Here is a 101,999-nt window from a genome sequence, read left to right as displayed (position 1 = left end):
ACACTTGATATATGAAATTGATATACTGTATAAGTGTTCATTACTTCTCAGTCACAATTAAATGTCTGAGAATCCCCTCAAATCTACTTTTTTGTGACATCAAGTATGAACTGAAATTGTTATTCAGATATATAGGAACAAAATATTAAATCCAATATGTATAATAATGATACAACAAAAATACAGATGAAGTTCTATAACCTCCTATAAATACAGTTTATGGATAAAACAACTTAATGAGAATAAATAAAATGAATTTATCATTGAAATGCTTACACTCTGAGCATGTGGACACTAGGATTGATACACAAGGCAAAACAATTCAACTTAAATACACTGGTCCACTAGTAAAATGCCTCCAGAATAAAAGTAGTGCAATTTTACCATGTTTGAGTTATTAATAAAGAAAATTTAAGTAAAAAATATTAGTTGGCTGTAATTTCTAAGATACAGTCTTTGGTCAATATGTGAAATTCTGAGAATTAATGAGAGAATGGGTTTTACTCAACAGCAATGATTGTCTCAGAGCTACTACATCTACTTCAAAACACTGTCCACACATTGCAATACATTTACTTTACAAGTTCTTTCCAGTGGAAGATCATATTATATAAATGTAAATAAACCAATATATATGAAATAACACTTTATCATATACATGAATACATCAGCTAAAGAGCACTTTTGTCATTTGTTTTTTAATTTATCTTATTAACCCATAATGACCAAAACATCCATCTATGACCAAATGGGTCTACTGATGTAAATGTTTAATACCTGTTGATCCACTAATCCTATCGATACATGTAAATAATTGGTGTAAAATGCAGTTTGTCATCTTTTCATGGTCATCAGATATGACCCATTTGGATGTTCAGAGGCTCCATAGTGAATGAGGAAACATTGTCATCTTCTTCAACATTGATTTACCAGTAAAACCCATGGAGTTGGATCAATGACAGTGGATGGAGACACTTAGTTTATGTTCAGTTAATGATAGATTTTGATGAAAAAGTCTGTTTTTCTTCAGTTTTCTCTGTTTTTGATATAATAACCCTCGAATTGAATTTAATTTTAAAAAACTTCTACATGATCAGTGAATTAAATATAGGAAAATACCTGATTTGAAACATGTAAAAAACATGGAAAACAGAAGATAATATTACAATAAATGCCTTAAGGAAAGTTATAGATATAATATAGAGAAAAATTCATTTGGGAACTGCCACAAAAGTAACACTGGGTCTTTATGGGTTAAAGTTTGTGAGATTTAGCATATTTAATCTCTGAGGCCAGTCATTTCTAAAACATTTGGACCAATGTTATCTTTGTAAAGGTATTTGTACATAACTGTTGAAGATGCAAAATCAACAGATGAACACATAATAGCGACTAACATAGCCTTCAGATGATTTTCTAAACATTGGAGTCCATGCCTCATAAAGGATCACAGCAGTCACTAAAAGACATATGTGTTGACATGTGTGGTTATCTACGCAGGTTAATCCTTTCCTAAACTGAACTGCAGGTGGGGATGCTCCTTTTTGTCAGTGTTATTGCACATGTTCAAAATGTTTGACCTCTCCTTCCTCCACCTCTCTTCCCTCCCCACTGCAGGATAATATATGTGTCACTGCTAATGACTGTGGTGTGTTGGCTCGTCCTGGACACAGCCAAGCGGGGAACCAGACAGCTTATGTCTTTTTGTGGTCTGCTGGTTTTGGTTTTCTTAATGTTGTTGTTCTCCAAGCACCCATTCAAGGTAAGGGACTCAAAACCAAACAAGTTAGCACTTAAGTACGTTGACTCCGACAGGCTATATTTGTACTTATATTGCTATTTATACATCGCAGTGGCCTGTGCAGACTTTGTTGTGTGGAGTTGGGCTGCAGTTTGTCTTCGGTCTGTTGGTTCTTAGGACCTCATTTGGCTTAGATGCGCTGAGGTGGCTTGGGAAAAAAGTGGAGGTATACACACAAACACACATATATGAAAAAAAAAAACAGAAAAAAAAACAGGATTTCCCATTCCCACTGATTCGATATATAGTCATAGTAAAAATGTTTATGTTCACTGTCACTGATAAAAAAATAAAAAAAGAATCAACTGTTAAGATTAAGGAAAAATTCCAAATATAGATGACAGTGAATTTATCCCTTAAGGTGAAATAGAAATGTTAATTGGACTAATATTTATCACAATATAAAATTCTATTTATTTGTATGGCTTTGGCCCTGCGATGAACTGGCGACTTGTTCAGGGTGTACCCCGCCTTCGCCCCTATGTAGCTGGGATAGGCCCCAAGCGACCCCCGTGACCCTAGTGAGGATAAAGCGGGTTCAGAAAATGAATGAATGTATGGCTTTGTAGCTGGTCCCCCTATTAGCAGTAAAACACCTGAATTCATTTTTTTGTTCTCCACGTTGTGTGTATATTTATACAAATACTTGTATATTTCCCAGAGTTTTATGGTTTTTCCAGAGGGCAAAAAGCCAAAAGTTTAATGGAAATTATATTAAGTTACTATAGCTTTAACTTTTCCATAACATGTTATATAAATTTATTTTATTCATTTATCTATCTATTTTGAACATGCAAAGAAACAATATAAAACAAAACAAAGCAAAATAAGACAAAAACAAAATAACATTTAAATGAACAGAATCTTTCTTCAAGTACGTGCAGGTCTGAATTTTGCTCGGTTGAAAAGAAGTAGGAAGAAGTATAAACCTTTTTAATCCTGCCTGTTAGAGCCATAATGCAAATAAGTAAAAAAAAAAAAAAATTAAATTGGTAAAGTATGTTTAATTTGAATGTTTGAAAGAAATAACCAATATGTAGTGTTAATGTTGTTTAATATTGCTTAATTATGAACATCTGTTTGCATTATTCTGTTAAATCACTAAGCTGCATCCTGTAGGGCACAGGTGTCAAACATGCGGCCGGGGGGCCAAAACCGGCCACCCAAAGGCTCCAATCCGGCCCACAGGATGAATTTGCGAAGTGCAAGTAAGGGCATCAAACTCAAAAATAATATCATAATAACCCATAAATAATGACAACACCAATTTTTTCTCTTTGATTTGGTGCATTTGGTGCAACATTAAATTATGAAAATGTTTACATTTACAAACTATCCTTTAACAATAAAATGTGAATAACCTGAACAAATATGAGCAACCTGAAATGTCTAAAGAAAATTTGGTGCAATTTTAACAATATCCTGCTTGTTACTAAATGTTTTGTGCCTTTGTGGATCTGATCTGTAATGCATATGTATAAATGATAAGTCGAGGCAGAATATTGACAAAATTGTAGTTATATTTCTTAACAAATTCCATTTTTTTCAGGTTATTCACATCCTTTTTGTTTGGATGGTTTGTAAATGTCAATACTGGCATAACTGAATGTTATTTTTTGCACTAAAACAATTTGGAGTTGTCATTATTTATTGGCTATATACTATTAACCAAGAAGAGAGAGCACATTACTCCAGTGTTGGTTTCCCTGCACTGGCTACCGGTAACCTACAGAATTGATTTTAAGATACTACTCCTCACGTATAAAGCTCTAAATGCAACCGGACCAAGTTACATTGCAAACTCACTGATCAATTATGTATAAACTAGAACACTGAGGTCATTAAACGCAGGGTTACTAGCGACTCCCAGAAATATTACAAAGAAAATGGGGGACACAGCCTTTACTAACTATGCACCAAAGTTATGGAATACAATTCCAAAAGACATTAGAGAAGCCAGTTCACTGAATATATTTAAAACCAAATTAAAAACATTTTTATTCTCATTAGCCTTTGAAAGGAGATAAAAATGGGGTCACAATTCAGGAACCAGGAATGTGCGCTGTTTTTATTTTTATTTTATTGTATTGTATTTCTGTTTTTATTTTTTATTTTATTGTATTTCAAATTTCATCTTATTTCTTGCACTTCAAAAATTCTATGCATAATCAAATATTTTAATGTGCGCTGTTTTTATTTTTATTTTATTGTATTTCTCTCAAATTTCATTTTATTTCTTGATGTATAATCAAATCTTAATGTATTTTAATATTGTATTTTTTCAATCAATGTGAAGCACTTTGGGCTACAATTTCTGTATGAAAGGTGCTATACAAATAAAGTTTATTATTATTATTATTATTATTATTATTATTATTATTATTATTATTATTATTATTATTTTACTGGTCCGGCCCGCTTCAGATTAAATTTGGCTGAATGTGGCCCCTGAAAGAAAATGAGTTTGACACCCCTGCAGCAGGGAGTCAGAGCGCAACAGTCTTTGACCTTGACAACATGGTCCTCATTGATCTCCTGTAATGGATGAAAGATTCTTTATTTTTTGTAATATCATCCTTGTAGTGTGAATCATTTTTCTTTAGTAAATGTTCAAAGTTTCAAAGAAGTCTCGCGTCAATTTCTTTAGCTCAAGAACTGGACACAAAGTGGAATTTTAAGAAACTGCATATACATTAGTCAAAGACTGTGCTCATGGATGTCTCATGGTGGAATACATCTCATCTCAAAATCTCATCAACCCCTCAAGTGGTTTTACACCTTTATCACTAACTTAATGCAAGAATCAAACAATACATTTTTCCTCATTTCAGCATTCAACCACAGCTAACACATAATGCAGTATTTGAATTGTACACAACAGTATGATCATGGCAGTACAGTCATACAAACAGACTCAACAATTCAATATTATAAATGGTATGTGAATTAACTGTTTCTATATTTTTATTATTCTGTTTCTAACATTTCTGAATCTCATCCATACAGATTTTCATGTCATATGCAGATGTCGGAGCTGAGTTTGTGTTTGGACCTAAATACGTAGATCACTTTTTTGTATTTAAGGTATGGCAGGGAAAGAAGAAAGTAAAAAAAAAAAAAAAAAAAAAAAAAAAAAAGAAAACGAGTAAGAATAATAAAGTCATAATGATGATGTTGATGATGGTGGTGGATGTGCGCTCTCTCTCTCCAGGTGATGCCTATACTAGTGTTTTTAAGCACAGTCATTTCCATCCTCTTCTACATCGGCTTAATGCCCTGGCTCATTCGTAAGGTAGGACAGAAGCTACACAGATGGATGAAAATAAAAATCCCATTAAGAAACATTCATATATTTTGTTTTTCTGGTTATTGATTCATCTTTTGATTTGTGCATTTTAATTGATTTTTCGCAGATCGGCTTCATTATGCAGGTTACAATGGGAACATCTCCAACAGAGTCAATGGCTGCAGCTGGAAATATATTCTTGGGGCAGGTGCAACAACAATTTAAGCAATAATCAGCAACATTATATCAATCATATTCAAGCCCCTAATCTCAGATTAACCCATGCTTTTATCTCTGCTTTAGACAGAATCCCTCCTCCTGATCCGTCCATTTATCAGCAGATTAACTTGCTCTGAGATTCATGCTGTGATAACAGGAGGTTTGGCCAGCATTTCTGGGTCCATTTTGGGAGCGTTTATCTCCTTTGGGGTGAGTAGGAGGGTGAGGAAGAGGGAGGTAAAAAGGAAACACACTTTAGTCTCTCAGAACTATATAATAATGATCACCGTAAATATATACTCAATCTGTAATTAGATTACAATTTAAAAAAACATCATGTGAGTGTTTTTTGTATAATGCAGTATATTTATTTAGATTGTCTGTAAAACAAATTGTACATGACCAAATTTTCCTGAGGCATGATCTAGATTTGTTGTCTAATTAACTCCATCAAACCTTGACCAATATACCAGTGATTTACATGTAGAGTGAGAATCTCTTAACACAGTTAGTTAACACACATTTTTTAAAATCCAAAAGTCATCTGATTAAATACCATCCAGTTTCAGAAACACCCTTTAACCTATAAAGACCCAAAGCAGCCAATGGTAACCAAAAGCATCTGCTGATATAAATGCAAATAATTGGTGTAAAATACAGTTTGTCATCTTTTCATGGTCATCAGATATGACCCATTTGGACGTTCAGAGGCTCTGTAGTTACCATGGAAACACTATCATCTTCTTCAACATTGATTGACTAGCAAAACCCATGGAGTTGGACAAATGACAGTAGATGGTTACACTTGTTTTATGTTCAGTTAATGATATATTTTACTAAAAAAGTCCATTTTTCTACTGTTTTCTCTGTTTTTATACAATAACCTTTGAATTTGCTCTGAACTTTTATGGACATTGACATGATCAATGAATTAAATGAAGGAAAATACATGATTTAAACTGAAAAACTCAAAATAAAGAGGATAATATTTCAATAAATGGTGATAAATAATTTGAGAAAAGTTAAATATAGAGAAAAATGTATTTGAGAATTGATACAAATGTAGCACTGGGTCTTTACGAGTTGAGATTTGAAAAAATTGTGAAAATGATTCAGTGAAGAAATGAATCATGGACCACTGAGCTTTTCTTTTTCCCATGTGCCTTTGTTTTGAGGTTGAGCCATCACATTTGTTGACAGCGACACTGATGTCAGCTCCAGCATCATTGGCTGTTGCCAAGATCTTCTGGCCTGAAACTGAGACCCCTAGTGTAACAACAGATGAAAACCTCGAAATGGACAAAGGGTAGGAGAGCAGAGCACAGACACATTAATCCAGGGGTGTCAAACTCATTTTAGTTCAGGGGCCACATTCAGCCTAATTCAATCTCAGGTGAGCCAAACAACTAAAATAATAGCATAATAACCTATAAATAATAGTAACTCCAAGTTTTTCCTCTTTGTTTTAGTGCAATAAAAAATGTAAAAATATGAAAATATTTACATTTTCAAAATATCCTTTCACAAAAAATATGTGAAAAAGTGCAGTTTGAACAATATTATGCCTCAGCTTATCATTGGTACATGTGCATTACATACAAACGTGCCCTCTTCCATTGTATTAAGTCATTGTTTTCTCAAATGAATATCTCAAGCCATAACATGAGTTTGTTTGATCCTCTCCTGTGTTTTAACACAATTACAGTATCTTTAAAAACACTAATGACTTTGCACAGATGTCAGTACGAGTCTGTCTCAAATGTCAGTGAAAATGAGTGTTGCAAGAAAATATATTACATTGCAGATATTGTCATGAATGACTTGACATACTGTGCAAGAGTCAGACCACCTTTTGCTTTGTTTTTTGGAGGGTTTTAGTGAATTTATATGTTAATTTACATATGTATTTATTCTTTCTTCTTTAAGATACAACAGAAAAATGTAAGAATTGTATGCACTAATAACAAAAAAGTCAGAGCTTAATGGCTTCTACAGGCAAAGGTCAGTATTGAGTGTGACCTCCATTTATTTATTACATCTTGAATTGTCTTGGATTGACTCTCTGGACATATATCATACTAAGCCTTCTTCAGAACATCCCAGTTTTTTATTTGGACTTGAACCTTTTTTATGCTCTACACATTTACCACAGTGCAGCTTCTATGATATTCATATTTTTAAATATTTTAATTTTAAATTTAATGGTGTTTATATATTTCATTTATATTCTGGTTGTATAGATATTTATACAGGGATTAAAAACAACTCATTCAAAGGTGGACTGAGACTTTTGTACTGTACTGTATCTTTTTTAGATTTTACATTTCCATTGTTCTGATTTGAAGTCTAAGGACAGGAGTGAGCATTTAAAACATTATTATGTTAAGTTATTTGATGATGGGGATGGGGGTGGGATTAAATAAGTTTTTCCTCTTCCCACTAATTTTCAAGTGTAAATGAATGATTTTGGAATTTTGAACTTGCATTTATTCTGTGAATGCTCAAAATAAACAAATAAATGAAATCAATGAAATGTAAAAGCATCTGAAAAGGATTCTAATTTAAGAAAAAAATGTAAGGCTGTATATCATTTGATTTGTATTTCTATTGTTTTTTCTTTAGATTATTATTTCAGTCAAATCGTATTTTTATTTATTTATTTATTTTTTTCCTGTGTATTGTTTCTTTCTGAGGAGGTATTTACATAAGCCTTTTTTGGCTTCTATCTTCTCTTGCACATTGGTGTTACTTGCTTGAATTTTTTTTCTCTTTCTGTTTATGATGTGCAAATAAATAAAATAAATTAATTAATTAAAATTAAAATACACACTGTTGTTGAAAAACCTAGAATATGTAAACATGGCTGGTGTGAAAATCAGTGCACTATATGTATAAATGGCTATATTTTTAATCTGGACTTATATTGACTATAGGGAATGCAACAAGATATGATTTTAGGGTAAAAAAAAAAAAAAAAAAAAGGGAGCTTCACCAGAAAAACAGCCACTGATCAATTTGACCCGTTGGCTGCTCTAGTGTTAAATCTACCTTTATCTTCTCAGAAAGAGTACCAGTGTACTGGAAGCTGCATCCAGAGGTGCATCCAATGCAGTGGATATAGTGGCCAACATTGTCGTCCACCTCATCTCCTTCTTGGCGCTGCTGGCCTTTGTAGATGCTCTCTTGTCCTGGCTCGGCGAGATGTTGGACTGTCCTGAGTTAAGCTTCTCGGTGATGTCTGGAGCCGACACTAAAACACCTACACTGACTCGATTCCAACATTAACCTTCATGTACGTGCACAAACTCATTTCACTTTCTGTGTCCCTCCTTTAGCTTATCTGCTCCTATGTCTTCATGCCTCTGTCCTTTGTAATGGGTGTTTCCTGGGAAGACAGCTTCATCGTTGGGGAACTGATTGGTATTAAGACGTTCGTCAATGAGTTTGTGGCCTATCAGAAAATGTCAGAGCTCATCAAGAGGCGAAAAGCAGGAGGACCTGAGTATGTGGGCAATGTAAAGCAGTATATCTCTGTAAGTTTCACTCATTATTACACTTTATAAACTCAGTCTTGGTTTTGTTTGGAGTTCCATCGTCTCTTCATTTCAGTCTTCTTTGAGTAATACAGCGATAAATGCGATGAAAATGATTTAACATACACAGGTCAGTCATTAGCAACACTTCCATAAAATGTCAAATATGAAGCAAACTTTCGGTCAAAAAAAAAGGACAATGCCAATGAGGTGTTTTCCCATCAACTCATTTTGAGCAAGTAAACTGCTCTGCATTGTGTTCTCTTATGGTGGCGATATCAGCAACTTAGATGTGGCTGGAATAAGCAAAGGAAAAGAAGTGGAGAGTATTGTTCATCAGTAGGGGACTGATGAGAGATAAAGTTACAATGCATTTTTAGCTCAGTCAAAACACAGGGCTAAAACACTTCAAGTGGACCTTTTTTTAAATAAGATGTTTTTATGGAAATGTGCCTGGAAGCTAAGAGTAAGGTTTTAGAAGAGCTGAAAATATCAAAACTGACCATTTCAACTGCAAAATAAAAAGCAATTTAGTTTATCTGCATACTGTAAAATAAAAACTGTTTTACGCTACTGTTTTAGGTCTCAGATGGAGGATGTTGTATCTTTGACTCCACAGAAAGGGCCTGGCTAAGCGAGTAATGGAGTGAGAAAGCACTGTGCAGAAATACTAATCATTCTATATCTGTTTTTAAAAATTAATTTAGCAGCAACCATAATAGCTCAAATTGTAGGTCTAAGCAAGGACTTTAACATGCCATTAAGGAAAAATAACCAAATATTTAATAAAAACCTTTTATCATCACTGACAAAGTAACAGAATGAGGAAATATATACAGCAGTTATTCAAGGTTTGGACAAAATACCAAAAAGTGCTGTTCCTCAAGAAAAGTGTAAATATTTAGCATACTGCACTTTTCTTAATATATGAGAGTACATGATATCCAAAAATGAAACAGATATTCTTTTTATTTTAGTTTTAAAAGACATTAATTCCTGGTAAAGGAGTGAGAATCCAAAAAAGTAACAGAGTGAGGTATTTGTTCAGTGTAATGCACCAGAATAATAACCAAAGATTTTATTAAAATACTGTTAAAAATTATCAGTCTTTGGTGACATATGTTTCATTACTATATTTATTACACATCTTTCTGCTGTTTTTTTTTTTTTTAATTTTTTTTTTATAATAAATAACATTCAAAATCATTATAATTATTATATATTCATGCTGAGTAATCACAAATATTCATTTAGAGAGAAAAGAAATTGACTCTGACATTCACTTCCGCTTGGCCAGGCCCAGCGACAAGTTGGTCATGATCAAGTGGCCAGGAGATGGGTCAAATTGTATCTGTATGATCAGTGTGGGTACTTTAGAATAGAATAGAATAGAATAGAATAGAATAGAATAGAATAGAATAGAATAGAATAGGCTTTATTGTCATTGTACTCCATAATAATCAAATAACATTGCATTGCTTACACATCAAGTTACATATTTTGTGAAGATATCCAGGTTGTGACAAAGATTAAGTGGATATTTTATTGATGTATTGTGCCTATATTTGATTTAAAGGGGAATCTTCAAAATGCCACCTGTTTGTGTTTTCACTTTCTGCAGTAAACCATTCTGATATCTGTGTTTCCTTGTGCAGGTTCACTCTGAAGCTATTGCAACCTATGCTCTCTGTGGATTTTCCAACATTGCTTCAGTGGGAATGGTGATTGGAGTAATGTGTGAGTGCCTCCTTGAACCAGGTTGAAAGACAAACAGGAGAATTGAAATCTCTTCTCCTAAAGTAAAGAGTGAAAAGTATTTTTCAAAGAGAAAATATGGTATAGTATAAATTCAGGCTTTACTTTACCAAGTGACTACAAAACAAAAGCACACTGACACAGGAATCTCTTGTCACAAACAGATATCTACAGGATAACATATTGGAAGCATCCTTGACACTTTGGTTAACACAAGTGGGAGTCAGTGCTGAGAAATCCATCTGTTATATTAAAGTGTGCTTCAGTGAAGGCTAAATGAGAATTCAAGTCTGTAACTCACACTTACCATCAATAAATTTCTTAAACTGCTACTTAAAAAAACGAATGAATAGACACTTAACAACTATCTGTGTCTTTGTTTTCATGTAATAGTCCAAACCTGGATGCTTCTGAAGCAGCCTGTGTGCAAAAGCTTTTCCTCTTACTGCAAAGATGAAACTAAAGGTCAGAGTTTATATAGTTCACACAGTCACTGGTCTAGAGCCAGCGACTGAAATGTGTAAATACAATCAGAAGTCTTTGTTAACAGTATTGTACAGGAAGTTTTATTTATTACAGCAAGTTCTTTAGCAAGTTTTTTAGAGTATATATACTAACTTTAATGTCAGCCTGGATACTAACCCAACTGTTTGGGTCTGTCTGTTTTTTGTGTTCTTGTGCTGTATGCAAAGCTGCTGAATACTGGAATTTCCCACGGGATTAATAAAGGATCTATCTATCTATCTATCTATCTATCTATCTATCTATCTATCTATCTATCTATCTATCTATCTATCTATCTATCTATCTATCTATCTATCTATCTATCTATCTATCTATCTATCTATCTATCTATCTATCTATCTATCTATCTATCTATCTATCTATCTATCTATCTATCTATCTATCTATCTATCTATCTATCTATCTATCTATCTATCTATCTATCTATCTATCTATCTGCATCTCACAGACACAGGTCAAAACTTTAGCCTTTGTCACTGTTCATCTCCAGACAGTTCAGATAATTCCCATGCATTTATTCACATGGCCTCTACAGAAATAGCAGCTGTTTTAACCCCCTTAACCCATAAAGACCCAGCGCTACTTTTGTGGTAGTTCCCAGTTCCAATTTTTCTCTCTATCCTAACCTTTCTTAAGTGATTTATCACCATTTATTATAATATTATCCTCTATATTTAGCTTTTTTTTTTTTTTTTTTTTTTTTTTTTTACAGTTAATCATGTATTATCCTATATGTAATTTTCTATATTAGATTTAGATATTCATGAAAAGTCAGACTTAATTCAAAAAAGTTATTATATCAAAACAGAAAAAAAAATGCATAAAAGTGACTTTTTCATCAAAATCTATCATTAACTGAACATTTACCAAGTGTCTCCATCTACTGTCACTGATCCAACTCCGTGGGTTTTACTGGTGAATCAATGTTGTAGAAGATGACGATGTTTCCATGGTAACTACAGAGCCTCTGAACGCCCAAATGGGTCATATGTGATGACCATGAAAAGACGACAAACTGTATTTTACACCAATTATTTACATGTATTGATAGGATTAATGGATCAACAGGTATTAAACAGTTTAGATTAGTCGATGGTTTTAGTCAGTGGTGGATGTTTGAGTGTTTATGGGTTAAGTCAACCAGTATTGTCATTTTTCTGCAGAGTTCAGGCTGTTATAGTGAAGGTTAGAGAGTTGTACACACATTAGCAGACGAATGTAAAAAATTTCAGGAGTAAAATTTCACTTCATGTGTTTCATGAAAAGAAAGTCCTTGAAATGAATAAATGAATACTGGCATTCTACACAGTGATACACTTAAAAACATAAAAATGTCAAACACAAGAGAGACTAAAGTAAAAAAAAGCAAAAAAAACCCAAAAAAACTGCAGAGGTAAACCATTATGATGATTCTGACTGTCATATGTTTGTATATGTTTCCATTTTTTACCATCATAGTTGTCAGTATGCTTGTTATTGTTATAATAAGTATAAGTTCCTTTTTCAGCCTCCATTGCTCCAGAAAGACGGGCTGACTTCTCCAGTTGTGGCTTCAGAGCTCTGATCGCAGGCAGCGTTTCCTGTTTCATGACAGCTTGTATTGCCGGTGACCGCTCATTCTTCTTTACCTTTATTTGTCATTTATTCACACTGGGTTTGTTCTATAAAAGGCTTCACACACATATTTTTTAGTGCTACGGCTTATTCCTTCTATTAAAGAAATGTCGTGAACACTGTTATATATTTAATGACAAACGGATATATATATAAAATGTAATATTCCCTCACTATGGATATTGAATGAGATTACCTGCTGGGTTTCCATGGAAACCCACTATTATTTTATGACAGAGGTGAGACTTAATTTGAAACCAGTACCTTAGAGTTATGAGCTATGTTCAAGAATTGATGCAATTTCCAATGTTAAAAATATTGACAGAGGAACTTCTTAACGAAATTGATCAAATATCTAAAAACAGGGTAGAAAACAGACATTTATTCAAACATCTTTAATCACAGCATGATCACACTGCTATGTACGCTGATCAACCATAACAGTCTGATCACTGACAGGAGAATTTGTATTAATTTAATTAATTTAAGTTCAATTAATTTAAGTTGTATTAATGTATATTACCTCATTTCAGTGACACATTTCACTTGATGGGATAGATTAGGCAACAAGTGCACTTTCTGGCCTTGAAGTTGATGTGTTAGAAACAACAAAATGGGCAAGAATAGGGATTTGAGCAACTTTGACAAAGAAGAAAATGCGATGGTCGTTTCAGTGGGTCAGAACATCTCTAGATGTTGTTGTTCATTCCCAGTGTAAAGTGGTTAGTACCTACCAAATGCACCCTAAAGAGCAACAGCCAGATCTGAGCATCTATGGAAGCAGAACATTATTACCACCTGTCTAATATTGACTAGGTCCCCCTTTTTCCCACAAAACCAGCTCTGACCCAGGACCTAGACTCCACCAGACCTCAGAAGGTGTGCTGTGGTATCTGGACCAATACAGTAACAGCAGATCCTCGAAGTCCTGGAAGTAGAGAGGTGGACCTACACGGATCACATTTATTTGCTGGATTTTATTTGTTTTGGCCTGAGATTATGATGTCCTTCCTTAGTCCGTTTTTGGTCGGTACAAACCACTGCAGACCAGGGACACCCAACAAGACCTGCAGTTGTGGAGATGTTCTGACCCAGTCATCACCGTTACAGTATGGACCTGATCCAAGTCACTTAGTTCCTTACGTTGCTCATTTTGCTGCTTCCAACACATCAGCTTCAAGGACTAAATATATCCATTTTTATAAAATCTGAATTATTAACACTTCTGTCAGTGGTCATAATGTTATGGCCGATCGACGCATGTTTCTAGTGCTTTTCTTATCATTATCATCACTTCATTGCTCTACTGCAAGGGTGTCAAACATACGGCCTGCAGGCCAAAAGCAGCCCGCTTAAGGTTCCAGTCCCCTGGGATGGATTTACAAAGTGCAAAAATTACACTTTAGTTCCAAACACCAAATTCTAAATTCCAAAATTTTACCAATATTCGGCCTGTTACTAAAATGTTTTGTGTATTTGTGGAGCCACTGTGATCTGAAGCAGAACATTGTTAAAATGGATTGGATGGATCTGTAGACTGGGTTTGTTCTTCAGACTGAAATAAAACGATAAAACAAAATTGCACTTACTTTCCTCAATTTTTGTAAATGGATAGTAAGTGCATGTAAACATTTTCAGAATTTAATTTTCCTTTTTTGCTCTAAAACATACAGAAAAGTTTGCAGTTGTCATTATTTATAGGTTATTATGCTATTATTTTACTGGTCCGACCCACCTGAGATCAAATTGGTCTGAATGCGGTCCCTGAAAGAAAATGAGTTTGACACCCCCGCTCTGCTGGTTCTCAGGTATGTTGTACATTCCTGATGTGCAATGCCCACATTTCCTGAGCTCAGCATTCAACAACACCAATGTGACCGTCAGTGCACAACTAGTCACCTGCTGCACACAACTATTTGACAGGTTTGTATAGACTTGTATGTTCATGTGTAACCTGTGTATCTGTCTTGTCTATATTCTGTTAGAGTCAAACTAACACTCTTTGTTAGATTGTGTTTTTATACCACCAGCTGCAGACATATTTTTGGATGCAGTTAAAAATATGTGACAAACTGTTTTCAGTCTAAATGGAGCTGATGGGAGGTTGGATGTTATGATTCAGTGTGTGGGTTTATCTGTTTATTTGCAGTGTGACAGTGTTTGAGCCATGGAACGTGACGATCGGTGAAGGATTCATTCAGAGTAGTCTTCAGGGCTGCTGCACACTCACAACCCCTACACACTTCAATTGTACCTTAGAGTAGTGAATTGATGAGGAAGGTCACTCAAGGAGTTTTAATTTACTGCACTAGGCCACATTTGTCATTACAATACACGTGCACCGCTGACAACCTTTGAACTGGACATTCAAGGGTTTTCACAAAGGTTCAGAAAGGATAATATAAATGTATATACCATGCAATAATGATGTGATTTATATACCACATTATTCATCTTTGTAGTGAAGAATAACAGCCAATGAAAATGTTTCTATATAACAAAAAAATAATAAACATGTTTTCTATTAAGAGAGATCCAGCATCTTTGGGACCCTCTAGAGGATCATTCATTCATTCATTCATTCATTGTTCATCAATAAAGGAAGAGACAATTTTAGTTTATTAATGCAGTTGCAATTACAAATATCAAGTGTTAAAGAACATACTAGAGGAGAATAACTGAAAATGAAATACTTGAAACGAATAAACTAAATAAATCAGGTTATTGCTCTTGTAAGTTTATAGAGTTCTAAACATATAAATAGGTTGTAAAATGAAACATAATGACCCATATTTTTGCCCAGTAACCTGTACTACAGTATATCTGCAGCTGATGATACAAACGTGACTAGATATGTCGCTATCTATTAAAGTGTAAGAGAACTTCCATCTGCAACATAAAAATACATACAAAGAAAGAATTCATTTCCCTGATTATAATTTACCATAAAGAACATTTTTATTTTCTCATGAAGATTAAATTTGTGAAATGCTTTTGTATCAACTTCATGTATAAAGCATTAGGTAAAAGTGAAATAAATTGTATATTTATATGCAGTCTTTCTGTGCAAATAATGGATTACAGGAGGCCAAGAGGACAGAGTTTCTAAACATTTGTTTATTGCATGTTATACAGAACAATATTAAATGTATTTCACACAACTCATTTTTTTAATCTTTTAATCAAACACTGACATGAATATTTCTTTGGATATTGAATAGTATTGTAGACACAATTCAGGGAGATTTTATAGTAAGTTTCCCAAACGTCCTCAGTCCTCAGGGTGACACTTTTGCATCATATCAAAAATTTTGTCTTAAGATAGAAATATGAAAAAAATGCATAAATATTTACTATCTCTACATATTTTAACACAGGCGATAATTCAGTGTTTTTCAACCTTGGGGTCGGGACCCCACGTGGGGTCACCTGGAATTCAAATGGGGTCACCTGACATTTCTAGTAATTGATTAAAAAAATAATAAATTACTAATAAAAAATATATGTTGAGTTGATAGAGACAATCCCAATACATAAAAGATATGACAAACTCTGAAGCTGAAACTGAAGCACTGTGGTACTGTTTATCTGTCAAATGTTCATTGTGCTCGGTTTCAGATGCTGCAGCTCTTTCATTATTCATAGTTTGAGTTCTTGTTTGTTCAGTATTAATTGTCAGCCTTGTAAATCCACGCTGGACTGACTGTACATATCCTGACTAAGGAAAATAAAATTCTCTCTTTGTGCAGTAATCTACACCTGGCTTTTCTGCCTCCGTCCATAATAATATACATTATATAGACTAAATGTCATCTAAAATTAATGTTTATTTGCAACATAATATCGCAAACTATTACATGAAAAAAAAAAGTCTCCATTTTGAATGTCTGGGGTCACCAGAAATTTGTGACGTTAAAATGGGGTCACGAGCCAAAAAAGGTTGGGAACCACTGTGATAATTGCACCTCTCTCTTCCTTTCATGAAGTGTATTGACAAGTGACAGCAGTGCATTACATGACCACTAGATGTCACTGTTGTCCTCTGGTTGTGTCTGAAACACATTTAGGTGCATGCCACCTTAAACTGGGCTCCACGGACCAGTCGGACAAACTGTCTTTAAAAGCCCCAACTGTTAAATTATCAATTACTAATGTTGTTTTCATTGACATCATCTCAGACTGTCCATTCATTACAGAGCAGGGTATCAAGGCGAGCACCCTTAGCATGTGTGAGACATGAATGCAGACGCAGTGATGACCGTCTCTTCATTAATTCTACAAGCAAAAGGTCAGATGGCTCTCTACTCGGTGGGCAGGAGGTGTGTTGACATGTGTGATTTTCACACCCCCACAGAGAAGAACATTGGACTGAGCCATCACACAGTGACACATTGGACAATTTTATACCATGTTACCATGTGTCCACTAGAGAAGAGGCAGTGAGCTCTATTTCATTTTCATGTTTATTGACACAGTTGCAGAAAACAGTGTCTTTAATACATGGAGCTGTGGGAGGAAGCACACATGATGACCCGGGACTATTTATTTATTTGTTTATTTGTTTGTCTTTATTTCAATCTGCAGGGACCAATTTTTTTTTTTTTTTTTTGGAAGGCTGAAACACACCAAAGTGAGATGTTAGTTCAGATTATGTTCATTTGTTTTCATTTGTTCTGTTTTTTGTACCCATTCTTCTATTTATTTTTGTCATCAGAACTCCATTTATCAAGAGCAATATTACTAGTATCTTTTCTCATCATCTAATGCTTGTTATCAAAATTAAAATTAAAAGAAAAGTACTGATTAAAATCTATGGTACAAATGAAAAACATAAAATCTAATATGAATAATGGAATTTATTTATATAATGGAAGGAAATACTGGAGTGATAATTCAGCTGAATTAAACTAAACCTACTAAACTAACCTTATTGTCCATAAAAGACCATATAGCAACACATAAAAATGCAAAAAAAAAATTTAAATAAATAGATGAGATTCACACTACACTAGTATTTCCAGTTTTTCCATAGTCATGTGTGTTAACAGTTTAAATAAAAAGCAGAAAATTCATATTTACCCTTATCCGAAGCATTAACATTTAACATTTGCAAAACAGCAAAAATACCAGCAAAAAACATTCAGACTAGAAAAATAAGAAGAGATAAGTAAACACACAGCAAATATAAATATAAAGTACATTACTGGAGTTGATTTTTGTTCATTTTTGCTAATTATTTTTCCTCCTTATTTTTCTGAAATAATTGTGTTACTTTTCAATAAATAAATTAAATAGCACTATACATTTTGCTGGAGTGGAAGATAAGAATGAGAGGCGTGGAGTTAAAATGAAAAGTGGCGGAAGGAAAACATAAGAAACAGATGCAAGACGGAAAAAAAAACAAAACAAAGAAGGTGAGTATTGGGAGGTTGAGGCTGGTGGATATTGGATTGTCATGTAGCACCACTTCAGCAGAAGAAAAGAGAAACTGAAGGATGGAGATGGAGATGTCATTCACTAACACTCAAAGAGCACATAAAGGAAGAACGTAGGAAGGGAGGCTGCAACGAGGAAAGCATATGGAGGTGGAGAGTGGAAAAACAGATTGATTGGAGTTTAGAAGGATTCACAGAAGCACTTCATCGAGGGACGTGATTAGAGAAGACAGAGATGGTAAGAGCACGAAAAAGGGATCAGAAAAGAGGAAAAGAAAGAAGGCCGGACGGCAGCAGCAGCTTATTATTTATAGACAATTAACACGGTTATTGACAATCTTACAAAGCTGCACAAACATTTATGTGGCGATAGCAGCTAATCACTGTTCTCCATGATATGCTCTCTGCTTAACAAACCTAAATTGGTGCTTTAATTACTCGTTGACACATAATTACACGGACGTGTCACGGTGCAGAGTGAGAAATTAAACCGGAGAATCCCTGACAAATGTGTGCAGACAAATACACACTCTGGAACATCAATTAATGTCAATAGAGAAGAGGCATGTGTCTTATCAGATAATTATCTTAATCACTTTAATAAAAATATATATGTATTTTACAGTAAAAATATAAACAGCAGTAATAATATATGGAAAGGATGTTTTAATTCTGACGAAAACATGGATATTTAGCCATAGGTGGTGAAATTCTGTGCAGTTTTGTTTGAATTATCTGTATCCTTCATCAGGTTCTCAGTCTTTTGCTTCTTGGAAAAAGGCCAAGGCCAGTCCATTTTTATTCCTCATATGGACACAAACAGATTCATTCATTCATTTTCATGCACATATTCACATGTTTACAAGATGCAGAGTTTCACATTCAACCAACTTGTATTATTTCAGGCTGAAAAAGCTGCAACACATGAAGAAAATCCGATGAAAGTAATGAGAAAATATACATAAAGCTAAAATGTTGTGTTGAGTTATTTTTCTATAGGCCTAATTAGTTTCATCATCATGATTAACTGGTCGGCAGGGAACATCAGATACTGTAGATGGCATCCAAACATGTGGACAGATTAAGTTATTAATGATCCACTTTGTTCTCTGTGGACAGCTGCTCTTTGGTTTCATTCGGCATTAACTCTTTGCATCTGCTCGGACTCATGGTGCCTGCAGGCTCCATTCAGGAGCACCGACGGTTCAAGAGTGGCTGTTGGTTTCTGAGAAATAATGTACCCTCTCTGCCTTTTACAACACAGGTTTGTAACAGGTTCTGAGAAAAATCTCTTCCATGTAAGTGTTTTACAACTAAATGTGTGTTTAGCTGCATGTGCCCTCCGTCCAATGTGCCTGCTCTCCTGCTGGGAAAGCTCACACAGAAATACAAGTATATACAAGTGTCCACTGAAACACATCAGTGAGCACACACTTGCTGACCAATGCGTGGCTTCTGTCCGTTAGTTAAACGCACATACACATGCACGCACAGAATCCCTGGAGGCCAGGCAGGGTGTCTGACTGAGACAGAGATGGACGCATGCTGAGATCAGAGCAGCAGAGTGTGATTCACATTTCTCTTTCTCTCTCTCTTTCAATCTTATGCTTCTTTTCGTTCTCTTATCAGACACCCCACTCCCACTTTTCCCTGCTCTGTTTACGCTCCTGTGCCTTTTAAAACCTGAGTGTTTCAAATGTATTCTACACACAAACTCATCAGAGAACTGTTCCTCAACACATAGAGACTATTTTATATGTGACAGAAATCTGATTTTTCTTGCTCCCTCTCGCTAAAGATTTGTGTGTTTCTTTGCTTACAGTTTTTTTTCTTATGTGCTAACCTCCAATGTCTTGTTGCAATCTCTAATCACAATTAGCACAACATCTGTTTGTTATGCGCCATACGTTAACACAATTCATGCTGTCTTCTCAGAATATGCCTTCAATTAACACATTTCTCAAATGCTTACATTTTCCCCATAGAAGCCCCCGCGTCGGTCTCATTCACTGCTCCATGTTTTTCCCCCCATTACACAGGTGGCAGGAGCTGTGCATGTTGAGACGTCTGTGGAAAGCGCAAGGACTATTCTCTCGCATTTTGAAATTTTTCCCATTGAGCAAACAGTTGTATTTTTATGAATATTTAGAATACACTATAATTCAAACGTGTCAGCACTGACACATCAGAGTTTCAGAATAATACTCAAAACATAAAATATAGTTTAAAGTCTCTATTTCTGCATGTCTCTTATTCTAGAGCTACAATGAATCTGCTAATAAGCACTTCTGATTGAAAACATCACTGAAAAATTGAGAAATATCTGAATTACTGTAAATTGTGTAAACTACAGCACAATAATGACAGCTGATTCCAGTCTCAATCTGAGACATCACCAAATGTTGAAGTTCTTTCAGCTGCATTGACTTTTTGAATAATATAGGTATAGATGAACACAGAGGACCAGAGACATATGGGTGCTTCTATGAAACTGGGTTCATTTTGGTATCTGGCACTTTTCCAGCTTTTTAGACCAAATAATAAAAGAGAAATTTTGACATATTTCCCCCCAGGATGTACCTAATGATGACCTCAGATAAATGCAAAAAAATTATACTCTTGCTCTGAGCCATCCTAAAATTAAAGAATTTTTAATCAAATACTGGGGCCAAAAACAGGACCAAAACTGGGACAGGAAAACTACCTAGGTGTCAGCACATTTGATCTAGAAAACATGGCTTGAAATGGTTGTATATACCACTATAAATAAAGACACTGTTAAATTTGACGATCCTAGTGGTTTTTCTAATCCAGACATGAAGATTTTTCATTCCAGGTTTCAAGTGTAACCCATTGTGTCTATTTATGTTATTGCAAGTGATTTTGCAACAGCAGTCTTTTTTGTGAAACACTCTGCCTTGCATAATTAGTTCGATTGCCAAAATTTACCTGTGACAGAACAAAAAGATATTCAACAAAACAATAGCGCATAATTTTCATGTCCTGGTTTTTTTTTTTAACAATGTTACATGCGGATTCTTGTATAAAAATAGCATAAAAATAATATAAAAATGTGTTTTTCTGAAAAAAAGTTTCTCTTTTATCTCAGTAAATGTTTATATTTAAAATAAACCCAAAGTGCTTCCAACATTAGTCTACATCTGGTCTGAATTTTTAGCCCCTCTGTCCTGTTTTTAGGGACCAGTTTCATAGAAGCACCCAAATAACATCATGTCTAAACAAGGGAGAGAAATAAGAGCTGCTGATTAAACAAAGAGTCGTCATTTTAAACCATGTCTTACTGAAAGACTGAAAGGTGAAGGAGTCAAGAATAATCTGAAACCTCCTAGTTGGGCTTTCATCATCTAATATTTAACAAATCAGTACAATTTTTATCAACAGTCAGTGAACCATACAGGAGGTTCTACTATTTTTATCCCAAAGCAACTGCATTTAACCAGTCTCAGTGCATCTTCTGCGTGGAATTTTTATTTTAAAAAATTAATTGTTTTGCATTGCCAGTAATAACCAGTGCACAATTGCATGGTCTCGCTCTTCTTCTCCCACAGGGGAAGGACAAGGTTGAGACCTTCAACCCATAAAACCCTGTGCTCCTTTAGTGGCAGTTCCCAAATGAATTTTTTCTCTTTTTCTACCTTTCTAAAATGATTTATCATCAATCATTTTTAATAATCTTATCCTCTGTATTTTGCCTTTTTTTTTTGGTGAAATCATGTATTTTCCTATAATTTGAAGATCATGTAGATGTTCATGAAAACTCAGAGTAAATTCATAGTTAATTATGTCAAAACAAAGAAAAATCAAGAAAAAGTGACTTCTTCAGCAAAGATATTGCTAACTGAATGTTAAAACAAGTGTCTCCAGCCACTGTCATTGATCCAACTCCATGGGTTTTACTGGTGAATCAATGTTGTAGAAGATGGTGGTGTTTCCACGTTCACTACGGAGCCTCTGAACGTCCAAATGGGTCATATCTGATGACCATGAAAATATGGCAGACTGCATTTTACACCAATTATTTACCTGTACTGATAGGATTAAGGGATCAACAGGTATTAAACAGTTTTTATCTGTTGATTGTTTGTGTCACCTGTGGCTATTTGGGTCTCTATGGGTTAAAGGAGCATAAAAATTCAGAGAAATACTGTACATTCAGTTATGGTTATGAAGATGCTGTAAAACACGTCTGCAATGTCAATCCCAACATGAAATCACTTATGTAGGTGAGGTTAAATGTGTTAGTACAACACAGGGAAATAGTGCTTTGTTTTTTTTTTTTTTTTTTTTTGTTATACAGAATACAATGGAAACAAAAAGAATACAGTACAATATTGATAAAAAAAAAAAAAAAACATGAACAGAACATAGCCAGGAGACAAAATATACAGGCAGAAATAATACAATCAATTTACGTAAAGATTATAAGTGTTACATAGATCAGTGGTTCTGATAGCTTTTTTATGGGAAATAGTGTTGAGTCTGTAAAAAAAAAAAAAATCACATGTGCTCAAATGCTGGTTTGATCCTGCAGAAATGCCGGTTGCCGCAACACTGAGCAGTCTCTTTTGGTTTGAATGACCTTCACCATCAAGTGATGCCCAAAGAAGAAATGGAATGGGTCAGAGAGGACACGAGACAATACGTGTGATTCACAATGAAGCGCTCCACCATTTGCATGCAATCATAACACGGGTTTTCAGCTCATCCAAGAATAGTTTCCTTTATCCAACGCAAAAACTAAACCTCCCCACGCTGAATTTATTATTTTTTTTTTACTACATGACATGTGGCTAGAATGTGATCATCGGCCACGTGACCAAACACGCCTGTTGGAGCCGGTGGAGGTTGAGTGCAGACACATCTCACCTGAAGACTCATTGCCAGGACTGGATATGTCATGACAAGCATTTCCATCCAAGGCACATTGTGAGAGATCACATAAGACATGATGTGGAAGAACGTGTGACCTAATGCTGTGAATTACATGTATAAATCACAACACGGCTGTGAATTTTTGTGTTGTTTCTCTTCTGTACTTTTTTTTTTTTCCTACACTGTATTTGTCTTTTTCATTTTTACACATTAGGAACTAAGAGAATCATATATGTTGGATACTTTTGAAGATCACTGATAACATTTTCATAATAATCTTCAGCCGGTAAAGCTTTTTCTGTGGAAACTCCATTAGTATTTTTACACCACATTTTACATTAAGACAGTTCATAACTTTTTATATAGTGCATATTATGAATGAGTGCACACATTCAGCACTTACCCCTGGAAGATCTGGAACTATTTTGTGGTGGCTTCCAAAGGATTTTTTCTCTACATTTAACCATACCCAAGTAATTTATCACTACTTATTGTCATATTATCCTCTGCATTTAGCATTTTTCAGTGAAATTTCCGACAATTAGTTTACTGATCATGTTGATGTTCATAAAAGCGTAGAGTGAATTTGAAGGTTATTATATCAAAACAGAGAAAAGTAGAAAGAAAGTGGCTTTTTCAGCGAAATATGTCGTTATCTGAACATAAAAACAAACATCTACAACTACTGACATTTGTGAAATGATATGGATTTTACTAGTGAATTGATATTGCAGAAGATGATGGTGTTTTCACATAGAGCCTATATCCAAATAGGAAATGTCTGATGCTGCTAAGAAGCTGAGAAACTTTCAACTGAGTTATTTAGGTTTCGTGCTTTGTTATTACCCCGCCTCCAAAAGGGGAGGCAAGGGGTATTGTTTTGGTTTGGTCTGTTTTTTTGTTTGTTTCTTTGTTTGTTAACAGTCTAGCAGCAAAACTATTGATTGGATTCATACCAAATTTTGTTTATAGATTGCCAGTGACCCAGAATAGATGTCATTGCATTTTGGGAAAAGCAGGTCAAAGTTAAATTTTTTAATGAATTTTTCAAATCTTTTTTTTTTCCCCCATTTACTTATAATTTCACATGTCTGTAGCAGCAAAACTATTGGTTGAATTCATACTAAATTTGGCTTATGGATTGCCGGAATGGATGTTATTACATTTTGGGAACAGTGGGTCAAAGTTCAAATTTTTTGTAAAGAATTTTTAAAATTTTTCCCATTTACTTATAATGGGTGAAATATATTCGAGGGGTGGGGTTTGTTTTTGCCTGGAACCACTTGTTAGACATTTGAGATTAGTAGATGCCTTGAGTCAACAGTTAACCAAAAAATATAGATTGGTTCACAAAGCTAAATGAATTGGAAATGCAATGTACAAGTGAGGTTTAGAAGAAGCTTTACTGTAGCACTGGGGAGAGAAACGTGAACTGGAGGAACCCCTGGTGGCACAGAAGTGGCCACTCAGATGAACCAGTGAGGAGCAGCCTGATGGAAGGGTAGAGGTAGCTGTTTGGAGACGTGAAGAATCCGAGCAGACGAACCAGATGGAGCAGCCTGGAAACAGGTTAAGCAGGTAGTGGGGTTGAATGCCAAGAGTACTCAGGAAAACAGGCGGACTAACCAGAACAGCAAGCAGAAGACAGGTAACAACAAGAGCAGACACAAACTACACCAGCTGATCAGTCTGACTACAATGTTTGACACGTAAGAAAAAAAAAATTGCACTGGAATGAAGCAAAGTGGTATAGATTCTGAAGAACCCCAACAGAGCTCATATGATCTGTTGTAATATATGTTCCTCATGTCCATCTATAATTTAATTTAGATATTTAGACACTTTTGTGGTGTTTTGACAGAGTACACTAGAGCTGTGTAGCACAACAAATAAACTCAATACTCTCAAAAAAGCCAGGACCTCGTTGTCTGTCCACTTGTAGCTTCTCTTTCGGTCCATTTTCCAAATTATCAAACATTGAAGCTTATGGAAATGAAATAAACAAAAGCTGGCCATCGCACAGTGGCTTTATGGTGGGTGAAGGGAATGTGGAACGCCACAAATTTAGTCCACCAATCAGCGTTCTCCAAAACACAGTCCTCTCAAGAATTCTGAAAAGTGCTACCTCCCTAACAGGAACTTCTTCAGGGAAAGTTTGATGACGAGGGAAAAATTTTTACCTGGGTAATTTAGATGGAAACACACAAGGGTTTTTTAAAGTTCTGGATAAGGCTCAAAGTTCCTGCGGCGGAAAAGGGTCAGTTGTTCATCTTTGTAGGATGTACTACTTCTAGTGTTTATCTACGTACTGTTTATTGGAAATATCAAGTCCTACGTTGGCGCATCAGTTGTTTCACTGTCTCATGGCTCTATTCTTCTCACAAACTTTCATTTTAAACGGGCCAAATACCAGGGTGAATATAATATTTTACAGACAGTCATTGCTTTGAGTTTGTTTAGCATTAAAAGTGTTTCATTTGCCCAGTTTAAAGGGATTTTAATATATATAGCATATAAAACTCTACACATAAGAGAAGCAGAAGTCTTGTAACAGAACACACTTACAACTACCAAACCACCAATAAATCAACACTATGTATCTACAAACTGTATCACTCACTAAAAAAAGTATAAAACTCATATATCTGTATTATGGTGTCAAGTTTTCTCTCCTAGCTGGTTATTTTAACAGCTGGTCAAAATAATTATAATTTTCACATGCTGCATCAGTCAATAGTTTACATTATAGCCCTGTTAGCTTAGCTCTGGTTTTAGACTGAAAATAGCCACAGTCAATCCATAAATCACCTTCAATTGTTGTCAGTGGCTGCACTAAAGATATGTTTGGCCATTCTTTACACCTTCAGAAGCCTCATAATCACACTAACCCGTGTAGAAGAAACACTGTGATTTCATCATCCAACTCCATTCTTTTCATTTCGAGCTGTGTCCAGTGGTGAACACAACAGTGCTTCTAGCTTTTGTCACTTCTTTGATTCTCAAAGTTGTTTCTTAGTGGTTTTCATCTCATCTTGTCACTTGCTGACACTTTGGTCAAAGGCCCTGTGGTGTTAGTTTTCCTCCCAATACAGGAGAAGGACAGAGTGACTCACTACTCCCTCTAGTGGTTACATAATTCAACAGGATCGTCTTTATGAATATGTTCAGTTCACACCCCTAAAATCCAGTACAGCTGTATTTTTTGGCATAACTTCAGAGCTCTTTATTCTAAATACACTGGTGATAATTTTAGGTAATTTGTTGGATATCATGTATAGATGTATTTACTTTAATAGTAGTATTTAGTAAAGAAATGAAAGAATGTGTAGTGTGTTTTTCTATGTTAAAAAAAAACAGACGCCCCTCCTGCTTTCTCTAGCTAGCTGTATACCAAACTCGTCAGTACTCTAATTTAGAGAGCATGCTGCTTCTCTAATGGCCTCAGTGGCCCACAGAATATCAAGTGCTGTTTAATTCTTTAATTCTATTCAGGCTCTACATTTGTGCCATCCCTCCACCAGCTCTTCTGTCCATCTTTCCATCAATTTGGATCCCATTTAGTATCCCTCCACAAACAGCTACTAAAAGATTGTTCCAACCTTTTGCTTGAGTGGAGGAGGGGAAAGATGGAAGTTTTAAAAGCATATCAAAGCATCACATATAGTCCTTTTCATGCCACCCGTTGTTCCAGGTATCCAACAAGTGTTTACATGTTTTGCTGCTGTTCATGCTTGACTGAATGTGTACTTATTTAACCCTATCGTTTGCAGAATTAGTCAAAATCTCCATGGTAACCGGGGTAGCAGAGAGCGGATGGAGGGCCCTTGAGGATGCATTAGGACCTTCTTGCAACGAGGGGATGCATCTTAGCTGTAAGCTAAACTGTGCATCAGGCCTGTTTCAAGAGTTCATTGGCTCAGCCTGGAATCATCCCCACACCAGAATGCATCTAAACAAGAGTATTCAGAGCCACGTCAGGGACCAGTGAATGATTCTACAGGCTGTGGAAAACCCTGAATGTTCAAATATGGCTCTGTAAAAGGCAGTGCCACGGAAAATTTAGGTTGATTTGTCTTTGTTTAAACAGACCTCGCCTTTTTTAGGGCTACATGTGAGCTACAGGTAAAATTAAAAACTACTGGTTTATTGTCGATAAATAATAAAGTATTTGAGAACTACAATATGAGAACAAGAATATGCACCCAAAAAAGAGAAAAATAATAAGTATAAATAATAAGTATTCACATTTGCTGTTATAGCTGTTGCTGCAGAAGTCATGGAATTGTTACCATGAATGAATGCATGAAATTTTTGTATTATTTCAAAGTTTGTGATGCCCTGATAATCTGCTTCAGTTGCCTGGTCTGAAAATGATAACACATCAGAACTGAGGCAGAACAATTTTAGGGTTAATGTGCAGTTTATTTGTAGTTTATTTGTGTTGTTTTATTTATCAGGAGACAAGGGAGTCACGGAACAGACTAGACTCAGTTCAATTGTAAAGTTAACATTTTTTAAGTACATTATACAGGGTGTCCCACAAAAAATTGACATCAGAGTGACTACATGGTCAGGAGAAATGATGTCAAATATTTTGGGACACCTTGTGTTTTAATCACCCTCATCATCATCATCATCATCATAGAGAAAGGAAAACAAATACATGCATCTTCCAAAGGATATAGAAAACACAGAATACAGACTCAAAGTTGAACCTTAGTTACAGTATTAAAATCAGATTTAAGTGTAATTGTAAGTATTAGTGTTTTTACTAATCACCTGTTGGAAAATAAAATGTTTTTGTGTGCTGAATTCTTCTTCTTCATCATCATTAACGTAGCCATCGTCATTATCATCATCATAGATTTGGTTTATATTTGTATATTTAGTGGTACCTTTCAAGTAACAAATGCAGCTGAATTTGTTGTATATCAAGCTTTATAATATGATATCATCTGAATAAAGTGAATCCATAAATCATAATATCATCATTATATAAGTAAATTCAGATTTAAATGCATACCACGGAAATGACGGTTTTTGTTTCAGAAACGTGGTGTGACATGTGCCATACACACTCACACACACACACACACACACACACACACACACACACACACACACGTCCTTCCTGTGCCGTCTATTGAACTATGGTGTAATTAAGACCTTTTTCTTTTTCAATTTACTTTTACACCAGCCCATCTTCTCCCCTCATCGTCTCTCCCTCAACCTCTTCTAAGCTTTGTATGCAGCCTCACCTCCTCTGTCCATCCTTATAATTTCCTCCTCTCTGCTCACCCCTCTCCACTGTCCACGGTTCTATTTAGGCTCATCAAATTGGATTTCAGCATAAGAGGCATCTCATTTTTCTCCAGTAACTGACAGCTGAATTGAGTAGCTTGAAAGCAGTAGTTTTTAACATGAGGTTGACTACACCCCAGGGAGGAGGAGGACATTACTTTGAAAGGTTTGGACAAAATACAAAATGGCAGCAAACAAATATAAGCATAAAGTGAGAACAGCTTATTATAGCTTGAGTATTAATCTACTAGAGCAAACAGATGATGTTTCCTTTTTTTTTTTTTTTTTTTTTTTTTACAAAACCGGACTCTTGCTCGAAACCTACAAAGAGAAGCTACTACTACAAACAAACCACCTTCTTGTTAGTTGCTGTAAATCTGAAGGAAACGGGGTCAGCAGAAGAAAACATTAAAAAAAAATTACCTAACTACTACTGCTGATCATTAAAGTGAATAAATTATAGCTAATGCAAGATTTGAATTTGTTAACATTATCGGGGAGCTCAGTAAAATACAATTAGGAAGCTGCGGCGTCAACAGAAAACAAACATGATTACAGGGCACGACATTTGCAAGAGTGTGATAATGCATTCTAATGGACAAGCAACAGTTAGCAGCCAGCTGGACCATTTCTGATCAAGTCCATTAATAAGACTCAATAATGTCCCTATAGACATCCAAGACTTTTTTCTTGTGTGTGAGCGTGCATAAATGAATCACTAATTTTGATTTTCTTTTGTATAATTTTGCGTCTGAAGACAAGTGTTACAGCTTATTTAGAGAGAGAGAGAGAGAGAGAGAGAGAGAGAGAGAGAGAAAATATAAGACAGAGAGAGGGTGTAACTACTTACAGTACTTAATAGAGTAAATACAAACATGATGTACTCACCTACCTCATTCTGAATCTGCTTTACTCACGTCATAAGAAACTGAGAAAATCAATGAATAACATTATCATAAAGCAAAAAAAGACAGACACACTGAATAGGTCAAACTGGCACAACACCTCTACTAATCAGAGAGAACGTCTGCTTGTTTTGGCTTAAACATTATAATATCACTAACCCATTCATAGACACATGTAGAAAAACAAACAAGTTTTGATATAAAAGTAATCATGTGAATTTCCTCCTCATCAATCTGTTACATCTGTATCATGTGGCCTGAGGAAATCAAACACGTTTTACAGACAATTTAAAATTTTCAGTCGGTTTTTTAAGAACCTTTTTCATTCTATCATTGTTGGTTATTCATATTCACTTGAAATACTTAAAGAAATCTAATACACTATATTCTAAGGTTTATTCTTTTATAATTTTTTTATTATATAATTTATGAAAAAAATGCATTCTTTTTGTCAGATAACAATAGCAAAAAAACAAACATTAAAGCTCACTGCATTTTTCATTTTCTTTCCTTATCTAGATCTGATCAGTTTCTGTCTTGTTTTAATTTTTCATCAGAGACAAAATTAAAATCCATGGTTTAAAAAAAAAAAAAAGAAAAAAAAAAAACACGCTGATGGTTTTACTTAATCTAATTTCTTTTTCAGGTTTTTCTCTAACATGGAAACCTGGTTTGTTCGACAGAAAATAAATGGGTCAGCATGACATACATTTTTGGTTCATGTCTGTTGTAACACTGCACTGTAAAAAACAAATCCAGGCATGGCATGTCCAGGGTGTATCCCACCTTTGCCCGTAAGTAGCTGGGATAGGCTCAAGTGACCCCCGTGGCCCCAGTGAGGATAAATTGGGTTCAGATAATGAATGAATTAATGAAGGGATTTGATAGTAATAATTAAGGAAGAATCTGTACAATAATGGTATTTTTCTGCAAAACTCTTTGCATTGTCACTTAATTGAAGGTGTTTGATCGTAATAATTTAGGAATAATCTGTAAAATAATAGTATTTTTCTGTGTGTGTGTGTGTGTGTGGGGGGGGGGGGTTACAGTGTGGCATTATTATGAGCACTGTCAATAGTTTAGGAACATAAATCATCAGTATTTTGGTTGAATAGGGAAATTTTGTCCAGGAAAAAATAATCACATGAAATTGTACATTTAATCTCCAGGTTTTACAGTAAAGTCTGTGTACAAGTCACAGACCAGGGGTTTATGTGATCATGAAAATCTAATATGAACACTGAGGTTTAATTTGGTTTAGCTAATATTGTGTGGGATTAATTAAATTAGAGTCTGACACGAAAGAAATATGTACTGTATATTTATGAAAAATGTGTTATTGCATTTTTTGACAATATTCATCACTCCATTGAGGTAAATGGAAGGAAAGAAGATTGGTCTATTTGATTATAAGTGTTCTTTTATTTCTAATATTTTGCAAATCTTAAATCAGTCAGCCTCATTCTAGAATGGCATCTTAGTGTTCACCAAAGGTATTAATTTCTTTGACCTGATGGTTGTGTGGAGGATACCACAGGAGAAAGCAGTGAAGCTTAAACAACTGGTAGATGGTTATACATTGTTATGATCATATGAAAATTGCAGAACATATACAGACCATCTTTAACCCTAAAACCCAATTTCTCTCATTTTAACCTTTCGTAAGTGATTTATCACAAATTATCATACTATTATCCTCCTCATTTTGCATTTTCCAGTGAAAATCACATGCTTTCCTCTATTTAATTTACTGAATGTGTTGTTCATTACAGCTCCATGTAAATTCAGAGGTCACAAATAGAGAAAACTGGAAAAAAAAAAGGTGACATTTTCAACAAAATATGTCATTAATAGAGCATAAAAACATCCATTTACAGGTACTATCATTTGTCAAACTACAGTGGTTTTACCGGTGAATAAAGGTTACAGAAGATGACAGTGTTTTTGTGTTCATTACGGAGCCTCTGAATGTCCAAATGGATAATGCTGCTGAAAAGCTAAGAAACTGCATTTTACCTGAATTATGTCAATGCGTTGATAGGATTAGTAATGCAAAAGTTAATTTACATTTTACATCAGTGGGTGCTTTTGGCCACTGGTGTCTTTTTAGGTCTTTGAGGGTTAAATGGTCTTGGTATGATAGAGTACACTAACCAGAATACAGTCTGTAAAAAGAAGGAAGGACGTGAAGACAAACAGACACCTAAAGGTAGAAGTTTAAAGAAAATAAATGAATAAAAAAAGAAAGTAAGAAAATAACAGTACAACATATAACATGAAAAGAGCCAGGGTTGAAGGATGGTACGATGACAGGTGGAGGTTCCTTCCTGTAAGTCAGTCACTACGGCAACAACAAAGACAGCTGCCAAATGGCCTTTTTAAATCTCTGGACGTGTTGGATGTATTTGACAGAAATGGGGAGTCATTTTCATTCAGAATCTGTCCGTGTGTCCTTAAAACACACTCAAACACCCTTTCAGGTAAGCTAAGACGTGCAGTTTTTTTTTCTGTGTATTTCAGGAGCAATTCCTTTCTCTCTCTCTTTCTCTCTCTCTCTCTTTAACCCATAAACCCTCTAATCTCCTCTTGTAGATCTCATTTCCCCCTAATTCCTTCTTGTCCCAATGGTTTCCTGATGGTGACCTTTCATTTCATTACCCTGTCTCATGAGTTTAAGACATAACTCTGCTAATAAACACACACATGCAAACAGGTGATGTATTCACTTAAAAATGTGACCAGATTACCAAATAATCAACTAGCGTAATTTCTATGAATAAAACATACCAGGACCAGGGAGTTTCTCTGACAGTGTGCAAACAGGCGGCTGATGACCAACGGAGTCTTTTGAGTGCCACTGGGTTCAAAGAATCACACTGACCTGAACAAAATATACATACACTCTTGCAATCAGCTGCTATTAGTGGTCATGCTTGGCAGGCTACATATTTTCTTAATATAAACTAGCGGTATAGAACAAAGCTTCATGATGTTCAAGGGGTGCAAGGGTGCAGGAAAAGCACTCTGTAGAGCTTGTCAAATTACCTTCCTAATGGCCAGCTTGTCAGGCTGCCTCATCTCTGCGGAGAAAGAAAGGACAAGTGGGGGGAGCAAACCATTCTCTTCCTTGTCACAGCAAAATCACTCATTCGTCTCTTTATATGGTACCTCTGCTGTCTTATCTTTTAAGTCCTGTTTCTCAAGTACATCTTGCTCGTACTCAAGGGTAGTAATGACTTAGCAGTATAAGAAAAACATGTAGAGAGAGACCAGCCGTATTGTGGGCCTGTCAATCGTTTGTACTCTTTCAGAGGTGCTCTAATAGGCTTTTCCATTAAGGCTAGTTAACCATCACTCACCTGAGACTTAAGTAGGAGGTCAAAGACAAGATTAATTGTTTCTACTTAATTTCAAGATCACATCTTTAAAATAATTCCATTCTTTTTAAATCTTACATTGGCTTGAAAGCCTTTTCAATCCATAAAAAGTTAGTTTGACTTCTAAAATGCAGCTTTAAAAAAAAAATCTATACGTTTGTCTCATTTCACTGTAGACAGTATATGTTGACAAATGTTCCTTGCCTTTACATTATCCAAGACTCCAAAAAAGTAACTAAGAACAGACCTGAGCATAATGGAACTTTTCTTTTTTCTTTTAAAACTATGATAATCCTCCTCTTGTTCCAGATCAACCAAAACAAAGTAAGGAGGTCCTTTATCATTTCCTAAGTCCAATTTTTGCAATTCTCTATTCTTTTAATGAGTCACATCCTCAAACATCAGCAGGGTATACACACATCCCCACACACACATATGTTTTTACCATGAAGAGAAACCATTTGCTCATTTTGATGGAGCCCTAAAAGAGAGGTTGAGATGTCTAAGTGGATTTTTCATATTTTTCATTACTAAACGTAATAGGGCAAAGAAAATTACAGCTGCTACTGCTGGGGGTATTAGAATTGCTCATGTACTTTTTACATTGATATTTGTAATGACCAAAGAGGTAGGTGCAGCTGTATATGAGCATTAGACAAATTAGCACGGTGCTCTCTTCCCCCATGTGGGCATCCTGGCCCTCCCGCCTCAGCCTCCTGCACTCGCCTGCTACCAGCAATTTGGAAAGGTACATCCAAACGCACGGGGGAAGGAAAAAGCTTATTTTGTCTCCTACTACCGCTCCGGACTGAGAGAGAAGTGAAGGGCTAACATAATCGAGCAAATAATATTGCAAATGGAAAGCTATTAGGGCAGTCGAGCACTTTCTTATGCACCTTCTGAAGTGCATCATTTATCATTTGCTTCTGCATGACAAACTTTTAAAGACTCATAAATTGTCATTTCCTTCCAAGACTATACAGCCCGGTTTTTCATAGAGTTACAGGAGAGGGCTCATGTAATACACTGATGAGGACATGATGATGACCATTCCCTTCTATTAATAAAAAAAAAATAAATAAAAAAAATGTATATATACATATACATATATATATATATATATAAATATATATATATATATATATATATATATATATATATATATATATATATATATATATATATATATATATATATATATATATAAGCAGGAAATGTTTGATGGCGTTCTTTCTGTTTATGAGTTTCTTCTTGGCCTTGGATAAAATAATGCAGTCAACTCAAGGCACAATGACTGTTTTTTGATAATATTGGAGTTTATCAGCAGATTCATTAAAAGCAATTTTATGTATTTTATATCAACTCTGTATGTCTTTTTGATTTCAACGTTTATAACCACAAAAATTAGCAGTCTGTTACTTAAAGGATCTTTAAACAATAAGAATATACTTTATAAAATGTGAGCTACATGGACAAGTAGGTACTACATGTGCTCAAGTTCAACTGTCGCTTCCATATCCGCTGAGACAGCACTCCCCTTTCGTTTCATTTACTCTATCACCCAATATTTATTCCTGTTTGATCTCCCTATGGGTTGCTTCTCCCCCTTCCCCCTCCATCGTATCCAAGCTCATTAGCACATAACAGGCTATCGACATGCATAGCAGGGCCCTGATTTAGACGTTCAACCTGATTAAGCCTTAATGAATCAAGACCAGCTACCTGAATGGAAGGACACACAGCAGCATCAAGACAATAAGAGACATGTTATGTACCCTTATGCACGCACGCATGCACACACACACACAGATATTATTCTAATGCTTACTCCATGTAATAACACCAGGCAATTTTATTTACCTGACCCATTACTAGACTGATGCTTAACAGAAAGGTGTAAACTCCCCCAAACGAGACGCAAATACTCATGGGTGTAACTGTTGAAAATGTACATTAAAATTAAAGACTGGAATGATATAATAGAGCAGGGCTACTTTTAATTACTGTCATGTCTGCTTAAACAGTGCACATCCCATGATGCATTTATTAAACTTATTATGAACCAAATGAAACCCACTGTGCTAGTGAATTGGTCTAGTTTGTCTGGTTATTTTTTTAATCTGTAGGAATATGATTCTCATTTGATAAAGGGAAATAGAAAGGTAAAAATAACAGCAAGCAATTACTTTGCAGAATGTTTAAATAAAACTGTCTGTAAAAACCTTCAAAACAGTTTTATTACAATTTATATTCAGTATGTTATGAATGTGCTTTAAATACAATATATGTATACATGTCTACAAAGGCATATTAGTCAGATATGTAGATGTACATTCATTAAAAAACAGAACATCTTTAACTAACAGAAATAATCGAAGCTCATGGCCTCTCCTTTATCTCCCTTCTCATTCCCCGCTGGGGGAGTATATTAGAGACCCAAGCTGCCCTTGGATATTCAATCATTTTTCATTCAGAAATAATGGATGTACTGAATGAATGCAAAGGCTGGCAATTCATTACAACAATCAAAATATGAATTTCCCTTCCCCTTCTCTTTCTCAAATGTCTTATTCTTCGCTTCACACAGCTTTAAATGCTCCATAAAATCAAGGTTGCTCTGGTCGGAATGTTTGGTATAATTAACCATTAAATCCACCTTTATTACATTTAAGACTTTAAAAATTATGTGTTCTTATATTTTCGTGGGAATCATGCATGCATTTTAGGCTGAAAAAATAGCTCCAAAAATAGATGAATCTACTAATGATAAATGACAGGATGTCACATTCACATATAGCAGATGGCATGCATTACAACACGGTTCATACTAATCATCAGACATCCAGTTCACACATTCTGTTCTCCAATTCTGAAACAGAAGGTCAGGTTGATCACCAGAACCAACTTAGTTTCATTATCTAAAGACAAACTTGAGGCAATGAATGCTATATTTGCCTACATTTTCAGTTTCATCTGTGCAGGGCAATACACATATCTGCTGCTTGTAATTTTCCCATTATCACCCACTTCCTCTCTGGCTCCCCTGTGCTTATTTTCTCCTGGCTTTCACCCTCTGCTCCAGCTCCAGGAGCACTTTTTCTGTAATAGGCTCTGCTTTGGTCACCACAGCTTTCCCCCCCTCCGGTTCAATTGAAATGGTCATGATACAGCACATGTCCACAAGCCCCTCTTGACATCTCATCATTCCAGCTTCCAGCTCACCTCTCCGGGCTGGGTCACACTTCATAGCAGCCTTCTCTGCTACTGAGAAACCCAGCAGGCCTGTCAAAACCTCATCTGACAGCTTCACGTCCAGGTAACCTGTTCCATCAGATATTGTGGCGCAGACCTGCCAAAGACCATTGCTGCTACTTAGCTTCCCCAGCAAAGTAACAATAAAAGCTTTGACAAGAACCTCTGTGGTGTGGGGCTGGGGTTTGGAGAGCGAGTTGTCTAAGAGGCAGAGGTACGTAAACGGCGCAGAGGTCAGGGTCATAGCAGTGGGAGTTTTGTCACTTTGTGGATTTTTAGCAAATAGTCTATTGAGTTCTGAGTCATTTTGCCTCTGAAGTGTGGAGCAGGAGGTCTTTGTCAAGTCTACTACATTTTTTGTTGACTCACTGGTAAATCTGTGACTGACATTTTCTGTTTTCTTGGTACCTTTCTCTGATTGGCTAAGGCCTTGAAGCCTGTAATTTAAAGTGTCCCTGTTCTGATTTGGCCCTCCAGTTGTCTCAATTGGGGTTGTGAAAGTATCTACCTCTTCAAGAAAACAGTCCATGTCTTCATCCATAAAGTCATCATCATCAGGTGGTAAACGAACACTTTGATGTGATGGCTTTGAATGTGTAGATAAAGATCTAGAAGTTGATGATGATCCAGAATCATTCTTCTCAAATATAGCAGTTTGGCGTTGTGTTGGTCTCTCCACATTGTAGCTCTGTGTTGTTCCTCTGTTACCACTTTGAGCCTGTGTGGAAACATTTGTATTCTCCTGAAAAATCACACTATCCAACTCATCCAGAGGGAGGTCATCAAAATCCTCATCAGGGAAGTCATCGTCTGCCATGTTGTGATCTGGGATGTCTTCCTGAATCACATGGTCTGGGGGGAAGTGGTTAATGAGGTCTGAATCCTCTGGATCGTTACTATGGCGATGACCATGGACTGATCCTCCTATACTGCTTTGACTGATACCACTTCTGTACGAGGAGGTGAATGTGTCACTTCTGGAAGAAATAAACCAAAAAATATTTGCCTTTTACATCATCAACCATCAAGTGTTTAACAAGGGCTTTACAATTACTGCTTACTAGAATATATATCTGAAATTGTGAACTGCTGTAATGAACTGTACAAATGATTAATTAAATAAAATAATTTTTAAAATGTACCTGACTTCATTCTGATTAAAGTTTGCTATATTTTAAATCAGTGAACTTCAGCTACAGTAGTTTAAATGTATGCATTATGCCACTTCGAATGGCTGCACTTCAGGTATTGTTAACATGAAATTTTATCCTTTTGAGTCATCTCTTTCAGTTAGTTTTAACGAAGGCCAGCACCTATAAATGAGCACAATCAAGTCAAAGATTTCATGAGCCAAGAGCCGTAGATTAAAACTCTTATAGCTTTTTAAAGGAGCTAACTGTAGCTGCTGTTATTTTTACTTAAATTAAACATTATGCTGAAATCTAAAATGTCAAAGTATATTTGCCTGAGGAGGCACGGCATTAAAATGTCAAGACATCATATTATCCCCCACCCACCTGGATGAGGCAGCAGAGACGACGCTCCTGACAGAAGAGCTCCGGGAGGACTGAAGGGAGACCTCACTGAGCGTCCCATAACCGCTGTCTTCCACAGGATGAACCTGAACTCTCTCCATCTCCTCCTGGGCCTCCAAACTAGCCAACAACTCCTGGTCGTCAAGCTCAAATTCTTCCAAATCCTGATTCTCTGTAGAGGAAAAAAGTCGTCATCAACATCCATTCATCCATTCTCTGAACTGCTTAGTCCTCGTGAGGGTCGCAGGGGTGTCAGAGCCCATGTCATCAACATTTCCAAATTATAAATCATTAAACACAACAATGCCTAAGTTAGGTACTTTGTCATCTTTATATTTTTCTGAAAAGCATTTATGTTTTTAATACTGTTTACACATTCAATGTATATTGCATATGTGTGGTCAAACATTAAAAAAATAGAAGAATACTGTAGATGCTACATGGGATCATCTGGACAGAAAAAAGGATAAAAGACCATGAAAGGCTCTGGGAGATTCTGAAGGTGTGTAATATAACAGAAGATTATTTAAGAATACATCCAGACAGCCAACCTAGGAGAGTTGAAAAATTACTGAATCTCGATGGAGGTCACACCAAATGCTGGCTTTACTTGCAGAAGCTGTTTACTTCTGTTTTTTGTTTTTTTCTGTGTTTCAATGCGTCTTGTTAGAAATAATGACACAGACCCGTTACAACCCTACAAAAACAACAAAGCTAAAGGATGCCTAAGACTTCTGCCCAGAACTGTATGTGAATAAACATAATGTAAATTAAACTAATACTTCACCTCATCTGTAAACATGATTTCTGCTCAAATTACATCACATAGATTTTCACTTGAGAGATGATAGCAGCAAAGCTAACTGCAGAATTTAGGCACTGTGAAAATGTGTTTAAATAAACAGATAAACTCAAACAAAAAATAAGGGTAAAGATTGGATTTTTTTGGATACCCAGGTATTTTTTAAATTTATATCAAATGTACTTATACATATTCCACCGTTCTACCATACATACATTATAACAGACCTTTAAACATACAAATCCTGTGCATAGACTTACAGGCTCTCATAATAATACCTTGCTGTGCTGCTGGAGGGGCTTCCTCCCCCTGTTGCTGCTGCTGCTGCTCTTCAGGTAGCCCCAGCGTTCGACACAGCACCCTGCCCTGACAACACAAAGAAAGAGAAAAATTACCTTTTATACTTTACACATGATTACATTTTACAGACTGTTATTTAAAACGCAGCTGGAAATATGTCTATGTTTGCTGAAAAATCAGTGCAGCAATAACTGAACAGACTTAATTCAACTGAAATAACAATCAACAGGTGGCCAGGACCAGATAATATTTCTACCACAATCAAAGACACAGATTGAATTAATTTTGCCTTTGACATAAAACAGAATCTGACAATTTACCTGGTTATTTCTTTCCACCAAGTCTTCCACCTCACCACCCAGGACCTTGATGTTGGAAGGACCCAACAACAGCACCCCGAGCCTGCAAACCATCTGCCCTTGCAACTGTAGCTTCACACCGGGCCTGAGAACAATATTATATATTTTTTTTTTACAAATTTAGTGAAAATTGACAGTAAAATCTTTATTATATCAACACTAAAATATATTTTTAAAAATATGTATTTGAAAAAAATCTCCTTTCATTGTAAAAATGACTTAAGAACACAATGTTTTAGTCGGTAACAGCAAAAATATGATGTAGTGATTCAGAGCGGTTATGTGTTATTTAGCACAGTCTGTAACCTTAGATCTGTTTTGAGCGCAGGGATAGGCTGATACTCCATGGCTTCCAAGCTCTGGACTCCATCTGTCACCTGAACAACAGAAATGGTGTATTTGACTGAGACGATGAAAAAGGAAAATTAGCAAATTTACATTCATACATTAATAAAAGGTGAGGATGAACATGACTGAAACTGAAGTTTAAAAAATTCCACATAAATAAGCCAAAAACAATTTAAACAGACACATTGTAGTGTAAAATAAACACAATACACTTGACTTTTAATGTCTACATATTTCATTTATATATGAGCTACTGCTAGTGTAAAAAATTAGTGCTGAGGGGCATTTTCAGGAACATAATCGTATTAAATTTTGTTTGAACAGCTTCAAACCAAGACACAAAAACTTATTGTTACTTTTTAAAATTTATCAAGACTTATCTCCCTATATATTATTTGCTACTGTTGCACCTTTTACATTAGTGCCTTTTCAAGCTTCCTTTGGACCCTGCTCCTCATGGTGCAGAGAAATGTAAAACTACCACAAAACATAACGAGAAAAGGGAGAAAATGAAAGAAAAAGCCATTGCAATGTTTCTAAGCAACGCCAACACTATTCTTGAGAAACTGCAGAGCAGTGACAAGTGTATTACTTAAGGCGAAAATTATAGTCTGTGCCTTATATTCCAGTAATTTACCCTTTCATATGCTCTAACTGAATGTACCCTGTTCGCAGCAATCCAGGAAGAAACAAGAATATTGTCCAATCTATCAAACCTTCAAAAATAAAACTGGTCATATATTTGTACTTGACCGACTGATTGAGTCCGAATGAAAATGTTGATCGGTATATATTGTATGTTTGTAAAAACAGTATTGGATAGTTTGGCTTTTGTAATGGTTTTGTTCTGTTTTTTTTTTTTTACTTTGAACTTCACAAAACTATTGTTTTCACAAATTGCCTGAATAATTTTTTTAATCAATTATTATGTGTTATCTACATACTCAATGCATAATGTTTACTGGAAGCAAACTTTACTGGAAGCTATTTTACAATGGGTTTGAGAGAGAATAAACTATATAGGAATATCAGCACATACAAACACAACCTTGTTTATGACGTTTTAAAATTAGTGAAAACGCTAAACATTACCTTAAATTATATTAGTGATATTCAGACAACTCCTAATGCAAACATTATGTTGTGTTTTACACTTTAATGACACTGTGATCCTGACCTGAAGTAGCAGCATACGGGTGGGTTTGGCCTCCCAGGGCCTCTGGGTGGTCTGTGTGACTGCTGACACTTCGTCATTTGCACAGTCTGTGCCCTTCCACTTCTGCAGCTGACCATAGGCAGGCTGACTGACGTCCAGTAATGAGTCAACCTAAAACAGACAGGGACAAATTACATGCACTGAAAATCAGGAGTCTGGAACTGCACTTAGGGAAGCAGTGAAATAACTGACACTACATTCTGAAGATGATTGATGATATATTTATACATATCCTCCTGAGACCCAGGAAATTTAATTTTTTTTTTTGGTTTTTTATATTAAATAATTGTCTTAATTGAAAACTGTATAATGCAACAGTTTTTTCCAGATACATTTGTAAAATTATTCACATTTATTTATTTAATGGAATGTCCTTTGCAATGGACAGTATTTTTTAAGTAAAACTGTCAAACTTTTGTCCCCTGCAGAGGACAAAAATGCATTGCTGGGTCTCAGGAGGACATACACACTGCACTGACAGTTTCCTACAGGAGCCATTTAGTATATGGTATGTGAATAAATATACATACATACAGCATCTTGTGACTCTAACAAAAATTGTTATAATCCTGTTCCAAAGGCTTTCAGCCCAGTGAAATTTACAGCTGGTGTCTGAAACTACACAGATTACCCATTTCCTTTAAATTGCACAACAGTCTTATTTTTACCACAATAATAATCAATGAGATGAGATGATATTAAAGAAGAGGAATGCCATCAACTCCACAGGGGAAATTGAAATGTCCCCCAGCTCAAAGTAAAATAAAAGCAATTAATTGATGATTCCCAAAAGTAGTTACAGTAGTATTAGCAAAAACATAGTAAGCCATAGTTGTCACAGGGCTAATAAAGCAGTTATTAACCATTACGTCTAATTCAACTTTACTGTCTATCTGCCACTGTTTAAAGAGTACAGTCTGATGGTTGTGAGGACAAAGGATCTCCTGTGTCTTTCAGTCGTGCAGTCAGCCTCTAAGTACACTGTGGGGGGGGGGGGGGGTGATCAGTATTGTCATGTGTGCATCATGATTCTGGATATAAACTCCACCGCTGAAAAATGGAAGACCCAGATTGTTGACATATAAGAGTTTTTTTTCTAATTGCATAGACCTGATCTTTGAAACTGTCAGATAAACTCTACAGATTCACCACAAAGCCAGCAAACATTGTATATCTCTTACAAAAGCAGATAATTCTTGTAAATAAAAACCTTCAAATTGGTTTTTTGGTGTCAACAGACAATACAAAAAACTTTTTTGAATAAGCTCACAAACCCTTACTACACGCTGACAGTATAAATGGAAAACGCTTATGCTTTTTGCTTTGCTTGTGTAGAAAAGAGCCTTTTGCTATAATGGTTTGTCACACTTATAGTAAAAATGTGCCAGATATATAGGCTATGTGTATTCTGAACATAACACACTATCAATACAAACAACTGGGTGAAAAAAATAAAACACTCCTCAAACAGCAGAAGCGCAATAGAAAAAACAAAAACATCTGTTTTTGAACAATGTGTAACGTTGTTCTGAGCTGCTAGTACCTCCCTAAACTATCTCCCATGGTACTGTATTCAGGGCCTCCACTCAAACATAACACTTAACTGTGGCCTATTTATTGTATTCAAGCTCTGACTGATAAATTGACTCATTATCTCAAAGTGTTTTCACATACGTCATTGTGCAAAGGCTACTGGCAGTATAGTGCGACAAAGTATAGACCAATGCTTACCATTTTGCTAAATGTGTGTTATAACATTGCAGAGCATAATAAAATAGAATGTGCATTCAGTTCAACTAAAATGAGTTCAGAGCTAAAAGAACCACTGCTAGTGTTTACATATTCAGAAAAAAAAACATGTAAGAAATGTTGTCTTTACACTAATATTTCTGTAGAAATATTAGAACAATATACATTGGCTAAAAACCACATGTAATGGAAAAGGGAATAATTTCATTTCTAACTTTGGACTCATGCACGATAGTGTTGAGGTTTACTGTATGTGTTACTTTTTTGTTTAATGTATCTTTTGTATTTTTACTTTATGTCTTTCCCCACATTCGTCTTACATGGGTTTTGTGCATGTACACGTGTAATGAAATTTACATACTTAGTATTTGTATATACTATGAAAATAAATTAACAAAAAAAATAAATTATATTATCAGTTGGTCTCTACCTGGACACAGAAGGTACCACTGAGAACAGTCTTCTGGGCCTGAGCGAGCCCCTCAGGAAGAACAGGATAGTCCAGGTCCCTCAGGTCTGTTAACAACCACTGGTCAAGGGCCTAAAAATTCACACAGTTGTCATGCAATGAGACACTTTGTTTTTTTTTTTTTGTTTTTTTGTTTTTTTTTTTGCAATTTTGAGCCCCCCAAAAATCTAGCCTCTGCTCCTTCTTATGAGTCTGCTCCAAAATGTTATAAGGTGTGGTGTTAGTTGGTGTGTGCTCTATCCTTTCACCACATTTTCTGTAAATCAGTGAGGCTGTTTTTTGCATCATCTTGCTGCTGGCAGAGACCAAACAAAATGCGTCAAACAAATGATTTGTCAATGCAAGAAAACATACCACACATTACACAAGCTAGTAAAGCTGAAACCAGCAAGGATGCATTCATGTTGTTTACACAAAAAATTCCTGTCAGCATATTGCAAAAAAAAAAATCCAGTATTTGTCATACTAGACCTTCAATCACTAACTTCGCATTATCCATTATAGCATGCTGTTGTCAACTAACAGTAGCAGAACTATGAATGGAATTGTTTATCATCTACTTCAAGGTTCAGAAATTTTTTTTCTTCTTTTGTCCCTTCTCAGCACAACTGTCACCTTCAGGTCTCCTTGGTATATTTATGCACGGGTACTTTAGGTTGCTTTAAGTACTAAGATAAAGAAAGCAATTACTTATATCACCTGCTATGTGAAAGAGACAAAGTTAAATCAGATTATATGTAAACAGTCCAAATGATCATTGCTTTGCATTAGGTTGTACAGTTAGACATCTCTCTCATTCCTACCTGTTGGTTGATTTGCTGCTGTGACAAATGATCAGCTCCTCCTGCCTCTTCCTGCAGCCACTGTACACAAGCTTCCAGCCAAGCAAAGGGCACCTGGATGTGCCAGGAGCACTGTAGCCACGTCTGAGCAGTACGTACCACCGCCTGGACCCCGGGTGCCATGCTTTGTTTCTATCTGAATTTCATCAAGATCACAATTTCTTATTTACTAAACCATAAAGCACTGTATCTGAACCGATAATCAAGTTACAGCTGTTGAAGAAAAGTAACTGACTAGTGTTTGAATTATTCAGTTTTGGTTTCAATGATCAATAATTACTTTATTCAGAATCTAAAATATTGTTTATAGTTTTAATTGTACAGATGTACTTATCTATAAATATAAATAATATAAATCTCACTCACGAAAATTAAAAGTTGTGGATCAAATGCTACTTAGCATCAGAGGGTCATTATGCAGCTCCATATGGAAACCATTTATTCCCCTGATCAGTCTTATCTCAGAATAATTTGGGTCTAAAAAGCGTAAAGGAGAGAGAAAAATAGACAGATTGAAACAAGGAAAGCCAAAATGTATACCATAAAATATCTATTTAACGTTTACATACGTTACGTGAATGGCCCTTCAGGCACTCTATTACAAACATAGTGAATGCAGTCAAGGCGCCAAAGTTGACTAAACCAACATGTAAATGCTACTGTACCTTAGCTTGGCGTCTGTAGTAAAATATACACATGTACTGAAGGATATGCTAAGCTTCTACTTCTGCACTTCGAAAAACGCCCATTAACACACAAACCAAAACAAAATTAGTAAGTAAATGAAGATACACTATAAACACAAACCAGCTAGATCAGATCTACTCGTTCAACTAGAACCGGAAAAAGATTTAGGCTCGAGTGATTGATCCTTGTTCTAGCCAATGGTACCACTTGTCTTTTTGACGTACTCTCTGATCCACCAATCAGCACACGACTTCTATACTCACACTTTTCTAGGTTCGGTAGAGAAAGAAGGGGGACGAGCGTGTTGGACTGACTGCAGGTTTGTGCTTTTTGCAGTATTTTCTTATGTTCCTTGTTTTGTTGGGGCTTATACAGTTGTATTTTACAAGCACTGTAAAAGTAAATATCAGTAGCTGCCGTCATATTATTTACTCTGCGTCCAATAAAGCGACATCTAATTAGCATGGTTGGCTAGCTTCCCTTGTGCTCAACCGAAATCATAGCAACATGGCGAAATTGGCTAGCTGCTAGCGTGGGTGCTACGGTGTAGTATTGGTATTGGTCGCTTGCTGTCGGTGTAAACTTAATCACTCCCGCAATATGAGTGGGTAATCGTGATACGGTGCTTTTAGGCAATCTGCAAAGCATTTAAAAGAGTAATATCGGAAGTTTTTGATCCACTCGGCGAAGCCCGCAGTTAAAACATTTCCCTCCCTGCTAGTTAGTTATACGGGTAGCTAACTGTAGCTATAGCCATGTTAGCTTCTAGGGAGTTTCCTCACTTTCGGATTTGTCGCTCTTGAAGCTATTTTCACGTTTATTGTGTCTATGTTATAACTGTTGTTACTGAACTATAACTGATCATACTCTTCGGGAGTGAAGACATCGGTCTTGTGCTAAACGCAAATATTCGTTTTTCGATTTTAGCTCAATGGCAGAAGCATATATAATTAATACACAGGCATCAGGAAGCTTGTGTTTTTCTCCCAACCGAAATAGTAGTACCAACCTATGTTACAAGTTAATAGCATTCGTGATATTCATGGTAGTTCATCTAACTTAGTCTTGGATTACTTGCACGCTGGATGTATGATTACTGATCTTGTCGTTTTACAGAGTCGATACTGTTTTAACAATGGCCACTCTAACGTATGGATATAATGAAACGAATATAACCCAAACTTATGCATTTCTAACTGTCATCGATGCGATGTGTCGTAATAATACTATACTTGTGTATTTCAACTAGCCTCTCCCTCCTCGACAGGTCGCAGCAGCTGTTTGGTCTTTGCTTGTTTAGTTCCGCCTATCAACACCCCCTTGTCCCTGTAAATATCGGTGAGTGCCGGTTTTCTCTCAGTTTATCTCGCTGTTACATCTCTGATCTCTGCCGAGCCGGATCTTAACACTTCTATTTTCTTTGTCCCACTCTTACAATGCCGACAGACTACCACAGCTCGCAGGGGCCGGTTTTCTGCTTCCGTCTCCCCGCTGCCATCGCCTGTTCCTTGGACCGTGGTGCCAGACCATTCTCTCCTATTCTCAGAAGACCATGGAGACAGAAATTGAACAACAAGAAGATAGCTCTTTCAGCAACACAGAGACAAACGGTAGAGGTTTGCTTAAATTACCACGTTAGTCATTGGATGAAAATATTGTAAACCTGACAGATTTCTTTAGATTTTAAATGTCTGTTCAGGGTTTATGGTTTTAAATGTCAGTGCTGCTGCTAAAAATCAAACTGATTTTTTTTTTCCATTGGCAAATGTCAATAAATATCAGTTGGGAGCAATGGCCAATTAAACTCTTTTCCCTCAATTCTATGTTCTACCATAGAATAGAATAGGTCTTTATTGTCACAGGAACAATGAAAATCAGTTTAGCAGCTCTGCTCTGTTCTGCTTTAACCATCTGAGGTTTGCAAACAGTGATGTGTGTTTGTGGAGAAGAGGCCAGTGCATGAAAATAAGAATGTGAAAAATATTGTTTTTGTGACTGGGCAATCTGCTGTACATCCTTTGCTGTTTTTGAATATTTGTTTTTTTATCCTGTTGAAACTGAGTATATTGAATTATCAGTGTCTTTTTGTTTTTTTATTTTTTTATCTCTTTATTCCAGGTAAGCGCCCTGCTGAGGATGCAGATGAGCAGAAATCATTCAAGCGCTCCAGGAACTCGGATGAGATGGTTGAGCTTCGCATTCTCCTGCAGAGCAAAGTAAATCACTTCCCCTTTTATATCAAATATGGTATGATTTATATTCTATCATGCATTCCCTCCATTTGCTAATTCTTTTTTTCTTAATTTTCTTCATGTTGAAATAAATTTTGGGCCTGCCTCTTAAAATATGTGTTTCTACCCTTTTAATAGCAGTATTCGTTTAGTCTTGGTGCTTTGCCTGACATAATCATAATTCTGTATATTGTCTGTTAAGTACAATGTGGAGCTCCCTCTGTATTTGAATACATGTGCAGTTTTTTGTAAGTCATCTCTGTTTTCACAGAATGCAGGAGCTGTAATTGGGAAGGGTGGCAAAAACATCAAAGCCCTTCGTACAGACGTAAGTATTAAATCCTCTTAAGTTTTATTTCATGTTCTGTATCTTTCTTACCACTGGTGGATGGCCACACCAAACTACCAAACCTTCTCTAAAGGCCAGCAGGAATTTTTGCTTGTTTGTTTTGGAAGACTGGGTAACTAATCAGAAAGTTATTTTGGTGTTTGGCCTTGGTCTCCTTTACAAAAAATAAAGGTTGTGGTTAGCTGATGCCTGTGTGATATTACCACTCTATAAAATCTATTGACAGACCTTGTGGGGTTTGTTCTTTTTCCCCTCTCACATGAACATCATGTGATTGCCTCAGCTAAACTGGACCATGGCACATAATTCCAATAATTAAATCAAAGTTCTCTTTCCATAATGATTATTTGTTGTAACGGTTTTGTTTTGGCATCACTGATGCTGTTATTTACTTACATTTATGGGCACAGTACTAAGTTAATGAGGTCACCTGCAGTACCAGGTGACATTATTTTATGTTTGTAAGCAATCTGGCCAGTTCTCAATTTATTCAATGTCATTAACTCTTTCTCTAGCCCTCCACAAGTTGTTCTCCCTCCCCTTTCTCTCACTGTCTCTGGTCTATTCCCCAACATTGATTTCTTCATATTCTTATTATGCCATTACCCATTTTTCAATGTCACTTTTCTCCTCTTCTCTCTTTGACAAAACAATCTCTGAGAGAATCAAATTAAGACACATTTAATCAGTGTAGAGCCTGTATATTAAAATGTATTCCTCTTCCCTCTTCCCTCTCCCTTGTTTATTATTTTACTGTTGACTTTTGCCCACTTCCTCCTCTGTTGCCCATGTTCTGGATGGCCCCTCCTGCGCCCGCCCACCTGACACCCTGGTTGGCCCTGCCCATAATCGTGCCCTGTCCCTAAATGGGCGCCTTACTTGATTGACATCTGTGCTCGAATGGCCCTGGCCCCTGCCCATGCCACGCCCAGTACAATGCCAGTGTGTCAGTCCCAGACAGCAGTGGGCCTGAGCGGTATGTCCCTAAGCTCCTCCCTCTCACTGCCTGACTACAGGTCAAACAAACAAAACAAGATGAATAAATAAATAGTCATCCTACCTCTGTCAAGTCACTGTATTTTAACCTACCTGTTCTCACAGTATCTTAGCCTGAGTCAACATGCCTAAATGCGTTCATGTCCAAATCTGCTTGTTGAGCCTTTAAAAGCCAAGTTTTAAACTCTCAGGAACAGTGAAACTTAGATTGGTATTGTCAGGGGTTTTTCTCAATCTGCCACTGTCTTTTCAAATCTTTGCTATAATCTTTTCAAGTGCCAGTGTTTGCAGTATGTCCATATTTATTTTTGTTAATTATCTGTCCACTTATCTTCCGCGTTTTCACCCCTCATCCCCTCAGAGTGAATATCCTGTATGTGGTGTTTGGTGTTTGTTTATTTTTCGTTAGTTTCATAAATACACCTGCTTCTTGCACCATTACATTCCTTCCCTGTGATACCCTCCTATTGACAGACTCAGATTGTCCCCCCATTCTGGAAAGCAAAAAGCAAGTTAGTTTCCAGATGTGTGTTTGCGTGTGCCTGTACATTTTTTCCCCATCTTCTGCTTCATCTTAGCTTGGTTTTTGACTGTTGGAGCAATTGATAATACACAGTTTCTCTCTGTCCCACTCATCATTGCATCCTTTGACTTTTTTTTTTTCTTCCTTTTTTATATGTACTGCTTTTCCCATTGATTTGAAAACCATCAACTCCAGTGGTGGCAAATTTTAATTTTTCATGGTATAATCTGCTCTCTTACTCTTCCTCAGCGGTCTACCATTCTGCTTCCATGTACAAACTGTGCTTCAGTTCTTGATCAGTAAATTCATTGTGTTTATTTTATTATTCGGTTACTTGTGGTGGGTGCAGACAACAAAAGTATTCTTTCATTGTTTTCTTTTTAGCCAAATTAAGCCTTAATATTACTGTCCAGGGCAAATTTTAAGGACAAAAGTGCTATACTATGGATAAGAATACAGGAAAAGAGAAATACCTTTCTACTTAATGCTTGTTCTTTTAAATTTGTGTTGGGCAGCTTGTTTGGGAATTGGTTTAGCCAAGCTCTTTGTAGTGTGCATCCACCCAACAATGCTTAGGAATTATAGCGTTGTCTTTGGCACCTTGGGTGCTTTTTCCTGCCAGATCCTCCTCAGACTTCACCCTCCTCGTCTTGCCCCTCCAGTGGTCACCAAATGCAGTCACTTTTCTTTGGGTTCTTTTTTTTTTTTTTTTTTTTTTTTAAATTTTGTCTGTTTTCTTCTTTTCTCTGGACAAAATGAGTCTTTTCTTGAAATTGAATTGTTTGGGTAATAGCGTTTTGCTAGTTTAAGTGTTGTATTATCAAGACCTTCTTTGTTAGTTTAATGAAACACTGGACCCCTCAGTAGATAATTTAGCTGTGTTAGTCTCAGGAGCGTGTTGGCTAAAATGGGTTTACTGTTCTCAAATGGTAAGACTATTTGGAAATGTCAAGAATTCTCTCATCTGAAATGCTGTTCCCTCCCTCCCCTCCTGGGCTGCCGTGTTGGCACCCCCACCCACTCTGTATGTGTGGCTATGCTGTGCCCTCTCATTGGTGGATGAAATATGAAGCATTTTAAGTATCAGTGCAGACATCGAGACCATTGGAGAAATCCTGCTGAAGATCATCCCAACTTTGGAAGAGGTAAGGATATTTTGAAACTTGTTGCAATCATTTTTTTTCTCACACCCAGTCAAATGCAACTTGGGTTTTGCTATTTGTTTTCTGTACCTACTTTCACTTGCAAATTAGTTCAGAACTTCTCTGCTTGTATCTGGAAAGTTTATGCCTTTGTGACAACTTCGTCTAGCAGTTATATTTTGTACTTCTCTGTAAATGAATCATGGCTGAAATGCTCCCAAAATTAATGTTACAGATTACGGTAATTCACCACTAAGTATTGTAAAAAATTCTGGTCATTGTTGTCATATGTGCTACATTCTTTGCTTTTTGATAGAAAAACTATTGAATATAATGGCCTGAATAAAAATGTGTGTTTCCCACAGTACCAACAGTATAATGGCATAGATTTTGATTGTGAGCTGCGTCTGCTGATCCACCAGAGCCTGGCTGGCTCGATCATTGGGGTGAAGGGAGCCAAGATTAAGGAGCTCCGAGAGGTACAATATGTGAACAGAAGGGATGGAGATGTGTTTTTGTAATTAGTGGCAATGCAGTGCACAGACTGAAGTGTGTGCATATTGTAGAACATGAATTCTTAACAACCTTGTGTCTCTGCCAGTTTTCGGCTTTAACAAGAGCACAATCCTTGATTTAACTGGACTAAACCCAGATGATATGCTTAAGAAGGATCTAAGTCTTGTTATTTTACTGTGTTTATATTGTTTTTGAATTGATTTCTGAAGTCTTTTGTGTTTTAATACTCAGTAAATCTTGTCGATGTTTTTCCCTTAAAACTATCTGTAAAATTGCATAGTTGTGGTTTATGTATAAAATACACAATTTCTTTCCTACAGAATGCACTGTTGTCTAATGACTTTGTCTTTTTTCTGTGCTCATTTGTGTGTCTGTCTGTTTTCAGAACACAAAGACCAGCATCAAGCTGTTTCAGGAGTGTTGTCCTCAGTCGACAGACCGAGTAGTGCTGGTTGGTGGAAAAACTGAGAGGGTGGTTGAGTGTATCAAGACTATGCTGGACCTCATTGCTGAGGTGGGCATCTTTTCCAGCATTTTGTTAAGATGTAAATGCATCTCTCAGATAATGGGCAGGTACATTGTAGATATGTGATGCTGTAAAGCAGTTGATGGCTGCACAGATGGGAGAATACAGGATTGTTTTAACTATTATTGCTGCATTTTAGGCCCCAATAAAAGGACGTGCACAGCCCTATGACCCCAATTTCTATGACGAAACCTATGAATATGGGGGCTTCACCATGATGTTTGAAGAACGGGGAGGTGGCCGCAGGCTTATGGGAGGTTTCCCCATGCGTGGGAGTAGGTCCAGTGGAGACCGTGGGTTTGAACGGATGTCCTCTAGCAGAGGTGGGCGGGGACCCATGCCACGTCGGGATTATGATGAGATGAGCCCTCGCCGTGGTCCTCCTCCACCACACCCTAGCAGGGTTGGAAGGGGGAGTGGCCGTGGACGCAACATGCCAATGGGACACCCTCACAGAGGAGGGTAAGAGATGAACACAATATACAGTCTGTTACTGTTGTTCTCTGCCAAGTTTTTGTTTTACTTGAGCCTTGTCGATCTTACTAGCACAGGGATCTCTATGGCTGTTAGAGAGAAAATATAATTCTAATTATTTGTTTTACCTTCTTGTGCTTGTTTGAAATTTTCTGTTAATTCTTTTTAGCACCTTGAGTTTTAATTTGTTGATTGAGATTTACATTTTGTTAGTTCCATCATTCAGAATTCCTGTGATGTTTTTTTCTTTGTATGTAATGTGTTTGTAAATCCTCTGCATTATATTCTAATGCATTCTATATACAGATCCACTTAACCTGATATGCATTGTCTCACCGTTTAAGTGCAAACCAGCAACATGCCTTGTATCCCTTTCTAAACATTTATGTATATTCACGTAAAAGATGCACAAATTTATTCCCATTCCATTAAGTGTATGTGCTCATCACTTGTATGTCTGGGTGTGTTTGTGTGTCTTTTTCCCCATCTCCATCTTGCCCACAGAGATGATCGTTACTATGACTCTTACCGTGGCTCAGATGAAAGGTCAAAGTAAGTTTCTGTCCCTAAACCTTTGCTCTCCTCACTTAAATGGGATACTTTGACATTCTCATATATTGTTACCACAGTTTATGCAGGTGCTCTGCCTTTAGCCACTCTTGCTTAAGCAATTATGAAAACAATCTTTTCACCATTTGCATTCCTCATTAATACCTTTGGGAGGGGGCTTCCATTATGCGAGTTTTGTGTCTTTTTGATTTTAACAAGGAATAAGTCAATTTGTGGAGCTGACACAATGCCAGAACTTTATATATTTCTTTGCCAAATCATGTCGAGGATTGGTAACAAAATGAAATGTCAAAGTATTGAGATATCCCTACAAGCCCCACCTTTTTCCTGCCTTAATACTTTAACCCTTTAGTTTTTTAATATGCTAGTTATCCACCTCTTCAAGTTCATGAGAAAATCTCATACCTTGTAAACTTGTGTACTTCAGTCCTACCCTTAATCAGTACTAACAATGCTAACAAATGTCCATTATATGATAGTCTGCACATGTCCCGTAGTCTGATCCCCATCCACCTTATTTGAGTCTCTTGGATGCTACAGCAGTAACTTAGTATGACCTCCTCTACTCTTTTACCATTCACTCCTTGTGTTTCCCAGGTTGAGAATTTATGGTGATGCTTTGCATGGGGTGATGTGTTTAACAGAAACCCGTTATCAACGGAGTCCATACAAAACAGCGTGCCTTCACAAACAGGCTCATGGTTATTTTTTTGAAATGCACAAAAATAAAATATTCTGCCTTTGTTTTACATTAATGTGCACTTGTAAAGCTGCAACTGCTAAAGTGGAGGGGGGGCAGATTCTTCCACTTTAAAGATGTTGATAATCTGTTTGGATTGGCTGTCCAAATTAATTCTGTAAATGGGAAGCACTGAGCTCCCTAAAACAGGAATATTGAAGTCATTTCATCTCATTGGTTCAGTGTCCGCAGAACAGTTACCGTAATATGGATGTTTTAAAATCAACATTTTTTTCAAAAATAATACAGATAAAATCATTTCAGTAAACTTCATTTAATGCTTTTATTTCTTACTCATTAGTTTTTCATATTGTCATTATGTAGAGTTAAAACCACAAAGACTGAATGAAAAATGGACACAGACTTAACATTAAGCAGTGGTATTAATTTAGCAATATTTCATTATATTGTTGCTGTAGTTTGACATACATTTAGTTATTCAGAAGCAGCAAGTGCACTAAATAAACCCAAATACATTTCTTAGGCTAATGTCTTTATTGGAGCTCAGTTATTGGGAAAAAAAAAAGCAGCAGCCTTTGGCTGCGATCATCACCACCACCACCTGTCATTCCTCTCACCATAACACTGTCAGAGCTGTTCCTGTTACTGTGTGGGAAGATGGCTGAGAGGAAATGTGTTTATACTGTAATCTTGCTCAGCGTGTGTGTGCAGTTTGACCTAGACCAGAAATTTTCTTTGGATTGTTGTCAAGCATTTTTTTCTGAGCATTTTTTTCTAAGCGTTTTGTATTTCTTTCCACATCCACATCCCCACCCACATTTCTCATTTCTCTCTCTCTGTCACTTTGTCCTGCTCCCCCCATCTCTCACTCTCTATCACACTCTTTCTTCATCAGTGACAGAAGAGGCCGACCAGATCGCTACAGTGATAACATGGTTAGTGAACCTCTGCTAAATTCATGCTACTCTTGTACTAGCATTTAATTGGGTGCCAGCATGCTCAAACTCGCACACTGGTTGGTCGAAGTGCTAGACAGAATGTTATGATTGTCCATTGTGTTGTAATGATGCTTCATAGACAATGCAACCATAACTGGTCACTTGCGCTTATGAACGTGTGCACATATTTAAGATCTGGCCATGTATTTGAGCTAGCTTTGGCACGGTGTAAGTCATCCCACCAAATGACCATAATCGCCACAGCCGGAGACACCCCATAATAATCAGCTATAATTGCCCTCTTACTGTGTACTTTTCACGGCCAGCCTGTTTTTCCTGCACAGAGAGGGAGGATGTGGGGGGTGGGGGTGGCCATGGATGGTTGCTAGGCAATAATAACGCTTTGTTGACAGACTGGAAGGCCGCTCTCTCTCTCTCTCTCTCTCTGAGAGCTGGCAGGATACTGCCTGCCGTTGCTCAGCAACAGCTTTTTGAATTGCCTGTTGCCCTGGTGACAGCAGCAGCTGAATAGCAGGTGAAAATGGGGGCTGATGGAGATGCAAGGAGAGACGGGAAGGGGGGTTGGAGGGAGGGAAGGAGGAGGAGTCTGGTTTATGCATGAAAACTGGGTGGCTTGTAGTTGAGTCTACTCCATGGACTAGGCTGCTGCATCATCCTTACATTTATGCTTACAATCCCTCATCAATTCATCTGGGTTCTGTAGATGATGAAGATGAAAGCACACCGCTACACGGTATGTAATGTGTCTCTTTCTCTTTTCTTTTACAGAGTGGAGGCGGATATGGTAAGTATTAAACCACATATTTTTCTGATATAATAGGGATGTGATTTCAAGGTTGATGAGTTGTAATATATGCAAATGTGCAGGCCTCAATGTTCTTTTCAAAATAACTGTAGTGGCAGGTTGACCAACAGACACCAGTGTCAACTGGCTATAAAAAACATTGCAATTCATGTGTATTGGTTAAGCATGCAGAAATGTTGTGCTTTTTACTAAAATAAATGAGAAATGCCTGTCACCGTGCATGTCTGTTTGCATCCAGTGTTATTCATTTAGATCTTTCTCATCTCATCTATGACTAGTCACATTTCTGAGCACATTGTTAAAATATGGTTTTAATAATGTTGTACAAATGTCACACACATAAATTGTCTCACATCGATCTCTAAAATTTTGTATTTTGCTTTCTCTCATGCTTAGACAACAGTTCTTCCTGGGATAGCTACCAGTCTGGTGAGCCTTTACACTTTCTGATTGATCACTAGTTTAAAAATTTTGCTGAGACTTATATAATGACTCAGTGCTTTCATAACTGATCTTCCATTTATATATTTACTCCTGTTTTCTGTCTTTCATATTTTGTTTCCTCCTTCTTATTCCATCAGGTGGACGTGGCTCCTATAATGACATGGGTGGCCCTGTCATCACCACACAAGTGACGATCCCTAAAGATGTAAGCAACGACAACAACACAACTGGATCACCAATGAAAGACCCGTCTCTGACTCACTATACCGTCATCACACAACATGTAGCTCAGGGACCCTCAGCTTTTACCTTTGTTAAATGTCTTAATGTTTGTGTAACCTGCTTGTCTACAGATATTAATCCTGCCTTCAGGTTGTAGTGACCAATAAGTCATGTTCTCTCCCACACAGTGTTTTTCAAGTGCACCCACACTAGACCAGGCATAGTAGTGTTTTGCTACAATTAAGAAAATAATCTAAACATCATTGTCGTCTTTTTTCCCTAAATTCTCTTGAGGGTCATTAGAAATACCTCAGATTTTGCTGAGCCACACATCCTGTACTTGCTTTTATTTTTCAAGCTTTAGACGCTTGAAATGTTTGTTTTCCTTCACTCCTCCTTCTCATTTTCTTCTTTGTCAACAGCTTGCTGGCTCTATCATTGGTAAGGGAGGCCAGCGAATCAAACAGATCCGCCATGAGTCTGGAGCCTCCATCAAGATCGACGAGCCTCTGGAAGGTTCTGAGGATCGCATCATCACTATTACGGGCACCCAGGATCAGATTCAGAATGCCCAGTACCTCCTACAGAATAGGCAAGTTCTGACAGTTCCTCTTTGATCAGGCCGTCTTACACTGTTACTGCAGTGACCTCTTTGTAGGATATGATTATTGTAAAATACTAGCTTCAGTCAACAGTCTAGTTCAGACATTTGTCCTATTGAGCAAAAGAGATCATTTTACTTAATTTTATATTAGTACATATGTAATACAGTCTGAACTTATTGCACTTGACAGGACTTTTACTTGAGTACTAAATTTAAAACACTTCCATTCCACATATGTGTAAATGTATTTATGATATTGCCTCATGATACTAGTCAACCCACTTGGTGTTGGGTTATGCATTTCTGTTGCCTGCTGTCTCTTTTTCACTAACCCCCTTCCTTTCTTCCCCCTGCAACTAGTTCAAACCTTCCTCTTACATGAAATGGCTATCAATGAGTAGGCAAATGTAATAGCTGTGCATAACTTCATTTTCATTTTTTTGCAATTGATTTGTTTTTTAAATGGTCAATGTTATTGACAAGTTACTTTAACCGTCACATTTGTTCAGTGAGTATGATTATTGGAAAAAAAAAATGAATTGAATTTGTATTTGCCACCCAAGCCGTTTCACTGTGAAGCAGGGAGTGGATTGATTCTTACCCTGGCTGCTGCTGTGTGGAAGACTAGTGATTTTGTTGTTTTTAGTTAGATCAACCGACAACAAATCACAGTCTGCCAAATAGCACGGGCTCCTCCTCTTCTGTCTCCCTTGGCAACCAGTAGGCACGTATAATACACACTACTTCTCTGTTGATGCTATCAAAGCTTAGCTTACCAAATGCTAATACAGCTGTAGAACTGCTGCCTCCGTTTCATGAGTAGTGTAATGTTGCCATGGTAACTAACCCTGCCTCCTGCTTCCTTCCTCTCCTCCCCCTTCAGTGTGCTGCACCTGCTTGGACATGAGGACTAACCACACCCTCTCTTCCTCCTCCTCCTCCTCCTCCTCCTCCTCCTCCTTCTTCCTCAGTCTCCTCCAGGCACTTGTGTCACATCTTTCCCCTCTGTGACTCTCACTGTCTGCCTCTTTATCGTCTTCTTCCCACTCTGCCTCCCCGTTCTCTTCTTCCAACACCTCTTCCACAGTTGCTTAGCACTTAGCTGTATATTTACCTCGCCACTAATCTGAAGTGTATGTTGCTGTTACGTCCCGCATTTAATCATTTCTTTTGCTGTTTTTTTTTTTTTTTTCTTTTTTCAGCGTGAAGCAGTACTCTGGTCATTTGCTGTAGACCCAGGAGACTCAGACTGAAGCAGACTCAGATTACGCCCCCACCTACCCCTTTCTGCCCCCTGTCCAACACAGCCCCTTCAGACTATTATTCTGGATTGTGGTTGTCTTTTTTGAATTTTATTTTTGTATTTTTTAATGAAATGTCCAACATTCCTGTGCATAAAACAAAATGTAGATGTTCTGCATTTTAAAGAGTGTAGTCCATTAGTTTATCTGATACGCATCTTTTTTTCTAACAATCACACCTAATGAAATATTCTTCAGTCTCCTGACAGACAAAAAATAAACATAACCTTTATTTTTGATGGTTTTGTTTTTTATGACTTGTATGTGTATGTTTGTATCACCGATTTAACTTCTGGCTGTGTGTGTGTGGGTGCATGTTGGTGTGTTTTATTGTCTATACTGGTCCCTTTACACACAGTTGTACTCCATTGCCACTCCGTACAACATGCAGAATGTAAACTGCTTTTCTTTTTATATACATCCATTTTTTAAGAGATGTAAGAAATTTTACCCTTCATATGAATTTGGCATGTTTAATTTGGGACTCTATTACACACCACATACAGTCTGGTTCATTTGTCAGAATATTCATGTAATAATCATAGTTGTGTAATGAAACTGATTCAATCCTCAAAAATGAAACAGTAGTTAGAAATTTATGACATTTCATTAGTTTAACAATAATGTTGAACTTATCTATTTTGTCCTTGCAATCTGTTGTGCTCTACACTTGTTTGCTCTCCATGCTGTAGACTTCACATTGTCAAATTGTGAAACTAATAAACATGAAGCCACTTTTTACTGAACTGGTTTGCATTTTAATGAGTTCCAAAGCTGTTGTATTTTAGTATTTTTTTGTTTTTTAAATATAACCTCCTATTTGGGCACATACAGTTTAATTCTCCTATTAGTGCCCTTGACCATAGTGTTGAAGATCTGTAGTTAACAAATTTAAAGTGAGTTAATCTTTCATTTTAACCTTTTGAAGGTTTTATCTAAAATTAACACTTGTCCCTTGAAATTACCACCTATGATTTATATGATGTACAGTTGTTTTACATATTGAAAGAACAGTCAGTTATAAAGATGTAATTTTAATATGCATATGTTGTCAGGATGAAAGCAGTAGGTTTTGTAGTAAAAAATAAAATATGTGGACATTTTGCCAGAAAGTATTGAAATCTGTTCAGGTCAATTTTCTGTTGACCAACTACGACCACTTGCTTAAACGTTGTTGATTTTTTTCATGAGTTTGACTAGCCTCATCCACAGTAGTTAGTGTATCGAACCGGGACTCCTATTTTTGGGGCATTTCCCCGGGGGCGGGGTTACATCTACGTCACTGATGTGTTTGATGCAGGTTCTTGTGTCGGCGCAGTCACAACCACATGAACTACAGAACATCTATACCCCAAAAAGGAAGAAAAATACTTTTTTTATATAATTCATTTCTCTTACTAAATTCCTCATTCACAAGTGTAAGTTCTGTAACACAATACCAAGTGTTATTTACTTTTTGAAGGATGTTGAAAATTATTTGAAGCTTTTTGATAAATCTGGAAACAAAAAGGCTATAAAAACCATCAATATTTGTTCTGATTTAGACGTATTATAATTGTATAACCCTTCCCCCTGGCAAATTTGTTATTTTCCCTTGTATACATTGACTGTACACTATGCCTAATTGAATAAAGATTGGTATTAGAGAAAAAATAAGGTAAATTAAAAGAACAGCCGATGCATCTACATTTAAAACTTGTTCATAAAAGCACATTTTCTCTGCAAAATAAAAAAAAAAAACCAAAACAAAACTGGAGAACATTTTCCGGTTTCCTCTCTTGCTGTCCTCTGATTGGCTGAACATCACAAGACGACTCCCAGAGACAGAATCTGATTGGTCACTACACGGGAACCAGGTAGTTGAAAATAGCACAACACGCGGTTATCGTTATATTCCCCTTCATTGGTAAGTAAAAGTAAGGAAATGTTAGAATAGACTATGAACCTGTCGCTGAGTTTATCTTCTGTATATGAAGGCTCTTTTGGTGTCCTCCAAGTGTCTGTAAAGCTCGGTGGGGTCAGCAGACCTGTTGTTTTTACGACCTGCACTTTAGACTCTCAGGTTTGCTCTGCTCTGAGGGAAATGATCTGGATCTGAAAATGCTTTTCCAGTTTTCAAATAAAACTTAATGGGGTGATATAACTGGGCTACTGACTGTCGCAGTGCTCTCTGCATAAAAAGGGGAAAAAAAATCTTTTGAACACCCCAGTTAGATGGAAAAAGTGGCTTTTAGAAAAAAAGATTTAATTAAGTTTTTTTTCTTTTTCTTTTAATGACAGGCTTGGTCAGAGATGTTCTAGTGGGTACAGCCTTTGTGTGTGTGCACTCCACTTTCAGTTTTAGAGTGGATACACATGAGGAGAGTCAGCCAACCCTTAGAGTAATGTAAAAGGACTTTTTAGATTGTACTGTTTCTCTCAGAATGACTCAGTGTGCCATGTGGGTACAGTATGACTTCTTGATATAATTTTGTATTAATATTGCATCCCAAAGCTTCAAGGTCAGTGTTAAACTTGGTAATGTGCACCAGTGCAGTACACTCAGCGTTAATGCAATTTTATTTTATAATAAATAGTCCTATATCCTCCTTTTGTTTCATCTCTCCTATGGCTTTTTCTAAACTGAATGATCTAATAAAACTAGGTTATCTTGAAAATGGCACTTCCCAAGAGGTGTGCGTGCATGTGTAATATTGGTGCAGGATGAAAAGGGCACTGGCATTCACATCCCATGGCACCCAACTGTGCATGATTATAGAAACGGCTCCTGACATGTATAATGTCTTTGATTTGAACATAGGTTAGTCTAGATTATTTCACCCATATAGGTAGGTTTTTAGAAGCCAGAAGACATTGCGGTTTAATACTTAGTTCCACAGATTGATTGGTGCCAGACAAATAATTATTTTATTCATACATTTTATTTGTATTTGTGTTCACACATGCTTTCACACACTTGTTTCAGGTGTGCCTCTTCTGTTCCACATTATGGAGTTACCTCTGATTCCCCGTGAGTCGGGTCAGTTTGTGGCAGAGCGAAGTCAGGATGTGTTTGTGGAGGAGGAGGGAGTGCAGAGGGTGGCAGAGATGCTCTACGACCTCAGACACAGTGATGATCTGACTGCCAGTGGATGGAAGAAGGCAAATCCATTGGCCCCAGCGCCCACTTCTGACCAGGGGAGTATGTTAGCAGCCAGAGCCACACAGACATACATTATCTTTTACAACATACACTAATATGAGCATTATGAGTAGCTTGGATGATAAGTATTAGGTTTCACAGAGCCATTTCAACAGGATATGAATTAACATGTTCACTATTATCATATATATGTACACAGAGACAAAGACCACTGGATTCTGATAAGCTGCTTTCTGTTGATGTATATAGGCAGAGACAGAAATGGTGTGGACATGAATAATCTTTGCTTATAAGAGTTAATCAGACTAATTTCTGTGCTCTTGATAGCCGTCCATCATTTGTAACTTCTGCACAGAATGGCCAGATGCACAGGGTGTCTCTACGTTACTTTTTTAAATTTTAAGAAGATAGAAGAATGAGAAATGTAGGAGCATGCATGAGGAAGGTAAACATCTCAGATGTTTCCTATAGAAAAAGAAAATGGATCTTTCAGTCAGTTCTGTACAGGAGGGGGCATCAAAATGTGAACACCACATTTTACAACTGGGAAAGGCCAGTGATGCTCATTTTAGGATCCCACTGAAGCTTTTTTTAGTCAGCCTGCCAAGGACATTTGGCTTGATTGAACCTTTTAAAACAACATGTTCACCAGAACCGGGCACCCTTCCCTGCACGGATTCGCCTAAACTACTGTTGTGCAACAGTTAGGTGGGGAATACTAATATTACAATATTTTATGTAAAATAGGAATGTTCCAATAAAATGTTCTTGTCATGCATGTTTGATAATAAGTGTGTGTTGCTCTGTATCAGGAAATGATAAACATTGTGCTCAAAAAATATATTTAAGAGAAACTGGAATTGTTCCAAACTGGAGTGGAGGTTCACGCTTTGATGCTTTTATCCCTACAGATGTGACTGAAAGATTCAGTTTCTGTCCAGCAAACACCTGAAATGCATACCTTCTTTAATCATGTTGCTATCTTTCTCATCCAGTTGTGTTTTCTTTACATCTTGCGATTAAAAAAACAGCTGAGTGTTCCTTTTTTATTTATTTTTTCTGGTCTGTATGACAATTTGATCAGTTTGCGACACTTCATATTAGTAACTGTAATCTGTCTGGGCTCTCTTAATTTTAATATGCCTTTTCAAACAGGATCAGTATTATAAAATATGGTGTGTTGACTCATTTCTCTCATTCTCACATGACATCTTTGAACCAATCATGCTTGTTTTAATGATAAATATGATACACAGGCACAACTTCCATTAATTGAACCATTAGGCGATTTCTCTTTGGGTCAAAAACTGAAGATGTTTTACATTGAGTACAGTCATCTACAGCACTGTATTTATTAAGTGGTCATGATGTGTGTTTGATATTTTTTATGCAAATGCATACATTTATTACACCTGGCACAATACTTTTAACATTTTCCATCTGACACTACTGCATCAGTATCAAAGAAAACATTTGCAGAATTCCGTCTTCACGCTTATTTAAATAAATCTCAAACGTAGTACATGGTAAACTGAACTTGTTACATCCTCAGCATTCACGAGTACCTATCATGATGAATTTCATCAACATAAACCTTGCTGGAAAGTGGTGAAGGCTTTTTAAAATGTTTCTGAGGTCGTTTGCATATAGTGTGGCTTTCTCACTACAACATTTATGCAAAGTAGTAGATTTATTAAGTCTAGTCCTATTAAGTCCTTTTTTTCTTCTGTCTTGATCATTTGTGTGTTTCCACCCTGCAGGCTTTAAACTGGGTGTTTGTGGTCGACACCATGAACTTCTCCTTTTGGCCAGAGAAGGAAACCCAGCAGTGCGAGGTGACCTATAAAGGGACTACATACACAGGCTACATGACCCTGTGTGCCGCCATCACCAGGGCCATGGAGGAAGGTGAGAACATGGATCTACTTAGAGTAGTGCTGTCAAACAATTAAAATTTTTAATCAGATTAATCACAAGGTTGCTGTGGATTGATTTAGATTAAATCACGATTAAATGTCATTCATTTTGAATCTATATTAATCGCGTTTCATTTTGCATGAGCAAACAGACTCAAGAAAGAAGGGAATATATATGCACTTAACGTGTTTATTAAACACCTTCAACAGTTTCAACTAAAAACCTTGAAACAGCTGTTCCGTCTTGGGTTTTTTTTTTTTACTCATATTTCCTTCCAGATGGCCAATGTGCTGTTCAGCGTCTTCCATCTTTATTGGATGGTTCTGCTGCCTGTCACTACTGAATCAACTGCCCATTTGCGCATACACAATGGTAACTCTACTTGGATAAACTGCCTGAAATGCATCGCCAGAGATGTTCAGAGTCATTCTGTGCTGCAGATGGGTTAATTGCTTTAAAATTTAAAATCAGATTAATCATTATGTTGGATTAATCTGCATTAACGCATTAAATTTGACAGCCCTACTTTAGAGTAAAACTAACCCACATGTGGAAGGACACAAGGGTGCAGAACTTCATTTCCCCTGTGCAATTTATTAAGCCCAAGGTGGAGATAAAGGTAGTCTAAAATTCCAAGTGGCAGTGCATAATTGATTATTATGTAAAAAACAAACCAATTAAAGAATAGAATAAACAAATGAAAAAGAAAAGAGCAAAGGGCTAACAGATAGGCTCAGTTACTATTTAGGCTCCAGAACAACATATACTCTGCCACTACTGAGCTCACCTTTAAACACAACACACATACACACACATACACACAAATTGCCTGGAGCTTCTAAGGCCTGGCTTTTATATCCAGAAGCCCCACCCATGGCTGTGCCACAACAAAAACTTACTATGTTGGTGTATAAAACCACAGTTCATTAAAAAAAGCTGTAATAACACACCCTTTTCAAAATATAAACCAACATACAAATATTCATAATATGTCCTAGTAAGAATGTTTACATGGTCCAAAACTCAGCAACTCTACCCATATTATCCAACCAAGTGCATTATGCCCAGCTATAAAAATGAATAGATTGTGCCACTTCCTCTTTTGGCCTCTGAACCACTGCAGGTAAGTGTATGGATGGGTGCACAGGCAGAGCACATAAGATATTGGACGATACTGTATGAATAAATGGATGGGTCGGTACAATACTGTTAGTGTACGTGCTATTGTGTGCATGTGTGGCTAAAAGTTTAAATAAATCATAAATAACAAGTGGTACCAGGCACAACAAGCCCCGCCCCTTGCACGTATTTCGCCCATTCTAAGTAAATGGGAAGATTTTCAAAATTCATAAAAAAAATTTTTACTTTGACGTACTGTTCCCAAAATGTAATGACATCCATTCTGGGTCACTGGCAATATATAAAGTCAGTTTGGTATGAATTCAACCAATAGTTTTGCTGCTAGTGTTAATTAACAAACAAACAGACAGATTGAACCAAAAACAATACCCCTTGCCTCCCCTTTGGGGGGCTGGGCAATAATACGAATCACACAAAATAAGCCTTTGTGTCATGCTAACTAACATTACTAATAACCTGTGCCTCTGAAGCTTTGACTTTTCTCACTCTTGTCATCATATAGAGTGACGATAGTTACCACTCAATAAAACATGACAAGGTCTACCTAGCTCAGTGACATTCTCAGTGGCACTGAAGGGGTTTAATGTAGATATAAAAAATCTGATTTTCAATAAAACTGTTAAGCTCAGGCTGCAATTTATACAGTGATTTTTTTTTTTTTAATGGAATAGATTGGTCTGGTTCAAACACATCTGATTATCCCCGTAGCCTATGTGGCACACAAACATAGCACAGAAAACACACACAAAAACAGTCAGGAGGTGAAAACGTGAAAAATGAGTGCCAGTTGAAACTCTAACATTACAATACATCTCCTCACTTGATTGATCTGTCCTATTTTTCACCTTTTGTCTCTTGAGAAAACAAATATACTGTGTACTCAGGCTATTTTTGATGCCTCTTTTTTGTTCTCTGTGCTTTTATTGTGCACCGCTCTTGGCAATTATTGTCTATGTGCCCTTTTCTGCAACTTACATTGCAGAGAAATTGCTCAGAGCTCGGCATGCATCTGTGAATCATTTCTAATTAGTTTGAATGACTCCGGATATGTCTCAATTATGTCTCATATGGAATAGTGCTCTCGCTGTGTAGTCGCTGTGGTCTTCATAATTACCAGCGAACCTCTGACGAAATCACAGGTAGCTTTTTACAGAATGAATCTTAAGAATTGATTGTAGGAAGTCAAAAGAAATTATGTCTTGTGAGAATTGGCTACTGTGGGGTTATGTGGCAGTTATAACTATAATTTTATGTCTATTTGTGGCTGTTCTCTTTCCTTGTCTCTTCAGTTATTCCTGCTTAAAATTAAATCCTTATGTTTCCTGTGTACTCCTTCTCTTCTCCTCACTCTACAGGTATACCCATCACCGATCCCAAGTACTTCTCTCAGATGACAGTGGAGGAGTTGGGACATGTTCTTCGCTCTGACAATGAAACGCCTATGCCAATGCTACAGGAGCGTCACCAGGTTTTAGAGTTATTGCCTTAATGTCCCTTAGCCATAGTAGAAAGGATGGGATGATTCTTTAAAATCACAGGTTGGTTTAAAACCATTTTTGAGGGGGGTCATCAGCGATCCCCCCGTGGTCAAACATAAGGCTATAGTTTGTGCTCCGAAATAAAAAAGGAGATTTTGGTCCAATTTTTTTATTCACTTAAAAACAGTTCTAAACAATCCCAAAGGCATCAGTTAGTGATATGTTAGATATTTATGATTTTTAAAACTGTTTTTGAGGGGGGTCATCAGAAACCCCCCAGTGGTGAAACATAAGGGGGGGGGGGGTATATGCTCCAAAAAAATATGAGATTTTGGTCCAGTGTTTTTATTTACTTAGAAACAATTCTAAATAATCCCAAAGGCATCAGTTAGTCATATGTGAGGTATTTCAGACTGTTTAATAACATTTTCAGTACAGTGAGAGGCAAGTAGTAAGTAGTACTGGTACAGCCGGGCCCATATATACACTGTTGCCCAAGTGGGAATAAAATATTTTTAGCTCTTTTTATGAAATGATTGTGACAATGTGATTTATTCTTGATAGATAAAATGTAATTGGGACTCAGTATGTAATCATTGTATCTGGTCAAAGGTGATTACTGATGTGTATAAATAGGACTAAAACGAGGAATATGTCTGAAAATAAAATTATTCCAACTTCATGGGCAACAATGTATTTGGACAGTGGGGCGGCACGGTGGAGCAGTGGTTTGTCACTGTCACATCACAGCAAAAAGGTCTTTGAGTATTACAGCACCTTAATAGGTTTAGCGGTCAGTCTAAATCAGGGGTCACCAACCCTGGTGCTCGAGAGCTACTATCCTACATGTTTTAGATGTGTTCCTCTTCCAACACACCTGATTCAAATGATAAGCCTATCATCCAGCTCTGCAGAAGCCTGATAACGACCCGTCAGGTGTGCTGGAAGAGGGAAACATCTGAAACATGTAGGATAGTAGCTCTTGAGGACCAGGGTAGGTGAGCCCTGGTCTAAATGGTCTGTAGGTGTGAATGTGAGAGTGGGTGGTTGTTCGTCTGTACATGTCAACCCTGTGAAGTACTGGCAACATGTCAGGGTCAGTCACGTGGATCCAGCATCCCCACAATCCTCTCAAGGATTAAACAGTTCAGAAAATGAATGGATGACTGAATGAATGCCTCTACACCAGTGGATGTGAAGTTAAACAATCAAGATGTGAGGCAAGTGTGGACTTTCAGCTTTAATTTAACTGGTTTAATAAAAAATATTGCATTAACCATTTAGGAATTACAGCCATTTAAAGAAAATTGTGTCCTGACATTTGTGAACGGGACTTTAATTTATGTTGAGTCTTCTCAGCAGATATGTAGCTTAACCTTGTGAGACCCAGGAAAGCAAAAGTTGTTTTTTTTGTTGTAGTTTTTTTTTACATTAAATTATTGTCTTGATTGGAAACAGCATAATGCAGCAGGTTTTTACATATATGTAATTTTTTTTTTTTTTTTTTACATTTTTTATTCATGAAATTTCTCTTGAAGTGGATAGTGGTTTTTTTGGAGTAAAACTGTAAAACTCTTGTCTCCTATTGAGGACAAAATTGCATTGTTTGGTCTTAAGACCAACGTTTTTCTGCTTCAAAACAAACCCTGAGGAAAAGAAAACCACCACACACATCTGTCACATCTCTCCATGCTCTTGTACCGTTCTGTCATATTTACTGTATAACTGCTGTGAAATATATTTGAAAACATATTTATTTTATGTCTAGACCTTTATGCATATATATTTTAATTCTAACTATGATTCTCTTCTGTACCGCTCCCTCTTTATTGCAAGTGGAAATTGAAAGCATGCAGCTCGTAACCTCCTACTCATCACAGTGTTAATTTTGAACACATCACATATTGAATCTGTCTAACAAGGTGCTGACTGAAGGCGGTCGCATGCTGATGGAACATGGCGGAAGCTTCCGGAGCTTCATCAGCCAAGCTGGGAACGACGCCCGAAGGATGGTGGAGCTCATCGTGGAAAAGATTCCTTCCTACAGGGACCAGGCTATATATGAGGTTACAGTGACAGAACGTTTATTTTAGTTGCAACACTTCATGTTGAAGAATGTTTGGAATTTTTTTTTAACAGTATTTCATGAAACTTTTGCAATGTTGCAGAAATGTAGAATTTTGGAAACAACTGAGCTCATGATTTTCGGAACACATTTGAGTTTTTCCATTTGTTAGTTGTTGAGATATGTGATGAATGAATTACGTAACACACAATTTCTAAATAATCTGTGATATGTTATAATTACATGCAGGGCAAAATACTTCTTGCAAGTATTTTAGTTGTAATATACTAAGAGGCAGTTGTTGCCTCAACTTGTCTCTGCAACACCATAATTGAATAGTAATTTTTTTTATTAAATTACTAACTGGGAGTTCATCAGCATGCACTTCTGTCAACACTGTAATATCATTACAAAATATATGAAAAGGATTTGAAGCTCACTGACTGACCGACATGATGGGATCATGCGTTAATGATTCGCTTTAAGAGATGGAGATCTTAAATAAATGTGATGGGAGAGTTCCATCTACTGGCCACATATGTAGCAACAAGATTTCCAATAAGTTTTCCAGAAGCGACTAATTACATATTAATGTTATTTTTATGTAAGAAAGTCTGTTTGTGAATCAATACAAATGACACAAAATTCAACCAACTGCATTCAGTGTGAACATAACATCAAACTGCCATCTTGTTGGTTTTAGGGGAGGAGAATCTCATTCTACAAGCGAGCCCAGATCTTAGTGGCAGATTTCTGGGGCATCATGGACGCCAGAGGAGAGGGAGAAGTCATTAACATGGACTGGCTCACTATGTTTGCAGATTACAGGATCCCTCAGGCCCTCGTACACCTCGGGGTGCTGCGATACTCTGACACACTAATGCAGTCATTGAAGAAGGGTGAGACAAGCAGGCATAAACAAACAAAAAGGCTCACAGATGAGGAGTATTAATCACTGTGTGTGTTTATCTTCTGTCTCAGGTGAGATTCTTCCGTCAGGGGACAGGAGAGAGGTTGAAATCCGAGGTTGTTCAATTTGGTCTGTGGAGCTGATCAAAAACCGCCTCTGTAAACTCGTGCAGGAAAGAGACGGACAGACCTGCAACATTAACTCTGCCATCATCGACTTCTACCTGTGGCCTTACGCCAAGCAGCACCACAAAGACATGGCCCACATTCCCATACACCACACACGCAGTATTTACTACTGACATGTCAGCTGGCAGCCTTATATACAGTCAGTGTGTAGACTTGGCACTGGTGCCTCTCTCTGGGAAAAAGCCAACCCCGTCCCACTGCCAGATGGGTTTCTGTCAGACGGGATGGAAACAGGTGTTATGCTTTAATACAGTTTGTTTTTTTGTTGATGTGAAACATTTGCAAATAAACCTGTGCAAGGTACATCAGCATACACTTAAACAAGTACAGAATTAAAATACTTTTAGAAGCTATTCAGAAGCTGCTTGTTTAATACTTTTAAACTCTATACTATTTTTTTTATATTTTATTTTAAGCATATTTCAAATGATCATGTCTGCCCAAGGGATCACTAAAGGTAATCTGATCACAACTAATGACAATGGAGGAAGAGACATTCTGAGTACTAGTACCACAGTTACTGCAAGTAACAGCATCCAAAACCTCAGTATAGTAAAAGTAAGCAAGTATTATCAACAAATTATGCCTGAAGGATAAAAAATAAATAAATGTAGCCACCAGGTAGTAACATGGTCCTTAAAGATGTTTTTTAATAATATATGATGTTTATGGATTCATATTTCTGCTACATTTTACTATTTAGCTAAATTTAATACTTTAAATATTGCAGGATAGTTGAATATACAGCAATGTATTCAGTCTCTGAAGAGTAAAGTGTTCATGACCTCAGAAAACCAGCCATTTTGAGCTTTGTGGCAATTTATTTCAAGGCTGTTCATTTATTTGAGTGAAGGATAGGGATTTTCACAATCCACATGAAAACATTTCATCCTTAAATTCATAACTCATTTGTGAAACATACATTTGGTGAAATATGGGTTTTTACTGGATAGGAAGAATAGGAAGTACAAGTAAATCAATTTTTACTCAAGCCTAGTACTTGAGTAGAAGTATGATGAAATGACAAGATGAAACTGAATTAATATTGATAAGTCAGTAAACAAATGGAACATTTATGTAAAGCATAGTAATCAGATAGGTGGTTTTAACAAATATTAAGATGAATTAAATAATCACAAATGATTTATCAATTGCACAGTACAAAATCTACCTAAATAATGTTAAGTAAACAGGAAATGAGTTTAGTTAACCTTATTAAACAAAGAGATATGTTATTGAGTGGAACTTAGTGTGGCAACAAAATTGAAATATTATTCAATAGATTTACATTTTTGTAAAAATGATCAAACTGTACTAATACTGCTTTTTTATGTTGAGCATTCTAAAACCTCAATTTTTGAAAAACTCATTTGATATGACATTTAATGTAGCATTAATTTGCTTAAACTAATCATTTAGAGCACACATTTTAATTGTTAATAATTTCAGATGCATTCAAAGGTGTCAGAATGTCTCTGTGTCAGCACAATTATGACAAATTGAGATGTTTTTTTACTGTGTACTTTTGTAGTATGTTTACTCCAGAAGTACACAGTAAAAGTAGTTCATAGTGTTTGTGCTAATAGTATATGAAGTACTAATACCAAATATACTAGATTCATGAAATACTTATGGAGTGAAATTATTTTATTTCATAGTAAAAATAGCCTTAAAACCATTTTAGCCAACTTACTTTACCGTAATTATCAGATAAATAGCACACATGAAAAATACTAGGGGCTGGCTTGACCGCAGTAATATTTCAGCAAGTTGATAGGACCAAAATTTTTGGAGATATTAGTCATTTTGGAATACAGTTGCCTTACAATCATGTAACTTGGTTGACAGGATGAGAAATGAAGTTAAAACAGGGATGCCGCATTTACTCGTGCAGTCCCGACATACCGGTATTAACATTGGCGCCTGCAGCCATACGGCCAGTGCGTACCTCATTCATGCTGAGCGACATTTGAGAGCGAGCGAGAGAGACCGATATCTATAGAGAGAGATAGGTAAGGTACGACCTGGTACTTACAGAGAACTCCCGCCAAACCCCCCCAGGAACAATCCCACCCCCGTCCATCCGTGTGCTTTGTGTGCACCTCACAATTTCACTCTGCAGGTGCTGGGTATTAATACTGTATATTAATTGTCGTTTACATTTTAAAGAATGATTTACCAAACAATTTTTATGTCACTCTTTATAAAATATAGACTATCTTTTCTCAAAAGTACAGTGGCCCAGAGGAGCAATAGCCCCAAAAACTATCCACTATTAGAAAAAAAAATAGGACCAATGGCCCTGTAGCTTACCAGCCAAATTAGAAGCGTTGGGAAATGTATCCAGATGCCATTTGTTATCACCCAGTTATGTGTATTTATTATATTACAGAAATAGGCCATGTTTTGGTCATATTCCAATCAGATCTGTAAAAAATTCAAATTCCAACTTGATATCATTGATACTGATTTATTATATCAATCCACTTCCTATCTCTTATAATGGGAACATTTTTCAAAGTCACACCAAATCCAGAATCAGATCCGGATTGAAATAATTTCAATACCTTGTGTTGACATCATCATAAAGAAGCTGTATACCAAGTTTGAAGTCAATCAGAACTGTAGTTTGGGAGAAGAAGACAATTGAAATGTTTTCCCCATAAGAGCCCATGTTAAATTTTCCATAAGTTCCCGGATCCAGAAGAAGATCCTGATCAGCATGTGGACATTATGTTTTGGTCATCTCCCCATCAGGGCTGGACTGTAGAAATTTACACTGGATATCATTTATATTTACTGAGTTATTGCATCGATCCACTTCCTATCTCTTATAATGGGACAATTTTTCAAAGTCGCACCAAATCCAGAATCAGATCCGGATCCAAATAATTTCACTAACTTTTGTTGACATCATCATAAAGAAGCTGTATACCAAGTTTGAAGTCAATCGGAATTGTAGTTTCGGAGAAGAAGACGATTGAAATTTTTGTAACAGACGACGACAACAGACAACGATGACAACGTTGGACGACGAATGACGACAATAGCTTACAGCCTGTCGGCCGGTAAGCTAAAAAGAAGATTGTGATTTATTTAAAAAGAAGTGTCTGAAATATAAATTTACCTTAAATAAAAATACACTTGCATGAAAAAATGATCTCCTAAAAAAAAAGTTTTAGTAAAAAAACAATTTGCACAAAGAAATAAAATACATTTATATGATTTTTTTAAATAAAATAATCTCCTAAAAAACAGGCTTCTACAAAAAAAAAGTCTCAAAATAAAATTGAGCAAGATCAAAAATTATACATTTATATATATATAAAAAAAGAATGTTTAAAAATATAAAACTTCAAATGCCTACTTTATTATTATTTTTTTTAAGTGGATATTTTTTGGGGCTGTTGCACCTCTGGGCCACTACACACTAGTCTGCTCTCCCCAGCATAGTAAGACATAATTGAGACACATCTGGAGTCATTATAGTCATGTGTCAGAGGGGGCGCTGTTTCCTTCACGGCTTCTCTGTTCGGTCTTCAGGGTGACTCTTCAAACAGCTTGTCGTGCCCTCTTTGGTTGCTGTGGCTGCGGTTTCCCGGGCAACATAAAGCGACAACAAACGACAGATCGGAAAAGTTTACCACAACAACTGACACTTAAACAACTATAATGACTGAACATACAACGCCAATAACCGACGGTTTGTAAAATTAATATGAAGAAATATGTGTTTTATGATACAAAAGGTTTAATACAAACTCGGCCTGTGAAAATGTGATGAAATTAAAACCCTGTAGGAGCACCGGTGTATGAGTGACAGGGTTTGTCAGCACAGTTTTAGTCATGAGTGAGGTGTGTGTCCGTGTGGCGGTCCGTATTCGGCCGTTGCTTCCCAGGGAGGTTCTCCACAACCACCAGGTGTGTGTGCGGGTGGTGCCGGGCTCCGAACAGGTGATGCTCGGGTCAGACCGACTCTTCTGTTTCGACCACGCGTTCGGGTCGACAGTCAGCCAAGATGAGGTGTACGAGTCCTGCGTCCTGCCCCTGGTGGAGTCCCTGATCGACGGTTACAATGCCACCGTGTTCTGTTATGGACAAACAGGGTCAGGAAAGACATATACACTCGGAGGAGGAAACCTGGGTGAGTCCTAGAGCATCAGTGGGTTTACTTTTACAACAGGGAGACCTAGGAGAGCAGACACGTGTATACACTGACCTTGAATATGTCTGTGTTTATTTGTGTCTCTGTGTTGTGTAATGGGTTTGAGATGAGAGATGTAGGATCATCCACAAACAGGGTAACAAGAAAACCACTGTTAAAGTTTGGATATGCAGCTCACAGGTTTTGTCACCTTTTTTTCCTGTGTTGGATGGTTACATATTTTATGATGATGATGAGAAAGAAACCTCAGAATTCTGAAATTAAAGTCAGAATTCTGATTTTAATCTCAGAATTTTTTCTCAGGTGAGCAAAAGGTGAGTGAATGTTATGTTTCGAAACTTGTGTATGTAAATTTGAAGGAAAAGCCACTGATATCTGTTTCCTTTCCTTTTGCTCATCTATTAGTGAAATGGTTTCTTCTGGAACCCCTCGGATGTGTACAAAGTCACCTAAATCTGTCATTATGTCAACCTGCTATAGTCCTCCTGTATGCCATAAAGCAAAAGTGACACTCTCCCTGGATGTCAGAAAAAAAAAAAAATCAAAATTCTGAGAAAAAAGTCAGAATTCTGACTTTAATCTCAGAATTCTGACTGTTTTCTCAGAATTCTGACTTTTTTCTCAGAATAATAATTTTAAAAATTTATTGGACCTACATTTTTTTCCCATTGGCCTAAATCCTCTTCCATATATTTTAGATTTCAGCTCTGTTAAAACCACAATCTTATGTTCAAAGTGTCCTTTCTTGACCGAAGTAATTTGCCCCTGTAATTATTCTTTTGCGTTCTCCTTTTTCTTTCACAGCTGAAGATGGTGGTATCATTGACCGTGTGGCTCATGATGTGTTTGTGTTGTTGGGCAAAACAACACAGAGCAGTGATGTTGAGAAGGCTACAGTTCGAGTCTCGTACATTGAGTTGTACAGAGAAGAGCTACGAGACCTGCTGGAGCTCCATACTACTCACAAAGAGCTTCATATCAGAGAGGATGACAGAGGAAACACAGGTCATTTAAAAAGCCACGTTGATAAACAGGATTTTGACTATATGTTTTTTACACTTTTAAATCTGTAATATATACTGCATACAGTTTTGTTTTTTTTTTCTTTTTAAAAATGTGTGTGCAGCTCTGAAAATAATTGAGAAATTTCTGTTTGTTTTATTATATTAGTATTTTTTGTGGGTAAAATGAACATTTTTGTTCATCAGTACTGACAACTACTCAAAATATTTATATATATATATATATATATATATATATATATATATATATATATTTTTTTTTTTTTTTTTTTTTTTTTTTTTTTACATTTTCAGATAGTACAATACTTATACTTAGTGCTCAGGAATAGTTAACCTCCTGAGACCCAGGAAATGTCAGCAAAGTACAAGCTTTTTTGTTTTTTATTAAATAAGTGCCTATATTGGAAACATCATGATGCAACAGTTTTTTCAGATGCAGTTTTTAAAATTTTTATAGAATGTCCTTCGTGGTGGACAGGTTTCTTTTCTTTTCTTTTTTTTTTTTTGTATAAAGTTGTGAAACTCTTGTCCACAAATGTGGACAGAAAACCCATAGCTGGATCTTAGGTGGTTAAAAAAAAAAAACGCTAATAGGTAGAATAACTGATTTCCAGTCACAGCTACCATGCACCTTGTTATGCTCTCCATCAGTTATTCCCATCGCTGTTAGGCACTTTAATGTCACTCCTGGTGCAAAAATGCATGAAGCTCAGCTTTGTGTGCTAGCCTGAGATCATGTGTCTCCCCCTGAATCACATTCTTGAGGTTGTCAGAGGGGTCCAGGTCTGGATATTGGTGGTCTTCAGATCAGTGTATACTTTCAGATATTACTCTCCGTCTGTGTTGATTTTTTTCCTTCTATCCTCCCACTAGCTATTTACTTATATCATCCATATGTCATCCTTAAGTGTGTGTCAAAGTTATCAATGCCTTACACAGATGCTCTTTTTAATTCAGTGAGAGTTGTAATGTAGTGAAATTACCTGAAAGGGGGTATATGGTGGTAAAAGTATCACAGTACACACTATTTAGTTCAAAATGTGTTGCTTTTATTATTAACTAGTCAAAATTTACTGCCATCATGTAACAGTGTGTCATTAAGTAAACTCACGTTCATTTACATAGTTCTTCTCATACAAAAATGCAGCCTAATGTACCTCACAGATCAAGCTTAATCTACTGCAAAGAAAAAAGACAAACACAAATACTTAAGATTACTTCAATCTAAACAAAACAATATAATAAAGCAAAATAGAAGACACAAAAAGAGAATAAATAAATGCTGAGACTGAGAAAATAAATTATCTAATGCACCTTTACATTTAACTTACATTTATTTCAAAAAATATTCACAGCAGTGGATTCCTTCTGATTTTTTTCACAGATTTTCCCAATGACAGCATGTTTTTGTGTTGTTTTGTGTATTTGCAGTGGTGGTGGGAGCCAAAGAGGTGACCGTCTCCTCTGCGGAGGAACTCCTCAGTGTATTGGAGATGGGAAATGCCCTGCGCCACACTGGCACGACAGGAATGAATGAGAAGTCCAGTCGCTCTCACGCCATCCTCACCCTGCAGCTCTTCCAGTGTTTTCACGACAACACATCTTTCTCAAAGTCTGTGCGCTCCTCCAAGCTCTGTCTGGTTGACCTGGCAGGATCAGAGCGTGCCGGAAAAACTGGCAACACTGGGACACGTCTCAAAGAGTCTGTGTACATTAACACAGGCCTTCTGGCACTGGGCAATGTGATCAGAGCTCTATCTGACCCAGGTCGAAATCGCAGAGGAAACAACTGCAACAGCGCTCACATACCATACCGCGATGCCAAAATCACCCGGCTGCTCCGTGATGCATTGGGAGGCACTGCCCATACACTGATGGTGGCATGCGTAAGCCCCTCCCACCACAGTGTAGCAGAGACTCTGAGTGTTTTGCAGTTTGCATCTAAGGCTCGTCACATCCGGAACCGCCCTGGAGCAGTGTCTGCTCATACAGAGGTCAGATCGTGTCCGCCAACCTGGGATCCTGGTGATGCACGGCTGGGAGAGTTGGAATATGAAGCACAGACACTGAGAGAGCTGCTGAAAGAGAAAGAGAAAGAACTGCTAAAGGAAAGGGAGAAGACAGAGGGAAGAGTTGGAGAGGAGGACAACTTTAAACAGCCCAGTCAAGTTAACTGGTTAACTAACCATCATACAACAGCAAACCAACAGGAATTATCAGACTACTGCCTACTTGCACAAGAAGCTGCTGTTCTTCTTGGAGATATATCTAGCTCCGCTCAAAATAATGATTTCAGGCAGCGACTGCAAGATTGGCAGGAGAGGCTGAAAGCTGTCAATAACTCACATCAATCTGACAATAAGGAGTATTCGGAGAAAGAGGAAGACCAACCCAACCATATCACCGTATTAAAGCTCAGACAAGAACTAACTGAGTGTCAGGTAAAGATATTACACTGAGGTATCACTGAAGTTCATAATATCTGATTAATCAACTAAAATCAAATGGAGAGCACAGTTTGTATTCATACTCCACAATCTGTATAAGCTTTTACTCAAAAGAGCCTCATATTAAACCTCTTTTTCTCTCTCAGGAAGCTCTTGCCATAGATGAACAGGTACTGGAGGAAAAAGACACAGAGCTGAGACATTTACAAAAAGAAGTAGACAAACTTGTCCAGGAGAATAAAACCCACATCCAGGCATTAATAGAAGAAAAGCAACGTAATCATATAAAGGTAGAGGACAACGAGCTCTAACTCACTGGAAGATGATATGAAACTCCATTATCTGTAGAATTTTTGCACATTTTATTAGTTGTTTGTAAATGTTTCAGACTGAACAACTGGTGAACCAGCAGATTCTGATCGCTCGTCTTCACAGTGAGCTTTTTACTTTAAAAAGTGCAACATCAGGAGCAACGGAAACAGGTGCCTCTGGGAACTCAGATAAGAGACCTCACAGCGTCCCTCTATTCAGACAGAGCTGTGGACAGCGGCCACCCAGGAAGGTAGGCTGCTGCACTGTTGCTGTCTGTAATCCCTGTTGCATTTGGCAGGTTTTTGGTATTGCGTAACTGTGGTTGTGTGTTTGTGTGTAGATCCACTCCAGTCCTCCAGCCTATTCTCTGGAGAGAATCATAGCAGCCTTTAAGATGCGTGGTCAAGTCCTGCTGGCTGAGATTGATGAAGAGGATGAAGTCTATTGTCCATTTCTAAAACAGCAGATGGAGACCAAAGACAACAACCAAGAGGAGGAAGAGCAGGATGACGATGATATGGGCAAAGTGGGATTTAGGTGAGAGTGTGTACAGTAGGAGCATATTGGGTCTTTTTTTATGGCAAGGCAACTGCCACAGTACTATGGCACAAAATATCGGTTTGTCTATTGCCACAGACCAATTAAATGTTAGCATTTGTACTAGAGCCAATCATGGATACTCTTAAATGAACTCAGTAGCCTCTTGTTGCCACAGTACTGTGGTGATATATATGGCTTATGCTTCAGTGCATTCTTTTGTGCATTTTGCTGCCACAGTACTGTGAAGAAATGATAAATTGGTGATAGTATATAGTATAGAGTAGGAATTATTGTTCTAAATACTCTCTATATTGTTTCATGGTGTTCTTTCCTCTGGAGGCTGGAGAAGGTGGGCGGAGCTACATGTTAGATGCGTTAGTGTGCCATGTGACTTCTCAGTTCTGTGTCAGTTCAGTGTATTGAGTGCTGTGCTCCAAATTCTGCACTCTGAATGTCCCAGTGGCTGATTTATATTATTATATCAATGTCGGATTTACCGGTGCCCCCCCCCCAATTTGAAAACCATTTGGAAAAAAAAAAAAAAAAAAAGAAATGATATTCAAACAGTAACATATTGGACTGCAACATGGAAGACCTGGGATAAATATCTATTGTGTCTTAGGATGACCTATTTGCTATCTGATTGCCTTGGTACTTTCTCGGGACGTAACTTACCAGTTAACACATGATATAACGAGGGCACTCATTGGCTCTGTGGTAATAGACAAACCGATATTTCGTGCCACAGTACTGTGTCAATTGCCACTTTGATTTTTTATAGAGACAGAAGAATAAAATCTAAAGAGTTTAATCATGGTTTATGACATTAATACAGACGTTCTTTGAACCGTACGTGGACAAGCCATCAGAGGAAATCATTTCAGACAAAGAAAAGTACTGGACTGAATGAAACATCTAATGGAATTTGGTCTAAACAACAGTCTCATGGAGTCACTGGTATGGTATGCTTTACATCTATTTGATTGCATAGACTACCTTCATTCTTATCCTTCTCTTACTTTCCTTTGAGTTGTCACAAGGAGTTATTTTGTCTTGTCTCTTTTATATCATTTCTTAGGAAATAAGGATGGCATTGCCAAACCATGTGGTGTGAGCAAGGCAAAAATAAGGCCTGATACTGTCACCCAGAGAAGGATCCAAGAACTGTCAGTCAACATGCGAATGAAAGAGGAGCTAATCAAAGAGCTTGAAAAAACTGGTACATATGTTTGTGTAGTGGTTGTATTTGTGCTTTGTGTTAAATAGGACAGAAACTGAACTACTTTGGACACTTATCGTTTATTCCTGGCAGAAGAGCATATAGTCAGTCTCATCACTAGAACACCAACGTGTTCTCACACTGTTAAGCTAAAAAAAATTGCAAGTTAGCTACCATGTGTTAATCATACTATGAACAAATAAGTAAAAAGTCACTTTCACACAATTATATGCCCAACCGATGGGGAGCTAAACGTTACGCAAATATAATAATGTAAAACAACCACTTACATATGAAATTAAGATAAATAATGTACAATAGTGACGGGACTGACCATAAGTGTACCTACCAGGTAGACAGCACAGCAAAACTGTTGAACCATATGTGCACCAAATTTGTGTATGACAGACAAGGAGTCCCAAGCAGTGGACATACGTGGCAGTCAAAACACTGACGTCAAAGCAGCTGGCTTGTTAGCAGAGATATCCTTGCAGAGCCAGCAGGTTCGGGCTGATCTGTACCGCAGCCTGCAGCACATGAGACTGCAGAGAGCAGAGCTCCAGGATAGCCTGAGGCAGGAGAGAGACGCCACTCACAACATGCTACCTGACCAGCAGGAGGTTAGTTATACAGTATTAAGAAATGTACTGAGTATGAGGGCAATGCAGTTGAAATATTTACCATTTCACCTATCAAACTTGAATTTAAACTTCCTCAAATTTACTTGTATTTTTACCTCTGTTGAAATTGTTTTTGTTTGATAAATGGAGCAAAATTTACAAAGAATGGATGACACAACATGTTACATAATTTTCTTTCTGCATCCATTAAATTGAGCCTGTTCATTATTTTGCGTCCTCAGTTTATACTTAACTTTAGTCTAATGTTTAATTTCAATATTTTTCTTTAAAGGGTCAAAAGTTAGAAAACAAAGGCTGCCACCAGGAAAAACTAAGGGAAAAGGTAAAGCCCTATTTAAAAAAAAAAAAATACTTGTTAGAATGTTTCAGAATGTATTTGCACCCTTTTATACAACCTCCTTGTGGTGCTTTTTTTCTTTTCCTCCAATTTCTCACTCCTGCTTCTCTTTACTGAAGGTACATGAGGGTAGATGGCTGGAGGAGGAAGAGGAGCAGGTGTTACAGAGGAGAGCTCAGCTTCAGGAACTAGAGGAGGAACTGAGGAGGAGAGAGGAGGTGCTCCTTCAAAAGGAGGCCTATATGCAACAGAAAAACAAGTTAGAGATGAAGAAGTTACGCTCCAGCCAGGTTAGCCCTTGTATTTGACTGTGAACATGCATGTATGGTTTTATGATAAGGTTTTATTGTGATATAAACAAACATTGGAACAACTTTGCTACGGTAACACGTATGAGAATAAAGTTGGTATCTATTGTTTTAATACCATTGCAGGCTCTGAGTCAGGACCTGCTGCGTGTATCATTACAGCTGGAAACTCTCCAGGAGCAGATGCAGAGCAGCAGCAGTGAAAAGCCAAACAGAGGATTCACTGTAGAGGAACTAGAGAGGGAGAGGGACAAACTTAAAAACAGAAGGGATGCTCTGGATGCACAGCTGAAGGACAACAAAGTCCTCACTGTGGAGGTGAAAAAATGAAAAGTGTATGTGCGTCATGTTTAAAGAAGTAGTTCAAAGACACATAAGCTTATTTGTCCTTGGGTTTGGTGTTTTTTCTAATAGGAGGAGCATTACCTGCTTCAGTTGGAGGAAGCCCTTGAAACTTTAGATGCCGCTCTGGACTTTAAAACCCGATCGATCCAGGACAAACAGGAAAAACTGTCAATTACAGAATCCTCTCTATATCAGTCACAAAACACAGAGCCTGCCCATGTCTGTAACATCATCAGGAAACTAAAGGAGCTTTCACCACCTGAGGTCTCTGAGCTGTTTGTCAAGTATTTTAACAAGGTATGGAACAAATTCACACCCATACAGCATTGAGGTGGTAGATACTGATGCTACCTGCTCCTTTCCTTGAAGCAGTGCCTAAATGTCACATGGCATAGAATTTTGTTTTTCCTTCTGGCTGTTTTTCAGTTCTTTCCTGTTTAAGTGTATAAAAATGTGGTTTTAATTTATTATTTGGCTCTCTCTGGCCTGAATCATCCTTTCCAGGTTGTTTGTCTTCGGGAAGAAGACCGTAGTTTGCGTTTGCAATGTAAAGAGTTGGAGCTACACAATGAGGAGCAAGAGGTGGTGCTTAGGGAGATGGAAGCTGCCATGCAGTGTCTGGCATTAGACGCGGACCGCAGACTAACAGAGCAGCACAGAGATCATCAGAAACACATTCAGCTTCTGCTGCAGAAACTTAAAGGTGAGACAGTTTAATGGGCCAATAGAAAACCATGATATATGGTAGTACAGTATATAGTGTAGTATATATTTACATAGATAAATAATGAGTTATGGAGAAAAACCATCTGTGCATATAATGTTTTGTCTGTGTCCCTATCTGTATTGAAATGTATGTATGTATGTAAATGTGTTTATATAAATTGCTTTTTACTAACTTTATTTGTCTGTGTGTGGGTGCAGAGAATGCCACTGCAGAGAAACATGAGGTCATCCAAGACAGACTGCAGCATCTTGAAAAAGAGTTATTTTTCTACAAGACCTCCAGCCGTCAGCTAAAGAAAAAACTGAGAGAGCTCCTTAGTGATGCCCATCAACCTGCCAATCAGACCTCAGGCACACAGGAACACTCACACATGTTCAGTATACAGGCATGTCCAAGCACAAATGAACCCCAAATGCACACTGAAGAGGCGCAGACAAAGACACACATCACAACAACATACACAAAAATACACTCTGGGCCAACAGACACAAAAGCACACAACAACGAGGCAGAAATAAAGCACACACATGCTCACCAAAAACTTCGTCCCTCATCATCTTCTGATCTCCAAACACACAAAAAGACTACAGCGCCCTCACACGACCAGATGCACACACGATCCTATGGGGCTGGTCAGTGTGAGGAAAAGTTAGAGATGACTCAAGTCCGTCTGTGCCGGAAAGACCTGAGACAGATCTCCCCATGCGACCTGCAGGTCCGTGGATCTGCCACAAGGAGGCGTCAGTCTGTTGTGGATACCAGCACTGAGACAATACTTGAAGACTCAATAGAAATGTCTAAAAACACTGACCGATAGTGTTTCATGTGTATTATGTCTGTTTTATTAGAGTCCCATGACTGCTGTAATGTCTGTAGAAGAGTCTAGTTTAGTGATTGTGAACAAAATGTTTGTCACAAATAACACATCCACAAGCGCCTTAAAGGAACAAACAAAATCAGAATATTCAGTTCATGTCCACATTCAAACTATACTAAAGACTAAGCTGAATGGGTCCTTACACGCATGCACATACATCCTACTGATATAAAACAGCTGAAGAGTCTTGCCACAAAATTACAGAACAACAAAACTGTGACTTCCAATGTTTTTTTATAACCTGTAATGTAATGACGCTACACAGGATGGGCTAAGATTTATCCTTACTTTGTTGTGGACAAAAATCTATAGGTTTACCATTTATTTGAAACAGTAAAAGTTACAGATGTCTTTTATTGGCTCTTGTACCCCACAAATACAACAATGCACATTTTGTTACTAGTTCGTATCATATCCGCACTTGAAGTTCAAACTGGTGTTCAACATAAAGACCACTGTGCAGCACTTAAAATGTCCAGTAGGTATAATGTATTTTCAGCACTCTGATTGTGATATTTAGTTTGTTAGTATTATTTATATATTTGAGTTTTTATATTTTTTTCCACTTGAGTACTAGTTATATCCAAATGTTGAATGCTGTGTAACTTATTTTGGTACTGAATGTGTCTTGAAGATACTAATTAAACATGGGGCACAACTTGTTCGTTATTCTCTTGACTGTATTCCATTCTTTAAGGTCCAAACCTATGGTAAGAATAACTTGTAAATAATACTCATATGATATCCTCTCTCAACCCTGTATATCCTATCACATAGGCTGTTTACTGGGTGTAATGGCATTAAACTGTGTATACATTTCTTTAAGCAGCAATTTTATTTATTTATTTATTTTTTCATTTTGAGACCTGATCTGGACTTCACCTCCTTCCCACTTTTCTAAACATGTTCCCAGTAGTCTCACAATGCACGCAGGAAATGTTATATTTTCTCTTTTTATTTGTATCTAGCCAAGAACTACCTCCAAGAAAAAGTTTGTTATGTGCACATAATGACAATAAACATTCTAGAATCTGGAAATGCATGGGGGTTGAACTGACTCAAGTCAAATTATTTAGTAGTTAGTTTGTTTCTGGAGAAGACTACTCATGCTAGTGGAGGTTTTTCCCTATTACACAATAAATCTGTTTTGTGTTTTGGAAATGGGAACTCTTTTCGGTTTTGTCTATGTATAATTTCATGAATGCACAAACATTGTATTACTTTAAAAATCCAGAGGTAAAATACAAAATAATCATAAAGGGCTGGCCATATTGTAGTACAAAATAGAGCGGGATAAATGTTTTTACACATCTTTGTTGCTGATGATGCTTTTAGCTCCAGAAAGATGTTTCCAAAGGTTGCTGACCCCTGCTTTAGACGCCTATCCTTTTTGGCTCCTCCGGGCTGCCGTACTCAGACAGTTGCTGGTAGCGAAACAGTACTGATAGTAGCTTCACTACAGGTGAAAGTATCCTTTGGCAACTTTACTTCTGAGAACTGCCTCTCCAACACAAGCCAGCGAGTACATTAAAATTAAAGGTCAGTCTGAATTCATTAGTGTGCTTTTAACTGTCATGCATTACTACTTTTGCACTTGTTTAGAAGCTAACGGAGCCGGCTAAAGCGGCGTTTTGTATGTAACGCTAGCTAACACTGGTTAACTTAGTGCTATGCAAAGCTAGCCGTGTCAGTTATGATCAGGCTTTTTTCTACGGTAAACTGCAAATCCCTTTAAATATCACATCATACGTAGTAACATTACATTCTGTTGCTTTAATACAGTTCCAAATAGGTGTCTCTGTTTATGGGGCTCTAACTAACATTAGAAGCTAACTCATTTAATAACCCGGTTTTATGTTCTACTTCATTTGTTATACATTTTTTTCTTGGGTTTCAGTTTTCCTTCTCCCAATGGCATCGTCTGCAATGATCACCGTCCCCACCACCGCTTCCCGTTTTGCCTTGCTGCAGATAGACTCGGACTCGGACTCGGACACATCCGAGCCTGGGAAGACCAGCACAAAGAGCGGACGGGAGTCCTCCGGCAAGACACGGCAAGGGAAGGCAGGGGCATCCGGGGGGAAAGCCGGACAGGGAAACGACAAAAAGAAAGACAAGAAGAAGAAGAAGAGAGAACAGCAGCAGAGCGAAGCAAACGAGGTCAGTGACTGTAAAGGGCCTCTGCTTCCTACCTGTCTGCAGTTGATGTGTTGACTCCCTTGGTTCACATAGACGTAATGGTGTTTCTCTTCCCCCTGAAATGAAACTGTAAATGATGGTAGCACTCCAGCAATAAACCGATTATGTTTTTTGTCGTCATGGATTCTTTGATAAACATAATGACTCTGATGTTAGTCTTTGTCAAGATGTCAAGCATTACAAGTATTAACTGAAAACAGCCAATATACCTGCAGTAATCAACTCACACAATGAGGAGACCTTGTAGATGCTGTATAGATTAATAGGCCCAAGTGCATCAAGAAATGTATTGAGTCTGAGTCAGCATCTACACTTAACGTTTCTGCAGTTAAAAATGGAGCAAGGGAGTTGTTCGTAACTTAGAAATAATAGCGTGACTGATAGTTTGATACGGTCTCCTTTTCTGCCAGTTGAGGAACCTGGCCTTCAAGAAGATTCCTCAGAAGTCTTGTGCCCCCCCTCAGTGTATGACACTGTCAGGAATAGCAAGTGAACTTCTCAATCCAGCATCAGTGGACAATGGTATACCTTCAGAAGGGTGGCAGCAATGGAAGCAGAGGGATGAACAGGTATGGTAAATGTTTTTGAATTATATGTCTAACATTCACTGTGCCATTGAGAGGCACCTTAAAAAGTTTTACAGCATATGCTGTTTGTCATGTCACACAGCTCACATGCTTTCATCAATATGAACCATAAGAAGTATGTTTTTGAAAGTGAATTTAGAAGGTTTATTTTAATCACCCAGTCATTCTTTTAGAGATGTAGGAGAGAGAGCATTATTTTGTGAAATGAAATTAATTAGAAAGGCAGGTTTATGAAATGTAAAATCTTGTCTTTCCCTGATTATGATGAATATCTACCAGTTGTCGTCTTATCTTAGTGACGGTACTAATTTTGTTTTTAATATGGTTGTTCTTCCTCATCTCCTTCTCCCTCCATAGATGACGACTGAGCTGTATGAGGCTGACTTGGAGAAGGCCTTGATTCTTAGTAAATTAGAGTATGAACAACAGAAAGAGGTACATTTCATACGCACAAATAAACAAAGGACAAAGTTTTAGTGGGTCAATCGTTGGTGATGAAGGATCTCTATAAGTTTCACACACTTTCAAACAGGATCTGTGGGTTTGGTGTATTACATGTTTATTAAAATCACACACAAATGCACATCTTTAGAAGATAAGAAGTCACATTCTACTTGCTCCTCCAAGATGAGAGCAAGACAGTGCAGTGTATAAGGTGTTTTTGTCTCTTTTGTAGTTAACCCCATGTTGTAGAGTAGGTAGTTTAGTAGGCAGTCATGTGTGATAAGTAACTTTGAAGGGAAGGGGGATGGGCTATACTTTGCAATACCTGCATGTTTATATTGCGTGAGACTTGGATTTACTCATTTAATGCAAATGCTTCAGTGGGTGGGGAATTTGAAGGGAAGAATTTACCTTCATTCGCTAAAGGATTTCTAAAGAGTTTCCCTCAAAGGCTCAGTTAATCCACAGAGGCACAGTATTTTTTTTAAAAATTAGTTTACTTGACTGTTTTTTGGCATAAAAAACACCTGCAGTCATATATTTACAAAATTAATTCTAATTTTTTTTTAAATTTACAAATTATTATTTAGTAAGTAGATTTGAGACCAAGTGATTCTGTTTTTGCCTTTTAGAATAGCACAAACACATCCTCACCAAAATCAAGAGGAGGGAAAGAAGGTGGAGGGAAGAAGGAGAAGAAGAAGAGCCAGCAGGCAAAAGACAAAAAGACAGTTTCTCTACAGGATTTCCAAGCAGAAGGCAGTGTAGGTGAGTGAAACGTGTAAACTGGAACCAAACACACTTTGTGACCATGACATGTAACTACACACTCTCTTTTAGAATAAAGCATACACACAAATATATATTTTTCTGACATAAATTGCAATTATTTAAGTGTTGGTGTATTTTGTCTTTTTAGATTTGAATAAGAAACAAGACAAAGAGGTGAGAAGTGTGTTAAGATTATGTTTTAACACTTGTTATGATGATAAAATTGACTTTACTTGTCAAATTAGATGTAAATCCCTAGCATTAATATCTGTTAACAAATAAAAAATAATAAGTTTTTGTTTGGCTTTAAATTTCATAAATGTTATGGCACATCCTACTCAGGAAGCCCGAGTGGCTAACCCAGCTTTAGGAATCAGGCAAGAGGAGCGTTTTTTTAATAAAGTGGAGGATGACGTAAATCGGATCATCCAACGGGAAAAAAGACGAGAGCAGTACTCGAACAGCCAAGGCCAAGAAGTCAACACCTCTACAGAACATGAACCGGTGAGTCTGATTCACAGGGCCTGTAAGTCTCTAAAGTTTATTTGTGACTGTTTCTCAGTTCTAATAATTTTTGACACTCTGTAGTTAGTGTTTAAGTTTTAATTGTGTCTGCCGTTATCTTTATACTCTTCTTTACTGTCCATCGCCTTAGGATCCCAGAGCAGAGCAGCTGAAGTATGAACTGGAGAAGAAAGACCAGGAGATCGATAAACTAAAGAAAACCATCTCACAGTGGGAGGTCAGCAGTGTCTACCAATATAGAACTGCTTAAGTTTAAGTGGAAAATTCTACTCGTATGTCAGATTTTTGTAAAGGATCTTGTTTTAAGTGGCATTAAATCCTGTTTCCTATAGTTTGTCATCTAAAATTCTTAGATGCAATGTAAAAACTGAAGATCTGCACTTAAACAATACCTAACCTAAGATAACCTATAGCCCTTTCATTGCCACACATATGTTGTGTCAAATTAAACCCTAGTTCTTCTTTCTGCTCTTAAACTCTGCAGGTGAAGTATAAAGAGGTGAAAGCAAGGAATGCCCAGCTCCTTAAAATGCTCCAACAGGGGGAAAGTGAGTCAAACATAGCAAAGATAGCAACTTTTCTGTGTAATGGTGATGTAATATGATATGTCTGAGGATTCCTGTCATTTCTAATGTCCCTCTTTCAGTGAAAGATAAAGCCGAAATCCTTCTACAAGTAGAAGAGCTGCTTCATATAAAAGAAGAACTGTCAGCACAAGTGAGTTGGAGTGAGGAAGAGATTGTGTAACAGTAATATTTGTGCATTTCTATTAATTTGAGTGGCATGTTGTTTCTTTAGGTCACATTATTACACGCTGCTCTTGAACAGGAGAGGTCTAAAGTCAAAGGCCTCCAAATGGAACAGCCAAAACATCAGGTGAGAATACATACAAGGGTTCGATCAAGCGGTAACACGTGGACACATTTCGTGTTCAACAGTCTCTGTCATGGAAGGAGAATAACTTATATACATGTGTTATACATATTTGAGTAGGTATTTATAAGCACTTTAACTTTATGTATAACAAAATTTGGGGAGATAAAATTTTTAGGTGAAAAACGCCAAATTACTCCTTGGTAACACGTGGACTTGAAATGGACATACATTTTTTAAGCTTTACGCAAACATTCAAAACATGCGGTTCTTGACAGAAATTGATATCAAGTAGGAGAAAAACTTCTAGATATTATGTTCAAGTATGCTGAAAATAAATTTTGGAGCAAAATATTGAAAAGTCTCTGTTTTATTGACATAAGAATGAGGTAGCACATGGATGACTCTTTACTATTGAATGCATCACCCAAAATGTATCAAAATATCATTACTTTCTGAAAGTTTGACTGAATTATAAGTAACTTGAAAATGAAAAATTGGTATTTTTGTGGTAACATGTGGACAGGGCCTTTCAAGCAACTCACAAATGCCCAAACTCATAAATATCCATAATATTCACAAAATAATGAAAATCTGATACTTGAAACTTAACAATCATCTACATAATCAACAGACTGAATAAATGTTAAAAAATTTTAGCATCAAATTCGAGCTATATTTAATGGCTGAGGCATGCCTATGGTGTAAAAAGTACAATCGATAAAATCAGTTGTAACTTTTTTCTACAAGTGGTATTTTAAAAAGGATAACAGTTCCATAAAGTAGAGATCTTTAGCTAAAAAGCCCACTTAATAAATGATGTGTGCAAATGTACTTTTTCCTGTTGCTGTTCACTTTTGCTTGATCAGACCCATTAGTAAGTACAACCTAGTACTAGTGTTTATTAATGTAATGGCAGTGTAAGCAGGACTGCACTGTGAAATAACTGAGTGAATTTCCTCCTGGGGATTAATGAAGTTCATCAATATCTATATCTGTAATAAGTATTGAAGAAAAACTATAAAACACCAAGCACTGAAAGAAGTACAGCACTGTCACTGTACTTATCAGAGCTCAGGGAGAAAGGAAGCAGTTTCAGTTCAGAGCTTCATTTTTCATTTATGGTCTTTTGTAGAACGGGATATCAGCTTTTCTTTGTTACAGTATAATCAGAGGTTTGTTGTTTTCTGTGTTGCTATTTTTTCACTCTGTAATATTTTTATTTACAGAGGTGCGTAAATCACAGGCTACAGTGAACATCTTTTTCTCCATTTAACTGTACTTTTATTTGTTTTTTCTCATTAACAGGGAAACAAGAAAGGGAGAAAGGGCTCTGAGATGGAATTATGAAGGTTTCAAAAGGAAAACACTTGAACAAAATTTAAAAAAATGAATGAACAAATGAAGAAAATCACTACTGATGATTATCAGGGTTCTCTTTATTTTTGTTTTGTTATATTTTCTCGGTATCTCTGTTAGAAAGAAACGCATGTCGCCCCAAACATACAAATGTAGAAGGCAATAAATCCACTCCAGATATTGCAGGATGTATTAAACATCCCAAAGTCAAAAGCTTTTGAGAATGACTAACTATTTTACTTAGGGTAACATTACCTCAAATATTGTTTTATGTTATATTTAGTTATTGTTCCCAAATATAACACAATTATCATTTGAGAAGATAATTTGGCGCCTGTCGGTGCCATCTGCAGGCACATGAATGCCAGTACATCTACTGTTAAAGGCTCTGAGGCTGTTTTTTTTTTTTTTTTTCTTTTCTTTTTTTTTTTCTTTTTTGTGTGTATGTGTGGGTTTAAATGCCAAAATGACAGAAGTGAAATGTATGGTTTTGATTGTTTTTCTTTCTCACTGTTAAGTAAATAAACTACTTTTTCAGTGAAAAGCTCATTTTTTTTGCTGTTTTGCTTTGATGTTCAGATAAAATACATTCCAAATTAATTCTGTTGCATGTAACTAAGGCAGGTACGAGCTGTTCTAGACAGGATGCTGTGTTTTGTAAAAAAATATTCTGCATTCAGCCCCATAATAAAACTCAATCTCTAGTTCATATCCCTCTCAAAAGTATTAACAGTCATATGTCCTGGACAAAGTTTAACTGAGTGATTCCCTGATTTAATGCAGTCTTAATAGTCCAGTAAGTCACTAAGTTTGTGTGATATCAGTTTTGTCACAGTTTTCAGATCTGTTTTTTCAGCAGCAAAACATTTTCCAACATGTTTTAACTCTTATTTTTTAAATGTCCATTACAACTTAACAAATAAATGACTTATGTCATTATTCTGTTCTTATTTTACTTTTCTGGCCCGTATGAGGTCCCTGAACTAGACATGAGTTTGACATCCATATCTTAAAAGTGGACTGTTGGATTTAGTGGTGAACTATGTCTTTAAGATGACTCCAGTTCTGCTGGTGGCCTTGAAATAGTTGAAATACATTGAAATACCTGCAAAATAACTAAAATCAGGGAAGGCAGCAGAAGCGCAAAGTCTGTAGGTGAGACAGAAGTGTAGTGTTTTGTTTTTGGTTTTTTTTACTTGCACGTCCTGCACAGTCGCACACAGCTGACATCCGTCCACACACACAACTTTCTGCCGAGTCATCGGACAGACGCACACCGTGGACCGTGCACCTTCTCCTCGGGTCTGCTCAGCATCTTCCCCACGGACAGGACCGACATGTCATCCACGGTGAGACGTGACCGGAGAGCGTCTGGTGAGTCTCAGATGTCGGAAAGGATCCACGTTAGTATTAAAAGTGTGACGGGGAGCCGAGATGTGATGGTTAGAGGAGACTGCACCGCCGGACAGGTCAGGAGACCAACTCCTGCCACTGAATGCATGTGCTCCTCTTCCACATGTCCCCAACACTAAACCTAAGCATGTGTTTGGGCTTTTTTGTTTTTTGTTTTTCTGCGCCCACAGTTGAAACAGAGTCTTGCAGAGCGCATGGGTGACCCTGCACAGAGGCTGGTGCTGATTCACTCAGGCCGGGTCCTCAGAGATCCAGAGCTCCTGGGTTCACTTAGAGCCAAGGACGGATCAGTCCACCTGAGCATGGTCCAGAGGTACTCACACACTCACCTGGACACACAGATTATTTGCACATGTCTTGAGTTAGAATAAATACAAAAATAATGTATTATCATGACCAAAGACAGGTATGTTAGGTGTGTCCTTGGCCTGGACCCAGGGCCCACTGCTAGGATGGGAATGTAGAGCATGAATGTTCCCTTTGGAGACTAATGATGATAATAATAATAATAATAATAATAATAATAATAATAATAATAATAATAATAATAATAATGATAATGTGTCTGTATGAAATTCAGTCTGTAATTGCATGTTTTTTGCTTTGTATATGTTGTGTATTTGAATTTTAGTCTTTTTATTCTGGACCCCAGGAAGACAAGCAACCACCATGGTGGGAGCTAATGAGGATCCTATTAAACAATTAAACAATAATAATATGTTTTTATGATTAATGTCCAGCTCTCAGCAGTGGTTGTTCTTAAAAGGCTTCATAAATAAAGTGAGTAAACGTCCACGTTCAGTTTTTAGAAGTACCCCTTGTAACTAAGGTATACATTGTTATAATTATTATTTAACTTTTTATTTATTAATTTTCAAAAGAACAAACAATGAACATGAGATCATCATGGGTGTTACAATTAAACTTAAAATGTTCTTTTACATCATGCACACATACATCATTGTACAATTATGGTTGTATTAATCAAGGTGTGTACACAATCCATTTTTCCCAGCGTTCAGTACATTTCTCCAACTCAAGTCTTAAAGCAAAAATAAGTCTCTCCATACAGTAAATTTCTTTAATAATCCCACGCCAGAGGTCCAAAGTTGGAGGGTCGGGTTGCAACCATTTTCGGGTTATAGCTTTCCTACTACTTGCCAAAACTATCTTCAATAAGTAATTATCCTTCTGAAGGACTGTTTCCGGTATTTTACCAAGATATAAAGTAACAAAAGAATAATCTAAATCCATCCCTATTATTTTATTTATCTCAGTTGCCACCTCCCTCCAATATGACTGGATTTTCGGACAGGCCCAAAAAACATGAAAGTGATTAGCCATAGTGTTTCCACATGTTTGCCAACAAATTAGTTATAATTATTATTAATATTAATATTAGTAGTAGTAGTTGCCGTTGTGATAGTAGTATTAGTAGTAGGCTATAAGTTCATTTATTTATGTATTCATTTATCCAGGAAGTGCCATTGAGATCAGAAATCTCTTTTGCAAAGCAGACCTGGCCGAGGTAGCAGCCGTACAAAGTCAACACTTACAAGATACACAAATAAACAATAAAACAGAAGATCGGATATTCAAACACAATGGTGTCTCTAGAAAAACAATGACATTCCTCTGTCACTCCATTCCTTATGTCCTTTGTATTCGTATTATTAGTATTAGTATGAGTATCAGGTAAGTATCAGTATTACATCAAGCCTCACTATATAGACAAAAATATCAGTCCTTCCTATTCCCATTGATTTGAAACATTATCATGATGAAAATGTTCATGTCCATTACTGTAAATAGTTATCACCATAAATATCAAATCAATGTTTCTTTTAAGTTTGAAGTGATCAGAAATGTAGAAATCCAGAGGTACAACATATAATAGAAATAAAGTAAAAGATGACCAGATCTTTATAAGCACAGTTTATAATATAAACAAATCATCCATTAACATAAATGAAAACGTTTGCTGCAATGATATTTATTGCTGTATAACTTCATATTATGGCATTGGTCATCATCATTTTGTTGCCAATTCTCCTGTTAGTCATGAAACGCCTGAAGTCAATGACAGTAGTAAAACTTTAGATTAACTTTACAGTCTTGTGTCATTTTCAGCTCTGGTCATGATGTCCCAGTGACTGATAAAGCTTCAGAAAAGGCTCGGTCTCAGCTTCCAGCCCTTCTTGACCCTAACTCAGAAAACCTACCCCCACCACCCACCTCTCCCCTCTTCCTGGGTAAGATCAAAAGAATACAGGAACACATTTTACATCCAGTTATTACCATCATACACTGCCTGCCCAAAAATAAGTCACACATGCAATATTTCACTGCACCACCTTTGGATTTGATTACAGGAGACATTCACTGCATTTTAACTAAGCAAATAGTTCAGATCCTTCCATCGGTGAGTACTGCAGTCTGGGGCGCCGTAAAACACGGGGGGTGGGGGTGTAAATGCCCTCCAGATCAACAAGATACGGAATTTTATGAAGGGTCCACAACATTTATCTTTCATGGGGCCCATAATTGCTAGCGGTGCACCAGACTGCAGTGGTTAATAATGTTTAAGCTGTAACAACTTATTTAACTCTAACTGATGCAGTGAGTCGCCTCTTATGTCTCTAATGTCAAAAAGATTGGGCAATGTCAGGATTGATCAGGATCATCAGGCTTATGACAGAATGGTTCAGTGAAAATGAAACATCATTTTCACACATGGATTAACCTCCATAAAGTCCAGACTCTAAATTGGGATGTGATGAAGACTTGATACAACAGTCCGATTCTCCATCATCAATTATCAAAAATTAATGCGACTATGGATGGAAAAAATATTATGAACCTTATTGTGACATTACATAAGCATTATGTGGCAAAAAAGATGTCACAGTGAATGTCTCCTGTGATCAAAAGCAAAGGTGGTGCAGTCAAATATTGCATGTGTGACTTTTTTTGGGCCGGGCAGAGTATTTGCATTTCATACTGTATATCAGGGCTGTCAAACATATGACCCAGAAGCCAAAACCTACCCGCCAGAAGTTATTGGATGAATTTGTGAAGTGCAAAAGTCACATAGAAGATGTTAATAGTCAAGGGGGTCAAAGTCATTTCAGATCCAAACTCCAAAATGTGAACATTATGCCTATTACTATTTGTTTTGTGCCTGCGTAGATCCACTGCGAGGCATAATATTGTTAAATTAATACTTATTTTTCTTAAGAAACTAAATTTTTCAGGTTATTCACATGGCTTTGTGAAAGGATTGTCTATAAATGTACATTTTCATAAATTAATTTAACTTTTTTTGCAACAAAGCAAAGAGGAAAATTCTCATTATTTAAAGGTTATTAAGCTATTACTTAACTGGTCCAGCTCAGTCCAGATCAAATTGGACTGTATGTGGCTCCTGAGCTAAAATGAGTTTGACACCCCTGCTGTGTATGTTCTAGTTTGTTCCTGGTCATCCACTGCTGCTGAATGAATAACATCCACCCTCAGCCCTCTGGTCCTTTGCATATCTTTACTCTTTTGATCTCATCTTGTTTCCATAGTGGAGGGTCTGGACGGCCTCGGCCTAACAAACAGTGGACCTGGCTTCTTCCCTACACTGCAGCACCAGATGGAGAAACAGCTGCTGGCTGACCCAGGGATGATGCGCCGTATCCTGGGCAGCCCCTTAGTACAGAGCACCCTGTCTGCCTCCAGCCCACAGCTCACCAGGCAGCTCATACTTTCTAATCCTCAAACTCAGCAGCTGCTCCAGACAAACCCAGAGGTGGGGGATATACTCAACAACACAGACATCATTACACAGGTGGGTGGAGGATGAGCTGAAAATGAGGATGAGCACTTCAAACATGCATATCATTTGTAAAAAAAAAACAAAAAAACAAAACAAATAAACAAAAAAACTACTACAGATATATAAACTTTCTATAAGACAATAATGCATTTTCTTTTTAATTTGTTTTATGGGTTTTTGATCTGGATTAACTAAGAATGACACATTTCAGTGGCAGTTGTTCCTTTTTTATTCTTCCTCTTTTAATGTGTTATGTTCTTGTCCTTCATATCCAGGTGCTAGAGCTGATCAGGAACCCTGACATGATAGAGGAAGTTCTGGATAGTGAAGACACTGAGTTAGACAATTTACGGCCCATGAAGAACAAGCCTGAGTCCATCAGCAGGGATTCTAATTGTCCTCACACACAAGAAAATGTGCTCAAACTAGTAGAGCTAAAACTTGGTAATGGTTCTTCCAAATTTCTTCAAAGTTTATTGTCTCTTAAGCCTTTTTCCCTCTCTGCTATAGAGTCAAATGGGGATGTCACAGCTCACATCATCTGGGAATCAAGAGCCATTTGCAAAACAGCCAACTGGGACCCTCCCCAGTCAGTCCACAGACCCCCTCAGAGAACTAACTGCCTCACCCATGGTTGATAAAAACCCTCAGGGCACTATTTCTGCAGGTAAAGAAATAAGATAACCACAAAATTTAGCCATACACTAATCAAGCTTATTAAGTTGCCTTAACCTCCTAAGACCCAGGAAATGTCAGCAAAGTACAAGCTTTTTTGTTTTTTATTAAATAAGTGCCTATATTGGAAACATCATGATACAACAGTTTTTTCAGATGCAGCTTTTAAAATTTTTATGGAATGTCCTTTGTGGCGGACAGTTTTTTGGGTTTTTTTGGGGGTTTTTTGTAGAAAGTTGTGAAATTCTTGTCCACAAATGTGGACAGTGGGTCTTAGGAGGTTAAAGAGGCACAGCAAAAATCTACATCTGGTGTAACGCCTTTTCACATGGGACTACGGTGATGTGGAAATTTACCCCCTAGTCTGTGTTTGATGAGGCCCATTCACTTGGGTGACCATTTCTGACTTCCAAAACAGACGACACCTGGCTCCACCTCAAGGTGCTTAAATAATACTCAAAGATGCTTTAGAACTTTAATATATTTAAAATAGGCCTCCTCTGTGTGGTTAGAAAGTTTAGGTATACAATAAAATAGCGCCCTCCCCCCAGATGCTCCGGGCAAAAGAAGATGTTTAGTCTAGGGCTGGGCGTATCGATCTAAATATCGATAGTATCGATACCAAGGTGAGTATCGGTATCAGATTGATAGTAGCGTGATGAGATTGACACTTTTGTTGCAGTTTCTCTTCTATACATCCAGCAAATTACTGGAATTTCCTCACAGAGTTCTTGTGAGTGCAGCTTCTCTCCTAGTCTGTCTGTCTCTGCAAACTGCACACCTCTCTCTCTCTCTCTCTCTCTCTCTCCCTCTCTCTCTCTCTCTCTCTCCCTGCTGCTCTCTCAGGCACACTTTGTCGTTTGTTTTATCATAATCATAATCACGATCAAATAACTAAAGGCAAAATCACAAAATTATTCAATGATCATGACATTTCAAGTAAAAAGTATCGGTATCGGCGATACTAGCCCTGTATTTACTTGATATATCATCGATACCAAAATTCCCGGTATCGCCCACCCTTAGTTTAGTCACCATTCACACAGTTACTGACATTGTTCATCTGTTCTGATGTCAAGGGCAGATTCACCACTTACAGATAACTGTTTAAAGATAAAAAAAATCCTCCTGACTGTATCCTGTCATGCTTTCCATCTCTCTCATCATATTTTCAGCCCGTTGCTTTTCTGAAAGATTTATGTTTGCTCTTTCATTGAACATCCTTGCTACATTATAACATAATATAGCAAGTATAAATTTCCACCCAGACCGCTTTTAGAAGTTTGATTCATGATCACCAGTGCAGCTACCATCACCTTCAACCAGGAAATAGATCGAACACATCTGCAGAGGAAACAAAAGCATTGCATATCCCACCAAGTTACAGAGATGCTGATTCACACAGGACTAATATTTTCACAGGACCTCTGTGTTTGTGGTTGGGGTAGGTCATTTGTGGTGGAATTTTTAACTTTACATTTTTACAGACACTGTAGGTTTGCAAGGAATTAAGGTCACAGACGACCTCTGCAGTTATTACCACTGGTGACACTAGACCTGCACAAAAAGGGTTTAAGAATGAGGTCAGACTAAACCAGGGGGTCTTCAAACCAGTTTAGGAAAACCATGTCTCACCCAGTTTTATATTATTTCTAAACCTAGCTGTCTACAAATTTACATCTGAGTATTAAGTTTACATTAACCCATAAAGACCTAGTACTAACTTTTATGCCAGTTCCCAAACGATTTTTTTTTTCTCCAATGAACCTTTCTTAAGTGATTTATCACCATTTATTAAAATATTATTCTTTGTATTTTGCTTTTTTTTTTGTGAAGATCAGGTATTTTCCCATATTTAATTCACTGATCATGTAGATGTTCATAAAAGCTCAGATTAAAGGTGAGGGCTATTATATCAGTAACAGAGAAAACTGAAAAAAAGTGACTTTTTCAACTAGATATCAATAAGTAATGTAAAAACAAGCATTTCCATCCACTGTCATTGATCCAACTCCATGGGTTTTACTGGTGAATCAGTGTTGTAGAAGATGACAGTGTTTCCACATTCACTATGGAGCCTCTGAACGTCCGAATGGGTCATATCTGATGACCATAAAAAGATAAAAAAACTGTATTTTACTCCAATTATTTACATATATTAATATGATTAGTGGATCAACAGGTATTAAACATTTTAGATCAGTAGGTGCTGTTTAGGTCTTTATGAGTTAAGTGAAAATTGAGCGATGAGAAAATTTGTTTTTATTTTGCATTTTGAGAGTAAAGTTGAAATGTCACGAGTGAAGTCATACTTTCAGTTACTCATAGCTGTCAGGCATCAGAAACAGTAAACAAGAGGAGGAGGTTACACTTCTTTATTTCTATGATAAAGTCAAAATAGTATTCAAACTTCATTCTTCACATTTTGACTTCGATCTGAAAATGCAAACTTGTAAAAATGTAAAACCTTCTCTAATTTATGTTTTGTTTTGTTTTTCTGGCACTAGTACCAAAAACTCAAATTATTTCACAACATTTTAACTTGAAATACTAAATAATAGAAATATGTACCCCTCATCCAAATGTCCCAACTTAACTGAGAAAAAGTTCACCATTTCTGAATGTCTGACTGCTTAAAACCCATGAAAATTTCTCCTGGGTCTTCTTCATGTTTCATCAGCATGCTCCTGTCTCTTGCCTCAGGCATGCAGTCCCTGCTGGAGCAGATCACAGCCAGTCCAGGTCTGATGGAGAGCCTTCTGTCTGGGCCATATGTCAGCAGTCTCCTTAATTGCCTCAGCCAGAATCCTGAGCTGGCTGCACAGGTGATGCACAGAATATATAGCAGGAAATTACATGTCTTATTTTCACTTAGCAGCTGCCTATCATTTATATATTTATATTTCCGTATAAGCTGTAGGCTGTGTTATTATTTTTTTTTTTTAGATTCCAGGCTGCTTGAAAAGCATGTGATTGGCTGTGCAATCACACTGAAAACCTCCATCCCACTTGTTGTCAACATTTCCCTATAATTTCTCCCATAAACCTGATGATCTCACATTATATACCGCTTCTGTTATTCATGCTGTTTCAGATGCTGCTGAGTCATCCCTTGTTCTCAGGAAATCCTCAGCTGCAGCAGCAGATGCGACAGCAGCTCCCTCTCTTCCTTCAACAGGTTAGTTTATCCTCTTTGCACATTTTCTGTCAACAGATACCTGTGTCCCTTCATAACATCCATGCATTTTATCTGTGAACTAACAATGGGTGAAGATGTTTGCTTTACTTTACCCGAAGTTTTTGTGTTTACAGAAATGTACACAAAAATAAAAACCTTATGCTCCTGTTAAGGATTTTTATATTTAACCCATAAAGACCCAAACATCCACTGTCAACCAAAATCTTTCACTGATATAAACTGTTTAATACCTGATGATCCATTAATCCTATCAATACATGTAAATAATTGGTGTAAAATACAGTTTCATCTTTTCATGGTCATCAGATATGACCCATTTGGATGTTCAGAGGCTCCGTAGTGAACATGGAAACACTTTCATCCTCTACAACATTGATTCACCAGTAAAGCCCATGGAGTTGGATCAGTGACAGTGGATGTAGACACTGGTTTTATGTTCAGTTAATAATATATTTTGCAGATTTAGTTTTCTCTGTTTCTGATAAAATAACCCTTAACTTTAATCTGAGCTGTACACTGCAAAAGTCAAAATCTTACCAAGTGTATTTTTCTCATTTCTAGTCAAAATATCTCATCACACTTAAAATAACTCATAATCACTTAAAGAGTAACTTTCAGTGAGATGTAAGAACTTATTTTTAGACAATAGATCTTGAAAATCTTATATCAAGAAATCTTACCAAGATAATTTTCACTTGTTCCATTGGCAGATTTTTTTTTTTTTTTTTTTTTTGCATAATTCAAGCAAAAAATATGCCAATGGAACAAGTGAAAATTTTCTTGGTAAGATTTCTTATTTTAAGTGTGATGAGATATTTTGACTAGACATGAGAAAAATACACTCGGTAATGTTTAGCTTTTTGCAGTGTAATGAACATCTACATGATCAGTACATTAAATATAGGAAAATACCAACATTTCACTTATAAATGCAAAATACGGAACATAATATTAGAGTTAAGGTTAAAAATAAAGAAAAATTAGTTTGGGAACTGCCACAAAAGAAGGGTCTCTATGGTTAATGTGTGAATCCTAAACACTAAGTCATAACTGTATAGATGCAGAGTCCGGAGCTGCTCTCAGCCATGTTCAACCCTAAAGCCATGGAGGCTCTGCTGCAGATCCAACAGGGTCTTCAGACGCTGGCTGCCGAGGCTCCGGCCCTCATTCCCGCGTGAGTGAAAACAGATTATATATTTAAACCAGAAAATCCTTTTGACCAGAGGGGATATTTGCTGATATTTGTTCATGAGATACCACCATATGTGTGTCTTGCAGAGCCGAACTTGGAAACATTGGAGCAAATGTAAATGCTGCATCTGATACTGTATTTAACAACCAATCACAAAGTGGTCCTCAGGTTGCTACGGTGACAGAGCAGCAGCAACATTTTGTACAACAGATGCTACAAGCATTGGCCAATCATGAGGTAAATCAGCATAATAACCTTGGCGTCTGCTTCTATGAGTGATTTAAAAAGCAGCTGAAAAGGGGTTATTACTATGAAATTAGATTCTTAAAGAAACACAAAACTTATTTCTTTCAGTGTAAAAAGTTGTATTTGTGTGGCATTTCTTCTTCTTTTTGAACCTGTTGTCGTAATTACCACTTATGAAATAAATCTTCACATTCTGTCAGATCGATCCGGAGGAGACTGACTTCCAGGAAGAGTCGGAGCAGCTGAGCTCCATGGGTTTTGGAAACAGATAGATGAGCCATCAGCCACTCATCAGCACTGGAGGAGACATTAACACTGCGATAAAATCTATCAGCTCGTTCTGTCAAACAATCGTTAATATTTGCACACATAACTCTATGCACAAGTACTGGCATTGACATATTAGCACCTGCAATACAACACTCATACACACTGAAACTACTGGTTCATTTCATTTCTTATCTATTTGCTGTAGTTAATCATTTTCACTTCTCATAAAATGTTGATATGGAAGTAGAAACAGAGAGTCACTAACACGCACAGGTCCAAACAGATACTTAAATCCTCTCACACATTACATTACAGCATACATACCTACTCAGAGGCAAGTCATGTATTATGTATATGTGTGCAGTCACACTAAAAGCTCAGGCTTCTTTTCACATGATGAGAATCTACAGAAGGCTTTTAACACCCAGACACAGTCAGATGTCCTGGAAGAGCGCAGAGAATTCACACTCTCAATGTCAGCCAACACACTTAAGTGTAATCACAGTCTGTTGTGTAGCGTTCCCACTCTCTCCTGCTGCTTTTGTGTCCGGTCCACAACAGACTGTCAGGATGAACTAAGAACTAACAAAGATGTTTTAACAGAGGAGGTGAATTTGTCTTTACAACTATCCCTCCATTAGAGACAAAGCCATAAAGCTCAACATAAACTATTATTGTTTTTGCGATAGGATCAACATAACTGGTTTTAAAGGGTAGATTAAACAAGATCAAGACTGTCACATTGAATCATGTAACCTGTAACATGTAAATAAAAACAGAAATAAACTGTTCTACGATGTCTTATGTCTTTACATCACTTTTTTTTTTTAAATGGACACTCTTTTATTTGAAAGGGAACACTTAAATGCTCACAATTATAAATAAGTTAACCTTCAGACACCAGCAACTGTTTTGTGGTGCCTGATGTGTACTAATTTAGTTTCAGTATTTCTGTAGTATCACTCAGAATCAGGTGTCAAACATCATCTGATTCAGCAGTACCTCAATTTCATCCAGTCCTTAAAAAAAATCACAATTTTCAATAATAATAATAAGAGTGTCAAAGTGTGGTATTTTATTTACTCTGTAACTCAGACAAAATCTTAAGCAACTTTTATTTCTTATCAAGAAAATTGAATGTATTTGTTCCAAATTACCAAATAAATTACTGTCTGCTCTAATTAGCTACCTTTCCAAAGCTAATTAGAGCCATTTATTGGTTCAAAATGAGAAATTACAATGAATCGGAGGTGCACAATGTTACAAGCTATGTAATTTCATTGAAAAGATGAGGAACTCCACTTTACTGTGTTAAAGCATATGTGTGGATAAGTGGGTCAAACATTACTGAACATTTTTGACCAATAGACAATAAAGATACAGAGAGAGTGTTTGACTAAATACTTCTAGCCTGTGTGTACTACTTTTATCAAACACTAGAGGGCAGTGAGACTATGTTATAAATCTGCAGTGATATTAGTTATTACTTTGTTTACTTGGAAATATGCTGGCACCACATACTTCATTAATAAAATTGCCTATATCTCATCAGTGAGTGATTATTGAGCGCTGATTATGATTATTTTCTTTGTTATTCATGTATTTTTTGTCAACTTTGTAAAATTAGGAGTCTGCCCTGTACCTCCTTGTAAAACCGTTACATAATTTATTTTTTTATTACTACACAAGAACAAATGTGGCCATGTTAAGTAAAAGTACATACAATGACGTCCTGTTTGTGTGTAGCCTATTTTCCATTCCTGCTTTTGTGTCGTCATTCACACACCAAGTGGATTAAACTGACACATAAGACGCAAACTCTGTCATCAGATGTGTGTGTGTGTGTGTGTGTGATACGCTTGACAACGTGTGTGCATGTTTGTCTGTTGCTGCTGCTCTGTGGGGGTTTTAATCTCCAGTGGTGTGTGTGTGTGTGTATGTGCGCGCCACTTTGTCTGGATGTGTGAGATATGAGAGTAGCCAAAGGGTTTTTTTCTGGATTAGAAGCTCCTAAAATATTCGGGTTGAGGTTTGAAGATGACTCACGCCACCAAAACAGCTCTACAGTGCTGAGTGCTGAATGGAAGTGTGTGTGTTTTGCAGCTTGAGGGGCTGTGGTCATGGTCACCTGCAGGTTTGTGTGTGTGTGAGAGTGTCTTAAGCAAACACTCAAGATGAGGAGACAAGAATACAAAGGCCTTGACCTGATGTGAACTTGAGTCAGGAATGTTAAACCTGTCTCACAACTGCATGTGAAACTAAGGTGTTTCCTATAAATCCACTTAATCCTATTACTTTCTCATGTTCAGTGTAAAGTTTGTAGCTGAGATTTGTTGGTGAATGTGGCTCTTGAAGTCATTAAATGATACAGCACATGACTTTTGTAATACCTTTGTGTGTTTAGTGAATTGTGAGAAATTTTAAGATGCATTTAAATACAAAAAGAAAACCACATCAGTTATTGGTGGTGAATAGAGTGACATTTTGAAAACAATTTGATAAATCATTAATGCCTCAAATCTACAAATTTCATGGGTTATTTCCAATCATCCAACAGTCTGGAGATGCTGCTGTTTGTCAGACTTTTGCTTCTTTGAAAAACAACTGTATTTCATCATAAACTACCGGACTGTGACTGTATACAAGTCTTAGGCCAGCGACGATGTTTTTACACAGTTGTAATGAGCATAATATGTATTTCTCACTCTGTTTATGAAAATACAAAAAAAAATAAAAAATAAAAATAGAGCAGAGTATCGTACATAGCATTAAAAATTACCAAAAAATAGAACTACTTGCCTTCTACAGGAAACAGTATTTAGTGTGCTCTGTGTTCCCATGACAAAAAGTATTCAAAACAATAAGCAACATTGGACATGTGTTGAATGAAACCTGGTGTAAAACACAAGATTAGTTCAGTAAATCCTCATAAAGTCTGTACAGAACTTCAGGACATGTTAATACTGGAACTTCAGTCAGTTTTTTCCCCTGAAATTCTTGTTGTTAATACCATTCTATATTTCAGTTGCATCTTGTTACAGAGACTGAGTATACGGAAGTATATACACACACACACACGCACGCACGCACACACACACACACACACACACACACATATATATATATATATATATATATATATATATATATATATATATATATGACTTTTTTTTTTTTTTTCCCAGTGGCCCTAATTCTCTTCCGTCGAAATGCATTCAGACATACTAAAATATTCTACTCTTGCTAAAACAACAAACCAACTTGTGGCCTAAAACTTTTACTCTGTACTCTATGTCAACGATACAGTATAACAGATAATAAAATGAGTCCTTTGTACCACTCAGCACTTTACTGGATACAAAAAAACATGTCCATATTCTGAGATACGAAAGGATTTTATACATCATGGACATAGCCTATCAATGAACACATTCACATTTTTCAGTAAAAAAAATCACAAATCCAAATGCAAATCCAACTTCTTGTGTTACATGTCTGTTGTTGTCAGACATAAATAAACAAGTCTGCTCATTTTGCATTCACTGTGCTGTCATTTCTTTAACACATTATCTCATTTCCAATAATGCCATTGTAACCTCCGCAAAGGAGGTTATGTTTTTGCCAGTGCTGGTTTGTCTGTCTGTCCGTGTGCAAGATAGCTCAAAAAGTTACGGACGGATTTGGATAAAAATTTCAGGAGATGTTGATACTGGCACAAGGAACAAATGATTCAATTTTGGTGGTGATCGGGGGGGGGGGGGGGGGGGGGGCACTAATCTGTCTTGGCGGAGGTCTGCCCTCTCCAAGTGCTTTTCTAGTTATTAATAAAAATGCAATCAGTGCATTTTACTTTCAACATTGTTGTTCAGTGACTTAAATACCAAGACTAATTTTGATTTTGAGAGCCATTCCAGTGTTTATGTACAGTTTACAAAAACAAACAGCACTGATATGTTTTTTAATATGTTTTGGGTTTTTTTTTTTATATGTTCCTGTTAGAGGCAGATATGTCAATAATCAAACAGCTGTTGTTTTTGGTCACTATACAGAAGTACGTCTCAAAATGGCACAAACCTGCCAA

General features: G+C 37.0%; 7 protein-coding genes across 13 annotated transcripts in view; 6 read left to right on the top strand and 1 right to left on the bottom strand.

Moving 5' to 3' along the window:
* Positions 1–15,048, top strand: part of LOC115425693 (solute carrier family 28 member 3-like) — a 26,541-nt gene extending 11,493 nt beyond the window's left edge. The window contains exons 6-18 of the mRNA XM_030143383.1: positions 1,618–1,762; positions 1,854–1,967; positions 4,808–4,885; positions 5,013–5,093; positions 5,215–5,295; positions 5,391–5,516; positions 6,482–6,612; positions 8,369–8,537; positions 8,642–8,839; positions 10,495–10,576; positions 12,627–12,725; positions 14,542–14,656; positions 14,883–15,048. Of these exons, the coding sequence (XP_029999243.1) occupies positions 1,618–1,762; positions 1,854–1,967; positions 4,808–4,885; positions 5,013–5,093; positions 5,215–5,295; positions 5,391–5,516; positions 6,482–6,612; positions 8,369–8,537; positions 8,642–8,839; positions 10,495–10,576; positions 12,627–12,725; positions 14,542–14,656; positions 14,883–14,997 (1,534 nt within the window). The 3' untranslated portion in view covers positions 14,998–15,048. The remainder of the gene's footprint in view (positions 1–1,617; positions 1,763–1,853; positions 1,968–4,807; positions 4,886–5,012; positions 5,094–5,214; positions 5,296–5,390; positions 5,517–6,481; positions 6,613–8,368; positions 8,538–8,641; positions 8,840–10,494; positions 10,577–12,626; positions 12,726–14,541; positions 14,657–14,882) is intronic.
* A 19,424-nt stretch (positions 15,049–34,472) lies between these two features.
* Positions 34,473–44,365, bottom strand: rmi1 (RMI1, RecQ mediated genome instability 1, homolog (S. cerevisiae)). Of its 6 annotated transcripts, XM_030142450.1 has the most exons (10): positions 44,182–44,344; positions 43,883–43,993; positions 43,478–43,652; positions 42,636–42,746; positions 40,418–40,567; positions 39,199–39,269; positions 38,854–38,977; positions 38,512–38,599; positions 37,414–37,603; positions 34,473–36,873 (listed from the first exon to the last, which is right to left on the bottom strand). In XM_030142450.1, the coding sequence occupies exons 3-10, from the start codon at positions 43,637–43,639 to the stop codon at positions 35,694–35,696; spliced, it is 2,076 nt and encodes a 691-aa protein (XP_029998310.1). In that variant the 5' UTR covers positions 43,640–43,652; positions 43,883–43,993; positions 44,182–44,344; the 3' UTR covers positions 34,473–35,693. The 6 variants fall into 6 exon arrangements, with proteins under 6 accessions (XP_029998310.1, XP_029998311.1, XP_029998307.1 ...); XM_030142451.1 differs by lacking the exon at positions 43,883–43,993 and having other exon boundaries at positions 44,324–44,365; XM_030142447.1 differs by having other exon boundaries at positions 43,883–44,344.
* Positions 44,366–44,465: 100 nt separating this feature from the next.
* On the top strand, positions 44,466–57,311 carry hnrnpk (heterogeneous nuclear ribonucleoprotein K). Of its 2 annotated transcripts, none has more exons than XM_030142453.1 (17): positions 44,466–44,522; positions 45,471–45,541; positions 45,650–45,813; positions 46,322–46,419; positions 46,706–46,762; positions 47,716–47,759; positions 49,375–49,447; positions 49,810–49,923; positions 50,346–50,474; positions 50,626–50,948; positions 51,465–51,512; positions 53,126–53,165; positions 53,958–53,973; positions 54,391–54,423; positions 54,576–54,643; positions 55,083–55,252; positions 56,467–57,311. In XM_030142453.1, the coding sequence occupies exons 3-17, from the start codon at positions 45,756–45,758 to the stop codon at positions 56,495–56,497; spliced, it is 1,302 nt and encodes a 433-aa protein (XP_029998313.1). In that variant the 5' UTR covers positions 44,466–44,522; positions 45,471–45,541; positions 45,650–45,755; the 3' UTR covers positions 56,498–57,311. The 2 variants fall into 2 exon arrangements, with proteins under 2 accessions (XP_029998313.1, XP_029998314.1); XM_030142454.1 differs by having other exon boundaries at positions 44,492–44,602.
* A 1,099-nt stretch (positions 57,312–58,410) lies between these two features.
* On the top strand, positions 58,411–67,759 carry qng1 (Q-nucleotide N-glycosylase 1). Its single transcript, XM_030144622.1, has 7 exons — positions 58,411–58,471; positions 59,531–59,742; positions 61,468–61,615; positions 64,120–64,232; positions 66,165–66,308; positions 67,011–67,206; positions 67,289–67,759. Exons 2-7 carry the CDS (start codon positions 59,554–59,556, stop codon positions 67,516–67,518), a joined length of 1,020 nt encoding a protein of 339 aa, XP_030000482.1. The 5' UTR covers positions 58,411–58,471; positions 59,531–59,553; the 3' UTR covers positions 67,519–67,759.
* Positions 67,760–71,057: 3,298 nt separating this feature from the next.
* Positions 71,058–80,792, top strand: LOC115425178 (kinesin-like protein KIF27). Its single transcript, XM_030142554.1, has 15 exons — positions 71,058–71,549; positions 72,375–72,575; positions 74,024–75,033; positions 75,186–75,329; positions 75,428–75,601; positions 75,692–75,888; positions 76,727–76,848; positions 76,970–77,110; positions 77,519–77,730; positions 78,023–78,073; positions 78,208–78,378; positions 78,523–78,714; positions 78,811–79,038; positions 79,246–79,444; positions 79,666–80,792. Exons 1-15 carry the CDS (start codon positions 71,252–71,254, stop codon positions 80,283–80,285), a joined length of 3,960 nt encoding a protein of 1,319 aa, XP_029998414.1. The 5' UTR covers positions 71,058–71,251; the 3' UTR covers positions 80,286–80,792.
* A 965-nt stretch (positions 80,793–81,757) lies between these two features.
* On the top strand, positions 81,758–87,647 carry gkap1 (G kinase anchoring protein 1). Its single transcript, XM_030144426.1, has 12 exons — positions 81,758–81,884; positions 82,243–82,505; positions 82,955–83,113; positions 83,489–83,566; positions 84,208–84,343; positions 84,495–84,520; positions 84,689–84,850; positions 85,002–85,088; positions 85,356–85,419; positions 85,518–85,588; positions 85,670–85,747; positions 87,053–87,647. Exons 2-12 carry the CDS (start codon positions 82,257–82,259, stop codon positions 87,092–87,094), a joined length of 1,152 nt encoding a protein of 383 aa, XP_030000286.1. The 5' UTR covers positions 81,758–81,884; positions 82,243–82,256; the 3' UTR covers positions 87,095–87,647.
* Positions 87,648–88,245: 598 nt separating this feature from the next.
* LOC115425143 (ubiquilin-1-like) lies at positions 88,246–98,709 on the top strand. The gene is made up of 11 exons (XM_030142511.1): positions 88,246–88,572; positions 88,687–88,829; positions 90,647–90,768; positions 92,086–92,348; positions 92,612–92,752; positions 92,847–93,003; positions 95,715–95,836; positions 96,106–96,189; positions 97,269–97,384; positions 97,489–97,639; positions 97,849–98,709. The coding sequence occupies exons 1-11, from the start codon at positions 88,441–88,443 to the stop codon at positions 97,918–97,920; spliced, it is 1,503 nt and encodes a 500-aa protein (XP_029998371.1). The 5' UTR covers positions 88,246–88,440; the 3' UTR covers positions 97,921–98,709.
* Positions 98,710–101,999: the final 3,290 nt, after the last annotated feature.

This window comes from Sphaeramia orbicularis, chromosome 9 (assembly GCF_902148855.1).
Source record: "Sphaeramia orbicularis chromosome 9, fSphaOr1.1, whole genome shotgun sequence".
Lineage (NCBI taxonomy): Eukaryota > Metazoa > Chordata > Actinopteri > Kurtiformes > Apogonidae > Sphaeramia > Sphaeramia orbicularis.
This window is presented reverse-complemented; position numbering and strand designations above follow the sequence as displayed.

Bases quoted from the DNA above. Each gene is read 5' to 3' on its own strand.
- LOC115425178 (XM_030142554.1), top strand. From the start codon at position 71,252: ATGAGTGAGGTGTGTGTCCGTGTGGCGGTCCGTATTCGGCCGTTGCTT. The intron at 75,034-75,185 runs GTAAAGATATTA...TTTCTCTCTCAG, and splicing joins AAGAACTAACTGAGTGTCAG to GAAGCTCTTGCCATAGATGA. The intron at 77,731-78,022 runs GTTAGTTATACA...TTTTCTTTAAAG, and splicing joins TGCTACCTGACCAGCAGGAG to GGTCAAAAGTTAGAAAACAA.
- qng1 (XM_030144622.1), top strand. From the start codon at position 59,554: ATGGAGTTACCTCTGATTCCCCGTGAGTCGGGTCAGTTTGTGGCAGAG. The intron at 61,616-64,119 runs GTGAGAACATGG...CTCACTCTACAG, and splicing joins CACCAGGGCCATGGAGGAAG to GTATACCCATCACCGATCCC. The intron at 67,207-67,288 runs GTGAGACAAGCA...CTTCTGTCTCAG, and splicing joins AATGCAGTCATTGAAGAAGG to GTGAGATTCTTCCGTCAGGG.
- gkap1 (XM_030144426.1), top strand. From the start codon at position 82,257: ATGGCATCGTCTGCAATGATCACCGTCCCCACCACCGCTTCCCGTTTT. The intron at 83,567-84,207 runs GTACATTTCATA...TTTGCCTTTTAG, and splicing joins AGTATGAACAACAGAAAGAG to AATAGCACAAACACATCCTC. The intron at 85,589-85,669 runs GTGAGTTGGAGT...TTGTTTCTTTAG, and splicing joins AAGAAGAACTGTCAGCACAA to GTCACATTATTACACGCTGC.
- hnrnpk (XM_030142453.1), top strand. From the start codon at position 45,756: ATGGAGACAGAAATTGAACAACAAGAAGATAGCTCTTTCAGCAACACA. The intron at 46,763-47,715 runs GTAAGTATTAAA...TGCCACGCCCAG, and splicing joins TCAAAGCCCTTCGTACAGAC to TACAATGCCAGTGTGTCAGT. The intron at 50,949-51,464 runs GTAAGAGATGAA...TCTTGCCCACAG, and splicing joins GGACACCCTCACAGAGGAGG to AGATGATCGTTACTATGACT.
- LOC115425143 (XM_030142511.1), top strand. From the start codon at position 88,441: ATGTCATCCACGGTGAGACGTGACCGGAGAGCGTCTGGTGAGTCTCAG. The intron at 92,349-92,611 runs GTGGGTGGAGGA...CTTCATATCCAG, and splicing joins ACACAGACATCATTACACAG to GTGCTAGAGCTGATCAGGAA. The intron at 93,004-95,714 runs GTAAAGAAATAA...CTCTTGCCTCAG, and splicing joins TCAGGGCACTATTTCTGCAG to GCATGCAGTCCCTGCTGGAG.
- rmi1 (XM_030142451.1), bottom strand. From the start codon at position 43,639: ATGGCACCCGGGGTCCAGGCGGTGGTACGTACTGCTCAGACGTGGCTA. The intron at 38,978-39,198 runs GTTACAGACTGT...TATTGTTCTCAG, and splicing joins GCGCTCAAAACAGATCTAAG to GCCCGGTGTGAAGCTACAGT. The intron at 36,874-37,413 runs GTGGGTGGGGGA...TATTTCTTCCAG, and splicing joins GTCTCTGCTGCCTCATCCAG to AAGTGACACATTCACCTCCT.